The sequence below is a fragment of the Dipodomys merriami genome, unplaced genomic scaffold, assembly GCF_024711535.1.
Source record: "Dipodomys merriami isolate MVZ:Mamm:240054 unplaced genomic scaffold, mDipMer1.0.p SCAF_21, whole genome shotgun sequence".
Taxonomy (NCBI): domain Eukaryota; kingdom Metazoa; phylum Chordata; class Mammalia; order Rodentia; family Heteromyidae; genus Dipodomys; species Dipodomys merriami.
This window is the reverse complement of record NW_027203493.1, coordinates 3,270,001-3,374,364: the sequence shown is the minus strand read 5'-3', so window position 1 is coordinate 3,374,364 and position 104,364 is coordinate 3,270,001. Positions and strand designations below refer to the sequence as shown.

Here is a 104,364-nt window from a genome sequence, read left to right as displayed (position 1 = left end):
AGCCTGGGCAGGAAAGTCCATGAGACTCTTATCTTCAATTAACCAGCAAAAAGCTGGAATAGAGCTGTGGTTCAAGTAGTACAGTGCTAGCCTTGAGAGGAAAAAAAAAAATCAGTGCCTAGGCCCTGAGTTTAAGACCTAGGACACACACACACACACACACACACACACACACACACACACACACACACACACACACACACACACACACACACACACACACACACACACACACACACACACACACACACACACACACACACACACACACACACACACACACACACACACACACACACACACAAATTTATGAACCAGGGCTGGGAATGTGGCTTAGTGGTAAAGTGCTTGCCTAGCAGGCATGAAGCCCTGGGTTTGATTCCTCAGTACTGCATACACAGAAAAAGCCAGAAGTGGCGCTGTGGCTCAAGTGCTATCCTTGAGCACAGGGACAGTACCCAGGCCCTGAGTTCAAGCCCCAGAACTGCAAAAAGAAAAAAGAAAAAAAAATTTACAAACCAGATATCTTTAAAATTGAAGTTCAGAAGGAAATCAATTGTTGTTGTAAGACTTACTTTACTTATGCTGTTATCTACTCTGAATCTATTGTTCATATGTTGGATTTCATTTACTGTCCCTGACAAGTGCACATTATTTTGATTTCTGGGTAACAGGCAGTGGATTCTACTCTCTTCTAGTTCGTAGTATATAGACACTAAAAACTATTAACAAGTCTGGACAATTATTTCTAACCAGCTCTAATTCAATTAAGCCAAAGCAACGACATGGAGAGTTTCCTTTACATATTGCCTAACATCCAGTCAACACACCAGAAATCTATTTCTAGGATTTCTCCGTTCTTCTTTTCTGCTCTCCCTCTGGGAAAGTGCTTTGGGGTAGAAAGCAGCAAACCAAACAGCAGCAGTCAAATACAAGCAGCTCTTTTCTCCACCTGCATAGGTAAGGAGAGGGCGCAAAACCCTCCCTATCCAAGAGAGCAGAGGCTTAAGTGCGATTGCACCTCCACACCCTATCCCGGCAAGAATTCCTCAGAGATTGTATAGTCTCCGCTTTAAATATAAATAAATAAATATCTCAAACTTCCCCCTGTCTCTTTCTCTCCTCCTCCTCCTCTCTCTCTTTTTTTTAATTTCCTATAATAAAGTTTCCTATTGGATGAGGTCAGCTCCCTGATTTATGCCTGGCTCCTATTGGAAGCTTGCAGAAGCTGACATCACTTAGGAAAGAGAGGGGGTAGGGCTGCCAGATCAGTTTGTCACCACCCAGGCTCCCTTGCCTTTGGCTGGGTGCAACTTCCATTTTAGGTGTTGGATCTGAGGAGGAAAAAAAAGAGAGAGAGAGGGAGAGCGGGAGGGAGAGTGAAAGTGAGGGAGAGAGGGAGAGAGCAAGAAAGAGAGAGAGAGAAAGAAGAGCAGGAAAGGACCTGAAAGGAGGAAGAGGTGGCGGAAACCAACTGCCTTGCTGGATTTATCTTTCTCAGCACATTGGCGAAGCCTTGGGTTTCGTTCTTAAAGGACTGGGTTTTAGAAATCCACATCTGAGGTGTGTGCTTTTCTTTCTTTCTTTCTTTTTTTTTTTTTTTTTTGTTAAAGTGTGTTGGGTGAAGGAGGAGAATCCAAGTTGAATTTATCCTGACGGTAACTGGAGGAAATTTAAAAAGGGGCGAGACTGTTAAGCTGACGGGTGGCTTTTAAGAAATGATTTTTTTTTCTCCTTTCTACTTTCTATACTTTGGGAGGGATTTTGGTATCCTGTGTGAAAAAGAAAAAGTAAAATATTCAAGACCTAGGAACAAACTTCTAGGTCTAATACAGGGAGGGATTAGAGAGAAAAGTTGTGTAAATGAGTATTTCTATGTGTTCTTTGCATTTATTTATATTTTCTGGATTAAGCTAACATACTTCTGTTTGTAGAACCCAAATCAAAAGTTATGTTTTTGGCATGTTGTGTGTGGGTTGGGAGAAGAATTTATCCTAGTCTGAAGCTAAGTTTCACAGACGGTTCTTCCTATGCTCCAAAACTTTCATTTCTTTCTCCTCCTTTTTATTATTGGATTTGTGTAGATGAAAAGTTGGTGGGAGCTTGAAGTTTTGGTGGTATTGTTTTTTTCTCCCTGGGAGAGTTTGAACGGCCTAGATCTGTTTCAACCCTGCTGTTCTTGGGTGGGTCCCTCTTTTACTTTTCCAGGTGCAGTGGGTGGGGAGCCTCTTTTGCCCGAGACTTAGCCTCCTGCTTTGCTTTGTGAAAGAAAACAAATGGATCGGTGTTTACTGTTTTGGCCCTCAAATCGTCCTCCTGAAACCACCTTTGGTGGCATAGATTTCTGAATGTGTTAGATTTAAACCTGAAAATACAGTAACATTTGACTGACGTGCTTTAAGGGATGGAAAATTCTAATTACGCTTTCTCTCTCTCCTGTATTTAGTGGCCACGCACCTGAAAATATTTTCAGCTCCGTGATCTTTGGGTGGGTGGGTGTGGGCTATGTAAGTTTAAGCTGAAAGAAACTACTTCATGCAAACTTCAGTATTGAAAATGCATTTGAGAAAGCACAAAGGGGAGTTTTTATTTGTAAACCCAAGTATAAACTTGTTTTTTGGAAGTGAGTTTTTTTCTTTTGGTTATTTTACTGAAATCAGAACACTTGTTAGGACTGAAAGTCTGTGACTGTTTTCATATGTCATATTTCATCTTAGGATTTATTTGGGGTTGTTTTTAGAAGTACATTTTTGCAGAAGTACTGATTCTAGATAATTATACAGCCAACTCATCAGGAGCTGGACGCTGGGGTGTTCTCTCTCTTTTAACTGCGAATCAATCTGAAAATTATAGCTAGAATAGACACTTCCTTAATTGGAACAAGATATGTAAGCTACTCATTAGCTTTAAGCTAGTAGGTATTATTTAATAATCCTCTGATCCAATATTCCCTTCCTCTATTCTTTTTAGACTAGAACACTTCCTCTTTTCTAGAGTGAAACCATTTCTCGAAGGATGATTTCATCCTTGTGAGGTTGTGGCTTCTGGTGGAAACAGAACTTTGTTCCTCTGAACATAATCTAAGCGAGGACGACAGGAAAAATTTGATGTCTGGATCTCATAACATGTAATTGAAAAGAAAAAGAATTTGTATGTCCATTTGGGCATACAAACACAGTACTCGTTTACTATTTTTCAAATTTTATTCCAAATGTTCTCGCCTTGCATCTAGCCTAGGGGAGGGTTCTTGGGTCTTTGGAGGACTGATCATGTTGCTGCCCGAGTCTGTTTCCCACTCAGCCTTTAGGGGGAGGGATGAGAGAATCTGAAGGCGGAGTACAAAGGCAGTTTGAAAATAGGTTCTGGATGACTGAGTGATGGTGATTTGGGTCCGGCTTTAAATCTGGGCTTTGTGTAGCTATAATGAACACCATATTCACTACGGTCCGGGACTATTTCCATGAGCCAATGCATTGTTTTGACTAGTGTGTAGTTTAGAGCCTTTGGGGTGATAAGATGGAAGATGTGTCTTCTACTTACTTCACCTCCCCTGGTTCTTTCAAGGATCATAGGAAGGGGTGCAGATGAGTAAGTCTTTTATTTTGTGATTTTTTTTTTGTTCTTCATTTTGATTACTGGGTAAAAAAAATGATGACAAACAAGTATGAGTTGTACTGATTCTTCTTTCTTTGCATGCCTCCCATGTAGTACTATTGGTTTCTTTGTTATGTGAACAAGGTAGTAGTGTGGTCTGTGTTTCAGGTGGGGATCTCTTTTGACTGGCTCGAGTTTTGGTACCTTTCTTATGATTTCAGTGTTGACAGAGAGGTTGGAACATGTTCTCAGCGAGTATTAAATTGAGACGACTATAGATCTTGGAAAAAATAAAAGAGCCACATAATTACGATACAATCTTAGGTTTATCAAGTGGTTGCTCTCTAGGGATGAGTGAGATAGGAGGCATATAAATAAATTAGACATAGATCACTATCAATTGGAATAACAAAATGATTAGTTCTGTATAATTCATTGTTTTCTATTTGGGTACCTGATGGTCCCATTAGTTACTACCAGGTCTTCCTGTTCCTACCCTCCCTTTCATTGTTTTGTTTTTTTTTGTTTTTGCCATGTGTTAAGCATTTTGCATAAAATATTTACTTAATTTGTGACCACAGCCATTTTTTTTAACAAAAGGAATTTGAGATTCAGAAACTTGAGGTTTGCAAAAATCTGAACACCTATAAATGGTGAAGGCCAGGATTAACCCTTATCTGACTAACTACAATGTCTGTGGACTTCACTAGTAAACTGTAATTCTCCAGAGAGTGATGGAAATAACAACTAGAGCTAAAATGAACCCTTGCTAGAGGAAGAGGTGTTTCAACTCAGATATGGTCAGTAATCCCTTAGCTATCCCTTATCCTTTCCTGATGCTGGGATAACACAGTATATATAAAAGATTCATTTTTTCTTAAATTCCTTGGGAACTGGATATGTTAGAAAGGATATTCTTTTTGATCTTTAGAACAGAGATCTTAGAATATGCATGCCATTGCTATCTTTATTTCAGCAATGCTGGGGATTGAACTCAGCCTCTTAGGCATGCTAGGCAAGTGCTATGCTACTGAGTTACGTCCCCAGTCTTGTTTTCTTAATTTTTGACTTCCTGGAATTGTCTCGAAGTGGAATTTCTTCATCCAGAGAAATTTCAGCCACTTGGTTTGGAATGATACCACCTTGTGGGAATAGTGCAAACAATGCTTTTTGTCAAACTGAATTTAAATTGTCTTATTTTCTTCTTCCCTCTAGACTATGAGCCACTTGGGTGTAGGTACTGTCTTAGCCATACTTTTTAGTACCTGTCTCAGTATCTTATATGTACTGAGATGTTCAGTAAGCCTTAGTTGATTTAGGCACTTTATAGGAATCAGTGAGGACTTGTATGGAAAGCTTGAGAGGAAGTTGAGACAGGAAGCAAAACAACATAAATTAATAATCTTTCCATGTAATTGTGAAACTTTTATGGTAGACTGTGGTTTCAGTCTTTTGTATACCTCTTCCCTCCTATTTTTAAGCAATGTTTCTGAAAATAATGGAAGATTTTAAATTTTAGCCATTTTTTGGGCAGTCATTCCAAAGAACAGTATGAAAAGTAGGGTCCTAGTTAGATCATTTGAGAACAGGCAGCTATTTGCTGAAAACCTGAAGTATAGCCATTTTCTAAGGAGAGCCGAAAAGAGCAGCAGCAAGGAGGAATTCAGCCCTGGTTGGAATGAGGGGTTTTTACACCTGCTAATAAAAACTTAAAAGCATAGTTCTGCAGGCTCCCTGTAGTCCTAGTTACTCAGGAGGCTGAGATCTGTGGATTGTGTTCAAAACCAGCCCAGGCAGGAATGTCTGTAACACTTTTTATTTTCAGTTAACCCTCCAAAAGCCAGAAGTGGAGTTGTAGTTGAAGTGATAGAGCACTATCCATGAGTACAAAAGTTCAGGGACAGTGCACAGTGCCCAAACTCTGAGTTCAAACCCTAGGACCAGCACTAAAAAATGAAATGAAACAAAAAAACCCTAAAGTTTTTGGAGGGCTGGGAAGGTGGCTTAGTGGTAGAGTGCTTGCCTTGCATGCATGAGGCCCTGAGTTAGATTCCTCAGTACCACATAAGCAGTAAAGGCTGGAAATGGTGCTGTGGCTCAAGTGATAGAGTACTAGCCTTGAGCTGAAGAGCTGAGGGACAGCACCCAGGCCCAGAGTTCAGGCCCCACAACCAGCAAAAAAAAAAAAAGGTTTTGGAATGGTAGTTTGGGACACTAGCCTTTCAAAAAGCATGTTCGAGGGGCTGGGAGGGTGGCTCATTGGTAGAGTGCTTGCCTTGCATGCATGAGGCCCTGGGTTTGATTCCTCAAAACCACAAAAACAGAAAAAGCCAGAAGTAGCCCAGTGGCTCAAGTGGTAGAGCGCTAGCCTTGAGCTGAAGAGCTGAGGTAAGTGCCCAGGCCCAGATTTCTGGCCCTGTGACTGGCAAAAAAAAAAAAAAAAAAAAGCATGTTTGAGGTCATTTTTCATCCCTAGTTCTAAGGATTTAACCTACAGCCTTGAGCAAACTACAGGCAGGCATTCTGCCACTGAATACAACTCCAGCCCTTGATATATATGTGTGTGTGCGCACTCGCATGTACGCACATACACCCATACATATATATTTTAATCAGCCAAAATTTGTTCATGAACTATATTGGGATGTTTATATATTTAAGGACCAAAATAAGTTTTCATGGATAATTTAGAGTCATAATTGTAACAGGAAACTTGCCTGAAGGAATGAACTCTAGGTAATTCGGATATGAATAGCTACAAATACTTTTTTCATGTTCCCTTCCCTCAGGGAAAAGGGTTAAGTGTCATATGAGCTGAAATAGAGATTACTTGCCCTAAAAGATGGAGCTGCTTCTAAGGTTTCCAATAGTGCATTGGCATAGCCGAGCAGGGAGACTGGAGGAGGCTAGAAAAACTGCTCTGGTTAGGATTTACAAGAGAGAAATTAGAGTGTGACTTTGTATTTAATTGTAAAATGAATTTTTTTTTTGTCGGTTATGGGGGGCTTGAACTCTGGGTACTCTATGACTTGAGCTACCACGCCACTTCTGGTTTTCTGGTGGTTAATTGGTGACAAGAGTCTCATGGACTTTCCTTGCCCAGGTTGGATTTGAACTTTGATCCTCAGATCTCAGCCTCCGTGGTAGACAGGATTACAGGAGCAAGCCACCAGCACTCGGCTAAGTGTGTGTGTGTGTTTGTGTTTAATGTACATTTTCCCCCTAATTTGCTTGGATTTGCATGTTGTTACTTATTAAATATTAACTACCAAGAATAAGACCTGGCTTTATTAAGTTCAGGGACAAATGTGATACCCATTTTTAGGCCATTTTATTTCCAGTGAGTTCTTTGGTTGATGGGACTAGTATGGATATTTATTCAGGCATATAGTGGGGGCATCATAATGATTCAAAGACTTTTTTTGGTTGTGGGGCCTGAACTTTGGGCCTGGGCACTGTCCCTCAGCTATTCAGCTTAAGGCTAGCACTCTACCACTTGAGCCACAGCACCACTTCTGGCTTTTTTCTTTTTTCTTTTTTTTTTTTCTTTTTTCTTTTTGCTTATGTGGTGCTGCTTATGTGGTGCTGAGGAATCGAACCCAGGGCCTGAGGCATGCGAGGCAAGCGCTCTACCACTGAGCCACCTTCCCAGCCCCTCAAAGACTTTTCTTAAAGTATTATGCATTGTTCAGCAATAGGTAATTTGATCATGATTGTCACAAAACATGTCCCATTGTATGATGATAAAAGCTGGTGAATGTAAAGGTCATATCTATACCCTAGCAGCTCACAGTTTAGATGGAACACATTTTTATTTCAAATTTGCAGTAACTCTGTATCTCCTTCATTCTCCTAGACACAGATTATTAATATTTTGCTTCAAATGTTTCGCTTTTATATATTCTGTGATCAATATGCTAACCGAAAAGGCAATTTTGAACCTAAAGTGTTCCATCAATAGGTGAGGTAAGACAGCATAGCATAGTAGCTAAAAGCATTGATGCTGGTGCCATACTGGGTTCACATCTTGCTCTGACTCACAAATTGTTTAATCATTCTGCCTTGGTTTCCTTGTCTGTAAAGTGAGGATAATATGATTAAGCTATCATATAAGACTGTTATGACAATGAAGTGATGTGATATGTAAAATTCATAGAACATTGTACAGCTCATAGTAATACCTTGATTTCACTATTAGAATGAATGAACTCACACTTCAATTGTTTGTTGGATGAAAAGTTTTTGTTTTTTGTTGGGTTGGTCAGGGGGCTTGAACTCAGGGTCTGGGAGCTGTCCTTGAGCTCTTTTGCGCAAGGCCTCTTTTGCTCTGCCTCTTTGAGCCACAGCTCCACTTCTAGTTTTCGGATGGCTAATTGGAGATAAGAGTCTCATAGATTTTTCTTCCAGGGCTGGCTTTGAACAGTGATCCTGAGATCTCAGCTTCTTGAATAGCTAGGATTACAGACAAGAGCCACTAGCACCTAGCTGGATGAAATGTTCTTTAAAGTACCTTAAAACCTGAGTTTTTTTGGATACAGTCTTGTAACGTAGGCTGGTCTTGAACTCCTGCCTGGGCCTTCCAAGTGCTTGGATTATAGGCCTATACCATCATGCTCTCTGCTAAGTTTGTTTTATTCATTTATTTTTTACAATTGGGGAAAATAAGCGTTGTTAGTAGTGGAGTTGTATGGGTGGGGTTGTCCAAAACTGGCAGTTTGAGAATGGATATAATGAGGTATAAATGTTGGGGGGGCAGGGGATGAGGGGGGGAGACCAACAATAGGATCTTACAATAATTTTTTTACACTAAATATCTTACAGGGCTGGGAAGGTAGCTCAGTGGTAGAGTGCTTGCCTTGCATGCAAGAGGCCCTGGGTTCGATTCCTCAGCACCACATAAGAAAAAAGCCGGAAGTGGCGCTGTGTCTCAAGTGGTAGAGCACTAACCTTGAGCTGAAGAGCTGAGGGACAGCACCCAGGCCCAGAGTTCAGGCCCCACGACCGGACCAAAAAAAAAAAAAAAAAAAAATCTTACAATAATTTCTTCAAAGACTTTGATACTTAGAACAAAAAACCCTGCAATCCAAGTTACTCTTAACTTTCTGTATGTATAAGAAGCAGAACTGGAGCATCACAAGTGTAATTTTTTAAAATTTTCAGCAGAGAATGGGTTGAAAGAGTTTGGTTTGGATTATTCTTCTTGACTTTGAACAGGTTCTTTACTTCCAAGTCTTGCTTGTCCAGCTAGGAGTTTGTAAGGTAACATTTAGTCAGGAGTGCTTGTACCGGAAACAATTACACAGAAACCAAGGCAGGGTTATGCTATCCTTTTTCTTGCAATGAGCTCTCCTTCTTTTTTCTTCTTCTTTCAGGAAACATTCTGTACTTGAAGCCCTTATTTATGGACATTCACAAACAGACATGTAGAAATTGTGGGTTCACCACTGCTTCCTGTGAAAAGTGTGTTTCTAAAAAGGGTCTACTTTTCTAGGTGGAAAAGCCAGTCTGTGGCCATGTATGTGTTAGATTAAAGCCTTGCCTGGAAACTTGTAGGTTTCTTCCAGCCTGGGATTTCCTTCCTTCCTTCCTTCCTTCCTTCCTTCCTTCCTTCCTTCCTTCCTTCCTTCCTTCCTTCCTTCCTTCCTTCTTTCCCTCCCTCCTTCTCTTTCTTCCCTCCCTCCCTTTCTCCTCTTTCTTCCTCTTTGCTTCTCTTTTCTTCTTTTCTTTCCCACCTTCCATTCCTCCCTTTCTCTCATATTTTTTGTAGCACATACTAGTTTTACACGGGGATGTTTTATTGTGACTTTCCTTACATATATATAATGTAGCCCTGTCAGACCCACTTCATCCCCCTTCCCACTTTTTTTTTTCTTTGCTTGTACCAGGACTTGAACTCAGGGGCCCCAGCTTTCTTGCCTTCATTTGGCTTTCCTGCTCACTGTTGGCACTATAACAGTATACTTGAGGGGCTGGGAAGGTGGCTCAGTGGTAGAGTGCTTGCCTTGCATGTATGAGGTTCTGGGTTCGATTCCTCAGCACCACATAAGCAGAAAAACCCAGAAGTGGCGCTATGGCTCAAGTGGTAGAGTGTTCGCCTTGAGCTGAAGAGCTGAGGGACAGTGCCCAGGCCCAGAGTTCAGGCCCCATGACCAACAACAAAAAAAAAACAAGCAGTATACTTGAGCCACACCTCCAGCCTGGTATTTTGCTGGTGAATTCACTAGATAGGGGAGAACTTTCTGATTTTTTTTTAAAATAGGGAATGCTTCCTGAATTTGTGTGCCATCCTTGCACAAGGGCCATGTTATTCTTTTCTGTGCCATTCCAGTTTTAATATATGTACTGCCAAAGCGAGCCCAACTTTCTGGTTCATAGGATAGTATTGTTTATTTCATTGGGATGAAGGATTACATTTGCAATTTGGGAAAATTGATCTAAGTAATTCAGATGACGTTGATATTCAGATGTAGATTCTCATACATTTCCTAATTGATTATATTCATGTAGTACAATTGACAGTAAAGCAAAGGGAATTTACTTTTCCCCTAGTAAATTCCAATTTTTTTGTGTGTGTGCATCATATGTTGTTCTATATTGGACTGAAATAGCAAATTTCTCTTTATGGAGTGGAAATATTTTTGTTTTAGGAATCTTATATCGTAAGAAACCAAAATTTATTCTGGTGGTTGAAGACATAAGACATTGTTCTAGAAACTAGGTCAACTTTTCGTTACCTTTATTACAGTATCTACAGTTCCCATCGCACTGCAAGCGAGGCACATCTCATTGAAGTAAAGTAGCTGGTGTATATTCAGTACACTTTTAAAATAGAGGAGTCTATTTTAAAAGAGAAATGGGTGCCAATCTGATTTCTTTCCTGCTTCTTTGTTGGAATGGGGGAAGTTCTGTTACCTCTCTGCTGTTCTGCTCTCCACGGCTGACTTTGTAAACCAGGGCACAGTGGCCCACTTGTGTGTCTTCCTGGCTGAAGGTCAGTCAGGTGGGAAGGTAGGGCTGTAGGAGCCTCCAGTTCACAGACCCAATATCACAATTAGGGAAAAATGAAAAGTATGGAATCTGTTGTAGTCTACATTCAACCAAATAGAACTCATTAATGTTTGCCCTTACAGAGCTTACATTCTAGTTGTGAGAAGCAGCTGGTGGTATGGCGCCAGTAGTGGTGGGATGTCTTGAGTTCACACCCCAGTACTATTAAAACCAAACCAAGCTCAGTGGTAGAGCGCTTGCCTTGCATGCCTGAGGCCCTGGGTTTGATTCCTCAGCAAACATAAGCAGAAAAAGCCGGAAGTGGCGCTGTGGCTCAAGTGGTAGAGCACTAGCCTTCAGCTGAAGAGCTGAGGGACAGCACCCAGACCCAGAGTCAGGCCCACAACCGACAAAAAAACAAAAACAAATCAAAACAACAACACATTTGTGAGAGACAAATACTCTATAAGCAAATACATGTGTAATATGCCCGGGTATGATACTACAGTTGAGAAGAAAGCAAGCAGAGGAAGTAGGATGGAGAGTGGAGGATAAGATGGGAATGAGGTTATTCTATTTTTAAAGAGTAGTCAGGGGAGGCCTTATGTATAAGATATATGGGAGAAAGACCAAAGAAATGAAGGGTGGAGGGCTGGGAATATGGCTTAGTGGTAGAATGCTTGCATAGCGTGCATGAAGCCCTGGGTTTGATTCCTCATTACCAAGTCATCTCCTTACTTCAGGCTCCAGAGACAGCAGCTGTTAATTGTTTTTGCTGAATTCCTCCTAAGTTGAGGCAGCTTGCCTCCATCTTTCTTCCATTGTAGAAGCTCCAGGAGAGCAGCTTTTAGTGAACAGAAGTAACAGCTAAGACCCTGAGTACATTTGTTGCTTTGATGTTTGTGATCACATGTTAGACTTACCACATTTACCTGCTGCTTCTCGTTTGGTTCATTTGACCAAAAAGTTCTTGCTCGCTTGTTTTTCTCTGTGTCTGTGTCTTATCCCTGTTTTCTTTCTTTCCTTTTTCTTTCTTCATCGGTTACCATGTAATTAATTAATTGATTAATTTTTGTCAGTCCTGGGGCTTGAACTTAGGGCCTCTTGCTGTACCACTTGAGCCTTGAGCCGTAGGTCCACTTCTCCCTTTTTTGTGAGTTAATTAGAGGTCATTGTCCTTGGATCTCAGCCTTCTGAATAGCTAGGATTACAGGTGTGAGCTACCAGTGCCTGGACTAATCATACCCATACTTCTGTTTTGCATATCAAGGGTGATGATCATCCCTGTTAAGTAACTGTCAGGCTCTGTTTTTCCCTTTCTAAATATGTATGCTTGGTTCCTTAAGGACTGTCAAAATATATATGCTGAGAAGCTTTGTTTGGTTGACTTTGGAGCTGGGGAAGAAGTACCAAGTGACTTGAAGGTCTCTGTCAACTTTGGATAGGAAAGTAAGAGGGTATTTGATTACCAGAGTATCTGTCTTTTGAATCACCCACTCTTCTCACTTTCCCTCTCAAGATTTCTGGTTTAGCTAGTCCCTTAGTAAAAGACTCTCTGTCTTCCTCTCTCTGTTTGGAGTTTTAACCCTGGTACTTGACCTGATTACCCTCTGTTCTATGTTTTAATTGTACCTCTCTAGTTGTCATTCTGTTACTCAATATCATCCTTGGGAGATGACCTCAATCAATAGTATTTTTCTCCCCTGAAACTGGGTTTTGAACTCAAGAGCTTCATGCTTGCTAAACAGGTGCTCTACCAGTCTGCTAGCACTCAGCCATTAGTTGAGATTGAGTCTCTGAACTTTTAGGCCCTGCTGGCCTTAAATCATGGTCTGCCAACCCCATCCCCTCATTTCTACTTCCCAAGTAGCCAGGATTCCAGGCTTGAGCCACTAAACCTGCCCCCTTTTAAAATTTTTGGTGGTAAATTATTTGAATTCAGGATCTGGAGCTTCTTAGGCAGGGGTGCTATACTACCATAAGACACTTCCCTTCCCCCTACCCCTAATTCTCTTATCTGTCAGGTTGCTATCTTGTTTTGGATGGAAAATACTCCAGGCAATCACAGATTCCCCAAGATTTTGAAGTACTGGTTGTGTTACTTTAGCACATACAGATGAGGCCAAGATGTTTGTAGTTGTCCTGAGAATGTGTCTTTTAATGCTGCTTAATTTTTTTTTTTAATTTACTAAGTCTTCAGTGACACATGCTTCCTTATGAAAATGTTCATAAACTTTTTCCTTATGGAAATGTTCATAAACTTCGTTTGTGTGTGCTGTCCTTGGCACTTGAACTCAGGGATTGGGGGCTGATCCCTGAACTTCTGTGCTCAAGGATAGTGCTCTAACACTTGAGCCACAGCTCCACTTCCCAGTTTTTGTTTTTCTTTTGGTGGTTAATTGGAGATAGAGTCTCACTGACTTTTCTGCCGGGCTGTGAACCTTGATCCTCAGATCTCAGTCTCCAGAATAGCTAGGAGTAGAGGCATGAGCCTCTGGCACCTGGCTTCTATAGATTTTTGTTATTGTTTTGTTGGTGGTGATGGTCATGAGGTCTAGGCACTGTCCTTGAGCTACTTTGCTCAAGGCTAGTGCTCTACCACTTTGGTCCACAACTCCACTTTTGGTTTTCTGATGGTTCATTGGAGTTAAGATTCTCACAGACTTATTTGCCTGGCCTGCCTTTGAACTGTAGTCTTCAGATGGTCAGCTTCCTGAGTAGCTAGGTTTATAGGCATGAGCATCCAGCTTCCATAGACCTTTAAAAGACATTTTGCTACTTGCTTGTTCTTACTAAAACCTCATGTTAAAGTGACTTTCTTGGATAAGTGTTAGATTATCCTTGAATTGAGTTTCTGGTTATTTTTCACTATCCTAGATTATCCAGTAGGCTAGAAACATCTAGTGGCCTCAAATGGTACATTTATGACTTTGGACTTCTTTTATGATACAGTATGGAACCAGTCTAACAATCTCTTTGTTCCTTGGAGGAAATTTTAACTAAGACATTTTAAAAGTAATTATGTTGCTTAGTCTGCAATGTAAACAGGAATATTTTACTCCTATAAAGCAACTCAGGAATCCTAAGAGGGTGGTGCTGGCAAGTGAGCTAGCTCTTCTAGGCTCTGAACTTAGAAATAGGATTTAGGACTGTGCTATGGCAGCCATCCTTATACACAATCCATGCTTTCAAAGAGTCTCTGATCTGTGCAGTGTAGTGATCTGAGCTGTCTGGTGAGCAGTAAAAAGAGAACAAATAATGTATTTTGTAATTGCACTTTTTGTAAGAAAATGTTGTGATTAGAGGGTTGTCAGGGATAGGTTACTCCAGTGGTTGCCAATAGACCACAATGAAGACTCTTTGAAAACATGAATTTCCTACCCCCTACTCCCATTCCCCCCTTCCAGAAATTGAGGTATGGGATATTGAATGTTTTTCCAAAAGCTTCCCAGGTCATTTTGATCAATCACGTTTGAGTACCACAAAAACCTGGACATTGGAATTAAGCTTCTCAAGTAGGTGGTTACTTAGAATGAGAAGTGGAAAGACCACTAGTTCGTGTTAGGTAGCCATGGTGAGGATCTGGTTAATTTGAAGTGGTGTACCTCTGTGTCACCTGGTATTGTTTGAATATACAGATGTTATTTCTGATTGATTTGAAGGTTATGCAAATACTTGTCATAGTATAGAGAACTTGCCTGCTAGGGCCAAGGGAAACTTGTAGACTATATCCATTTCCTCTCTCCATTTTGAAATTGTGGAACAGTTTTGGGAGAGGATGTTAGCATTGAAACTTAGCTGGACAATTTGTTTAGAACTGGACAGGAAAGGCCAATTTACTTCCTGTCTGAAAAGGAAGTGCTGGCTTCCTTCCCTCCCTCCTTGACTGACTAACTCTGGTCAACTTGGAATATGGGATGGGGGGAGGAGCTGGTTATGTTAGTACTCTTAACTGGTTACTAGTGCTTTTCCCACCAGTATTTATGTTTGGTTGCATAATATTTGCTACCCCTTTGTGTGTGCTCTTATTTCTTTTCTCTTTCTTTCTTTCTTTCTTTCTTTCTTTCTTTCTTTCTTTCTTTCTTTCTTTCTTTCTTTCTTTCTGTCTTTCTTTCTGTCTTTCTTTCTGTCTTTCTTTCTGTCTTTCTTTCTGTCTTTCCATCTTTCTTTCTTTCTTGCCCTGTATTAGGGTTGGCTGTTCAGGAAGTCTTCTAATCTCAGTTTTGTATACACCTCCTCTATATTCTCTGATATTTAAAAATAGCCAAGGAGTTGTAGAGGGAAAAACTGTAACCCATTTGATCCTGAGGGGTAGGTTGTAGAAAGGAAAAAATAATTGGACAAGAAGGGAGTGAGGGTAACAAAGCTTTCTTATTTTTAACTTGAGCCAAGAAAGCATTCCAAGTGGGGCCAGTTGGCACTCTTCCTGCTATTTTAGTCCGGGCTTCTTCCTACTGACCAGTCAATTGTATTAAGTGTTTGATGTGAGTCTGAACTGTAGTCTCAGGGGGTGGGGGAGATTAAAGGGGGTGGGGGTTACTTGGTGGAAACAGCTGTTGCCTTCATCAAGCCTGCTCCGTCACCCCCTTCTTTTCAGAGTATTTGGAGTGAGGGGTGGCTGAGGAGTTGGAACTCTGGCATCAGATTCCCAGTAATTGTCATGTAGCAGGAATGGATTCTCAGGCGCTCTTAATACTATGTGGGATGTTGGCTAGTTGGAATGTAGCTACATTTTTTTAGTCACATTCTTTTCTCTGCCTCTCCTTGCTCTAATTCTTTTCAGTTTTGGGCTTGCTTTGGAGCATGACATGGGAAGGTAGATAGCAAAACCGATTTAACCTCCCCCCCCCCCCTTAAATCCCTGGGCCCTCCAGGGATTTCTATCTTTTATTCCTTTGGTTGGGTTTTCCAAATGTATCTGGAAACAGCTAGAGATACAATTTGGAATCAGGACCTCTGGTAAAGTTAAGTTGGATTAATTTATACTCCTCATCTTTTTCCCTCCCTCAGACGCCAGGGTGACTAGTTCTGAGTCAGCACTCCCCTTCTGTCTCACCTTGCTCAGTTTGATGCAGAGAGCCTGCCTGGCATCCTTCAGAGGGAGCAGCCTTAGCATTGATATAGGTGTGTTCAGTTCTCTATTTGAGGTGTGTCTTACACACATTTTTTTTTAATATCTCAATAGTCTTTCTCTTTAGGTGCTACTATTTTAGTTCTTAAATTGTTTTTATTAGCTTATGTTAGTTATACTAATATATATATATGTATATATATATATAATATACATTGTTACATCTTCCTAAGTTTCCTCTGTATTTCAGTCCATCTCACCCCCTCTATCACAGTCTCTGTCCCTTCCTCCCCCGTAATTTGTCTTTGTATGTCCATCTCACTCTGTGGTCCTTAATTGACTAATTTCTTTGGTCTTGACTGTGAGAGGGAGCACTAAGTAAGAATACTAACATTTGTAACTATATTTTCAGTATTCTTGGGTGGAGGGGGAAGGGAGTTAGTTTGATTTGGTGCTAGGAAGGAGATCATAAACTTGCTTTTGTGTGATTCAGTGACAGAATTTACAGTGGATAGGCCCTGCTGTTGAGTTCTGTTCTAAAGCATAATGTTGTTAGCTTTTTTTTTCTTTGTCTTGTTTTCTATCCTGCCCTAGACTAGCTGACTATTGTGTATGTTCCTGTCCTACCTCTCCACCTGGTTGTACCAGATCTAGATAAAAACTAAATCCTTCTGAGTTGTGCTATTTTATTTAGACTGAGCTTTTGCATTATGTACTTCTTGTACTACATAGATCAGGATTTAGCCCTCAGTGCTTCTAGCAGGTCCAAAAAGTGGGGAGAGGAAAAGACTAGGATGAAGGAAGGAAGGGAGAAAAGCTAGGGGTGTTTGTCTGCCTAGCAAAATGGAGGCTCCAGGTTCAGTCCTCATTGCGGCATGTCAAAAAAGAAAAGATGAAGAAAGATGGCATAATTGCTTGGGATTTCTCTGATTGGAGAACATGGCTGTTTAGACCCAGGGGATTGAGAGACCATAGGGTAAAGGGTGTTTGGTCTTCCAGATTTTGAAGCTCTTTGGTTAATAGGACTTGACTTCCATCTGTATCTTTGCTTTTGGGACTTAAGGCTTAACTGCCAGTGGGCTGTGCGAGATAATATTATTTAGTCCATTCTTGGAGTCAGCTAAGGATTCTAATTAGGAAGGGGACTCTCTGTCCCCCCCCCCCCAAAACCAGGCTGCAAATCTACAACCCAGCAGGAAAAGCTGAGGTCACTGTCCTGACCTCTTAAGCTGCTAAGACTTACAGTGAAATTCCTAGTGGCCCTCCTCCCTCCAGTTCTCTAGGGAAGTAGGGAACTTTGCCCCTAGCACTTGATAAACTGCCTCTCTGTTGGGTGGAGTCTGCTGCCATTGTTTGTTCTCCGTGGGGCCTGTTTTTGGAATCAACTCTTCGCTTTCAGGGAAAAGAGTTTGAAAGGCTTTAAAACCGTGGAAGTGAGTGACAGGATTGGTCCTACGGTAGCTCTCCAGGTGAGAATATTCATTGACTTGGATCCAGGTTAGTGATCAGATTGCCACAATGAAGTTTTCTTGGGGATGTAGTTGCATTGAACAGAACAGCCACACTAGCTCTAAGATCCCTAGTGCACTGTCTCCAAAGTGAAGAAACTTGGCAAGATGGAATCTTAAAAATCCCTCACTGGTTCCACTCTTAGGCCTGTACACACCGTGTCTGCGGATTCTTAAAGGCCTGAGCTTTGTCCTATGCCGTGTTGGCTTGGGGCAGGGAAGGAGGGTTGTTTTCCCCGAACATGATAAGGAACTGAGCGGGGTAAAGTGGGAGCTCTGGTTGGTGATTGGTAGACAGGATGCCCTGGAATGCAGTTGGCCTGCAGCCCAGAATCCAGCACTTTGTATTTGTTTGTTTCTGGGAGACTGTGGTCTGGTGCTACTGTGACAGGAAGTGAGAAAGCTGGGAGTGGGGGAATGGGAGAGGGGCGATGTCTTTGTGGTTCTCCTGTGAAATCTCTTTGTCCCTGAAGAGCAGCCCTGCCACCGAGCACCACTGAGAAGAGAGCAGTCTTTGTGTGTCTAATGGGTCTCCAAGCATCTAGCTACTCCGAGGGATTAGGGGGTGCAAGTTCTGACCATGGCTTTTTACATTTTAGCACTTGAGTTATATAAATGGCCTCGATCTCTTATCATTGGGGAGTTTACGGAGTTTTCTGTGCACTATTATTATTTATAGATGTCTAGGATTTCATTGAGGGAATTGTAGACAAAGATAAATGTTACATAATTTTCATGTAATGCACATAGATTGCAGATTTTTTGGGGGCCTGAAAGGAGCAGAAAAAAACAAACCAGGTACTGCTGGGACCCTACTGTTTTAGATTGCGTCCTTCCAGGTGGCATTCTATGGGATTCAGATCAGAGAAACCCACCCAGTTCTCTGATTTTCCATATTGAGAGTTGCTGGCAATTCTCTGATGTTCTCATGTAACTGGGGAATGGTTGGGAGTTTCCTGGGATTTTTTTCTCCCCCTTAAACTCTAGACTGAGATAGCACCTGAACCTCTTTGTCCTCTCCCTCCTGCCTTCTTTTCTTCTTTGTTTCGTGTTTTCCCTACCCTCTATTCCAGCTGTGAAACAGGCATCTTTTCTCACTTGGTGGATTGGGTGGCTGAGTCCTCAACTTTTTGCCAAACTGGCTAGCCCCGGAGCACACTCACACAGACCGGCCTTTGATTGCCCAAGAGGACAGCTGCCCTAGAGGCAGATTGCTAACATACCGCCAGAACAATCCCTCTCCTCTGTTCTAATGCTGGCTAGCACCGGCTTCTGTGCTTCTAGTTCCTTCCCTTTCCCACCCAACTCTGATCTTTAGTTTTGGCTTAGTGAGATATCCCATTAAAAATGAGAGTGGGAAAATTTGTGATTAGATTTTTTCCCCCCTCGGGTTGAGGGAGATCAAAGGATATGGCCTGTTGCCAGATTTCTAGAATCAGCTTGCCACCAGTTTAAAGGTAGGTGATTGGGAGAGAGTATCTTTTTTTTTATTTGTTTATTTTTCTTTCCTCCTGAGTACTTCTTCTTTATCAAAAGGGACTAAGCTAGAAGTAAAATTACTAACAAGCTGTTCTTCCCCAGATTTTGCTTTTCAAAGGGAAGTAAGCACCTCTAGATCTCAGTAGTTCTACTCAATCTTCTCTTGCTGATGTCTCCATTCACAGACTCTTTTTTTCCTCTTTTGAAACAGGAGCCCATTATATAGCTTAGGCTAGCCTCAAACTTGGGATCCTCCTGCCTCAGCTTCCCAAATGTTGTTATTCCAAGGCTTGTGCCATCATGCCCTACTTAAAAGAGAGAGAGGGGGGCGGGATAGGGAGGGAAGAAGGAGGGAAGGAAGAAAGAAGCAAATCTTTCTTTCTTTTTTTTTTTGTTGGTCGTGGAGCTTGAACTCTGGGCCTGGACGCTGTCCCTCAGCTCTTCAGCTCAAGGCTACAACTCTACCACTTGAGCCATAGCACCACTCCCAGCCTTTTCTGCTTATGTGGTGCTGAGGAATTGAACCCAGGGCCTCATGCATGCGAAGCAGGCACTCTACACTGAGCCAACTTCCCAGCCCCACAAACCTTTCTTTTGTTTAACCTCTCTATTGAACTTAGAATGACTTTAGTCACTGGAAGAACAGACCATACTCCTTCTAATGTGTCAAGAAGGAGCATAGGGAAGATTTGTGTTCTGACACAGTAGTCCACCACTTTGGGCAAGGTACTGCTTTTGATATGTTGTTTATTCATCATAGAAAGGGCCCATGATCTGGGCTGTGACCGAGGTGGCTTGTAGTCCTAGATGCTTAGTAGGCTGAGAAGGAGAATCATTTGAGCCAACCTTGGGTTTTTTGTCCATGTGGGGCTTGAACTCAGGGCCTGAGTGCTGTCCCTGGGCTTTTGTGCTAGAGGCTAGTGCTCTAGCAGAGCCACCAACACCCAGCAATGAAACTTCTCTTGCACAACAGGTTTATGCTTACAAAAAGAAAAAAAAAAAGATGGGCCAGGTGTTAGTAGCTTATGTCTATAATCCTAGCTACTGAGGAGGCCGATATCTGAGAATCTCTTGTTTGAAGCCAGACTAGGCAGAAAAGTACCTGATACCTGAGACTTATCTCCAATAAACTACCAAAAAGCCACAAGTGGAGCTATGACTCAAGTGGTAGAGTGCTAGCCTTGAGCAAAAAAACTCAGGGACATCACCTAGGCCCTGAGTTCAACACTTGTATACACACACACACACACACACTGGGCTGACATTCACACACACACACACATACACACTGGGCTGACATTACCACAGAGGTTATTGAGAGGATTACACTTAATAATTTATAATAATCTTTCAGATTGGAAGAAACATTTCTTCCTGATAACCTGTTCTGTAGCTAAAATGGGACATTTACTTAGAGAGAGAGAATCCCCCCCCCTTTTTTTTGTCGGTCGTGGGGCTTGAACTCTGGGCCTGGGCGCTGTCCCTCAGCTCTTCAGCTCAAAGCGAGCACTCTACCACTTGAGCTACAGCGCCACTTCCGGTTTTCTGGTGGTTTATTGGAGATAGGAGTCTCACGGTCTCTCCTGCCCGGGCTGGCTTTGAACAGTGATCCTCAGATCTCAGCCTCCTGAGTAGCTAGGATTACAGGCGTGAGCCACCAGCGCCCGGCTCCCATTTTTTTTCTTAAAGGAGATGAACTCCAAACTGATAGAAGGGATGTCTTCTTGCTCCTTTTAGAACCTTGTAAATTTGGCTCAATTACATGCTTTTAATTTTTTCAGTCTATCTTCAAATGATGGACAAAGGGATGGGGGTAAACCATAGAAAGAAAATTAAGGAGTCTGGTGAAAAGTAGCCTCTTAAAAAAAAAAAATGTAGCCAGGCAACAGTGGCTCACTCCTGTATTCCTAGCTACTCTAGAGGCTGAGATCTGAGGATCGTGGTTCAGAGCCAGCCTGGGCAGGAAAGTCTGTGAGACTCTTACCTCCAACTGACCACCAGAAAACCTGAAGTGCCACCATGGCTCAAGTGGTAGAGCGCTAGCCTTGAGCTGAAGAGTTCAGGAACAGTGCCCAGGCCCAGAGTTCAAGCCCCACTACCAACTGTCCCCCCCCCCCCAAAAAAAAAGAGAGCTGAAACAGTTGGATGGCCTCTATGAAAACCTAAGGTTAAGCTTCATATTCTCATGAATATTTTTTTTTCCCTAGCCTAGGGTGGGGAAGAATATTAGGTGTCACAGTTCGTTTTAGGATTTCTCTTTTATGACCAGAGAGTTAAACAGTACTTGCTCATCTCAATTATATTCTTTCTCATTTCCCATTGTGTACCTGACCTCCCTCACTCCCTCCCTCCCTTGGCCGGAAGGAGAGGGCATTTGGCCTCTCCCTTTCCTCTAGTCTGACACCTCCCTGTTTTTTTTTTTTTTTGTCCCTCCCTCTTATCTTTATTTCCTTATCTGCCTCTCCCCAAAGTCCTGCTTTCTCCTTATAAGGCTGGGTAAGGTACCTTGGACATGGTTGCCCAGTGATCCAATCCAGGTAAGTAATTCTGTGTCTCAGTCTCTTTCAGGATTGAGAGAAAATTCAGTGTTATCTGTCCTAGCCGAGGGCCTTGGGAAAGCTTGTGGGTAATGGGGGAGGAGAAGGTGGCCTGTCCTGAGAGATCGGAAGGACTTGTTAGACCAGTCCTGGGGGTGTGTGTGTGTGTGTGTGTGTGTGTGTGTGTGTGTGTGTGTGTGTGTGTGTGTGTGTGTGTGTGTGTGTGTGTGTGTGTGTGTGTGTGTGTGTGTGTGTGTGTGTGTGTGTGTGTGTGTGTGTGTGTGTGTGTGTGTGTGTGTGTGTGTGTGTGTGTGTGTGTGTGTGTGTGTGTGTGTGTGTGTGTGTGTGTGTGTGTGTGTGTGTGTGTGTGTGTGTGTGTGTGTGTGTGTGTGTGTGTGTGTGTGTGTTGCAGCTATACAAAGAAGCAGGTTTTGTTTCTTTCCGTATCCTTTCTCTCCTGGGCCCCCTCACTAGCTGAGTGCCACACCCTTCCTTTGCTTCAAAGCTAAAGCCAGCCCAGCTTTAGCCATCTTAATATGTTGTGGTTTGGGTAGCTAGGAAAAGGAAAGAAAGATGTTTTGGATGGTTATATGGTTTCTGTACCTACTAGACCATGATGGCAGAGTGATTTATTTTTTATTTTTATTATTTAAGATGGTGTCTTTGTGTTGCCTAGACTAGTCTCAAACCCCTGAATGTCAAGTGTTCCTACTGCCTCAGCTTCCTGTGTCCTGAGATTGTAAGGTTTGAACCACTGTGCTCAGCAATTTTGGTTGTAGTACTGGGGATTGAACTTGAAGACTTCCTGTTTGCTGGCCAATGTGTCTACCACTGACTAAGCTACATTCCAAGCTCCTCCCCTTCCACTGCTCCCCCCCTTTTTTTGGGGGGGGGTCGATTGTGGAGCCTGAACTCTGGGCCTGGGCACTGTCCCTCAGCTCTTCAGCTCAAGGCCAGCACTCTACCACTTGAACCACAGCGCCACTTCTGGCTTTTTTTTCTGCTTATGTGGTGCTGAGGAATCGAACCCAGGGCCTCATGCATGCAAGGCAAGCACTCTACCACTGAGCCACCTTCCCAGTTCCCCCTCCCCTTTTAAAAAAAAAAAAAGAGACAAGGTTCTGTTATGTTGCCCAACCTGGCCTTAAACTGTTGGGCACAAGCAATCCTCTTCGCCTTCCAAGGAGGACTGACAGATAGATATGTGCCAAATTGTGCCTGGCTTTTAACAATGACATCTCCCTCCACCTCTCCCTATGCCCCCTCTTAACAAGGGGTACTTGAAAATTTAATTTTTGTATGTTTACTTTAAATTCCTTATTTTCTCTGACACTCTGATCAGATAGAATTCATCACTCTTTCCCAAGAGGCAGGTAATTTGCCTTTAATGCATCAGAGAGATTGATGAGGAATCCAGTGAGAACCAGTTCTTCCTTGTTAAAGCCAGACAGCTTTAGTCAGCCTTTTGAGTGCTTTCAATAGAGAAGCTGAGTCTAGCACAAAGCCCATCAACAGGGAAGCACAGAAGCTGCTAAGACAAGTCTATTTCCACAATCTAGGTTTTGTGACTGAGTGGTACTCAATCTCCATGATTGTGAAGTAAGCAGAGCTTTGGATCCTTTTGTTTTTCCTTTCTTTTTTTCTCCACCACACTGTTTTTGCCTGGGCTGGCTCCAAACTGGCTCAAGCGACAGTCCTGTTTTAACCTCCTGGTTAGATCTGACTACAGACGCTACCACTGACTGCCCTCTTTAAATCTTTCTTTGAGGTTCTGGGAATTGAATTTAGGGCCTCTTGTTTCCTAGGTCAGTACTCTATCACTTGATCCATACCCTCAATCCTTTTGCTATTAGACTTTCAGATGAGATCGGGCGCGTTCAGGGTGGTATGGCCGGAGACTCTGTTAGACTTTCAGATAGGCTCTATAGGTCACTAATTGCTGGGTGCCAGCCTTGAGATCTTCCTACCTTGGCCTTGCTCCAAGTAGCTGGGATTACCAGTGAACACTACGATATCCAGTTTGTTTTTGAGGTGGAGTCTTCTGGCCTTGAACCTTGATCCTCTTGTCTCTACCCTTTTATAAAATCATAATGAAGGTCAGCTTCTGGGACTTGGGAGACTTGGGATAAGTCTGGAAATGAGCCTTCCTGGTGAAATGAGAACTAAATTTTGTTCTGAAGGAGCTTTAGAAGGTAGACCTCAAATAAAAGGGTGGGGAGGGTACATGAGACTTTGGACCAGCACTCTACCCGATAAGAAGCCCTAGAAAAACTGTTAAGGAAATTACTCTTTTGATTTAGAAACAAAATGGCAGTTTTCTTTGTGTGTGCTGGTGCTGAACAGGAATAGTTAACTTTGAATTTTGGGGCAAATCCTTTTTGACTTGAATTTTCTGCCATATAGTCCTGATATGATATGTGTACTATAATTTATTGATTAGTGTTCTGCAGTAAGCCATTCAGTGCATTAAAAAAAAGTCCTTTTATATCCCTAGAAGACATGGAAATGGAGTTTTCTTCCCATTGCTTTTAGGAGAGCATAAATTTGTGACATTGATTTTGATTTCATAATGCATCAGTAGGAATGATGTAAGAGAGTTATATCTGAATCTGACTGCTAAAGATGAAATTTCTTTCCCAAGAATACAAAGCTAGGTGAGTTTTAGATTTTGCCATCTTAGGACAAATGCTTGCCCCTCCCCCTCTTTCATAATGGGCTCTTGCCTAATTCTGATCATAGCTTTGCATATGCTTTCCTGAACTGAATGGACATGGGGGACATATTAAAACTAAACCCCGAAAAGTAATAGAAATTGAATTAGAATTTTTCCCAGGCCTCCAAGTTTTTGGCAGAACCAGTGTTTGGACCCCTGGTCTTTTGACTCAGTCTGGAGTTTCATTTTTGTTTTTCTCATTAAGAGACAGAAGAATTTCTGTAGACTAAGGGGAACATGGGAGAGGGTGTGTGTGTGTGTGGTTTATCCCAAAGTCACCAGCAACATCAAAACACTGGTCCTTGTGTTCATAAGTAGTAATTACTACTACAGTGACATTAATAGCTTTCTGCTCATCAAGATCTTTTCTTTTCTTTTTTGGTGGTGGGGGGGAGAGGGGTCCGGTTGTGGGGCCTGAACTCTGGGCCTGGGCGCTGTCCCTCAGTTCTTCAACTCAAGGCTAGTGCTCTACCTCTTGAGCCACAGTGCCACTTCCAGCTTTTTTCTTTTTTGCTTATATGGTGCTGAGGAATTGAACCCAGGGCCTCATGCATGCAAGGCAAACGCTCTACCACTGAGCCACCTTCCCAGCCCTCATCAAGATCTTTTCAATCCTCATAAACTACCTTATGTATTTTCATTCCTCCATTTTACAAAAATAAGGCTGAATTTTGGATAGATTAGTGTTTTTTTTTTTCTTTTGGTAGTGCTAGGAATGGAATTAGGCCCTCATCACTGAGTTGCATCCCCAGCATGATTATATGGTACCTTATTATATGATTAGGTATTCATTAAATTTAGGATTTGAATTCAGCTAAATATGAAAACTTAGATTCTCTTACTTTTTTTTTTTGTTTGTTTGTGGGGCTTGAACTCAGCACCTGGTGCTGTCCCTGAGCAATTTTACACAAGGCTAGCACTCTTTGAGCCACAGCTCTACTTCTGGCTTTCTGGTGGTTAACTGGAGATAGAAAGTGCTGGCTTTGAACTGCAGTCCTCAGATCTCAGCCTCCTGGGTAGCTCAGATTACAGGCTTGAGCCACTGGTGCCCAGTCTGTCTTACTTTCTTTATCTCTCATATGAGGGCTTGAACTCAGAGCCTCAAACTTTTACTCCACTTTTTCTACTCATTCATGGCTTGTGTTCTACCACTTGAACCATGCCTCTAATCCCGATTTTTATTTTTGCTAGTTAATTGGAGATAAGAGTCTTGAAGACTTTTCTACCCAGGCTGACTTTGAACCAAGTTGTTCAGATCATAACCTGAGTAGCTAGGAATACAGGTATGAGGCACTGGTGTCTGGCCCCCAAACTTAGTTTCTTAACCTCTAAGAATCATAATTCGATATTATATTTATATAGTTTACGGTGGCACAAAACCATCCCAGGGACTGTGGTTAGCATTGTCTAACTCTTCGAGTTGTCTGGGCATTTGATTTAATTTAACTGATTTTGGTTTAGAATTCTGATGACAGAGAGAGTATAAATGTCCTTGGGCTTGAAGGAGCATGGGCTCTGTGAGCTTCTTTGGAAGCTCAAGGCTAGTGCTCTTGAGCTACAGTTCCATTTTAAGCTTTTTTTGTATTTAATTGGAGATAAAATTTCATGGAACCTGACACTAGTGGCTCAAGCCTGTAATCCTAGCTACTCAGGAGGCTGAAATCTGAGGTTCTCTGAAGCCAGCCGTGACAGGAAAGTCCGTGAGATTCTTATTTCCAATTAACCACTAGAAAATGGTAAGTGGCATTATGGCTCAAGTGGTAGAGTGCTAGGCCAAGAGTTCAAGCTCCATGACTAACAAGAGAAAAAAAATCGCATGGACTTTCCGGCCCAGGCTGGCTTCAAACCATGATCCTCAGATCTTAGCCTCCTGAATAGCTAGGATTACAGGTGTGAGCCCCTGACGCCATACTTTTTTTTTTTTTTTGTCGGTTGTGTGGCTTGAACTCTGGGCTTGGGTGCTATCCCTGCACTCTTCAGCTCAAGGCGAGCGCTCTACCGCTTGAGCCACAGCACTACTTCCGGTTTTCTAGTGGTTTATTGGAGGTAAGAGTCTCACGGACTTTCCTGCCTGGGCTGGCTTTGAACCTCCATCCTCAGATCTCAGCCTCCCGAGTAGCTAGGATTACAGGCATGAGCCACCAGAGATCTTTATTTTTTTTAGGGAAAGAAAGGGTAATTTATTTGAAAACATGAAGTGGTAAATCTGAAAGGTGTTGGAGCAGACTTATAAGATTTTCCTGACTATCTGCCAAAGTCAGTTAATGGCTTGCAGACTCTGGTCTGTAGTGTAATCTTTTTATGATGTGTATGGTGTGGAGAAGAGACTTCATCAGGTCTCTTGAGTTATGAGACTGTCTACTGTACGTTGTCTGATACTTCGTTCTCTTCTTGTACTCATAATTTCTTTTTCCTCTCATTTTTTTGTTCCCCCTTATTTATACATATGTAGACATGAATAATTCTTTAACTTTGAGAAAAATGGAGGGGCTGAGAAGGTGGCTCAGTGGTAGAGTGCTTGCCTTGCATGCATGAGGCCCTGGGTTCAGTTCCTCTGCACCACATAAGCAGAAAAAGCTGGAAGTGGTACTGCGGCCCAAGTGGTAGAGCATTAGCCTTGAACTGAAGAGCTGAGGGACAGTGCCCAGAGTTCAGACCCCATGACCAGCAAAAAAAAAAGAAACCTTTTCTTTCCCTCCTCTCCTATGATGGTTAGGGAAAAATAAAGCTCTTGACCATCTACTTTATTTCAACAAGATAGTTTAGAAAGAGAATATCACCTTTAAAATGACATGTATAGAACTGAGCTTAAATTCTAAATTTGCTATTAACTGTGGGACCTTGGTTTCTCTTATCTCAATACAGTAATTGCAATACAGTACTTCATTATTGTTTTAAATATAAAGCATTAATATTTTCCCCCCATGTAAGGTCTCTTCTAGAGACTCAAGATCTTAGTATAACTGATTTGTAATGCTGTGATGACTGTTGGGCATTAGAGAAGCACCTTCTGTCCCAGAAACACTGGGACTGAAGGTGGGACCTAGGTGGAACATCTTAGTAAACACAGCAGGAGTAGGAAAACCAGCTCATCTACTCTTTCGAACCCAGTTATGTTCTTGATCCAGTTAATTTAATCTACTGCTTCACAAAATACTTTGGATCTGAGACATTACCATGAAGTAATGTAATTGGAAGATTGAAACTAACTCTTGAAACAACTTAATACCTCACAATTGTATAATGTACATTATCTCACCCTATCCTAATAGCAACTCTGTGTTAGATTGAACTGGTATGATTTGTTGTCGGAGGTGAGGCCATGGCAGGAGCTTACTGCCATTGTTGGCTAGTGGCAAGAGCCAGGACTGGGACCAGACCCAGACCTCAGGGTTTCTTCTCTATCAGGCAGAAAAATCTCTGCAAATGTTTAGTTTCAGGAATCTGACCTCAACTGTGCTGTCTTCTCCAAATTAGAACCTTGTGGTCAGCTGTAAAGCCATGAAGATGGGGAAGTACTGCCTTCTCATGTAGAACTCTGCATATTTTCCTCAATCTTTCTTCCTAATTCTTGTTGTTGAATTAAAGTTGTGGGGGTAAAAAGTGGATCTTTATAGCAGGGTGACAATTCCTATAGCAGAGAGTGTTGTTTTTGTATGCCCCTTGGTAGTACAGTGGTGGTGGTAGTTTAAGCTTTTATGAGCAAAGAAGATTATAGGGTGGATGCTGCCAGAGTGGTAACCAGTACAGGCCCTTTTCTAACTCAGTAACTGGAAGAATCTCTTAATTTGGGTCCTTTTGGTATGGAAGGTCATTTTATATAGTGGATAAGAGCTATGTACAATTAACTATAAAATGAAGGAATGAGTTGAAAAGGGAGCAGTTGGGTCCTGGAGTTTGAACTCAGTGTAAGCTTCTGTTTTTGTTTTTGTTTTCTCAAGGCTCGACTACTTGCAGTCTTTTGGTTGTTAATCAGAGATAAGAGTCTCAGGGCATTTCTCTTGAGCTTTCTTTGTTTTTGTCAGTTGTGGGGCTTGAACTCTGGGCCTGGGCCTTGTCTTCAGCTCAAGGTGAGCACTCTACCACTTGAGCCACAGTGCCACTTCCAGTTTTCTGGTGGTTAATTGAAGATAACAGTCTCACGGACTTTTCTACCGGGGCTGGCTTTGAACTGCAATCCTCAGATCTCAGCCTCCGAGTAGCTAGGATTACAGGCGAGAGCCACCGGCACCTGGCTCTTGAGCTTTCTTGATCCTTAGATTCCAGCCTCCTGGGAAACTAGGATTACAGGTATGAGCCACCTGGCAGAGGGAGCAATTTTTTTTTTTTTTTAAAGACTAAGAATACTTACAAAAGAAAGATCTTGGAGCAACCTATTGGAAGAAAGCAAGAATAGGAGTTGATAGCAATTGTGGGAGCTTAGAGCTGGTTAGTGGGGGGGGGTGGCACTGGATTTAGGGACAAATCAATTCCGAGTTTATTGGGTACCTCTGGATAGGATACTTTTGCTTGCTAAATGCTGCATACACACCAAGGCAAAGAGGCCCAAGCTTTTGTGCTTGGTGGGGCTCTGGGGAGCGTGGGAAAGAGAACCTAAGCACAAGGCTCAGCCTAGGCTAGTCCTCACATGTCTTCCCCACCAGGATTATTGCACTGGTTTCTCAATGTCTTTATGGGCATGCTGGGACTGGGTTTTGAGGTTTCTGCCTTAAGGGTGGGAAGGAGGGGGAAGGGCATCTGACAGCAATTCTTTTTTTTTTTTCCTCTCCATTTGTTTTTTTGTAAACAGGAGATATTTGGGTGTTTATCCATATTCTAATCCATTATAGTTCTTTGTGGAATTACAAGTGGAGAAACTCAGGCACATTAATAGAACCATGTTTTTATTAAAACTATATCCAAGCCTGGTGCCCATGGCCCATGCCTGCAACCCTAACTTCTAAGGAAGCAGAGTCCTGGAACAACAAGATTCAAAACAGCAAAGGGCTGGGAATGTGGCTTAGTGGTAGAGTGCTTGCCTAGCGTGCGTGAAGCCCTGGGTTCGGTTCCTCAGCACCACATAAACAGAAAAGGCCAGAAGTGGTGCTGTGGCTCAAGTGGCAGAGCAAGATTCAAAACAAGCCCAGGCGGAAAATTTTGTGACTCCTTCTTTAATAAATAAGCAAAAAGTGGACTGGAGGTGTGGCTCAAGTGGTTGTATCCTAACCATGAACCATGAAAGCCAAGCAAGAGCTCAGGGTTCTGAGTTCAAGTACTAACAAGAATACACAAATAAGTCAAATAAATAATAAAAGATATATATAAGCCTTCATCCAAAACCCAGATATATCTAAACAGAGTAAAGTTTAAAGAGCATTTGTCACAGTAAGCAATTCTAAGTCATATTTTAGATTATTACCTCTCCTTCCTAATACTTCCCCACGCTCCTCTGAGGTGTTTATGCATTGGGTATATTTTATTTTCCTCTCATTCCCATTTTTCCTTCGCGTATTTCTGCAGCTCTCTCCTTCCTGCTTCCTCCTTGCTGTGGTGGCTGGGATGCATCTTCCATGATTCTTTTGAATCTAGACTGGGCTGGTCTCTGTGTTAAACCAATCAGTTACGACCCTTCTTTTAACAGGTGTGTATGGAATATATGTTTATTAAGAATAAAAAGAAATCGAAGTGCCTTTTTTTTTTCAATAAAAGGATGGGGAGTAGGGGAGAATTATTTCCTAGCTTGCCTTTCAACTGAATATGTTATGAACTGATCATGAAATTTCCTATGGCTTATAAAAGAGAAAACCCCCAGAGTCTAATAGTATGATCATCATGTCTATTTATTTATTAACCATGGGCTGTTTCTATAAGGACTGGAGGAGCTCTTTGTTTCTGCATAAGTAGCATTTTATTGTATCTTATAGCACTATAAACTGTCTAGATACATGGATACTTTGAGTTGGAACATGTGAAAGGGGAAAGAATCTATTTAGAGCTTTCTGCAGGATTATAGAGACATAGAAGTTCCAGCCACTGAGGTGTGCAGGTTGGGAACTGAACTACTTTCCATTGTTAAGAGTTTGAGCCCAGTTCCCTGTTCCTGAGAGCTAAAGGTCTCTGAAAATACTCATTTTTACACATAGAGTGTTTTGTGATTATACCGCTCTCATGTCTCAGTTAAGACATGCATTTTGCCCTTAGTATTGTAATATATATTACAAGGTAGAAAGACCCCTCTTTATAAATGTATTAAACATGAAAGTCTGAATTTTGTCTTCTACCTTTGATGATAGGCTATTATTATTATTATTATTATTATTATTATTAATTATTTCCATTTCCATTTCCCAATTGGCCTTTTAGTTTAGCATATTAATTTAGTATATTTTGCCACTTCTGCAGTAGTTTCAGTGTTGAGATTTGGGGAGAGGAAGAGTAATCTGTCTGTGTTGCCCCATTATCTCTCAAAGTGGCTTGTCCCTCCCAGGCAGGAAGCCAAGTGCCTGTTTATATCAGGGAGTTACAACTTTGAATAAATTGATGCCCGCAAAATCTTCCAGGAAAAGAGAGCCTAATTTTAATCTCACATCACGACTACAGCCCGTAGTCACACCGTCCCTGGCCTACCCACAGTGTAGGGGCCTTTCCTTCCCCCGGACCTGTGCGGTGAGGTGGAGAAGGCGCTGGTGGGCAAAGGCCCTCCATCATCCCTGCTTGAGCAGACCCTGCTGGTGGTGGTGGGCTCCCAGCTTGGTGGTGGTGGCTTGCTTTCTGCCCTGCAATAAGAACCACAAGAGGGCGTCTTTGGCTCCGGGATTAATAATTCATCTGTCTCCTCTGACCTGTGATCTTCTCTCTCCTCTCTCTCTCTCTCACCCTCCCGATAGTGTGAAGTGAGGGGGACCTTCTCCCTCCTTCCTGCTCCCCCTGTGATCCACCTTCCTTTTTACCCTGCCCCGCGGCGGCTCTGCCCCTTACCTTCATGGACGACTCAGAGGTGGAGTCGACCGCCAGCATCTTGGCCTCTGTGAAGGAACAAGAGGCCCAGTTTGAGAAGCTGACCCGGGCGCTGGAGGAGGAACGGCGCCACGTCTCGGCGCAGCTGGAACGCGTCCGGGTCTCACCACAAGATGCCAACCCACTCATGGCCAACGGCACCCTCACCCGCCGGCATCAGGTAACCCCTCTCTCCATCAGACCTGCAGGTAGGACTTTGGCATGCTCACAGAGAGGCTCCGATCCTCGCGAAGCTACCCACCCTCCTCTTGGTGATGAGATGGGTAGACGTGAGAGGCGTGCAGTTGACTTCCTGTTTTGCTAGAGTGGGTTCTGGATTGGGTTGCAGTCCTAGTAATGGCAGATAATGCTGTTTGGAACTATACTCAAATGACTTCTGTTTTCTCTGATTTTTTTTTTTTTTTTTTGTATCAAAAGCTTAGTAAATGTCTACTTAGTGGTTGGAGAAGTTGGGGGTTCAGTCTCCTTCAGAGAACAATCTGTTCCCAGAAGGCATTACAGTGTCCATAAATTGTATATTCCTGTTTCTTATTGTCCTTGTGTGCTCTTTTTGTTGGCTGCATAAGTCATGTCTTGGGGGGGGGGGTCATTGTTAATTCTGTTGGTTAGAATGGAGAGGGCGCATTATGCTGCTATTTAACCTAAATAACCACAGGAGCCAGTGGTCTATGGTTTTGGCCCACTCTGAGAGGTGACTTGGGAGCTTTGGTGTTAGAAATGAGAAGCATCTGCTGTTTCCTACCGTTTATGGAGTCTGACTGCTGTGATGTAATCGGTGTATTTTAAAAAATCAAGTGTGTGGGCTGGGAAGGTGGCTCAGTGGTAGAGCGCTTGCCTTGCATGCATGAGGCCCTGGGTTCGATTCCTCAGCACCACATAAGCAAAAAGAAAAAAGCCAGAAGTGGTGCTGTGGCTCAAGTGGTAGTGCTAACCTTGAGCTGAAGAGCTGAGGAACAGCATCCAGGCCAGAGTTCAGGCCCACGACCGGACCCCCCCCCCCCCAAAAAAAAAAAAAAAAAACCAACTTAAAAAAATCAAGTGTGTATGTTTGTGTGTGTATGCATTTGCATGTGTGTGTTAGGCATTGCTTGATAGGCTGCATTTTAAGAGATCTTTCTGATCTCTTATTATTACTACAATACATCTACCTTTACAGATCTTTTTCTTGATTACTTAATTGTATAAGAAATTAGTATTTTTTTTTCTGGGGTGATTTGAACTTGGGGCATTGCATGTTCTAGACCTAGATTCCAGATCTATCTATCTATCTATCTGTCTATCTGTCTGTCTGTCTGTCTGTCTGTCTCTCTGTCTGTCTGTCTGTCTCTCTGTCTGTCTATATCTTTTTTTTGTGCCAGTCCTGGGGCTGGAATTCAGGGCTTGAGTTCTGTCTCTGGGCTTTTTTTACTCTTTTTTTTTGGTAGTTAAGAGTGCTTTCCTTCACGGTCTGTGTTTGAACTATGATCCTCAGATCTCAGCCTTTTGAGTAGCTAGGATTACAGGTGTGAGCTATGGGCATCCAACTTTCTGTTTCATTCCTAAAAATAAATAACAGTTGGGGATGGGACATAGGGCCTGTGCTTTCTAGATAAGTGTCTTGGACATAGGGCCTATGCATGCTAGATAAGTGTTCTGTCACTATGTTACATTCACAGACCTTTTCTAAAATTTTATTTACTAATTTCTTTGAGGCATGATGTCAGTGTGTAGCTCAGATTGGCTTTGAAATTTTCTATTTCCCTGTCTCTGCCTCCTGCATGCTGGGATTACAGGCATTTTGCTGGGTTGCCTACTTAAATTTTAAGATAGAGATGGTCCCTCTTACTGAGAAGCTTTGCAGTTGATGAAGAAGACAGAAATCCAACTGGGAATAATCAGGAGTTTGAAAGAGGCTGTGCCTTTTGCATCATTCCTGCAAATTAACTCATTAATTAATTAGAGTGGGTCTCAGTCTGTAGTCCAGACTGGTCTGGAACTCATGATCCTCTTGCTTCAAGCCTCTCTCAAGTTCTGGGGCTACAGGGGTGCACTACCATGCAAAACTTTTTTTTTTTTTTTTTGTCGGTCGTGGGGCTTGAACTCTGGGCCTGAGCGCTGTCCCTCAGCTCTTCAGCTCAAGGCAAGTGCTCTACCACTTGAGCTACAGCGCCACTTCCGGTTTTCTGGTGGTTTATTGGAGATAGGAGTCTCACGGTCTCTCCTGCCCGGGCTGGCTTTGAACCGCGATCCTCAGATCTCAGCCTCCTGAGTAGCTAGGATTACAGGCGTGAGCCACCAGTGCCCGGCCATGCAAAACTTTTTTATGTTTTATAGTAACTAGAGTAGAGGATTAGGGATGATATAGAGGTAGTGGGGAATTCCAGGATTTAGTTCTTGTTCTTGATTTCTCTTTCAGTCTCTTATTTTAAACTTCTGCTTAGCGATGAAACCACACCCTTCCTTCTTCCTGAAAATAATGTTTAACTTCCTGTCCTTCTAGCATTTACTCTCTATATAAAGGGGAGTGGGATAGAAAAGAATCTCCCAGGGTGGTTGGATCTCACTGCATTCTGTTCAGAAAGGAACAGAGAAACTTATTTTTATATAGTATGATGTCATTAGGTTAATTCGTACTGCTTAAGACAGAAGAAGCTAAGAATGACATTTTGGATTGTGTTCTTTGGCTTTAATTTGATGATAGAGATGTTGAGACTTTTCTTGAGGGGAATTGTGATATCTCTTTTCTTCAGATATGGAGAGGAAGACTTTTCTCTTTGGATTTTTAAAAATAAAACTGCTTGGAATGGGTGTTTCCCAGTGGTAGCAGAGCACCAAAATTCATGGAACAGTAAAGAACATATTTGGACACGCCACCTTCCCCCAACTTAGTCTTTCCAACTTTTCTTATATTGTTAGGGCTTTCCCAAAAGGAACTTATCTAAGTCTCTGCTATTCATTCAGAAAGTAAGTTTTGAACGCCTATTATGTGCCAGGCACAGCACAGCTCAAGGCACCAGGATACAGCTTTAAACAAAACTAGCAAATGAAGGAGAATCCCCGTGTCCTCATGGATCTTAGGTTCTTATGTCTCAGACACCCAGCCTTATCGAATCCCAGGCTTGATTTCAATATTGAGCAAAGTGCTAAGCCTAAGGGGCCACTAAGACTTCAGGCCACAATATTCCATTTGGAAAAAAGACATTTGAGCAGAGGACGGCCACAAAATGAATTGTCTTCTTGTGGACTGTGTTTCAGAACGGCCGGTTTGTGGGCGATGCTGACCTTGAGAGACAGAAATTTGCAGATTTGAAACTCAACGGACCCCAGGTAATTCTTTTGGGTCAAGGCCTGGGTTGCTTCACTCTTATCTTTTTACTTTCCCAGCCTTTAAGACATATTTGTGTCTTACAAAGTACCTGGCACATTATAAACATCTATTATTTAGAAAAGCAAAAAGATAGCTCTCCAAAATATATATGCCTTTGTGTGTGTGTGTGTGCACATGTGTTTGTGCATGTGCGTGTATGTTTGTGTGTGTGCATGTGTCTTTGTGTGTGCACCATATACAGGTACTGAGGCTTGAACTTAGAGCCTGTGTTTTCACTCAGTTTTTTTATTTTTATTTTTTGACCTGGGATGGACTCTACTACTAGAGCTATAACTCTATTTTCTGATTTTATTTTATTTTTGTCTTTTAGCAGTTTAATTGGAGATACAGTCTTTCAAATTTGTTTCTCCAAGCTGGCTTCCAGCTCGAAGTTTTCAGATCTCAGCCTCTTGAGTAGCTAGGATTATAGGTGTGAGCCTATCTTTTGTATTGAAATACATTTTAATGAACATTGGTCTTTATCATTGCCTTCTGTCTCTTTCCTCCGTTGATCCTCAAGTGCTTTTTTTGCTGGGGACATGTTTCTACTTGGCAGAAAACTACCCAAAATCTAGCTGAATAATATCTGTAAGATAACATAGAATCAGTCAGAAAATAACTGTTTTGGGGACTTTATGGTTTACCTTAAAATACCTTTACAGGTAAGCTGCTCATCCTTTTGTTTTCTTTTTTTTTTCCTCAGTCTTTGGGGTTTGAATTGAGATCCTTACACTTCTTATGCATGTGCTCTACCACTTGAGCCATGTTCCCAGTATATGATGCCCTTTTGAAGGATCACTCAGATGACCCTCTGGTGACTAGAACTTGGTAGTTAAATGTGCTATCTCTGCCAATGTAGCTAGAGTAACTTCTACTATACAAGTTTAAAATATGATAGCATCAAAATGTGTGAAGTGCTGCTCTCTCCAGGAGCACTTGGTGCTTCTAATTAGGATGGATTATTGATACATTCTTGTTTCTTTTGTAGGATCACAGTCACCTTCTGTATAGCACCATCCCCAGGATGCAGGAGCCAGGGCAGATCGTGGAGACCTACACAGAGGAAGACCCCGAGGGAGCCATGTCTGTTGTCTCTGTGGAAACCTCAGATGATGGGACCACTCGTCGCACGGAGACCACTGTAAGCTGAGATTGCAAGAGGTTTTTGCAGTAACAGAAGAGGCCCTGTTATGGTCTCTATTAAGGGAAAGGTTAAGCACTTGGTTAGGGGTTAGGTGGGTGAAGGGTGACTGAGCTGTACAAATGCCGTAATCTCTGGCCAAGCAGAAAAAATAAAAAGAGATCCAGGAAAATGCAATGGAATGAGGAAGACAGCGGGTATATTTAGCTGTGGAGTAACTTCCTTTAGAGGCACAGTTACCGCCAGGGCTGGTGACTCCTAAAGGATAGAAAAGAAAGGTTGATGATAGAAAAGAATCCATTTCTAGGTAAAGTGACCAAGGGAAGAGTGTCTTTTCTTAGTGTGGCCCGTTTTCTTTTTTCCATTCTTAAATAAAGGTCAAGAAAGTAGTGAAGACTGTGACAACTCGGACGGTCCAGCCAGTCCCTATGGGACCAGATGGGCTGCCTGTGGATGCCTCAGCAGTTTCGAACAACTACATCCAGACTTTGGGTCGCGACTTCCGCAAGAATGGCAATGGGGGACCTGGTCCCTATGTGGGCCAAGCAGGCACTGCTACCCTCCCTAGGAACTTCCACTACCCTCCTGACGGATACAGCCGCCACTATGAAGATGGTTATCCGGGCGGCAGTGACAACTATGGCAGTCTGTCCCGGGTGACCCGCATTGAAGAGCGGTATAGGCCCAGCATGGAGGGCTACCGGGCCCCCAGTAGACAGGACGTCTATGGGCCCCAGCCCCAGGTTCGGGTAGGTGGGAGCAGCGTGGATCTGCATCGCTTTCATCCAGAGCCTTACGGGCTAGAGGATGACCAGCGTAGCATGGCCTATGATGACCTGGATTATGGCATGATGTCTGATTATGGCACTGCCCGTCGGACCGGGACACCCTCTGACCCTCGTCGACGCCTCAGGTAGGCAAGAATAGGGGAAGGGAAGGTCCTTTCCAAGACAGGAGAAAGAGAGTAGCTTTTCTTTCTTTCTCAGATCTCAGGATCACTGCTTTCATTTTCCTTTTATGGAACCATCTATTCCCTGTCCCCCTCTGCTTTTCCCTTTTCTGACTTGCTAAATTGTCTTTTTAAAAAAATTGCTGAGCCGGGTGTTGGTGGCTCACGCCTGTAATCCTAGCTACTCAGGAGGCTAAGATCTGAGGATCATGGTTCAAAGCCAGCCCAGACGTGAGACTCTGTATCTCTAATAAACCACCAGAAAACCAGAAGTGTCACTGTGGCTCAAGTGGTAGAGCGCTCGCCTTGAGCTGAAATGCTGAGGGACAGCGCCCAAGCCCAGGTTCCAGCCCCATGACTGACCAAAAAAAAAAAAAATTATGGAAGTCATATTTTAATTGTAGGAAGTGACTTGTCATGGTCCTTGGTCTATATCCTAGAGAGTGGACTTTGCTTGTATTCCATGGTTTCTGTGGTCTCTGGCTAAGAGGCCTCCTTCTGGGGGTAGAAGCTGCGTACGGAGGCATTTGGTGCCTCTGCCTCTGAATACTTACTTGTTGCTGGGAATTTCTTTAGCATCTAGTTTCTCTTAGGAACACAGTTGAGATTATTAGGCTTTCAGAGCCAGAAAGGATAGTTTAGGATTTTTTTTTTTTTTTTTTTGGTTTGGTCGTGGGGCCTGAACTCTGGGCCTGGGCACTGTCCCTCAGCTCTTCAGCTCAAGGCTAGTGTCTACCACTTGAGTCACAGCGCCACTTCCGACTTTTTTTTCTTTTTGCTTATGTGGTGCTGAGGAATCGAACCCAGGGCCTCAGGCATGCAAGGCAAGCGCTCTACCACTGAGCCAACTTCCCAGCCCCAAAGGAAATATTTTAAGAACCATTTTTGTGGTGGTCCTAAATCTCAGTGGTAAAACAACAAAAATACCCTTAACCTCACAAAGCCCTTATACTTTGTGTCTTACATTTGGCTACAAAGGGTGTACATTAGCAACACTCCCAAAAGGTCTGCCTCTTCTGACTTTACTTGTCCCTGGGGATTCTTTGATGATGAAAAAAGAAATGATTGGATGCATGTGTGCATGCGTACGTGTGTGTGTTTGTGTGTGTGTGTGTGCACGTGCGCGCGCACGCATGCTCATGCACGCACGCTCGCTTGTGCTCATCCTGGGGATTGAATTTAGGGTTTGGGCACTGTCTCTGAGCTTTCTGAGCTTTTTTTTTTTTTTTGTTGTTGTTGTTAGCTCTCCCACTTGAGCCACAGTTCCACTTCTGGCTTATTGGTGGTTAATTGGAGATACAAGTTTCTTGGGCTTTCCATGCCCTTCCTGGCTTCAATTTTTGGTCCTCATATCTCAGTCTCCTGAGTTAGCTTAGGCTGAGTAGTTGGAATTTAGACTAGTGTGGTGGTTTTCTTGGTTGCCTTGAGAAGATGCTTTAGAATGGGATCAGCAAGCATTTTCCAAGCTTATTTAGGCTTTGTTGGCTACATGTTATCATCTTTGTCATGTTATTCTATTTTTTAAACATGAAAATGATTCTTTTGACATTGTCAGCAAAGGCCCATGGCTGGCTACACATTCTGTTTTAGAACAAATCAGAGTCAGTGTTTCGCTGTCAAAGTGAGATGATAGTAAGAAAATAGGGAAATTTATGGTGGTCTTGATGGTGGGGGATTTCTCCTGTGAGGTTATGACCTCCTTTATGAATTACGTAGTATTGGTAGTGAACTGAACTGGGCTGGGGTAGAGGCCCCATTGCCTCAGCCTGAGTCAGACATCGCGGTTAGCTAATCCAGCTCCCAGGTGACTCACCTTTTATTCCTGGAGGGGCAGCCTGTAGCAGTAGTAGATAACTGCTATCTTTGAAGCAGTGTTTTGGATGATGGCTCACTCTTCTGCAAGTCTGCTTTTCTGACTTCCTCATTAGAAAAGAGTTATTGAACTCAGTGGGTGTGGATGGCCAGACCATTCTCTCTCTGCTGTCACTATCTGGGTGGACGTTGTGAGGGTTTGAGTTCCGGTACTTGGGTTTGTTCCAGGGTGGCACTGGACTTGGAAACCTGCTCAACTAGCAAGAACATTTGCTACTTCCTGTTCCCGGCCTAGGAGAGTAATACAAGGTCAAACTTTAAATAGTGAAGCAGTGGTTTATACAAAGCACTGAAAGAAACCTGAGTTCTAGCTGTCTCTGTACTAGCTACATAGCCTCAAGCAAGTCAAAGAAAGACTTTGATCTTCTGTCTATAAGAGAAGAAAATGCAAGATAGATTTCCTAGAGGGGCTGAAATCCAGTTATGGGAATTATTTTTGTGATTGCTTACTTTTTTTTTTGTCTGTTGTGGGGCTTGAACTCAGGGCCTGGTTGCTGTCCTTGAGCTATTTTGTTCAAGCTAAGCACTCTACCACTTTGAGCCACAGCTCTACTACTTCTGGTTTTTGAGTGGTTAATTGGAGATAAGTCTCACAGACTCCTGCCCACGCTGGCTTTGAATGGTGATACTCAGATCTCAGCCTACTACAGTAGCTAGGATTACAGGCATGAGCACCAGTATTGCTTATAATTGCTTATCTTAAAATGACAAAGTGTGCTCAATACAGAAACCTCAAAGTACTTAAAGTACCACTGTTAACATTTTGGTGCATATCCTTTGAGTACTTTTTTACACCCTATCTCCTTCCCCTAGTAAAATGAACATCTTGTTCTCTTAAGTGTTAGCTGTATAACCTGTTCATTTTGTTCAATAATATAGTTTTTTTTTTTTAACTAAGTGATTTGTCCCACTGAATACCTATTGAATGGTCCATATAAGGCAGATTTTCTATTCAGCTTCACCTTAAGGGTTTAGTGACAGTGGGAGTGGTTTCATGGAACAAACAATGGTCTTATTTGGAGAGTTCCACACAATAGACTCTCCTCTCTTGGAGCCATAGGTGAGATGAGCTCACAGATAATGGGTTGCTTCCTTCCTGGTGTTATGAATAAATAACACAGACTCCCCCTCTAGTGGATGTTGGTAGTACTGGAAAAAGTAAAAAAAAAAAAAAAATCCCCCATTTGACTTTTCTTTCAATTGCTTTATCTTTGTTCCTAGTGGCTAGGCACTCAAAATGTTATGTAGGAACTCATTCTCAAAGATGCCTGCTGAGTTTAGACCAAACCAGACCAAAACAGGCAAAACTCCATCTCAGCCAATAAGCTAGGTATAGCTGTGAATGTCTATGATTCCAGCTATGAAGAAGGCTGTAGGAAGGAGGATTATAATCTGGGGTCAGCCCTGAGCAAAAATTGGAGACTCCTACCTGAAAAATAATTAAGCTAGAGAAGGCTGGGGGCGAGGGGATGTGCCTCTTGGGTGCAAGCATGAAACCCCGAGTTCAATCCCAATACCATTAGAGTGGGGCAGGGGAATCCTTTCCTTTTAGTTGTTTTGTTTTGCTTTTTGAGACCGGGCCATATAGCTCAGGTGGGCTGTCACCTTGATAGAATCTGTTTTAGTATTTTCAGGGGTGGGATTATAGGCATGTACCACCACACCCTACTCAGTTCCTCTTATATAATTCCAAAATAGGGTAAGGAGAAGCTGAGATAATGAAATATGTTTAAGGGTCTTTCTTATTCCACCAGCTGTTTCCCTGCGTGTAAACACCTCATTCATTTCCTGTTTAGCTAAGGGCTTATAAGAATTGTTCCCAGGCTTTGTTTGCTGACTTCTGGGACACTGAGTCAGTTGCCTTGGTTAAGCTCCGCTGTCTGAAGGTTTATTTTACTCTCTGTCTAGAGAAGTTAATAGTAGTCAAGTGTCATTCAAATAAGTGCTAAGGAATCAGAATTTGGTTCGCTCTTTGGCATTAACTTCTCTGGATGCCTGTTACTTTGTGACCCAGCAAACTTCACAGGAAAAACAAAGGGTTAAACCTAATTGCAGTTGTCTTTAAAATGATTTAAATTGCCCAGTGTACGATGCATTCAGAGGAGAGATAGGATCTGTGTACTAGAGCTGAGAAGATGAAGGACTAAACGACAGGATACAAGAAGCTCGATTTAACTGCTCGGTTCTTGATTCTTCCAAAACTTTGCAGGAGCTATGAAGATATGATTGGCGAAGAGGTGCCATCGGACCAGTACTATTGGGCCCCTCTGGCCCAACACGAACGGGGAAGTTTAGCAAGCTTAGATAGCCTGCGCAAGGGAGGACCTCCCCCTCCAAACTGGAGGCAGCCTGAGCTTCCCGAGGTGATCGCCATGCTGGGCTTCCGGCTGGATGCTGTCAAGTCCAACGCGGCTGCCTACCTGCAGCACTTATGCTATCGCAATGATAAGGTGAAGACTGACGTGCGGAAGCTCAAGGGGATCCCAGTACTGGTGGGATTGTTAGACCACCCCAAAAAGGAAGTGCACCTTGGAGCCTGCGGAGCTCTCAAGAATATCTCTTTTGGACGTGACCAAGATAACAAGATTGCCATAAAAAACTGTGATGGTGTTCCTGCCCTGGTGCGATTGCTTAGAAAGGCTCGTGATATGGACCTTACTGAAGTCATTACTGGTGAGTTCTGGGCCAGAGGCAGTTGCTGGACTAGACTCCCTGTTATTCCCTAGAGAAGTTGAGAGCCCCTTTGGGGTTTCCAGACTTTAACTTTTTTGTTTGTTTGTTTGTTTTGCCAGTCATGGGGCTTGAATTCTGGGCCTGGGCACTGTCTCTGAGCTTCTTTTGCTCAGGGCTAGCCACAGCGCCACTTGTGGATTTTTCAGTATCTGTGGTACTGAGGAATCGAACCCAGGGTTTCATGCATGCTAGTCAAGCACTCTACCACTAAGTCACCTTCCTAGCCCCCCAGACTTTAACTTTTAATTATAGGTTCTAAAATGGTAACCTGTGTGTTAAAGCCATCTCATAGGTTTGTTTGGATAATACAAGGCTTTTGAAATTTTAAAGTGTTGTTTGCTAATGTTTAAAATTAAGAAGATATTAATTGCCTACAATTCTAGATTATTTGGCTTCCATTAAAAATGTGGAAGAGCTGGTAAGGACAATTTGTTTTTTCTGTGTCAGTGTTTGGTCTGAGCTGATTTGGGGGCCAAGCCTGTATTCCCCAGTTTGTAGTAATCGTTAGTATGTTCTGTTATTCCCGACTAACTGCAGTCATAAATAAAGGAAGTTGTTTTCCCAACATGAAAGCTGTCAATACTTGTAGTGTTGTGATTCTTTTTAAATGTCGGCCTGTCCCAACTCAACTGCCTGGCCCTTCTAGACATTTGAGTTTGTAGTCCTTGCTTTGTTTACAATGATAGCTTTCCAGGTTGTTATCCACTAGTATGAATTGAACACAGTTATTTTTGAACTCTGGGCCTGGGCACTGTCCCTCAACTCTTCAGCTCAAGGCTAGCACTCTACCACTTGAGCCACAGTGCCACTTCTGGTTTTCTGGTAGTTTATTGGAGATAAGAGTCTCATGGACTTTTCTGCCCGGGCTGGCTTTGAACTGCGATCCTCAGATCTTAGCCTCCTGAGTAGCTAGGATTACAGGCCCGAGTTGAACACAATTCTATGTGTCACAGTCACCATTCCAAGATAGAAAGGAAGTAATAGATGATTGCTTCTTAATTGGAAGAGATTTCTACCCCTCCCCCCTTTTTAATGATCATAATTTGGGTTAGGGGAAGAAAGTACTATTATCCAGTGAGTAAATTGCAGGGATACTGGTAAATGTCCAGGAATAGACAGGACAGTTTTCCACACCAAAGCATTATATGGCCCAAAGTGACCATAGTACTAATATGGAGAAGTGGTATAGATAGGTCAGTGAGCATTGCTTATAATATGTATTGGTTTTTATAAAAGTTTTATCTTTTTTTTGGCCGTGGGGCTTGAACTCTGGGCTTGGGCGTTGTCCCTGCGCTCTTCAGCTCAAGGTGAGTGCTCTACTGCTTGAGCCACAGCCCACTTCCGGTTTTCTAGTGGTTTATTGGAGAGAGTCTCATGGACTTTCCTTCCCGGGCTGGCTTTGAACTGTGATCCTCAGATCTCAGCCTCCTGAGTAGCTAGGATTATAGGCATGAGCCACCGGCGCCCAGCTAAGTTTATCTTATTGAGCTGTGACAAAAATATATTTTACCGTGTGTCATAAACAAAGCTTAAATAATACCACATGGTGTTTAGTCCTGAGAAATGATAGAATCAGATGCTCTCTTTGACCTTCTTCAAACATACTATCTTGGGTATTGGAGAGCTAGCTGATTAATTGTCTCTGCCAGGAACCCTGTGGAATCTCTCATCCCATGACTCAATCAAAATGGAGATTGTGGACCATGCACTGCACGCCTTGACTGATGAAGTGATCATTCCACATTCTGGTTGGGAAAGGGAACCTAATGAAGATTGCAAGCCACGCCATATTGAGTGGGAATCTGTGCTCACCAACACAGCTGGCTGCCTTAGGTAAATGAAGGGGCTTTGGGAATACAAAGATTGATATTTTGAGAACTAATAAAAGTTATTTTTGTTTTTAAAGAAAATTAAGTCAGGTGCCAGTGGCTCATGCTGTATTCCTAGCTACTCAAGAGGCTGAGGTGTGATCATGGTTTGAAGCTAGACCAGGCAGACAAAGCACATGAGACTATGATCTCCAGTGAGCCACCAAAAGCCAGAAGTGGAGCTGTGCCTCAAGTGATGAGTTCGAGTCCTGAGTGAAAAATAAACTAAGGGACATTGAGTGCCCAGGCCCTGAGTTCAAACCCAATGCCAGTGCGTACACAAAGAAGTACAAAACAAAAACATTCTTCTTCTTCTTCCTGGGTTTGAGTTTTAAACTCATGGCATTGTATATACTTGGCAAATACTCTTCCACTGAGTTACATCCCAGGCTTGGTGTCCATTACTAAACAGGATTCATACGTTTCACCCATTCACAGGGTTATACACGTTCAGAAGACAGACTGTCAGTCAACTTTCTCTCTAATGTCTTGCTTCTAATAATAGGTACTCATTAGAGTGTATACAAAAGGTATTGAGGAGACTTGTTGATGTTGAAGGTTATTTAAGAGAGCTTTTCTGGTTTTCGGTCATCTTAAGCACCTCTTGGTTTCCCCTCAGGAACGTAAGCTCAGAGAGGAGTGAAGCTCGCCGGAAACTTCGGGAATGTGATGGTTTAGTTGATGCTCTCATTTTCATTGTGCAAGCTGAGATTGGGCAGAAGGATTCAGACAGCAAGGTAGGTTAATGAGCCAGTGAATGCCACTCACTATATCTCCAAGGTACCTGTAGTAAAGACATACCACCTCAGGCTATTAAATTATATAAAATAGTTATTCTAGCCCTTTCTCCCTAAAGGGAATATTCAGCTTAGAAGGAAATAGTTTTCAGTAGAATTTCTTTTACATGTGTGTATTAAAGGTGCTTAGAAGAACTTCCAAGATTGTACATTTTCTAAGTAGGAAAAACAGTGATCTGAGTTTGGGGTCATACATCAGATAGTTGCAAAAGCCATTAAATCCACAATTATGCCTGTAATCCTACCTGCTCCGGAGGCTGAGATCTGAGGATTATGGTATGAAGCCATCCTGGGCAGGGAAGTTTGTGAGATTCATATCCAATGAACTACCAAAAGGCTGGAAGTGGAGCTATAGCTCAAGTCTTGGTAGAGCGCTAGAGTGTTATCCTTGAGCTAGCTAAGAGTCAGCATCCAGTCCCTGAGCTCTAGCCCCAGAACTCATATGCACGCATATGTACACACACACACACACACACACGCATGCACGCACGCACGCACGCACGATCTTCTGATTTATCCTTTTCTCTTGTGTCCCTAAGCTTGTGGAGAACTGTGTTTGTCTCCTTCGGAATTTATCCTATCAAGTTCATCGGGAGATCCCACAGGCAGAGCGTTACCAAGAAGCCCCTCCCAGTGTTGCCAACAATACTGGGCCACATGCTGCCAGTTGCTTTGGGACCAAGAAGGGTAAAGGTGAGTCTTAGTTCCTCGCTTCTTGCTCTTTAATTTGGGACAGGGGAAGGAAGGAACTTAGTTTTAGGAACTTGCACGTAGTACGGGATTTTGCCTGCTCTTGACTGTCTTTTGCTCTGCTTCTGTTTCTTTTGTGTTTTATGTCTCAATCAAGGTAGTGGTGGTGGTGGTGCTGGTAGTGGTGTTGCTTGGTGGTGGTGGTGGTGGTGGTAGTGGTGGTGCTGGTGGTAGTAGAAGATCAGTATCGGTGACTATTACAATAAAGGCAACTAATCTGGGGCTTTCTCCATTCCTCCTTTGTGTTTCCTCTGTTTTCATGTTTCTTTTCTGTGCTTTCCTGCTTACTTGCCTGTGATCCTGTTGACATCTTTCTCTTCCTTCATTTGTCTCCTCTGCTTTCCTTGGTGATGCACTGGAAGATGAGTGGTTCTCCAGAGGTGAGTGGAATCTTTTAAGGCACCTGTCTGCTAATTTGCATGTTTTGGTTTTAGCTTCCGTAGTATCTCCTTTTTAACCCTTCTCTGTGAATGCATGTAGGAAAATTCAGTTGAGGCCGACACCTTCCCCCCTACCTCCAAGTTTGATTTCTTCTGAGCTCATGGCTAATGGCATGCTATTTCTGAGCAGCAATGTTTGTTCTCAGAACTCAGTTCCATAGCCACAAGACTGGTCACCCTTGTGCCTGTCTGCTGCTTGTTTTCTGTCCTTTGTCTCTGCATAGCCCCCTGCTAGGTCAAGAGTGAGAGGACCTCCTCTTCTTTTGGCCTTTTTGATACATCTTTGATCCAAAGATCCTGACTGAAGAATGCAGGAAAAAAATGTGTTATGGAATATTCTTTCTTAAATTCTTTATCCCTATTCTCCTTGCCTTTCCCCACCCTCCCTGTTTCTATAGGGAAGAAGCTCACAGAGGATCCAGCAAATGATACAGTGGATTTTCCAAAAAGAACTAGTCCTGCTCGAGGTAGGTTCCCCTCCCGTGCCCCCCCCCCCTTAGTCTCCCAGGGTCTTAAAAACATACAGATATGGTATCTGGGCATGGTAACAGCTGACTTTGCACAGTATGTTTACTGTTTAGTTTTGTTTCTTGTTGGTCTTGGGGCCTGAACTCTGGGCCTGGGCGCAGTTCTTCAACTCAAGGCATTTGAGCCACAGTGCCTCTTCCAGCTTTTTCTGCTTAGATAGTACTGAGGAATTGAACCCAGGGCCTCATGCATGTGAAGCGAGCAGTCTACCACTGAGCCACCTTCCCCAACCCTGTTTTTTTTTTTTTTTTTTTTTTTTTTTTTTTAACTTATGGTGAAAGAGACAGTGAAGGTATTGGAAAATTCTATAGTTGACACCAGTGACCTCTGAAGGACTGCTTGTTTAGGCAGCATTTCAGGTTACTTGAGGATAGAGAAAGGTCTCAATGGTAGTCTAGAGCAGGAAACTTAGCTACCTTGTTACTGGACTTTTCGGGGGCCCATAAACCTTAATATTAAAAGAAGTTTCCATCATAGTTAGGATCTTTGGAATCACTGTTTTGATCAACATGAAGCTCATAGTTGTCCCTGGCTATTAAAAAATGTAAATATTGCTAAACCTATGATGATCTCTTATTTTGTAACAGTAATGGTAGGGAGAATAATTGGGTTAAATTATAAGTAATTCATTTGAGATAAGGAATTTTTTTAACCTTGAGTACAGTGAATGAGATGAATGAATCTCTAGAGTGTTCATGGTAGAACCAAGGCCAAAATAAGCTGGGGGGTGGGGGGGAAGGGTGAAGAAGAAGGAGAGAGATGAGCTGAACCTGATGAGCTGATATATGCTCCATTTTGCTTTTACTATGGATCAAGTCCTTTTTTTCCTTCTGGTACTGGGGTTTGAACTTAGAGCCTTACACTTGTAAGGTAAGCATTCTACCACTCTAAAGCAACACGTTAGCCCTACCATGGCCTAATTCTTATGAAGGCAAGGACTCACCCATATGTGATGATGAGGCAGGAAACTCATGAGCTTAAGGCTTGCATGGTTACATGGCCAGACTCTTTCTCAAGAAAAACCCAAATCTTGGGAGGTAGGGTTGTGCTTCAAAGGTAACCTGAACAAAAAAGTTAATGAGACTCTATATTAAAAAACAAGGGCTAGGAATGTGGCTCAGTGGTAAAGTGCTTGCTTTGCATGCATGAGGCCCTATGGTCAATTCCTCAGCACCACATAAACAGAAAAAGCTGGAAGTGGCGCTGTGGCTCAAGTGGTAGAGTGCTCTCCTTGAGCTGAAGAGCTGAGGGACAGTGTTCAGGCCCAGAGTTCAGACACCATGACTGAAAAAAAAAAAAAGCCAAAAAAAACAAGGTGTGCCATATAAGATGGTGTTAAGCAGAATGAACTCCAAGATAGGGACACAAGAGGTTTTTTAATTTGTTGCTGTTTTCTTTTTAAATGTACTGTGATTTTTTTGCTTCTTTGTATTTTCTTCCCCCCATGGTATAACCCCTGTTTTTACTGTATGTGATTCCAGTGCCCTGCATCTTATATATACATTTTTCTAATTTGGGGAAGGGATTGGAAGGGAAATAACAAAATGCTGAAACAAGGATACACGTTGACCCATTGTAACAATGAGATATACAACACACTATGTTGAAAACTTTACAACTTGGGGGTAGGGGAGGAGGGAGGATTTGGGGGAGGGAAGGAATGGTAGGGGAAAAACAAAGAGATGGCAACAATGCTCTATAGGAAATGTACTCACTACCTTGCTCATGTAACTGTTATCCCTCTGTACAGTATCTTTACAATAGGAAAAGAAAAAAATGCTTTATAAACATTAAAAAAAAAACCCAACAAGGTATACTTATGAAACTGTAACCCCTCTGTACATCACCTTTATAATAACAATAGAAAAAAACAACAAGGTATGTGGTGGCATGCACCTGTAATTGCAGGAACTTGGAGGCAGAGAGAGAAGAGAATCACAGTCTGAGGTGAGACCAATGCGGGCAAAAGTGTGAGCCCTCTTGAGCTAAAAAAGATAAACAAAAGCTAAAAGGGTTGGAGCACTTGGCTAGTAAACTTGAGTTTGAATCTCTGAGTTTAAACCCAGTACCACAAAATGAATAAATGAATGAAAAAATGAGGTATAGAATCCAGGCCCTGAGTTTGTTTTTAGGAGCATAAATCCCCTCACCTGTAGTGATAAGACTGGACTCTAAACAGCCAAAGTCTTGTTTGTCGTAGTGATTGGCATCTTCTGCCCTCCGGGCTCTTTCTCGTACAGGCTATGAGCTTTTATTTCAGCCGGAGGTGGTTCGGATATACATCTCACTACTTAAGGAGAGCAAGACTCCTGCTATCCTTGAAGCTTCTGCTGGAGCCATCCAGAATTTGTGTGCTGGGCGCTGGACAGTGAGTATTCATTAGAAAATGGATTTGCAAGTAGGACAACTTAGGTCACTAGTTTGCTGCCATTGGTAATTTGTTCTGCTACTTCCATATGCTACTTAGTATGGTCGATACATCCGCTCTGCTCTGCGTCAAGAGAAGGCGCTCTCTGCCATAGCTGACCTCCTGACCAATGAACATGAGCGAGTAGTGAAAGCTGCATCTGGAGCACTGAGAAATCTGGCCGTGGATGCTCGCAACAAAGAGCTAATTGGTAAGGAGCTGAATGCCAGTGAGTGGTTAGCATTGTGCGTAATTGAGTAGGTGCTTATTAGTTTATTTACTAAAATCACAGTTAGTATGTCTGCACATTGCTGAGAGTTCATCTTTTAATGGTTCTTAGAAATGGTTCTTACACTCTTAAACAAAAAAGACTCTTCCTTACTAAGTACCTACATTGTTACTAGTTATTGTTAAGCCTTTCTCTGTGTCTTTACCTTCTCCTCATCACCATTTTACCAAAGTCCTTTTTTTTTTCTCTTAATATGATAAGGAAACTGAGGATCACAAAAGTGATCTGCCCAGATCACTAGTTAATGGCAGAGCCCAATTTTTTTAAGTTTATAATGACCACTGAATTGAATTTCTACAGTATTTAATAGTTCTCATTAGAGTACCAGAGAAGACTGGGTAGCACATTTGATGTATTCAGTTTTCATACTGTGAATGTGATTGAAGAAGGGGGAAGAAATGAAGGACCAGACAGTACTGTATGTCTGTTTCCTGTCCTTTGATATAATAATCCTATAGCATAATGAATTGGATTTATATGGACAGTGTTTTTACTTCATTTGACCAGTATATACCATATAATGACCTGACTTTGCCTTTAACTGCTATAGGTAAACATGCTATTCCTAACTTGGTAAAGAATCTGCCAGGAGGACAGCAGAACTCCTCCTGGAATTTCTCTGAGGACACTGTGGTCTCTATTTTGAATACCATCAATGAAGTCATTGCTGAGAACTTGGAGGCTGCCAAAAAGCTTCGAGAGACACAGGGTATTGAGAAGCTGGTATTGATCAACAAGTCAGGGTGAGTCTTACACTACAACATTCATAGCTGGAGGAATTTGACTATGATATGGGGTTTGCTTTTCTGTCTCCTGAGAGTATTTTCCCTTATTTCCCTTTGCCTGTGAAATACGAAGTTATTGCTTCTTTATTTTCGGTCAAAATATTGATATATAAATTAATAATAGATTCTTCAAACAAGATTATTTTAGTATTTGGGGCAGAATACAGGATTTGGTAAAAGACTGATTTTTTTTTACCCTTTTTGTTACTTATATTCATTCATATGTTGTTAGAGGGTACAGGTGCTAAGTTCTATTCCTGCTCACATATCCAAATTTCATGAGATGTTGCTTTCTTCAAAAGGAATCGCTCAGAAAAAGAGGTTCGAGCAGCAGCACTTGTATTACAGACAATCTGGGGGTATAAAGAACTGCGGAAGCCACTGGAAAAAGAAGGATGGAAGAAATCAGATTTTCAGGTATAATTCTGGAAGCCAAGACTCCCGCCCCACTTCAGTTGTAGTTAATACTTCTGTATTCTTTAGTTTCTTCTATTTCACCGTCTCCCTAAATCTGCTTTTGACCCAAGTCTTCCAATTAGTGAGAGATTGCTGCTACTGAAATAGCTCTAGTCTTTCATGTCATAACTTGCAGTGAGTACTGATGGTAATGAATGATGACTCCTGTGACTATCTCAAACCTATCCCGACACTTTCAGGGAGTTTACTATTCTCTGAGACTGTTTTCCTTCTAATATAGCATAAGTGTTTGTACTTTTATTCAGGAATACAAATAGAAGCTTATTTTTTCGTTATGTAGAATATTTATTCAACCCAATAGTTTTCATTTTCTTTTTCTTTTTCTTTTTTTCTTTCTTTTCTTTTCTTTTTTTCTTTTTTGTCGGTCCTGGGGCTTGAACTCTGGGCTTAGGTGCTGTCCTACAGCTCTTCAGCTCAAGGCAAGCGCTCTACCACTTGAGCCACAGTGCCACTTCCAGTTTTCTGATGGTTTATTGGAGATAAGAGTCTCAGGGACTTTCTTGTCAGGGCTGGCTTTGAACCGTGATCCTCAGATCTCAGGTTCCTGAGTAGCTAGGATTACAGGTGTGAGCCACAGGCACCCGGCAAGTTTCCTTTCTTAAGAGTTGTAGTTGTTCAGGGCTGGGAAGGTGGCTCAGTGGCAGAGTGCTTGCCTTGCATGCATGAGGCCCTGGGTTCGATTCCTCAGCACCACATAAGCAGAAAAAGCTGGAAGTGGCGCTGTGGTTCAAGTGGTAGAGCGCTAGCCTTGATCTGAAGAGCTGAGGGACAGCGCCCAGGCCCAGAGTTCAGGCCCCACGTCCAGCAAAAAAAAAAAAAAAAAAAAAAAGAAAAAAGAAAAGAAAAAGAGTTGTGGTTGTTAATAGTAACTTAGATGCTTAAACCTATTAGGAAGTAAGATATGAATGAGGAGTCGCAGGGGGTGGGGGATATGCATGTGAAAATAGGCTGAGGAAGGAAACTCATGCTTGCGGTGCAGAGTTGGGGGAAGTAGGCCACGTTGGAAGAGGGATTTAGAAATATGTAGGTGTACTTCAAATTTAGTATGCTATGGTATTACATTTTGTATTTGTTACAGGTGAATCTAAATAATGCTTCTAGAAGTCAGAGCAGTCATTCATATGATGATAGTACTCTCCCTCTCATTGACCGGAACCAAAAACCAGGTATGGAACCCAACAGACACACCTTTTTCTTTGAGCCATTCCTGTGTTCCTTTTTATTGTGGGGAGAGGGGCAAGGTGCTTTGATCTTGCTAGGTAGCCCAGACAATTTTTGAATTCACAGTGTTCTTTCCTCCCTCTCCTGAATGCTGAGATTACAGATGTGCACTACCTCACCCAACCTATGACTCCCACTATTCCTTAATGAGCTTATTAAACTAAGAAATAGAGCACATACTTGTTTCTCAATGAGTTAGTCATTGTGAGAGGACAATAATGCATTGCTCCCTAAACCCTTTGAGCTTTATGAGATAAGATGTCTTGCTCTGTAGCCCAAACTGGCCTTGAACTCCTGTTCATTTTGTCTCAACCTCTTGAGTGTTACAGGTGTGCACCATTGTGCATAAGAGGATAGAGATGATCATTTGAATTTAAAATAAACAATTAGCTTGGGTATCATTTCTCTTTTTTTCATGAACTTAAAATTACTAGGCAGAGAATCCTAGTTTCTCTTTATTTTTTTCTCTTTTAAATTCTTTTTTTTTTTTTTTTTTGTCGGCCGTGGGGCTTGAACTCTGGGCCTGGGCGCTGTCCCTCAGCTCTTCAGCTCAAGGCGAGCACTCTACCACTTGAGCTACAGTGCCACTTCCTCTTTTAAATTCTTATATAATACTAAATAATATAACCAGAAAACCATTATTATTTTGGATTATAGCTTTTAAACCCCTTTTACCTTGTAAACAAACACATTTTTCTTCAGGATATGATACATACATTTTGCTTTCTAAGTTTTTCCTCTTTTGCTTAGATCATAAGTTATACATTTACTATCTTTTTCTTTACGTGTGTGTACGTGTGCATGTGCGTGTGTGTGTGTGTGTGTGTGTGTGTGCGTGCGCGCGCGCACAAATCCTAGGGCTTGAACTCAGGGCTGGGCACTGTACCTGAGCTTTTATGTTCAAAGCTAGTTAGTGCTCCTACCACTTGGATACACAGCTCCACTTCTGGCTTTTTGGTGGTTAATTAGGGGTAAAAGAATCTCATGGACTTTCCTGCCTGGGTTGTCTTGGAACTGTGATTCTCAGATCAGAGCTTCCTGATAGCTAGGATTACAGGCAAGAGCCACTAGTGCCTGACTATTTTTCTTTTTTTTTTGTTGGTGTGGTGCTTGAACTCAGGGCCTAGGTGTTGTCCTTGAGTTTTTTTTGCTCTACCACTTCGAGCCACAGTGCCACTTCTAGTTTTCTGTTGGTTAATTAGAGAATAGAGTCTCATGGACTTTCCTGCCCAAGCTGGCTTTGAACCACAACCCTCAGATCTCAGCCTCCTGAGTAGCTAGGATTACAGCTGTGAGCCACTGGCACCCTATTAATATTTTTGATGGTATTATTGAGATATGAACTTAGGAGCCTTGGGCTTGCTAGCACTATCACTTGAACTACTGTATCAGTCCTAGATCTTTATATTCTCTTTTCTTGTTCTTCTTCCTTCCCCCTTTCCCTTTCTTACTTATTCCTTTTTCTCCTATTCTTTTCTCTTTCTCCCTCTCTTCCTACTTTCCTTCTTTTTCTTTTTCTTTTTTTGTCGGTCGTGGGGCTTGAACTCTGGGCTTGGGTGCTGTCCTTGCGCTCTTCAGCTCAAGGCGAACGCTCTACCGCTTGAGCCACAGTGCCACTTCGGTTTTCTAGTGGTTTATTGGAGATAAGAGTCTCACAGACTTTCCTGCCCAGGCTGGTTTTGAACTGCGATCCTCAGATCTCAGCCTCCTGAGTAGCTAGGGTTACAGGCGTGAGCCACTGGCACCTGGCTTCCCTTTTTTTCTTTTTGGTGGTACTGGAGTTTAGATGCAGGGCTTTATGCTTGCTAACACACATTCTACTGCTTTACTATTTGAGACAAAGCCCCCAGCCTTTTTTTTTTTTTTATTAGGGTATCACTCAGGCTACAAAATTGTTCTACCATTGAGCTGTATCCCCACTGACTTGATTATAATTTTTAAGATCACAGAGGGGCCTTGATGCTGAATAATTTTCAAAAACTTCTAGCATAAATGGAGGTGCTTTTCATATTTAGAGTCTGTAGGAAAGGGATCTCTCAGAGTCCCTTGGGTGCTTTGTTACAGCTATAGACTTGGACTCGTGTTTAGTACTTAATGAATGATAACTAAAAATTTCATTGAAGAAAGGGAAGGAGGACAGACCAGAGGGCAATTTGTAATGTGTTGCGCACATTTTAACTTGGATAACTTTCTAATTCCATATAGATAAGAAACCTGACCGGGAAGAAATTCAAATGAGTAATATGGGATCAAACACAAAATTATTAGGTAGGTGATTATTTCCTGCCTAACAATATGGAATACTATTGCATTGGGATGTATAGAACTGACCATCACTCTGGTGTTTTCTTTTTTCCTTTTTTGTCGGTCATGGGGTTTGAACTCAGGGCCTGGGTGCTGTCCCTCAGCTCTTTTGCTTAAGGCTAGCACTCTACCACTTTGAGCCACAGTGCCATTTCCAGTTTGCTGGTGATTAATTGGAGATGAGTCTCATGGACTTTCCCACCTAGGCTGGCTTTGAACCGAGATCCTCAGATCTCAGCCTACTGAGTAGCTAGGATTATCAGGCATGAGCCATCAGTGCCTGGCTCACTGTAGTGTTTTGCTTTTTGTTTTTTGTTTTTGTTGGTCGTGGGGCCTGAACTCTGGGCCTGGGCACTGTCCCTCAGCTCTTCAGCTCAAGGCTAGCAATCTACCACTTGAGCCACAGCGCCACTTCCGGCTTTTTCTGCTTATGTGGTGCTGAGGAATCGAACCCAGGGCCTCATGCATGCAAGGCAAGTACTCTACCACTGAGCCACCTTCCCAGCCTACTGTAGTGTTTTCTAACACCCTCATTTACTAGCCTAAAAGAACGTTGGTTCATTATTTCCATTTGGAAGTATGTGGTACTTTTTCATGTACTCAGACATCTCAGGAAGTCTTCTTGTGCTTCCCCCATCGTTACAGAAGCCAGCTTGTATGTCTCAAGTTAGCCCATCACATTCTGCACCAGTCTGCCTCTTTGTCTTTTCCTCATGCACTTTTCTAGACTAGCTGTCCACTTGCTGTTCCATCTTTTCATTCTGTATTTAAAAACAACTTTGCTTCTACTGAAATCTCTTTCACATGTGCTTTTCTAAATTCTCTTCATTGCCAAATAGTCCAAAGTGACTTTTCCTCTGTCAGGGCCTTCCTATTGCAGCATCTGTGACTCTTCTCTTAATTTCTTTTTTTCTTTGAGAATGAGACTTGAACTTTTTACCTGACACTTTCAATCATTGGCTAGTGCTCTACCAACCGTACCATACCCCCAACTCCTCTTAATTTGAATACCTCTTAAAGACCAGTGTCTTCAGTTTAGCCACAGTCTGGGTGTTTTGTTTCTGCAATGAATGGGGATTGAACTTCGGGTCTAAGGTATGTCCCAGTCCCAGTCCTGGGTCTTTCATATATATCATCTTCCTTATTTGAATTCCTTTTAAGTCTGGGGCCATCAGACTTTAATGGCTTTTTGAAACATTAGGCAAAGTTTCCAACAGTGATGTTTCCTTCACATGTATCTGCTTGATATATGTTGTATATTAGATGAGAATATAAAGTTTCTGTGTACTTTTTTTTTTTAAATAGATAACAACTATTCCACACTGAATGAAAGAGGGGACCATAACAGAACACTGGATCGATCTGGGGATCTAGGTGACATGGAGCCATTGAAGGGCACACCCTTGATGGTAAATCCTCTTTATATATGCTGTTGTGTATCTAAAGCTGGTTCTGTTTGAACAGAAAAAAAGAAAAAGCTATGAAGAGAAAGATAGCGTCTTTTTCTGCTAGGAATTTTCCAGGAAAAAAGAATTGTTCTCCTCCCTCCCCCCATCTTGGGATTTCTTGGGCCATTATTCTACACTGATGGAGTTGTGAGGAGGGAGATTACATCTTCATATGGAGGTGCTTCTGATAGAACTAACATCAACTAATCGTATATTGCCCTCTTCCTGCCTATTTATGAATGGTTCACCTTTCTTTTACTATCATGTTTGTTTGAATTTACAAATTTTGAGATTTTCCCTAGGTCTGGCACACACCTATGAGGTGCTTATCACTACTCTCATACTAACAAATGGCATGTGTTCACAGCTGGACGAGGGGCAGGAATCTCTGGAGGAAGAGTTGGTTTTGGATGATGAGGGGGACCAAGTGTCTTACCCCTCCATGGTATGTCCTCCAGTCACTCCCAAATGGTCCTTGAAGGAGGCTCCTGTCTGCCAGCAGTTTGCCAATCACACTGATCTGATCAGGCCAGAGACATAGTCTCAGCCATGTGGGGCCGGGGTTGCTCTGCTTCTGTGATTATTACCTCTTCCAAGACTGGGACGTGCAGCTGGTGATCTGATTCTCCGTTGTGTGGTGCTTTCATTTGCCCAGATTTGCTCAACTGTTTTTTCAGGTCATCTTCTACCCAACCTTATTAACATCTTTTCTTTCTTTCTTTCTTTTTTTTTTTCTCCCTACAGCAGAAGATTTAGAACTATTATCCTTGCTCCATCTGGGCTTATAATATATGTACTTTTATTTTTTTGGTGGTGAAATGGACTGATGATTTTTTTTCTCCCTTTCTTCGCTGGACTATTGTGCCAACTGCCAGGCTGCCTCCTGCCCTTTATAGCCCAAAGTGGCTGCCTTCATTCCATAAATTCCCAACTTCTTCCATCGAGGTTTCGTTGACCTGTCCCCTGTCCCACCCTGCGACCCCTCCAGTTTCTCCCAAGAAACCTGACTCAGTTATTTGCAAACCTTGAGAAACTGCTGCAGATTAGCTCTTTTTTGTCAGCGCTCCCTGGAACTTGTGGTTTTGCGTGGAGAAAGGGAGAGAGTGCAGATGTTCACTGGAAGCCGTGGGAAGAATTGGAAGTTACATGCTCTGTATGCAATGTCCAGCAGTCTGATAAACTGATGATTCTTAAGATTATTTTTTTTTTCTGGTGAGGAAGGGACTTTTTCTTTTTCTTTTGGAGATTGGGAAGTCTATGTTCTTTCCTTACTCCAGTGGCTATTTTTGAAGCAAAGAAGGCTGGCACATTCCACCTGGCAAGGGCCCTGGAGTAAGTGAAGGTCTCCTAGAACTGAAACTGAGAACCCAAGAACTCTTGCTTCCTCCTCTCTGAGGCCGGCGCCATCAAGGATCTACAGACTCCCTCTCTTCTGTGAGCCTCAGGCCAACTCTGGGGCTGCTTCCATTGTCCTTTACCAAGATTGTCCTTAACCCTCTTTTCCTGCCCAGCGCTAAGTCTGCTAACTTGGCCTGGCCATTTGCAAGAGACTGTATACATAATATCAAAGAAGACTTTATGGTTGAGAGGAGCAGAAAGATGTCTTTTGGGAAGAAGAGGAACCTCTAAGAGGAGCTAGAAGGAATGTACATGAAGTGGTTAGTCTGAAACTGTCAGGAAGCTTCAAAGTTGGCTTCCCCCCTCCCCCCCCCCCCCCCCCCGCCCCATCTCTCCCTTTCCTACCCTTACAGGCCCTTGCCTCTTTTCCTGGATTGGTTGGCCAACTATAGGACTTGATGTACATAACTCCTGTCCCTTTTACCCATACAAGGTGGAGATTGCCCCTGGCTTTGCCTCTTCTTTGTGCCTTTGGCCTGGGGTGTATCTCCTCCTTCCCTTCCATGTGCCTTTCTTTACCTCTGCAGTCTCATTTCTCATGATTTTGCGAGTTATATTTTGTTGCTTTCTTATCCCCTGATAGCAGAAAGGAGAGGTGACCTAGAGAACCTCAGATTACCTACTGCAGATTGGTGTAGTCGTTCATTTCAGCCATACTGAGCTTTTTGCTCAAGAGCATGTGATTAGGCTTTTATCAAAATCTCACCCTGATGAATCTCAAAGGGGAATTTGTCACAGGAGTGAGTGTCCAAATTTTACTCCTTAGTTATCAAGAATTGTTATCATCTCTGAAGAAGTCTTAGGAAATTATATGGTCTCCTCAATTTTTCCCTCTCCCCAGTATGCTCGCTCTCACTTTAGTGTTTATTTAGGTTAGGCTAGAGGAATCAGCTGCTATGTGGGTTGATTTTTTTTTTTCCCCCTTTGGAACCTTTTCCTTATTTGCCTTCTATTTTCCTTAATCTAAAAGCTCTATTCAAAAATTCAACTGGAATTCTTTATCCCTCTCTTCCCCTTCCCTTAATATATTGAGGCTATGGGGTAAGAGAAAAGTGCACAACCCACCAACCCCCTTCCCCATGCATTAACCCCCTTATTTTGCCCCTGCCCCCCATTTCTTTCCACTTCATCTGCCTTTTCTCGCAAGGAGTCCTTTGCTCTCAGACCCTCAGAGCATACTGCACAGGGGAACTTGCCCCATTCACACCTGGCTCCACTCTTGGTTCTCTTGTCCTCCTCTGCTCTTCCTGGTGCTCTTTTTTCTCGGTGGGGTGTGGGTAATAGAATAGCCATGGCTTTTGGGGACCTTACACTTTTTTTTCCCTTCTCTTTCATTTATATAAACACTAAACTTTCAATTCCAGAGAACCAAAAATCCCACCTTCCCACCGAACACTACTAAGGGGCATGTCTTCTGCTCCATACCTTTCCTCTTTTTTTCTTTCTCTCTTGTTAATGCTTTTAAAAACAAATGAGTTTTTTATATAAATAAAGTTTTTAAAGTGTGTATGTGGGAGATCTGTGTCATTTCTTCACTTCAAGCTGTATTTCTTCCCTCCTTTTCATCTTGGTTACTTCCTTATGTATCAGTCCGTGTTCTTTTTTCTTTCCAGAGCAAGCAGAAGGAGGTTTTGCCAGGATGGATTTATTGTGAGCTCAGTCCCAGCTCTTATCAAGCAACATTCTTCTTAATTATATGTGAAACATTTCCCCCCCACCCCACTGCAGAGTCTTAAAAATTACATGTGACTGAAATAGAGCATGGGGAGCCTATAGCTAACTTAGAGATAGGAAACTAAAGTGTAAACAAACAATTAATGGCTTCCTTCACTGGGATCCTTGTGCATCATTTGGCAAAACTAACATTGAACAGTACCTTCTACAATTAACTCTTGGCCCTCTTGAACATCACACTGTTAGTAGAAGATAAGAAGCTAGCAACTCCAGTCACCATCCTAATTAAAAAGCAAGCAAACAAACATAGAATTAAAAAAAAGGCTTATGTATGTATGTATTGGTCACTGGGCCATATTGTTACTTCTCAGGCTATATGTTATAGTTTAGGCTATTTATTTAACAGGACATCTTACTAAATTGTTTTGGGGAGGGACTAATAAGTACTTGTTAGATTACCAGGGAATCGTCTTTACTGCAGATGCCAAGGATTAATTATGAGAAAAGACCTATTTTTCTGGGGCCCTTATGTCCTGTCATATAATTTAAAACCTCAAAAAAATTGTGTAAAATGCTTTCTGTATCCTCAAATCTTTAGATTAAAATTATACAGCTGCTCCTGATGGCCCTGTCTCATTTTGTTGAACTAGAACTTGGGTTTGAGAACTTTACTGGGCTAGGGAGACCAGGAAATCTCAGCTCTATTGCTGTGACAATTTAAGGTTTAATTTGTATCTGATAAATAATAGTCTTAGAAGGATGAAGTTAAAAAAAAAAAAGACCAAAAAGCCATTAGAATTTGTCTTTCAAGGAGCTTTGGTAGTCCCATTTGAAATGGTTCTTATTTATATAGAAAAACCTGGCTGCTGGTCAGTATTTTATTTCCATTCCATTCCTTATTATTCACTAGCATGGAGCTAGTTGATAAAATGTCACTCTTCTTTATTCAGTATTGTTGCATTTGTTTTATCTCACTTGAGAAATATGCCAAGCATTGTTGTAGAGGTTAAATTTAGGTTAAAGAATGAAACAGATGGGATCTTTCTCATAGATTGCAATCCACAAGAATTCCACGTAGCTAAGATCTGTGACTTTTTTTTTTTAATTGAGGCAGGGTCTTACTATGTATCCTACATACCACAAACTTAAAATCTTTCTGCTACAGCCTCCTGAGTAGCTGGGATCATAGGTCAAGCTAGGTGTTTGGTTCAAGCTTGTAATTCCAATATTTGAGAGGCTGAGGCAGAAGGATTATGAATTCGAGGCCAGCCCTTAGGCAACATAGCAAAACTGTCTAAAAAAAAAAAGGTGTATATTTTAATCTAAAGTGAGATGTTAGAATAATCTATAAAAATGTTATCAATTTTCTTGACATATTAAGCAATTCTTTAATATATTTTTTATTGTTACTATAAAGTGATACACAACAGGATTAAAGTTGTATAAGTCAATGATGAGTGCATTTCTTTTTGGACAGTGCCACCTCTTCCGTTGCTCTCTCCCAACTTTTCCCTCCTGTTCCCACCTACAAGTTGTATAGTTCATTTTCAATGTAGTGTCTGGTGAGCGCCACTGCTGCATTTGTTCACCTTTTGTCCCTCCATTTCTGTGTAAGCAATTCTTTTAAGCCTTTTGATAATACTTGTTCACACCAACCATCAAAAATCCTTTGAATTTTGTCAAGATGTGCCCACATTCTTGTATATCCGTTATTTTCATTTATTTACTTATTTTTGTGCCAGTACTGACACCTAAACTCAGGGCACTGTCCCTTAGCTCTTTTGCTCAAGACTGGTGTTCTGTCACTTGAGCCACACCCCTATTTCCTGCTTCTAGTGATAAACTGGAATGAAGAGTCTCAGACTTTCCTATCTAGTCTGGCTTTGAAGAGCAGCCATCACATCTTAGCCTCTTGAGTATTTAGAATTACAGGTGTGAGCCACTGGTACCTGACTAAAGATTATTTAAAGCCTGTTTTTCTGGAAGTGGCTGAAGATTATGATGAAGACTTGTATGGCGCGCATGTGTGTGTGTGTGTGTGTGTGTGAGAGAGAGAGAGAGAGAGAGAGAGAGAGAGAGATACGTGAGACCGCTATTTGTAATTTTGTAATGAATTGCTGTGATATACATTCTGACAGCTCAGATCTGTGACCTCATTTGGTCAGTTATTCTATCTAAACTGTAGTACTGTGTTATGAAGCAGAAGTTTCTCACTGGGAAGAACTAAGGACCAATCTTTTTCATTTTGTCCATTTTTGTATCTAAAGGTTCTTGGTGCTTTTAGTACAAATATAGACCAACTAGAACTTTATGACCCAAGCAAGTATGTATGTTACCTAAGCCATTTGCTGAAAATACCAATATACCAATACCAGTATGCCTAGTCTGTGTGAGGCCTTTGTGCCTGTTCTAGAGAGATCCCCTTGTTCTGTTTTGGAAATTCAATAAGTGGGACTTGGATCTGAGATGATCTATGTGGACAGTTGCTTGAGGTGAGCTCCAGTGACTAGTTCCAACTCAGCAGCAATACTACTTTCTTAAGAGTTGGAGATAATGGGTGATAATAACTTAGAGAACTCATAATGGAATTGGTGTGTAAAGGAATGACTTGCATAGTATTTTGAGAGAGGCTGTGACGGTGTTTAGAGCAGAATCTTCTGAAGAGATCATTCATTCATTTATTCAAAGCAAGTGGTCTCAATTGTCTAAAGCTAAAGAGATCAGATCTGGAAAATTTGACTCCAGAAAGAGGTTATACCTCAGGAAATCCTAAAATGAAGAAGTTGCTAGAAGCAAACATTTTTTTTCTCATAAAATTTAGTCCACCTGACTCCCTTGCCATCAACTTGCTTCACCTAAGTAAAGCATTAATCCTTCAGATATTCCACCAAGAATTTGGTGGCAGACATGGATGGAGAGAGAGCTAGAGGAAGAGAGGTAGGTAGAACATGGTTATAATAATCACAGTGTTCTGTTTACATCATTATGTATGACCTGACTTTAAGTTTTTCACTTTTTAGGCAGTAGGTAGAGAGCAGTGTCAGCTATCAATGAGTGAGTATGGATAGTCAAGAGCTTTTTTTATTTTTTATTTTTTTGTCAGTCTCAAGGCTTGAACTCTGGGCCTGGGCACTGCCCCTGAATTCTTCAGCTCAAGACTAGCACTCTACCACTTGAGCCACAGCATCACTCCCAGTTTTCTGGTGGTTAATTGTGAAATAATTAATTGTGAAATTAAGAGTTATAGACGTTCCTGCCCAGGCTGGCTTTGAACTGTGATCCTCAGATTTCAGCCTCTGGAGTAGCTAGGATTACAAGTGTGAGCCAATAGCAACTGGCTTCTTTTTTTTTTTTAATTTTTGTTGCTGGATTGTAGTAGCTGTAAAGCTTTTTTTTTTTTTTTTTTTTTTTTGCCAGTTCTGGCTTGAACTCTGGGCCTGGGCACTGCCCCTGAGCTCTTCAGCTCAAGGCAAGCACTCTACTACTTGAGCCACAGTGCCACTTCTGGGCTTTTTCTGCTTATGTGGTGCTGAGGAATTGAACCCAGGGCCTCATTCATGCAAGTCAAGCACTCTACCACTGAGCCACCTTCCCAGCTCTGTAAAGCATTTTTATAAGCATGTGACAACTTGCTTTTGTTTTTCATTACCTGAGTGAAAGTGTTGTAGTCTATGTATGCATCTATGCATCTCTCTCTTGTTGAAAAGGATAGGCTCTTCCATTTTGATTGAGGTCACAAAGGGGTTTATTTCTACCTTGGTCTTTTCACCAGTACTAATGGACAGATAAGTGTAAATCCCATAGGTATTTTTTATGTAAAGAAAAATAAGGACTATTCTGTCATGTTCTAGTTATTTCTTTTTTTAAAATAATTTTTTTATTGAGATTAAGTGATTTACATAAACTTAACAAATTTCACAGTATTGTGAAACAGGATAGTGATACTTAGTTAAAGTTACAAACATTTTAACCTTCACAAGGCAAATTGTCATTATGTTGGTCTATATAGTTTGTGAATTCTATAAGCTTTGACAATACAGCTATTTCTTCTACATCAGGTGATATGTATACTTCTTTCCTTTTGCTTAGTGTGAGCTGTTCCCTCTTTCCCTCTCATTCCCTCCCTCCCATCGTTACCCTTGAGTTGTTTGGTTCATTTTCATCAATGTCCAGTGCAACTGATAGGCCCCTCTGTATATAAATATGGCCAAGATTATGTGTCTAGTCATTTTGCTTTTTTCCTCATCTTAATCCTTTTTAAGGCTTAGCTTGGTTTATTTCACAACTCATTCTTGTCAGAGTCGGACAGGAAGAGTGTGGTGTGAGTATTTGCAACTAATTTAGGCTGTCATTTTGGGTAAATATGTTCATAAAAATAACTTTTTAGGCCAGGTGCCAGTGGCTCACACCTGAAACCCTAGCTACTCAGGAGGTTGAGATCTGAAGTAAAGTCTATGAGACTCCAATAAACTATGTTTAAAAAAAAAAAAAGCCAGCAGTGGAGATGTGGCTCAAGTGGTAGAGTGCTAGCATTGGGCAAAGAAGCTCAAGGACAGGGCCTAGGTGCTGAGTTCAAGCTCCAAAACCAGCAAAAACAACTTTTGATTTGGGATGTGCGTGTGTGGTACAATTAGTGGAACATCTACCTGCCTAGCAAGTGTGAGGCCCTGACTTCAAACCCCAGAACCCTAAAACAACAACAAAAAGAACCACTTTTTTTTTTTTTTTTTTTTTTTTGGTGCTAGGAACCCAGTGCTTCCCACTGGAGTGCATTGAACTACTGAGCTACAACCCAATTCTAGAAAAATGTACCTGTTTTTTGGTTCCGGATTTAAATTCTGGTCTCCCTTGTTTTGTGTGTTCTAATTGCTGAGCCATACCTCATACCTTATTTTCTGCTTATAATTTCTGAGCTAGACCTTCCCTGCCCAAGGAGGGTTTTTTGGTCATATAGACTTCCTGGTAGTTATAGCTACAATACCAGGTGGTCACCAAAGTCCAGCTCTTCAATGAGAAAGAGTCGTAAATTTTTCTTCCTGGGCTGGCCTTGATACCAACAATCTAAAGACACATAATTGAATTTATTATTTTATCTTTGCTGAAACGTTAAATATTGTTAAGGTTGAAAAGTATAACCACTAAATAAAAATAAATGATCTTTATACTCCAAAAGACTTTTTTGGGGGGTCAGTCATGGGGTTTGAAATCAGGGCCTGAACACTATTTCTGAGCTTTTTTTTGCTCCAGGCTAGTGCTCTAATAGAGTCTCACAGACTTTCCTACCCAGGTTGCTTGCCAACTGCAATCCTCAGATTTCCGCCTCCTGAGTAGCTAGTATTACAGGTGTGGGCCATTTTTTAATTTTTATTTTTAAAAGAAATATCCTTGAAGGTTTCTTAGGTGAACAAACATATCTAATACTCAACAATTATATTTTTCTTTTTTTCTTACTACTCAAGTAAAACAAAATTTAAAAAATACTCTTAAAAACTGCTGAAGAGGCTGAAAAGTAAGCAACCCGTTGTTCAAGATGAAGCCAAAGCCGGAATCTCAAAAAATATCTGATTAAGCAGCTTTTCCACCCAAGTTGCCCAACTCCGCAGACCTAAGGCATCCACAGACCACGTGAAATGAAGATGAGCATTCTAGTAGGTTCCCACATGAAGTTTCTTACCCTCAGTGTAAAGATGAGTAGATGCAAACTTTTGTAGTTTCTTAGTCTTAGTAACTAGAAAAAAAATCTGAATTCACAGTCTAAATTTAGGCTCCCCATGTGGTTCAAAAAACCTCGAATGGGGACTTTAAAGTGGTATTTAGGTCATGCCTCTAGAAAGTTTCTAGATGCTAATGTAATTCTGAAGCTGTAAAACAATTCCCATAGGTCAACTTTCAAGGCAACTGAGCAGCCTTGGTCAAAAAAATTTTAATACAAATATGGCAGCATGAATAAAAATGGAAGCAAACGGACACATTGCTCATCTTCAAATACTGAGGACGTTGGCATTATTACTGACTAACAAAATAGGAGAAGTTTAGGCACACTGAGCAAAGATATTGTTAAAATAAGACTTAGCCGTTAAAGCAATATGTAATTTGTACGAGAGATGTACAGAAATACTGGACAACATCATATAAGTTGAAGGGATGATTAGAGCATTGAAGTTGATTAAAGCAAGCTGGGTGCTGGTGGCACATTCCTATAAGCCTAGCTAGTCAGGAGGCTAAGATCTGGGGATGAAAGTTCAAAACCAGCCTAAGCAGAAAGTCTGAGACTCTTTACTCCAATCAACCAGCAGAACGCCAAAAGTGAAGATATGGGGCTCAAGCAGTAGAGCACAAGACTAGTGCAAAAGCTAAGGTACAGTGCTGGGGCCCTGAATTCAAGCCCCAGTACTAACACAAAAGAAAAAGCTTTGAAAGTGAGATTTAAAACTCCACAGACTGGGGCATGGTGGTGCATGCCTGAAATTCCAGCACTTGGGAGGCGGAGACTGGAGGATTGGGAGGTCAAGGTCTGCCTGGGCTATGCTTTGAGGTCCTGTCTCAAAACAATAAATCAGCAGGTTTGTGCTTTGGGGGAAGGGAAGCCCTTTTTGAGTTAGAAATGACAACAAACTTGCAGCTAACATTCAATGGTTGGATTAGATAAATTGAAGGAATATTAGTGAATGAATAGTTCTCAACGAATTATCTAGAATGCACTCCAGATAAGGAAAAAGAGGGAAGAAGAAAAAAGAAACATCTGAGTGAGATATAGGGATAGAGTAAGAGAATCAAATGGTTATCATTTGGAGCTTCAGGAGGAAAATAGTAAGAGGCAGCATTTAAAAAAAAATAATGATGATTTAAAGAAATTCAAATATAGCCAGGTACCAGTGGCTCAGCTACTTAGGAGGCTGAGATCTAAGAATTGCCATTGGAAGCCAGCCCAGGCAGGAAAGTCGGTGAGACTCTTATCTCCAGTAAACTACTCAGAGAAAGCTGGGTGTGGCACCGTGATCTGAATGGGAGAGCACTAGCCTTGAGCATAAAGAAGCTCTGGGACATGACCCAGGCCCTGAGTTTAAGCCCTAGGACTTGTCTCCTGATTCCCAATTCAGTTATAAAGGTACCAAACTCAGATATAAAACAATTAATGTTCTGAGGTATGACTTAGTGTTTAAAACACTTGTCCAGCAAGCACAAGAACTGGAGTTCAAACCCTGTAATCACACATACACACATACACACAGCAACTCATGTAGAGGTACTAAGGGAAAACACAGAAAACTATTTTAGAGAGCTAGAGAGGATAATACTATCTGTAGAAAAGAGCCAAGTGGATAACTTTTTAGCATCAGCAGTAAAATCCAAATCCAAACAATCCCCCAAATCAAATGTCTCCATTATGTTAAGAAAAGAAAAAAAAAAAAAACCTTTATCAAAGAAGCTTGTACCTAAAGACACTGCCTATTAAGAAAGGGCTAACAAATTAGTTGCAATTGTGTTCTGTAAGCCTTGTTTGAGACTGGGACAGGAGGATCACAAATTCAAGGCCAGCTTGTCTTAATCTCCCCCCCCTCCCCCCCCCCCCCCCCCCGCAACAAAACAAAAAAGCAAAAACCCAAGCCAAGCACTGATAGTTCATGCATGTAATTGTAGCTGCTAGGAGGCTAGCAGCTACAATTACAAGCATGAAGAGCTGAGGATTGTAGTTCGAAACCAGCCTGGGCAGAAAAGTATGTAAGACTTACCAATTAAGCACTAAAAATTTTTTAAGTAGAGCTGTAGTTCAAGTGGTAGAATGTTAGCCTTGAGCAAAAAAGCTCAGGGACAGCACTCAGGCTCTGAGTTCAAACCCTAGGAGTAGCAAAAAAGAAGCTAACAACCCAACCCAACACCCAAGGGCTAATACCATTTTCAGACAGAAGCAGAATTTGTACTCACAATGGATGTCTTACAGGTGGGAGGAAAATCATCTCAGATAGAAAGTTGGTTAAAAAGTCACACTTAACAAATGTAGATGCTGTAAAAGCAATATGGCTGGGCACCGGTGGCTCATGCCTGTAATGCTAGCTACTCAGGAGTCTGAGATCTGAGGATCGCAGTTCAAAGCCAGCCTGGGCAAGAAAAGCCCATGAGACTCTTATCTCCAATTAACTACCAGAAAAAAGGAAGTGGTGCTGTAGTTTAAGTAGTAGAGTGCTAGCCTTAAGCTGAAGAGCTCAGGGACAGTGCCCAGGCCCAGAGTTCAAGCCCCATGACCGACCCCCCCCAAAAAAAGCAGTATGTAGTTTGTATGAGGGAAGTACAGAGCACAGGCAACAATTCCTCTGTAGGTTGGAAGAATGGTGAGAGCTTTGAAAGTTTCAGGTCCTTATATTTGAGAATGATAATACTGCTCAAGATTTTGGTGAAAATATACATATTAACTAGAATAAACCACTGAAATAGTCATAGCGCATGTAACAAGTAGAGAGGGAAAAAGACAGGAAAGTAGAGTGGGGGAGTTTGAATTAGTGCTGCCTCTGTTGCCTTTTTTTTTTTTTTTTTTGCCAGTGCTAGGGCTTGAACTCAGTGCCTGGGCACTGTCCCTGAGCCTCTTTATGCTGATGGCTAGCACTCTACCACTTGGGCCACAGCACCACTTCTGGCTTTTTCTGTGTATGTGGTAATGAGGAATCAAACCCAGGGCTTCATGCATGCTGGGCAAGTACTCTACCACTAAGCCACCTTCCCAGCCCTGGTGCTGCTTCTGCTAGAACAAGCTAAGCTTCCATGTTTATGGCTAGAGGTACTGGGTAGGCACCTAGTTGTGTCTGTATCCCAGTGCTGGCATGAACACTTGGCATGTGAATAAATAGGTGCTGAATAGATGTGTGCACAAAAGAGCAGAGAGAGGAGTAAGGATCAAAGACAATCAAAGACAGATCAAAGACAATCTCTGAAATGCCAAGTTAATTTGAGCCTAAGTACATTGGCTTCTCTAGGTTGGTCAGCTTGGCTTAGAGACAGAAAGGAAGGGCAGAACAGAATACTCTCTTAAGGATCTTACCTCATCTCATAAATTGCTCATACGTTTTTGAGTCTAAAGTCTTACTTGGCTGAGTAGTGTCTCGTATTCTAATAAGGCTTGCTCCAAACAAAGAAGGGCTGGGCTGAAATTGGCTGAAGCCACCCTTTGCCATGATGGAGACGAGCCTTCTGTGAGGGTCCATCTGTTGGCAATAAAGTAGGAGAGGTCAAGGGGATGCATTGTGTTGTTCAAGCTCATCTCAGCATCATTAGTCATTTTCTGGGCTACAAGAAGGGCATTGGGAAATTCACTGAGATTTTGGACTGTGAATAATACATCACAGGATGGGTTTTGGGTTTTTTTGTCGGTCATGGGGCTTGAACTCTGGGCCTGGGCGCTGTCCCTCAGCTCTTCAGCTCAAGGCGAGCGCTCTACCACTTGAGCTACAGCGCCACTTCCGGTTTTCTGGTGGTTTATTGGAGATAGGAATCTCACGGTCTCTCCTGCCCGGGCTGGCTTTGAACAGCGATCCTCAGATCTCAGCCTCCTGAGTAGCTAGGATTACAGGCGTGAGCCACCAGTGCCCGGCTCACAGGATGGTTTTGTAATAGACATTTCTTTCCTTTGTGATAAACCTGAAACATATCTACACTGCAAGCCAGAGATTTTACATGGCATCAACATGTGACATTGAATGTCTTATTTAAATACCTGTTGCTTTAAAGCCTATTTCTTTTCACTGAAGTTAGTATCTTGAGATCAAGCCCACATACTTTTGAAATGATTCAGAATAGTAATGTATAGAAAACTACTCAGCACCGACAGGTTTTAGAATCAGTCTGCCTGGTTCAAGCTTTTAGTCGGTCACTTAGCTGTGTAGCCAACAGTGGATTTATTAAGCCTTTGGTGCCTTTTGTCTTGGTTACTAAACCTACACAGCATGAAAAGAAAATAAGACATTGAATGTAATTGCACTTGGAAAAGCAAGTGCAATTGTATTTTCGGGCTTATGGCCAGGTACTTCTGCATATGTCCATCATAGATGTTTTATGTTTTCTTACGTAATTTATCCTGCTTACTTCTTATGTCCAGCTACTTCAGAGATGATTTCAAGGGGCAAATCTAAAACAACAAGCAAGTAATGTATGTATTCAGCCCTCTGGATTAGGAAAAGAATAATAGCACTAGCTATTTGATCAATTCTTACATCTCTTTGGTCCAGGCCCCATTCTAGGTATTTTACAAACAATCAGTCCTAGCAGGACTTAAAGTAAGGGTTTAGATATCACTTTGTGTCCTGCCCAGGTTGAAAGCATCTTTAAGTCTTGTAGAACTTGTGATAACATATAGGCTGAAAATGTAGGGAAAGACTTCCCCATAAAATACCCAAGTTTTTCTGAGAGATAAGTAATCTTTATGCAAAGTCCATGAGAGACATGAAGAGATCCAGTGGAATGAAAGAACAAACAAAAAAGCTACATGAATTTATAGTACTTTGTTACATTCTAGCCTTGCACTGGTAATAGAGGTTATAGTGACCACAGGCCTTGGTCCTCTAGGAACTTGTGGTACATTACTTTGCCTGGAGGACAACATTTAGAGATTAGTATGGAGGGGAAAGATTGAATGACCAATTAAAGGAAACTGGGGCAAGAATTAATGGCAACTTAGACTTTTATTATTTATTTTTATTTTTTATTTTTATTTTTGTCAGTCTTGGGACCTGAGCTCTGGGCCTGGGTGCTGTCCCTCAGCTCTTCAGCTCAAGGCTAGTGCTGTACCACTTGAGCCACAGTGCTATTTCCAGCTTTTTTGTTTATGTGGTGCTGAGGAATCGAATCTAGAGCCTGATGTATGCAAGGTAAGTACTCTACCACTGAACCACCTTCCCAGCCCAGACTTTTAGATCACTGTGTAGAGAAAAGTTTATTATTCTCAGGCCTATGTGATAATGATAGTAATAGGTTGTGTTTAGTGCTTACTGTTTGTAAGATATTTTTTCAAGTATTTTGACTATATTGACATCTAATCTTTATACCAATCAGTATGGAAGGGAATGGCATAAGCATATATAATAAGAAATATTTTCTGGCTTTGTGCTTAAAGGTTTGAATTATCCCTACTTCTTATTAATCAAAATGTGTTAATTATCCCCATCATGCAGATAAAGAAATTAAACCTTCAGGTAGTTTCCTAATGTTTCTTAGGTTATATCTAAGGTGAGAAGCAATGGTCAGACTTTGGTCAGATTTGTTTGATTTGAAATCCTTTGTTTTAAACAACTAATCAAAATTGCTTCAGATGTTTAAAAGGTAGAACTGGCAGATCACAAGGTGAGAATTGAGGATGAGTTAAGGATGATAATCCAGTATTTGGCTGGAAATAACCACTGATGGAGCTGGGAAAGGGTGAAGAGTAAAGGATGCTTTGGATATGTTTACTTAAAAGCAAAGAGGTTGATGTGACTGAGACATTGAAGCGGAAGTTTGTCATGAGTTGCTGGATTGAGAGAGAGAGAGAGAGAGAGAGAGAGAGAGAGAGAGAGAGAGACCTGGGTTTTAGGTCTAGATCTGGTGGTCAACTTTAGGTTGTACTTTGAGGTGTGGGGATATATGGGCAGGCCATGGAGCGTTAGTGGGAGAAGAGCACCTGAGCCTATTTGAGAGGGGAAAGGAGAGCTTGAAAAGTTAGGAAACTCTCTGCCATTCCTGGGGCTTAAACTCAGGGCCTGGGCACTGTCCTTGAGCCTCCCTGGCTCAAGGCCAGTACTCTACCACCCAAGCCACAGCACAACTTCTGTTTTTTTCTGTGTACGTGGTACTGAGGAATCGAACCCAGGGCCTCATGCATGCAAGGCAAGCACTCTACCACTGAGCCAACTTCCCAGCCCCGAAGACTTTTAATTTAGTTATTTAGTTTTAGGAGTTTTTGTAACCTCCTGGTACAGAGACATAACCAGCAGTAAAACCTAGTGAGGATGGCTTTGATTTGTTTCATTTTTGGATATGTTAAATGTTTTTGCTATTCATATATAACATATAATACATATTATATATTATAGGTTTGGTTTTGGTACTGGAACTTGAACACAGGCTTAGGTACTGTCCTTTAGCTTTTTCACTCAAGGCTAGTGCTATGCTCACTTGAGCAATAGCTCCACTTCTAGCTTTTTGCTGGTTAATTGGCGATAAGAATCTCCTGGACTTTCCTGCCCGAGGTTGACTTTGAACTGGTATCTTCAGATCTCAGCCTCTTGAGTACTAGGATCATAAATGTGAGCATTTAGAACCTGTCTGTTCTTGCAATCTTGTAACAAAAAAATATCTTGTGCATCTTAGTCTGTGGTCTAGAATTCAATTTCTTTTTTAAAAAAAAATTATTTCTTTTTTTATTGTGAAAATACTGTACAGAGGGGTTACAATTACATGGGCAAGATAATGAGTACATTTATCAAGCATTGTAGCCTCCTCCTTTGTTTCCCCTTCCCATCCCTTCCCATCCTCCCCCTGCCCCCTAGAATTCAATTTCTCATTTACCTCTTTCTGCTGTAAAATTAGGGTACACTATCCTGAAGGAAGGACCATAGTAACAGCAGGGCAAAATGAACACTAGCTCACCCCTATCAGCCTAAGCCTGACCTGTCACATTTCTGTACTCCCTACTTCTCTGATTTGTCCCATGATTCCTCTCCCTCCCTCCCTCCCTCCCTCCCTCCCTCCCTCTCTCTCTCTCCCTCTCTTCCTCTCCTTTCCCCTCTCTCCTCTCTCCTATTGTGTCTCTAGTTATTGCCACTCTAGGCATCCTACCTACAAACCTATAACCAACCACAAATCTCTAGTTTTAGGTCTCTGTTCAGAATTTCATCCCTCTAAGAAAGGTGAGCAAGCATAGTCAGTAGGGCAGAACTATATTCTACTTTGTGGCTGATAGAAGGAAGGAGAAGCCTAATGTGATGCTCTCCTCGACAGTGTCCAGCAGAGATCCTCAGCTCTTTCAAGACTGATCCTGAAAGACTGGTAGGTAGGACTAGGAACACACATCCCCTTTCATCTGTTCCTCACCCAACCTGATTCCAACCCCCCTATTGCAACATCAATTCAGGCTCACTCTGTTTCCTCTTACAACATAATCCAGGCTTTCAGGGGCCAGATGGGACCAAGGCAGGCTGGGAATTTGTCCTGATGGGGCAGCATTCCATTATAGTGTAAGAACAGCACCCAAGCACTGTGCTTTCAGTGTAGGTTTGCAGTTCAGTGAGCACCAGTGATGGGGGAGATAATGAATGTATGGGTGCCCTCTGCTGGCAGAGCCTGTCACCACCCAGGAGTCCCACCTCTAGAAGATGGGCATGCTCCTTTAGCAAGTTCACATCCCACCCTCACCCTACCTCATACATGGATTAACTTTTAAAATTGTGGCCCATGAAGTTCAATGATAGAGTGTGTGCTTAGCCTGCACGAGGCCTTTGAATCAATTACACGTCTGCTAACACACATATAAACATTAAGTCACAAGAGCCCATGTAACTTCTTAAAGACAAAATTTAGTATAGCATATTTAAGGTTAAAGTTCCTCTTTTAAAAATTTCACTCCCAGCTGGGCTCTGGTGGCTCATGCCTGTAATCCTAGCTACTCAGGAGGCTGAGATTTGAAGATTATGGTTCAAAGCCAGCCCAGCCAAGGAAAGTCCTTGAGACTCTTATCTCCAATTAACCACAGAAAGCCGGAAGTAGCACTGTGGCTCAAGTGGTAGAGCTCTAGCCTTAGGCTGAAGAGCTGAGGGACAGCCCATAGTTCAAGCCCCAGGACTGACAAAAAAAAAAAAAAAAAGAAGTCACTTCCTAAAGGGATAAATATTATTTATTTGTTGCTTATCTTTTCAGATACCTTTTTCTATGTGTATATACAAGATAGACTTTCCTTTCTCTTTTTTACAACCAACCAACCTTCCTTCTTTCCTTTCTTCTTTCTCTTTTCTTTCTTTCGCCTCCTCTCCCCTCTCCCCTTTCTTTCCCTCTCCCGTCCCTTCCCCTTCACCTCCCTTAACTGAATATTAGCTTGCTTTAGTTATACAGAGGGTGACTTCACTGTAACATTTCCACACATTTATACTGTATCAATCAATCTCACCCTTCTACTTCTCTTCCTGCCCTCTTCCACCTCCCCAAACACTTCCAACAAGATTTATTGTTCTATTTCTATAGTCACAAATAATCTATTTGAACAGTGTTCAACCTCCTTCATCCTTCCTAGCCTACCTCTTACCCCTGCTAATGTCCACCCAGAAGGACAGAATCTGTTTCTGTTACCCCACACCTCCCATCCCCTATTGATCATTGGGTTTCTTTATACAGTTTTCATATATATGAATGTATTATGAAGTTACAATGTATTATATAGTTACAATGTCTTATGATGTTATTCACTATCTTTCTTTTTTCCCTTTTGCTCCTAAGTAGTCCTTCAGTAGTTTGATTCATGAACATAGGCTTTTTGCTAATGAAGTAATTTTATATGTATGTGTTGTTCTGCTGTTGGTTTCCATGAAATATGTCATGGACATCTCTCCATTTGGTTTGCATGGTTCTACCACATGTTCTTGTGTGGTTTTACCTTAAGTTCCTCATGATTGCCTGTTTGACCTGTGGCATATTTTTTTAACATATTTTTTTTTATTGCAAAGATACCTTACAGAGGGGTTATAGTTACATGAGTAAGATAATGAGTACATTTCCTATTGAGCATTGTTACCCCCTCCTTGTGGCATATTTTTATTGACATCTGTTATCTTCCTGTTTCTGGGCCGCTGTTTTACGGCTGCCGTGGAAACTGTATAACCCACTTCCACAGGAGTGGAAGCTGGACCTGGGTCCAGCGCCTATGATTCTGTGGGTAGAAGTTGAATGTAGCAGCTCTGCCCGCTCCTCTCTATGGTTCATCCTGTGAACACCCCACCTCCACTCACCTCCCTAGATCTGAAAATAAATTTCCTCTGGCCTTGTATCCCTCGCCAGAAAAGTTGAGCACTGCCTTGCTTGCTATCCTTAGTCCTCACATCCCTGGCTTTGGCCTGAAATGAGCACAGAAGCGAGACAGGGGGTGATTGGCTTAGAGTCTTACTTAAAAGACTAATTGCTTCTAACTTGTTTCTGATGAGATTCCTGGGAAGGAACCTGGCTCAACCTGATTCTTGCCTTCTGTGTAGCTTTGAGAAGTCAGCCCCAAGCTCTCCTTTCCGAGCTGGGTAAATACCTGACTGAATATTTGGCAGTTCAACTCTGATTCTGCCTTTCTTTTGGTAGGGTGACTTGGATTCTGGCAACCTATATTTTGGTAATAGTTATTTTAACCTATGTTCTACATATTGTCACTTAAGAGAAATGACTTTTCTTAGATTTATCTGGCAAATATTTGTACAGTAATTTTATAGATGTTTGGGCTTAAGGCTCTTCCTGTTTTTGAAGTGCCATATATTAATGAATCAGCGAGGTAAGCATTATTATAATGACATCTTCCAACATTTAGAAGACAGACAGACTTTCCAAATGGAAGACAAGGCTTCCTTGAGGGGGTAGTTGGGTTGGTTTGAAAGGATAATTAGAATTCTGCTTATTGGAGAAGATGTGGAAGTTATTTATGCCATATGGAATGCTGTGCAAAACTAGAAATGTAAGCAGACTGTGATTCGCTAGACTTCCAAATAGGGGGTGTAGAAATGCTTCATCTAATAAATGGAATGATTGAGATAGAATAGCATTATTTTTCCCTAGTACATGGACCTTGCCATCGAGCATCAATGGCTGCTCATATAACACAAAGGAGATAGCTAACACCTGTGAAGTTGTTAAAACATATTTGGATTGGGTGGTGTGGCTTGGTGTAGAGTGCTTTCCTAGCACGTATGGGGGCTTTGGTTTAATCCTTAGCACCACAAAGCAAAAGAAAATTAAAGTCTGAATCTGATCAAGTTTCTAGATCCAAGTACTATTTACCAGGAGACAGAGAGAATAGGGGAAATATTAAACGACACTATAAGGATGACATTGGTGAAAGGAGGGAGGGTCATAAAACAACTCAATGTCTTTAATAAATTAAGTGCAAGAAGAAAACAACGGAGGGAGCCAGATAGATGAACACCAATCTCAAAACACGGGTCTTCTTTGAATCCTGATAAAAATCTCATGACTTTTCATGGCACAGTTGGACACTTGAATACTACACATTTGATATTACAAAGAGGTCATTTTCTTTTTAGACATGCTGATGATATTGTGGCCTATATTGACCTTCTTATAAATTTGAACAATGTACTGGAATTTTAATGGGTGAAAGGTCATCCTGAGGAAATTTGCTTTAAGTAGTGTGGAGGAAGAGATATGGGGCTACAAATAAAACCCGATCAACTGAGACTTACTCATTAAAGATGGGCTATTGTGTTTAGAAATTCACTGTAGTAGTCTATTGGATGTGCATGTGTGTGCGCCGCTATTGGGGCTTGAACTCTGGGTCCTTGTGTTCTCAGTTGGCTTTCTCACCCAAGATTAGTGCTCTACCACTTGAGCCACAACTCCACTTTTGGCTTTTTTTTTGCTGGTTATTGGGTTTTTCTGCCTGGGCTGGCTTCAAACTGGGATTCTCGGTGGTGCTTGGTGGGTTTCAGACCCCTATTTGGACATAGGGTTCTTGAGTAGTAACCCCAACACAGCCCCATGGGTGGAGGAGAAGGGCTGAGTAGCTAGGCATTGCTCTACCTTCTTATAGCAGCCCATATGCCTGAATATAAGTCCCCAGCAGCAAACAGTTCCTCTTCTTTCCAAACTTTTTTTTTTTTTTTTTTTTTTGGGGTCCAGTCGTGGGGCCTGAACTCTGGGCCTGGGCGCTGTCCCTCAGCTCGTCAGCTCAAGGCTAGCACTCTACCACTTGAGCCACAGTGCCACTTCAGGTTTTTTTTCTTTTTGCTTATGTGGTACTGAGGAATCGAACCCAGGGCCTCAGGCATGCAAGGCAAGCGCTCTACCACTGAGCCACCTTCCCAGCCCCCTTCCCAAACTTTTGAAGTCTGTCCAACTAGGAAACTCCATTGACCCTTTCTTTCTGTCAATTCTTTCTGTGCTAATCTCTTAGTTCCTTTTGGGAGTTAGTTTTCTTGCTCATGACTGACACTTTACCACTTGAGCCAGGTCTCTTGTCCATTGTTTTGCTGGTTACTTTGAGATGGAGTCTCATAGATTTTTTTTTTTTTTCCTGCCTGGGCTGGTTTCAAATTGCAATCTTCCTGAGTAGGTAGATTACACACATGAGCCTCCAATAACTTTTTCTGTGTGTTTTTAAAGAGTATGAACACACTCATGCATCAAGTTATTTCTAATGAAAATAAGTCATCAACATTCCAGATTTATAGGTGAAAACATCTTAAGTGAATCCTCAGTCTCCACTCTCCACTGCCTTTCATTCTACTCCATCCTTTGTGTGTGTGCTTTAACTGTCCCTACCCCTTGATCATTGGAAGCTTCTTTACTTCTGATCTTTCATGCTTGTGAAGATAGTTCTAAGACTTTTTGAAACTCTTGAGAATCTGGGAAAATTCTTCTCTAGAAGAATGTACTCTCTCTCTCTCTCGCTCTCTCTCTCTCTCTCTCTCTCTTTCTCTCTCTCTCTCACTTACCCATCCCATTGTTTTGCTTACAACTTGACTTTCTAGATTTTTCAAGGACCAGGAAGAGCTAGGCATGGAATATTGCTACATAAAAATATAGATTCTCCAGATCTGTGAGAGCAGAATTTCTGGTAGTAGAACCAGCAATTGAATCATTCTCCCTGGTAATTTTCAAGTAGGCTAAAAATTGAGTAAATTTTTTTTCCTGTAAAAGCTCCTCTTGTCTTTACACTTTATCTCGTCTTCCTTCCTAGCTATAAACTTCTGGCTATAGGGTTTCAAACTCTGCAATCCTGGACATCATTCAAAGAGAAAAACCACTTTCTTCTAGGGCTGAAATGTGAAGTCTCTGTTTGGAGAAATCCTAGGGTCTGACAGTTGGTCTAGGCCCCTACCATTTCACTCATAGTTCTGAATTCAGAGACTAAGAGCGAAGTCATGTTCCATACATCATGTCTTCTATCTGCCTATTTGCCATCAACTCTTTCTTTTATAAGTGTGTGTGTGTGTGTGTGCGTGTGTGTGCGTGTGTGCGTGTGTGTCTGTGTGTGTGTGTGTGTGTGTGTGTGTGTTGTTACTGGGGCTCAAACTGAGGACTTGGGTGCTGTCCCTTAGCTTTTGTGCTTAAGGCTACCATTTGAGACCCACATCCATTCTGGCTTTTTGCTGGCTAATTAGAGATAAGACTATCACAAGCTTTCCTGCTTCGGCTGGTTTTAAACCTTAATCCTCAGATCTCAGCCTCCTGAGTGGCTAGGATTGCAAGCATGTGCCACTGCTCCATAGCTTATCAACTCTTTCTGCTTCCCCCTATTCAGACTGTAACTTTCTCATCCAAGCAGGACGGCTGTTGTTTTAGAGATAGGGTTTTGCTGTGTTACCCGGGTTGGCCTTGAACTCATGATTCTCTTCCCTCATCCTCCTGACGTCTGAGATTACAGGTGTGCAGTGGTTTACGATACCTTCTGTTTCCACACTTTTGTTTCATCGTCAGTGTGTTATTCCTGTGGGATGGCCACAGGTCCAGATGTAGAGACCTAGTCAATGAGGTCAGAGGGACACAGTACAGGGCTTTGCGGAGGTGGGCCTGCATCCTAGCTAAAGAACAGCAAAGATGGTCAGTTCCTTTTGAGTCTTCCTCTTGAGTTTTTTTTTTTTTTTTTGGCTACAAAAACTTTGTAAATGTAATTGACAATGATTTAGAAAATGTCAGAAGTTCTTTTCTAAAGCAAAGTATGAGTCAATATAATACAGTCTTTTGCAACATCCAGAGACAATGTCTCTTAACATTTTGGTACCCTTTTATAGTTTTCTTGTCTATTAAAAAATAACCTAATAAAGCTTATATAATGCATACAATGCAGCTGCCTACTTTTTAGAGGAGTTTAACATTGTTTCATAACATTTCTAAATTGATCCTATAAAAAAATCATATGTTTTTTTTTTCCATGACTGCACGAGTATATTGTTATTTAGTTCACTTTTGCTCCATTGTTGGATACTTAAGTATTCTACCTATGTATAGTATTGTAAATATGCTGTAATAAATATATTTGTGCCTAAATCTTTGTATTTTGGATTCTTTCTTTTGAAGTAGACTTGCTGGAGCCAGTGCTGGTAGTTTATACTTGTAATCCCAGATGCTCAGGACTGACATCTGGTTCCAAGCTAAACTGGGTAGAAAAGTCTGTGAAACTCTTATCTCCTATTAGCCAGCTAAAAAGTGGAGCTGTGGCTCAAGAGGTAGAGTGCTACCTTTTAGCAGAAGAGCTAAGTGAAAGTGAAAGGCCTTGAATTCAAGCCCCAGGACTAGCACACCACACACACACACACACACACACACACACATGAATTGCTGTATCAAAAGTTATGAACAGGGGCTGGAAATGTGGCTTAGTGGTAGAGTGCTTGTCTAGCAAGCATGGAGCCCTGGGTTTGATTCCTCAGCACCACATAAACAGAAAAAGCCAGCATTAAGCCAGCGTTGTGGCTCAAGAGCTAGAGTGCAAGTCTTGAGTAAAAGAAGCTCAGGGGGAGTGCTCTGGCCCTGAGTTCAAGCCCCAGGACTGGAAAAAAAAGTTATGAACATTTTAAAGACTCCAGATGCATAGCTATTTTCCAGAAAGGATATATCAATGGACATGCCTGTTTTCACCACACTTAGAAATTGCACTTCATATTAAAAAAAAGTTCTAGCTGGGTGCCAATGGCTCATGCCTGTAATCCTAGCTATTAAGGAGGCTGAGATCTGAGGATCATGGTTCAAAGCCAGCCCAGACAGGAAAGTCCGTGAGACTCTTATCTCCAATAAACCACCAGAAAACTGGAAGTGGCGCAGTGGCTCAAGTAATAGAGTGCTAGCCTTGAGCTGAAGAGTTGAGGGATAGTGCCCAGGCCCAGAGTTCAAGCCCCAAGACCAACAACAACAATAAAAATGCTCCAAAGAGCTTCACACAATAAAGATATTGCAATGAAGGATGAATAAATAGGATCAAAAGGGGAGGATAAATGGAAATTATTTTTTTCCTCTGAGACAAAAATCTTATTTTGTTAATACTAAAAGTGTAATTCTTCAATCCTGGGCCACCTTCTTTTAAAGATAATACAAGCTTGGGTAATAATGATGGCAGAATTTAGACTCAGCTTACCATTGGTGTTCTGATCTGAACTCTGAAACTTGCCTGCTTTCTGCTGATGGCTACTGTTATTTCTTCTCTTGTCTCTTCATTGCTAAGACTATTGCTGTTAGCTTTCCCCCATGTCATTCTTCAAAAAGTGGAATGATGTTTTCCTATCTTGGTAAGCAGCAGTTCTTGTTGGCCAGCTTTGGGCTCTCAGCTGTTACTTATCCTTTCCTTCCCCAGGTCTTCCTCCGCTTCAAGAGTGCCTTTCTTGCTGGGGAGGTAGCTCCATGGTAGAGCGCTTGCCTTGCATGCATGAGGCCCTGGGTTTGATTCCTCAGCACCACATAAGCAGAAAAAACCAGAAGTGGTGCTGTAGCTCACATGGTAGAGCACTAGCCTTGACTGAAGAGCTGAGGGACAGAGCCCAGGCCCAGAGTTCAGGCCCCATGATCAACAAAAAATAAGAGTGCCTTTCTTACTCTGAGTTTCTAGGTTCTTCACAGTACTGGGGATTGAACTCAGGGCCTGTGCATGGTAGGCAAGTATACTCTCTAAAGGCCTTGCAGTTCCCTCTGTTCACATACTGGGTGATGGGTCAGGGACTTGTGGCTCACCCCTGTAATGTTCACTACTTGGGAAACTTAACAATGGGAGAGGTGTGGTTTGTGGCTAGTCTGGGCACAAAACTTTGTGACACCCCCCTTCTCAACCCAAAGCTAGACTCAGTGGTGGGTGCTACATGTGAGGATGACATTGGGAGGACCCTGGTGGCAGGCCAGCCCAGGCAGAAAAGTCCCCAAGACCCCCTAGTCACCATAGCATGCATCTGTAATCCCAGCAACAATAGGAAATCTACAGTAGGCAGACTCCACTCAGGGGTGCACATTGGTGGGAAGAAAGCTATTATCCTAAAAATAACCAGGGAAAAGCATACAAAAGGAATCCTAAAACTTAAATTGGTCAAAGCATGAACTCTAACATAAACTATGGTCTTCCATGAGTACTAAGGTATCAATATTGCCTCACCAATTTTATACTGCAGTAATGCAATACGCGAACAGTAATGAAAACTGGGGAGCAGAGCAGGCAAGATAGAAGGCTCTGTTCTTTTACTCAGTTTTCACTCAATGGTACAGTGTAAGCCATTGACCTGGCCTTAATTTAAGATCTTTAACATGGATAGTACTCATTAATGATTAGGAGAGACACAAGGTGGTTATATTGATTACTTACACATCTTGAGGAAATATTTGACATGCTTAGAGGACACACGCCTGTGCGCACATACATATACACATACACACACAAGTTAGAAAATGTATGGGGAGAGAGGGAGAAGGAAGGAAGAGAGAGTGATAGAGGGAAGGATAGATGGATGGAGAGAGACAGAGAGTCCTAGAGAGAATAAGAGAGGAACCAATGCCTTTAATGCTTTTATTGGGGTTCTGTTGATTGTCCAAACAAATTTTCCATCAGGAGTTTTAACTGGTGAGTTTAGGCTAACCTTTTCAAATCGGCTTCCTACACTTAGCAATACGCATTTAAAGGTTCCTTCATGTCCTTTCAGAGTTTGAAAGCTCATATCTTTTTTGGCTGACTAATAGCTCATTGTATGATGAATCAGTTCCGTTGACATACGTAGATAAGCAAAGTACAGAATGTATACTTGTCAGGTGCGCTGGGACATTCCCTAGGATGGACCAATAAATGTCAAAGGATTGAAATTACTGTGGAATAAAATTTCAAAGCAATAACTGAAAGCAATTTGGGAACTTGAAAACTGACACACACTTAATAAAGAGTCAAAGAATACATGTAAAGAAAAGCTTGAAAATGCACTGAGATAAACTGAAATGAAAACAAAACATATACCATGCCCATGTAATTGTAACCCTTCTGTACAGTATTTTCACAATAAAAAAACAACCCCCCAAAACCATAATAATATTTACAAGTTGCAACAAAAGCATTATTTAGGCGGACAATTTAATAAATATAAACACATCTCGTATGAGAAGAATGAGCTGGGTGTGTTGGTGCATACCTATAATTGTGTTGATCCTACGCAGTGTGGCTTTGACCAAGATACTCAGGAATCTCAGCCTCCTGAGTAGCTAAGGTTATAGGTGTGAACCACTGGCACCCAGCAGGACAGGAGTTCTTTTAAAAGATTATAAAAATGGCCAAAAATTGATTGTGTTGATGACTGCAACAATTCTAAAAATACATTAAAACAACTGAATTGTATAGTTTTTGAACTGCACCTCAGAAATTCTGTACATAAAATTGTAGTAATGGTAAAGGAAGGAGAAAATGATCAAAAATTACTGAATGCAAGTCACCTTTAACTTTTACATAATTGACATTTTCAGTTGTTCTATAGCAACAGTTCTAAACTTGCTTTCTATACTAAATTTTGACTTTCCTATTTCAGTAGACAAATAGCTATATCAAGTTACCTTATGGTACTGCTGTCTGCCAGCCAATAGTTTCAATTTTGGCTAGGTTGCCATCTAAATATGGTCATGTTTTTGCAATTACTTGACATTTTACTGCATATTTGCCCTTATTTATAAAAGTGAGTGGAAATGAAAAAAATAAAGTGCTGATGCTAATGATTTTACAATTGAGAGAAGCAAGAGATATCATTTACTAAGCCAAAAACAGTAAATTTGATCCTTTTAAAAAAATTTAAGCAAGTTCAACAACTGTCTTCAATTATAAAGGAAAACAACAAAACTTAAAGCACATGTACAAAATGTTATAAATATACTGCCAAAGTTTCTGGCTAAAATGTAAGGTACAGTGATGGAACAGATGTGTGGATCTTTGTGTACAGTCAAATATTCTTTTGGTATACTAACTTTTTTTGGAGGGGGTCTGACAATTTTTTAAAAACTCATTTAAATATGACCTTTTTGGCATCCTGAGGTAGGGTTGTTGTAACATAGTACAGATACCAAAAAAAAAAAAAAAAAAATCAATCCCTGGCCTTTAAAATATGTTTTGGAAACTCAAGGCAGATAAAACCTTTGTGATTAAAAAGCTTTTGAACTTCAAAAGCTGGAACCATCAATAGTCCAGGGCATAGAGTTATGCCTTGACCACAACAAGTATATAAGAAGATGGGACCAGTCAGAGCCAGTTCTCTGAGGCCTTCCTTTCTTCCGACATCTTAATAAAAAAATTGTAACATGAAGAAGGAGACACGATCTTTGAGTTCGGTAAAAAACCCTAAGGAAGGGGCTGGGAAGGTGGCTCAGTGGTAGAGCACTTGCCTTGCATGCCTGAGGCCCTGGGTTCGATTCCTCAGCACCACATAAGCAAAAAGAAAAAAGCCGGAAGTGGTGCTGTGGCTCAAGTGGTAGAGCGCTAGCTTTGAGCTGAAGAGCTGAGGGTCAGCGCCCAAGCCCAGAGTTCGGGCCTCACGACCAGATAAAAAAAAAACAAAAAGCAAAAAACCAAAAAACAAACCCTAAGGAAGAATTCTGTTGCTCACCTGCTGGAGCTTCTGTACCCCTGGAAGTGTAGGGGTGATGGAGAGATGAAACTACCTCCAGACTCAGGGAAGCAGATAGAGTAGATGAAAGGTAGGAGGAAAGAAGGAGTTGTGTGAGAAAAGGAGTTGATGAGAACCTAGGAAGGCTTTGTTTTGGGGATATGGAATTATAACTTTGCTACTCAAGTTCTGGCAGTTGGAGACCAAATGGAAATAATAATTGTGTTCCAAAAGATGCCAATGACCAGGCAGGAGCCCTGTTTGTCCCATGCTTATTTCTTAGAACTCCACAGGCCCTAAGAAAAAGAAAAATGGATGTGTGTTGGGTGTGAGGTGATATTGAATTGAGTGAGAATTGTCAGAGCTCCTCCTCTGACAAATGAAGAGCTCAAAAAGATCGCTTGAAGTCATACTTCTTGTATGGGTAGTCTTCTTAGATTAACATTTATTTGAAAGGGGCTAAGCACTGGCGTCAACTGACTGTTGGACAGGGGAAATGCTCAGTTTATAAGTTATTGACAATCGTTTAGCTTGTGACAGACCCTTTTAATCAAAGGAGAAAGCGATCAATGTTTCACAGTAACACAATTGCCTACTCTATCCTTTGCTGAGGTGCTGTTAGTAGATCTTCGTATCAGATGTAAAATGAATGCTTTCTCTACAAAATATTTCAAGAAAATTGGATGAAGAAGGATTTTAAGTTGTATTAGAAAATAGGGTTTGATTGTAACAGTATAAGCTGTTGTTTTTAGTTGTTTAAGTATTCATGTAGTACATAGCATTCAAAGATCAAATTAAGCCTTTGTATGTTTAAAATCATGTGTATACACACACACACACACACACACACACACACACACACACACACACACACACTGACCTATATATGATCTACATTTTGTGTGCTTGTCCTGGGGCTTGAACTCAGGACCTATGCCAGCCCTAAGCTTCCTTTGCTCAAAGTTAGAACTCTACCACTTGAGCCACAGCTCTACTTTGGGCCTTTTTAGCAGCTTATTGGAGATAAGAGTCTCACGGATTTGCCTGCCTGGGCTGGTTTCCAATCTTGGTCCTCAGATCTTAGCCTCCTGAGTAGCTAGGATTACAGGTATGAGCCACTGATGACCAGATCTTGCACTTTTTTTTTTTTTTTTGTCGGTCATGGGGCCTGAACTCTGGTCCTGGGCTCTGTCCCTCAGCTCTAGCTCAAGTGCTAGCTCAAGGCTAGCACTCTACCACTTGAGCAGCAGCGCCACTTCTGGCTTTTTCTGCTTATGTGGTGCTGAGGAATTGAACCTAGGGCCTCATGTATACAAGTCAAGCACTCTACCACTGAGCCACCTTCCCAGCCTCCATGCACAATTTTTATTTTAGTTCTCTAAATTACTCGTCCTTCTTTTCTTCTTCTTATTCTACCAAATAAAGCATCTAAGTATTAATTTCAAATTTCAGGGGTGTGTTCCATTTTCAAAAACATTTTTCTAAAAAAACATGATTATTCTTTTTTAGTGTATATTTTTATTGTAAAGATACTGTACAAAGGGGTTACATTACATGAGTAAGGCTAAGAGTACATTTTCTATCAAACATTGTTACCCCCTCCTTTGTTTTTCCCCTATCATCCCTTCCCTCCTCACCTCCCCAACTTCTCTCTTCACCCCAAGTTGTACAGTTTGTTTTCCACATAGTGTCTTGTACATCTCATTGTTACAATGGATCAACCTGTATCCTTATTTCAGCATTTTGTTATTCTTAACGACAGGGATTACGTGGATGGGAGCAATAGCCATTCAGAATGTCACACCCCATCTCAGAGTACCTGGATAAAAATGGTCAAGTCATTTAAGCTTCTGTTTAATTGAGTTAATCATGGCCTGTTCCATCCAGTTTCAGCGTGACCATGAAATTTGAATAAGGTCATTGGGATCAGATCACTCACCTCCTTGGGCCAGAAAGGTGGCAGAGTAGAATAGCATTGGATTATGATACTAAATGGCTGGTTTGTTGTCTTTGTGGTAATCATTTCTATCTATCTATCTATCTATCTATCTATCTATCTATCTATCTATCTATCTGTCATCTACCTAATCTCTCAATCATCTATCTATAAGGTTATTTATTAAGTTGTGAAATACATTATTTGTGCAGAAATATATGAAACCTATAATGTTTATAGAATATGTCTCAAATAAACATGCATATGTATACCATCTACTTTACAAACAGAAGTTCATCATTACATTTAATTTGATTATGAGACACCTGGGGATTGTGTGAAGATGTAGATTCTGATAGGTTTGAGGAAGAGCCTGATAATCTGTGCTTCATTTATATATATATATATATATATAATACTATAATACATAATATGTGCATATATAATAGCATATACATTCTGTACTTACATATAATATATCCTATAATTTATATATATATATATATATAAACATATATATATATATATATATATATATATATATATAAATATATTCTCTCCTGCTTTAGCCTCTCTAGTGCTGGGTATAGAGCAACACACCTTAGTCTTGCTGAAATTCTGCCTTCCTAAGAAGCTCCTAGGTGTCTGGGATGCTGATGCTTCTTGGATCTATGCTGAGCCCTGTGATCTAAATTGCCCCTTGGGTGCCTCTCCTTTTTAAAAATCCTCTCTTTTCCTCATAAGAGATAATCAGTATCCAAAAATTTTGTGTCAATAACTCCTTGCTTTATTTTAAATGGTTGTATCATTGGTTTCTAAACGTTATTATCATTTTTGTTTTACTTTAGGAGATTTCCCATTTGCAAACTGTGCATGGTGGTACATGGTTATAGTTCCAACTGTGTGGGAGGCAGAAGTAGCAGGATCTCAGTAATTCAAGATCCTACTTGAAAAATTACTAAAGCAAAAAAAAAATAAGGGAGGGGGAACCTAGGGGTATGGCTCAAGTGGTAGAGGACCTGCTTAGCCAAGCATCTGCCCCCAAGTTCAAACTCCAGTACTTCCCCAAAGGAAAAAAAAGTTTTTCATACCCAAACAGGATTTGAATTGAATACTGAATTCAGTACTCAATACCCACAAGCGTGCTGGGTATGCTAGGCACACATATCTGCTATTGAGCAATACCTCCAGCAATGGACTGGGGAATTTTGGATGTTACAAGTACCCCCCTGTATCTGAGAATGAGCATGCCTTACTTAGGGACAAGTCACAAAGGTCTACCGATGACATCTACTTTCTTTGAGAAGGAAATTCCATGATTCTGTGCCAGTTTCTGGGATTTTCAGACCAGCTGTGGTGCTGTCATAGCTAGCTCCTCCATCATGAGACTCTGACGCAGTTTGAGAGGGGAGGGAATTTTCCACTGGGGAAGTGATTCTTCAGTTGCAACCTAAACGATGAGCACAATTTGCCCCAGAGAGAGGTCTGGAGAGGGCAGCCTTCTAGGCAAAGACACAACTTACATAGACACTGTGAGGAATTCAGGGCACTGAAAGTCTCCTTTGTTTGATGTGCAGAGTAAGGAGAAGAGAGAGGAGTGCTGGATGAGCCTGGAAATGTAGGAAACAGTCAGACCCAATGTAAGGTTTAGACAGATGTGAACTTCATTAGATTAGACCAGATCTGGAATACAAAAGATTCAGGTGAAGGATTTAAAGGACAAAGCATGTGAGAAGGGATAGATCTTCCACACCGTCTCTGGATGTGTCACCCTTCAGGGACCTCTACAAATCCAATAAACTAGAAGCCCCCTAGTTTACAACTTCATGCAAATGAAATAGTACTGTTGGCATTCTTGCTTCTTCTATTCAATCTTTCTTGTTGTTTTGTGTTGGTTCTGGGGCTTGAACTCAGGGTCTGGGCACTGTTCCTTAGCTTTTTTGTTCTAGGCAGTGTTCTACCATTTAAGTCTCAGCACTACTTCTAGCTTTTTGTTGGTTAATTGGAGAGTAGAGTCTCATATACTTTCCTGCCCTGATTGGCCTGCAACTGTGCTTATATCTCAGCCTCCAGAGTAGCTAGGATTCCAGGTATAAGGCATGGAACCCAGCAACATATTCTTTCTTTTTTTTTATAATTAAGTTTTTTATGGTGAAAATACTGTACAAAGGGGTTACAGTTACATGAGCAAGGTAATGAGTACATTTCTTTATTTATTTATTTATTTTTGGGTCCGGTCGTGGGGCCTGAACTCTGGGCCTGGGCGCTGTCCCTCAGCTCTTCAGCTCAAGGCTAGCGCTCTGCCACTTGAGCCACAGCGCCACTTCTGGCTTTTTTCTTTTTGCTTATGTGGTGCTGAGGAATCGAACCCAGGGCCACAGGCATGCAAGGCAAGCGCTCTACCACTGAGCCACCTTCGCAGTCCAATGAGTACATTTCTTATCCAGCATTGTTGCCTCCTCCTTTGTTTTTCCCCTACCATCTCTTCCCTCCCACCATCTCAGCTACACCCCCTCCCCCAAATTGTAAAGTTTGTTTTTTGACATAGAGTCTTGTACATTTCATTGGTGCAATGGGTCCACCTGTATCCCTATTTAAACAATTTGTTTTTTTCCCTTCCCCTCCCCAAATTACACCAACATCAAATACAGTGAAAACAGGGGTTATACTGTGGGGGAGGGACATACAAAACAACAAAAAAAATCACATGATACCTTATAAATACATTAGAAACAACAGCAAGGAAGAAAAAACCACTTTGTGTCCCCATCTTGGGGTTCATTTCGCTTAACATCATCTTATCTGACCTTTTCTGCTTGACTCAGACATATAGTAGTTATTGCAAATAAGGGAAACCATGGGACCTATGTTTCTTTGGGCCTGGCTTACTTCACTTAATATAATTTTTTCCAAGCCTTTCCATTTCCTAACAAATGGGGCAATGTCATTCTTTCTGATGGAGGCATAGAATTCCATTATGTATATATACCACATTTTCTTGATCCATTCATCTACTGAGGGGCATCTGGGTTGGTTCCATATCTTAGCTATAGTAAATAATGCTGCAATAAACATAGTGGTGCTGGTAGCTTTAGTGTGGTCTTGTTTGTGAACATTTGGGTAAATGCCCAAAAGTGGGATTGCTGGGTCATAGGGGAGCTCTATATGGAGTCTTTTGAGGAACCTCCATATTACTTTCCAAAGTGGTTGAACAAGTTTACATTTGCACCAACAATGCAGTAGGGTTCCCTTCTGTCCACATTCCCTCCAGCCTCTGTTGTTATTAGAGTTCTTGATTTTAGCCCTTCTAACTGGGGTGAGGTGGAATCTCAATGTTGTTTTGATTTGCATTTCTTTTTTTTGGGGGGGTCCGGTGGTGGGGCCTGAACGCTGGGCCTGGGCGCCGTCCCTCAGCAATTCAGCTCAAGGCCAGTGCTCTACCACTTGAGCCATAGCGCCACTTCCGGCTTTTTTCTTTTTGCTTATGTGGTGCTTGGGAATCGAACCCAGGGCCTCATGCACGCAAAGCAAGCGCTCTACCACTGAGCCACCTTCCCAGCTCTGCATTTCTTTTATGGCTAGAGAAGTTGAGCATTTCTTCATATGTCTATTAGCCATTCTTATTTCCTCTTTAGAGAAGTTTCTCTTTAAGTTTTTAGCCCACTTATTTATCGGCCAGCCATGTTTTCTTTTTTTTTTAAATTTATTATTATTATTATTATTATTATTATTATTTGTCATTTGTGGGGCTTGAACTCTGGACCTGGGCACTGTCCCTTACTCTTCAGCTCAAGGTTAGCGCTCTACCACTTGAGCCACAGCGTCACTTCTGGTTTTTTATTTCCTGCTTATGTGGTGCTGAGGAATTGAACCCAGGGCCTCAAGCATGAAAGGCAAGCATTCTACCACTGAGACACCTTCCCAGCCCCCAGCCATGTTTTCTTAATTCATACAAATTTCTCCTGGCTAATAAAGGCTTACAAAATTTATTTGCTAACACATTTTTTATTTACTAATGAACACTTGAAAATTTCTTTGGTAATTAAGAAAATGACCATTAAAATCCCAACATACAGTTTATAACTACTAAATCAGCAAAAAAAAGAGAGGAAAATCAGATAACTGAAGTATTGTGAATACAAACAGGTGGAACCACATCATAAACACTTAACCTTCATCTTCTTACCTGACTTTCACATTTCCAAAATACCTTTATTTATTTATTTTGTTGTTTCTTTTTTCCTTGTTTGTGTATCTCTTTTTGGATGATTCATTGCAAGATTTAAACTTAGATAAAAATCAATCTTAGTAAACACAAGTATGTCAAGTATTAGTTTATTTTGGAATTCAAGGTAACTATGACCTTCACCATCAGCCAAATGTTTGAATCATTCTCAGTTATACTGTTTGTAGTAGAACCATACAACTTGAATGTATAACTCAAAAGAGGTATGTCAGCCAGGCAAGAAGTATTTTGAAATTTCTATTAAAGGAAAACAATCCACTTAAGTTACATGGAAATGCAAATTAACCAGAACTTGATTTTTGATTTAAGACATTTGTGTTTTACTAGCCTTTATGGTCTGCCAATGAAACAATGCTATATGTTTATTAAACTTTATTTTTTCCCCTATCTCTGGGCAAAAGACAACTCTATTTCCCTGCTTCCTTTCCTTTATTTTTTATTTATTGTTATTGTAAAGGGTTACAGTTACGTAAGTCAGGTAATGAGTACATTTCTTGTTGAACAGTGGCAACCCCTTCCCTTCCTTTCTCCTAGTCTTTCCCTCCTAGCTCCCCTCCCCACAAGTTGTACAGTTCATTTTCAACAGAGTGCCTATGAGTACTACTGCTGCATTTGTCCACCCTTTCTGTGCTCCTTTACCCTCCCTAAGACAGATAAATTTGTATATACAAGACAAAAGCTACAGAAAACAACAACAGTGACAAATGAGAAAAAGAAACAAACAAAACCAATAAACAAAGTAACCAAAATCTCTCATTTCCATTTCTTGGAGTTCATTTCAATAAATATCATTTATACACATATACACATAGCTATTGAGCCTTTGTTATCCTCTCCTAAGAATATCCTCCTTTATAACAGATGCTGGTGGGGATGTGGCCAAAAGGGAATGCTACTATACTCTGTGTGTGTGTATGTGTGTGTGTGTGTGTGTGTGTGTATGGGTGTGTGTATGTCTGTGCCAGTCCTAAGGCTTGAACTCAAGACCTGGGCACTGTCCCTGTGTTTCTTTAGCTCAAGGCTACTGGTCTACCATTTCAGCTACAGCTCTACTTCTGGTATTTTCTGAGATTAATAGGAGGATCCTCAGATCTCAGCCTCCTTAGTAGTTAGGATTACAGGCATGAATCACAAGTGCCCTGCCTACTACACTGTTTGTGGTAATGTAAACTTGTTCAACTACTTTGAAGAGCAGTATGGAGGTTCATCAAAAGACAAAACAGCAATTCTACTCCTTTGCTTTAATGTTGAGGCCAAATGACTGGGTTCAGGCAGATATGGGAGGAAATGATGTGAGTTAGATTCATGCTAGGTTCTCAAAAATGCTTTTAATGACCTCAACCATTAAGATCTTGAGGGGCACAAGCTGAGGGGAATTGCAAGGTGAAAGGGCTTCAGAGACCATGCCATTGGTCATTGGATGGTGAGAGTTTCCATGGACAGTTTTCTTAGTGTGTCTGAAATGACCGTCTATGAAAACTTTTGTGGCAGAGAGTAACTGATGTTTTAGGGTTTATTTGTTAACATCTGCTTAATACATGTTCTATCTTAATTTATATAGGACCTACCCTATTGTCATGCATCTAATGGGCACATAAATACTTTCCCAGATGAATGACTCAGATTAGTTTTTATGAAAGCTCTTTCCCATAGTGTTTTATTCTGATTCCAATTCCAGGCATGTATTGAAAATGGACTTTATATGTTAAAGGAGTGTGGAGCCCAGGAGGAATTGTAAAATAGTTGCTGAATGAAAAAGACAAAATGAGAATTTTTTATGTTCAAAAGGAGTTTTTTTTTTTTTTTTTTTTTTGGTTGCTCATGGGGCTTGAACTCTGGGCTTGGATGCTGTCCCACAGCTCTTCAGCTCAAGGCAAGTGCTCTACCACTTGAGCCCCAGTGCCACTTCCAGTTTTCTGGTGGTTTATTTGAGACAAGAGTCTCATGGACTTCCTGCCTGTGCTGGCTTTGACCTGCAATCCTCAGATCTCAGCCTCCTGAGTAGCTATGATTACAGGCATGAGCCACCAGTGCCCAGCTTAAAAAATGATATAAAAAAAGAATAAAACACCAAAATTGAACATGCTCATTAGAAAAGTTTTGGAGATTTACTTATTTATTTTTTGTAATGCTAGGGGTCAAACCCAGAGCCTTCTGCAGAGCAAGTGGTCTACCACTAAGCTACATTCTTAGCCTGGAGAAGTTTTTGTTTTGTTTTTTGTTTTTTTTTGGTCGGTCGTGGGGCTTGAACTCTGGGCCTGGGCGCTGTCCCTCAGCTCTTCAGCTCAAGGCGAGCGCTCTACCACTTGAGCTACAGCGCCACTTCCGGTTTTCTGGTGGTTTATTGGAGATAGGAGTCTCACGGTCTCTCCTGCCCGGGCTGGCTTTGAACAGCGATCCTTAGATCTCAGCCTCCTGAGTAGCTAGGATTACAGGCGTGAGCCACCAGCGCCCGGCAGCCTGGAGAAGTTTTGAGAAAACTAAAAAGCATTTTTCAATGTACTTTTTTTTTTTTTTTTTTAACACTCTGGGTGTTTTTCTACTTTTTAAATTAGGTTGTTGAAGTTTCACTCTAGATATTCTGGCCAGCTATTTCCTATGTTCTTTCCTGGTCTTTTTTGTTTATTTTATTTTTCAAACTGGGGTTTGAATTTAGTGCCTTGTGCCTATTTGCTTGACAGGTTTTCTACCACTTGAGCCACATCTCCAGTCTAGCCTTTTCTGATTATTTTGAAGATGAAGCCTTGTAGACTTTTTTGTACAGGCTGGTTTCAGACTACAACCAGGGCAATCCTGGTGCTTGAACTCAGGGCCTGGGAACTGTCCCTGAGCTGCTTTTGCTCAAGGCTAGCACTCTACCACTTGAGCCACAGTGCCACTTCTGGCTCTTTCTGTTTATGTACTATGAGGGATTCATGCATGCTAGGCAAGCACTCTACCACTAAGCCACATTCCCAGACCTTCATAATCTTTTTATACATACTTTTATTTTATTTTAGTTGGTTGTGGGGCTTGAACTCTTGGCCTGGGTGCTGTCCCTGAGCTCCTCAGCTCAAGGCGAGTGCTCTACTACTTGAGCCACAGCACCATTTCTGGTTTTCTGGTGGCTTATTAGAGATAAGATTCTCACAGACTTTCCTGCCTGGGCTGGCTTTGAACTGCCTTCTTCAGATCTCAGTCTTCTGAGTAGCTAGGATTACAGATGTGAGCTGCTGGCACCTGGCTTTATACATACTTTTAAATAGTTGCAGTATAATCTATTTAGGGGATAAATCACTTAAACATATATCCCCAGTTTTCTTTTTTCATACATGAGACTGTAAAAGACCTGTTTGTTTAGTGAGAGTTTCTTTAGAATTTTCTCAATGTAGATCTGAAAATAAAAAGGATTGATAATAGTAAAAAATAAATAAATAAAAACCTCAAGTTGCAGCACCTCAGTTCAGATTAGATTTTGCCTTATTTTAAGACAGTGTTATCAACCTCATATTCAATCTTCTCATTAAGTCTTTAAGTTGAGCTTCTGCATTTCTGTGATTCTTGAAAACATTTTTGCTTACCATATCACATATATATATATATATATATATTTAAAGATACTCAAGCCAAATGTGTATCTAAGGCACAGTATGTTACATAATGCTGCAATGTCCAATATCCCCCCCCCCCACAGTCCCCACCACTCCTACGCCCTTGAGAATTATGAGACATACACATACTTTCTGCTAGAAAACAGATGGATGAGGGATGGTTTCTCTTGATCCCGAGATTTTAATAAAACAACTCAACAAAACACAGTTGCAGTAAGATAAGGAATATCCTTATCCTGGTAATCTTTATTTTTGGAACAGGAAGAGAGAACAGAGCCACTTTGCCTACTCCCACTTCATTAAACCAGTATCAAACCAGAAATGATCAGAATTTTGGGACGAGATGTCAATAAAGATTTCACTTAGCTTGTGGTGTAATGAAAATAGCCCTGGTTCTAGTGTAGACTCACTGCTGTTGGATACACACTCTCTCAAGGAATGTAGGGAATTCGCCTGTCTTTTCTCAGTCGCAGATCTTTTATTTGTCAAATGGCATCACTGCAACAATGGCTGTTCATTGTATAACGAACAGCAGAATGCTTTCTAAATGGGAATGATAGTTACCATTCTCCCCTTACTTCTTTCATCTCCTTCCAAAGCAGAGTTGCTCTTGGTGTGGCCGATTCACCGTGTGATTTGTTAGAGGCAATGATTTCCTGATTCCAAAGAACAACCTTGCAGGGGTCAACATGAAAAGCTGTGGAGGTGGAGTTTCCTTTTCAGGGCATCCTTTACCTCCTTGTTACGAAGGCTATAGATGAAGGGGTTGAGCATTGGAATTATTATGGTGTAGAAGATAGATACTATTTGGCCACTGGTATCCATAGTGGACGGATGGGGTTGGACATAGGTGAAAACCACAGTGCCATAGAGAATGGCAATGGCCAGGAAATGGGATGCACATGTAGAGAGGGCCCTCTCTCGCCCGGCAGCGGAGCACATCCTGCTAATGGCTACTAAGACCAAGCTGTAGGAGGCGAGGATGACCGCGGCAGGCAGGAGGGTAACCAGGGAAGAGAAGATATAGAGGATCACTTCTGCTGTGTCTGTGTTGGTGCAAGCCAGGCGGAGAGGGGGTGGGACGTCACAGAAGTAGTATCTAAACAATACGATTTTTTAACCTCTATTAAAGTGATATTTCATTCTGTGTTTTTTTCCTTTAAAAATTAAAGAACAGTTCAAAGACCATAAACCCCACCATTTTAAGGCATACAATTAAGGCATAGAGCATTCACAAAGTTGTATGGTCATCCTTATGAATTCATCCCAGAACATTTTCAACATCCCTATAAGTAAACCCCATACCCACTAGTAGTCACAACTCATTTTCTGTATCACCCAGTCTCGGTCTACCACTAACTTATTTTCTGTCTCTATGGGCTTGCCTATTTGGGAAATTTCATTTAAGTAGATTCATATACACTGTGGTCTTCTGTGCCTGGCTTTTATCTACCTAAATGTTTCATCCATGTTACAGCCTACATCAACATTAGTACTCCATTGTATTGAAATATTCACTCATACTCAATTTTGTATTTAAAGGTTGATATTTAAACAGCCACTCCTCTCCATCATGGAAATCTCATTCTTGACAAGTGTATTGAGTTCCCTATCACCTAGGAGACCATTAACTTAGAAATGACTTAAAAACAAGCATTTTTCAACATCTTCTTAAGTTATGTCTTTGTATGCTTTGCTGGTGGGATACCTTCTAGTAAGATTCAGAATATATTAATGAAATGCTCTAGTTACAAAATGTAGGTATTTGATATCCTTAACTTCCATGTACCTGCCACACATGAACGAACCCTATGAATGAATTCTCCTCCTCCTCCTCCTCCTCCTCCTCCTCCTCCTCCTCCTCCTCCTCCTCCTCCTCCTCCTCCTCCTTTCTTTCTGGTCCTGTGACTTGAACTCTGGGCCTGGGCACTATCCTTGAACTCCTTTTTGCTCAAGGGTAATGCTTTACCACTTGAGCCACAATGTCACTTCTGGCTTTTTTTCTGGAGTTAATTAGAGATAAGAGTCTCACAGGCTTTCCTACCTAGTAGCTAGCTCTGAATCACGATCTGAGCCTCCTGAGCAGCTAGGATGACAAGTGTGAGCCACCGGTTCCTGGCAGAAGCATGCATTTCTTTTCAGATAAGGGAGAAGGGCGATTGTGAGGGGGAAAGGAATGGAACATTTCTATCACAGATGTGGTCTCAAGACATCTTTGAAAAATAGAGGCCTTAGAAGAGGTGTTCCTTAGAGGAGGCTTACTGAGCTCCTGGAACTTCTAGGACCTTCCCTCTGCCTCTATCATAGTTCCTTATCCCCAGAGCTGGCCCTGTGATTCTGTGACTGCACGAGAATTCACTAGAACATACTCTGTGTCCTTCATGAAACAACTATTTATTATGATATAAAGGTCAAGACACATGACCTTCAAAGTCACGGCCTGGAGAGTATGACTGAATCTAATCACATGATCCCATTTTGAGTAACCATGCAAAGGAAGATCATGCTAGGAAACCTGGCAAATCCTGCCTAGGACTCAAGTCTGTCCTTCCCAGTATCCCATATATTATTTGTATTTACTCTTTTTTTTCTGCCTGATTTTTTTAGGGCTTTAGTTGTATATGAATCCAAATGTGCATAAGCCTCTTACCTACAATGACTCTTACTGTTTTACTCATATTGTTTAATATTCTTTAAGTCATATGCAGCCTATTTTTTTTTCAAGCTAGGAGCTCTCCAGAAGATGAAGAGTTGTGTCTTATTTTATTTTTCTCCTTCTCAGTCCTCATTCTCATTGCCTTCTTGAGGCCCAGGACTGTGTTCAGTCTTAATCCGCCAGTGGTCCCATCCTGGTTCCTAGTGGTTATCTGATTCTTCCAGGGGCACTGATGGGCACTCCTCTGTTGTGCTGCCCTGGGTGAGCAGCCTTACAGCTCTCCTCTGAGGCTGTCAGCCTCAGAACACGTCCAGGTTTCCTCCACGCTTGCCAACTCATCCCTCAGCCTTGCCACTCAAACTTCCTTTACCCAACCCAATTCTTGTTTTGTGTGCAATTGTCATCTGTAGTCCATTTTTTATGCATGTGGGCGTCCTTAAAAATTCTTTCATAATGATTCTAACTCTTTTACCCACCCCTGCCCCCACTGGCTTATTTTGTTTCCCTCTCACGGTTTAAACTTCTGAAGGCAGAGACTGTTCTAAGTTTTATAACAAGCCAACAGCAAGCATTTGAGCAACAAGCATGAGTCAAAAGAATCTGAACAATTGCAGCTGTTCAAGAACTATTTAAACAAATTAAATGATTCAAGGTGTCAAAACCACTACTGTCCAAAATAGCATAAGACGTAGCTGTAGGCCTTTAGGAGCTTAAACATCTTGTCGAGAGGTATACTTGCTCCCGTGGAGTGGATAGGCACCCACTGACTGAAGGGTGATTGTGTCTGGAGTGATCTGGGAAGGCTTTGGCCAGGAGGCAGGGGACTGGACCTCGAAGAATGAGGAAGAGCTGGTACGGTGGAGACCTTGGGGGAAGTGCAATGGTTTGCACAAAACATGAAAGCACATTGGAAAGAGGAAGGAAACTTGGTAGGGTTACTCAGCCTCTCTAAGGCTCAGTGTGTGTGTGTGTGTGTGTGTGTGTGTGTGTGTGGTGTATGTGTGTGTGTGTGTGTGTGTGTGTGTGTGTGTGAAATCTGAAAGTATGCTTTTTAATGTACTTACAAAATGCTTCTAGTTATAAAGTTATCAAATACCTATTTGATAGCCTTAATTTCCATGTGGCACACATGAACTTCCCGTGCAAATTAAACTACAAATACGTAGTGAGTGGAGAGCTGGGGGAAATTGCTTAGGCTCTCTACCTATCATGCTATCTCAGGAAATACTTGAAGGGTGATGGAGGATGAGATGGCTGAATGTGGATTTTAGGAGAGGGGAAGGAAGAAAGAGCCATCCAGCTCAGCTTTCTGAATTGGCTGTGGCAGAACTCAGTATTTCCAAGAGATTCAATATGAACCTTAGCAGCTGGTGCTTCCAAGACTGCTACACCTCCAGCGGGACTCACGATCCTCCTCAGCCCAGCCACGTGGCATGATTGTGGGCCCCACTTTCACTCCAGCCTGCGTCTTTCAGCTTCTGCTCTTTGGAGTTGTGTCTTGGTTGACCACACATTGACCTGATGATGAGACACACGGCCCAGGCAGCTCAGGGTCAACACTATGAGTACACCCTGGTCCGGCACAGGATTTATGATGCCAGCTCCGCTTACTCTTGATTCCTGGTGACTTAGAGCTCTTCCTTCCTGAGTTACTGGAAGGGTCAGGCCTCAGGGAAGAAGAACGTATCCCTGTAGATTTGAAGCAGAGGCAGAGGCAGATTTGATCCAGAGCCTTTGTTTCTATCCTTGCCAATAGAAGGCTCAGCAGGAACAGGTGGATGTCTCCCCTCCTTCCTTCTCTTCTTCCCTCCCTCCCTCTCCTATTCCCTGGGCTCTCCAGTTGATGAAGAAGAGCCATCCTACAGGAATCACGGGAACAGTTTACCCAGCCATTCAACCAGCTGACTCAGACAACCTTTTCTGCTGGACAAGGAAGGCTTGCTATGGGCTCTGATAATGGATCAAATAAATTGGGGACATGGAGTCTGGGGACACGTGAGGCGCTGACAGCAGACTCAGATGCTCCTTTCCTGGTCATAACCTTTCATCAGTGTTGTCAAGGGCTGTGCCCCAGAAGTTTGGAGAGATCTGGGGACACCCTTAGGCAGGGGTTCTGGGGCCTGACCCTCCCAGGAAGCTCTCCAGGTGTGGGCTGCTGGGAAATCATCTGAGGCGGCATTAAGGGCCTTGTTAATGGCATGAGTACTTTACTTATATTGGTAATTAAACAACATAGTATTTTTCAGAAATGAGGCTGACTTCTGAGCACTGGAAATGCCAATGGGCGTAAAGAGGGGCCAAGGGATTTGTTACCAAGAGTGAAGACACTCGCTGATCAACTCCCGTTTGTCTCCCTTTCTTTCTCTCCATGTTCCTCTCCAGTGGGGAGCCAACTGCTTCCACCCGTGTGTCAGCTGACCTAGCTCTCCTGACACTGTGCCATGCTGGGCTCAGCTGAGGCTGCTGGGTGGAGGGTGGTTGTGGTTCTATGAATTATGGGTTGTCACAGGGGAATTTACAGAGCATCTGGTCCAGGGGCTCTCAGCTGGGATAGCAGTACAGTAGTGCCTGGAGTAGGCCTGGACTGTGGACTAAGAATCTACTTCAGGTACCAGAAGACCTGGGATTCTGACATTTAAAAAAAGAAAAAAAATCATATTTGAGTGGGGGGGGGGGTAAGCCATCTGGCCTGGTACCAGTGGCTGAAGCCTGTATCCCAGCTACTCAGGATGCTGAGATCTAAGGAATGCAGTTTGAAGCCATACTGAGATCAGTAATAACCTACCTATAAAGGCAGCAGACACTTATTCTGGGCCTTTTTCTTCCTCAGGAAGCATTCGCATCTCCAATTAACCACCTCAAATCCGGGAGTGACACTATGGCTCAAGTGGTTGAGCGCTAACCTTGAGCAAAAAAGCTCAGGGGCAGCACCCAGGCCCTGAGTTCAAGCCCAAGGAGCAGGGATGTTAAGAGTTGCTTTAAGCTGGGTGCTGGTGGCTCACGCCTGTAATCCTAGCTACTCAGGAGGCTGAGATCTGAGAATCAACGTTCAAAGCCTGCTGGGGCAGAAAAGTCCGTGAGACTCTTGTCTACAATAAACCACCAGAAAACTGGAAGTGGCGCTGGGGCTCAAGTGGTAGAGCACTTGCCTTGAGCACAGAGAGGCTCAGGGACAGTGCCCAGGCTCAGAGTTCAAGCCCCAGGACTGACAAAAAAAAATTGCCTTAAAATAATCTGAATGGTAGCAATGCTAAGACAAATTAAGAATGGGTATAAGTCAATAATTGTGTGTGTGTGTGTGTGTGTGTGTGTGTGTGTGTGTGTGTGTGTGTGTGTGTGTGTCCCAGTACTGAGGTGTGAACTAAGGGACTCCCCTCCCTATCCTTCCTCTTTATTCTCTTTCTCTCCATCACTCCTCTGTGCTGTGCTGAGTATCAAGACCAAGGCATTGGTATGCTGTTAAGTGCTCTACTGCTAAACTACAGCTCCAGCCGCAGGACTGTTAAAATGGTCACTGTATGTTACGTATTCTTCTTTTTCTTAATTAATTAATTCACTAGTTCTGGGGTTTGAACTCTGGATCTTGTACTTGCTTGGATTGTTTTCTCAGCTGGCACTCTACCATTTAAATCATGCCTCCACCCTTCCTTTTGCTGGTTATTTTACAGAGAGAGTCTCAAAATCTTTTTCTACCAGGGTTGGCTTTGAGTTGTGACCCTCTGGATCTCAGCCTTCTGAGTAACTAGGATTACAAGCATAGGCCACCACAGTCCAGCATGTTTTTATCACAGAAAGAGAAAGGTAGAGTGGGGCATTGGTGGCTCACGCCTGTAATCCTAGCTACTCAGGAGGCTGAGATCTAGGATGGTGGTTCAAAGCCAGCCTGGGCAAGAAAGTCCATGAGACTCTTATCTCTAATTAACCACCAGTAAACTTGAGGTGGTATTGTGGCTCAGAGTGTAGAACACTAGTCTTCAGTGAGAGAGGCAGTGGGAGGGAGAGAGAGATCATGAATGGAGGGGGGGGAAGGAGGGAGGGAGGGAGGGGGAGAGAGAGAGAGAGAAAGGTGTGTGTAGGACTGGAGAGGTGGATCAAGATGTAGAGTGTTTGCCTCATGTGCACAAGGCCCTGGGTTTGGTTACCAGCATGGGGGGTGTAGATTGGGGGAAGGCTGGTGAGAGGCGGGGGAGGGGAACACGGAGAGAAAGAGTAGTATCTGACTTCAGGCTTGCTGTAAGAGGTTAATAATAACTTACCTATAAAGGCAGTAGACGGGGCTGTGAATGTGGCTTAGTGGTAGAATGCTTGCCTAGCATGCAGGAAACCCTGCATGAGGGTTCAATTCCTCAGTACCACATAAACAGAAAAAGCTGGAAGTAGCGCTGTGGCACAAGTGGTAGAGTGCTAGCCTTGAGCAAAAGAAGCTCAGGGACAGTGCCCAGGCCCTGAATTCAAACCCCAGGACTGCCCCCCGCCCAAAAAAAGACCTGGGACTGCACAATAAATAAATAAAAATGATATACATAGATATGCACACATATATTTAAAAAAAAAGGCTGCAGACACTCATGTCTATACCTGTTTTTTCCTCTTCTTTTGCCCCATATTGCTTCTTAAATTCAGAGTCTGAACGTGTAATTGTGAGGCAAACTTTTCTCTCTCCACACAGGAAGAAGAAGAACTGATCTGTCATTTCTAATCCTACTCGGTGGCTGCTTCTCAGCTTGGGTTGTTTTTCTTGTTTTTCTATTCTGTCATCTCTGGGATGAGCATTTAGAAAGTTCCAGTTTATCTTAGTGTTAGCTTGAAGAAAACAGGATCAGAGGGAAAAAAGATATCTGATATCAAAGCCGACTGCCTTGTGGGTTTCTGAGACCAGGCTGGGTTTGCAATGCCTGTGTCCTGCCTGTCTCCCTATGGATGCTGATAACCCAACTGTGAAGGACACAGATGCCCACAGAAATGGGGTCGCACATGTGCACTGTGTGAAAGCCCAAAGGAACCAGGATGCATTTACATGAGGCTAGGCGAGGGAGGGCTGGGGGAAGGGGGAAGGAAATAGCGTCTGTGATTAAACAGGGTGAGACAGGTAGCTTCCTCAGTTTTATAAACCGAATGACATTAGTCAACTCAACTAGTCTGAGTGTTCCCCTTTACAAAATGGGGATAAGTTATTATTCAAAGCCTAGTCACAAAGAGTCAGATGAGGTAGTGTTTGTAGAGAATGGATGTATTTGTCATTCCTCTCTGTCTCTCTGTCTATCTCCATCTCTGTCTTTCTCTCTCTTAGACAGGACCTTGCTATGTAGCCCTGGCTTTGAATTTTCAGTCTTCCTTCTCCTATCTCCTTCCTGAATGCTGGGATTATAAGCGCATACCACCACATCCAGTTCTGTTTTGAAATAGAAATGATCAAACTGGTATCTTCGTATGGGTCCACACTATGCCAAATTGAAGACCAAAAGGACTACTATTTCTGAAGGAATAAACATAGAAGAGAGGGTTAGGAGACGTGAGAGGATGATAAATTTAGGGCAAAGTGGGAGGAGGATAGAACTTAGTTATTTGCTGAGGCCTGACATCAAAACCTGCTGAATTAAATGGGAGTTTTGTTTTCGGTTAGATGAGTGAATTACACTTGTCCAACTATAAGGAATAGAAAATGTCAGGATAGTTCTTCTTTATTTAGTTATGTTTGGTGCTAGTCTTTGAGTTAGGCTGGGAGTTTGACACCATGGCAACCCGAACCATGTGTCGGTTGAATTAGTCAGAGAGCCGAAGCCATAGCTAGGATACAGGGAGGGCCACACAGGGACAAGAAGACACAGGAAGCAATCCATCTCCAGTCAGACAGGAAGCCTCCATCTTTGCTTCCTGAGTATCAACCCAGATCCAGGTTCTGTGAAAGCACATGTGTGCTCAGCATCTCTAAGAGTCTTCTTTGCTATATGTCTCCTCTTTATTTAAGTATAACTTGGATACTGTGTGTGTGTGTGTGTGTGCGCGCGCGCACATGCGTGCTGGTCCTATGGCTTGAACTCAGGGCCTGGACACTGTCCCTAAGCTAGTGTTCTACCACTTGAGCTATAGTTCCCCTCTCTCTCTCTCTCTCTCTCTCTCTCTCTCTCTCTCTCTCTCTCTCTCTCTCTCTCTCTCTCTTATTATTATTATTTGGATTATTTGGAGATAGTCTCACAGACTTTCCTGCCCAGGCTGGTTTCAGACCAAGATCTTCAGATCTCAGCTTCTTGAGTAGCTAGTTGTGAACCACGTTGCCCAGCAGCCTTCTGTTTTTTTGTTTTTGTTTTTGTTATTTTGTTGGTCATAGGCCTGAACTCTGGGCCTGGGCACTGTCCCTCAGCAATTCAGCTCCAGGTCAGTGCTCTACCACTTGAGCCACAACACCACTTCTGCCTTTTTTTTTTTCTTTTTTCTTATGTGGTGCTGAGGAATTGAGCCAGGGCCTCAGGCATGCAAGGCAAGCACTCTACTGCTGAGCCACCTTCCCAGTCCCAACTTTCTGTTTTTTACATTTAGAAAATTTCTTGGCTAGTGCAAAGCACAACACAAAATGTGACCTTAACCAATAAAATTGAGCTGAGCATCAGTGGCTCCAGCCTGTAACCTCAGTTACTTGAGGAGGCTGAAATGAAGATCATGGTTCAAATGCAGTCTAGGCACGAAAGTCTGTGAGACTTTTATCTCCAACTAACCAGAAAAAAGCCAGCAATGAAACTGTGGCTCAAATGGTAGAGTAGGAGCGTGGACCAAAAAAGCTAAGAACAGTGCCCAGGCCCTGAGTTCAAGCCCTAGTACTGGCACAAAAGACACAACAAAACTGATAATGTTCCCAAGATTGGTTCTCCTGTCTCACCACAAAGTATTATTCTGTTTTATTAATGCCATCCATTGAAACATTGTGGCCAAACCCCAAAATGCACTTACTAATTTAATTCAGTTTCAATTCTTATAACTCAAGGACTACCAATTGAACAGTGAATAAATGTAAAAAATCAGAATTATCATGCCAAGTCTTTTTTTTTTTTTTCAATTGTTAGTCATAGGGCTTGAAGCCAGGGCCTGAGAACTGTCCCTTAGCATTTGTGCTCAAATTTAGCACTCTACAACTTTGAGTCACAGCTACGCTTCCACATTTCTGGTGGTTCATTGGCCATAAAGAGTCTCACAGACTTTCCTGCCCAGGTTGGCTTTGAACTATAATCCTCTGATCTTGGCCTCCTCTGTAGCCAGGATTTACAGGTGTGAGCCACCAGCACCTGGCTACACCTTTTTCTTTCTTCTTCTTCTTTTTTTAATTCTAAAAACAACATCACAAGTTTTAGGTAGTTCATGTTCCTTTACCAAAGTGTTACACTACTAAGCTTTTGGCAATAATGATAATAGATTTTTCCATGAGTTGCTAAATGCAAGCAACTCCCAGGAGTCACCAGTAATCCATCAGAGTGCTCTTGGGGACTGGGAAAGGGTTGTGGAGATGGCCAATTGCAAACCTCTTCATGCAATCCCATACAGATGCAAAGGCCCCAAAGAGAAGGCCAAGGGGGGGGGGGGGAGGGGAGGAGAGTGCTGTCCAGTCACTGGGGGTGCTGAAATGGTCCAGTGTCCCCCAAAGCAAGTTGTAAGTAATTGTATCTGCACATCTTGACTTCTTATTATTTATTATTTTTAAATTTTATTTATTTTATTTTTTTTGCCAGTACTGGGCTTGAACTCTGGGCCTGGGCTGTCCCTCAGCTCTTCAGCTCAAGGCTAGCACTCTACCACTTGAGCCACAGCACCACTTTCGGCTTTTTCCTGCTTATGTGGTGCTGAGGAATCGAACCCAGGGCCTCATGCATGCAAGACAAGCGCTCTACCACTGAGCCACCTTCCCAGCCCACATCTTGACTCCTTAATGGTTGTATTTTAGGCATTCCACCTCTTCTTCACCCTTCTCACAGTCACCCTAGCTTCCCACCCACACCTCCCTTTCTCACTCAAGTCTCCACATCCTACTCCACCTTCTCTTCCAGCTGGCTGATTGTTGACCTTTATGCAAATGACGCTCACTACTGCCAGCCTATGCCTTACTGCTAGGAAGGTGCAGAGTGTGGGAAGTAGCTGAAATGAGCCTTTAAGGGCTGGCGACTTCACAGCATCTTCTCCTTCGGTCATAAATAGACCCCTGTGAGAATGTGGTTGGATCATGACCTCCAGGATGGAAGATACTATGGATGGTAGCTTTCAGAAACTAGCGGCCTCTCACTGTGTTTTAAATCCTCTAGTCTTAATCTCAGTCGTTGCTCAGCATGGACTGCCTGCCCCCGTGCTCCATCCTTTCAGAGCCTGGAACGTAAGGTCTTGCTTCAACTCCTGCATTCTGTTTTTGGTCATGGGGCTTGAACTCTGGGTCTGGGCACTGTCCCTCAGCTCTTCAGCTCAAGGTGAGCGCTCTACCACTTGAGCTACAGTGCCACTTCCTCAGTTCCTGCATTCTTATTGTTCTGCAAGCTCATGATGCTGGCACTCTTCTTTCTCCCAGTGCCCATACTGGGGCTTGAACTCAGGGCCTCACACTCTCATTTAGCTTTTTCTTGCTCTACCACTTTTGCTGCACCTCTACTTCTAGCCTTTTGCAGGTCAATTGGACATAAGATCTCTTGGGTTTGTCTGCCTGGGCTGGCTTCCGATCATGATCCTCAGATCTCAGCCTCCTGCTCCACGAGGAGAATAGATTTGAGCCACCAGCACCCAGCTTCTTCCTCCTATTTAAATGTTTAATTTATACTTGCCCTCCTCCAAACTGCCCTAGTTGAAATCCTATAGTGTTTGTTCATTGAGTGTGCTACTTAGATCTTGATTACAAATTCACTCTGAAAATTATTCAGCAAATGGTAGATTTATCTGTCCAGCCAGATTGCAACCATCTTGGAAGGAGAGGCCAAAGTTCTGTATTCCAGACAGTCCAAACACATAACAAACCTGCAGTGGTGCCTACCATATGCTTACTAGTTGAATAACAGAAGGAAATGACTTTAGGGAACACGAATCAAAAAGTGAATTAACAATTAACTAATACTGTCTCAGGAAGGGCCCAGGACCAAAGAATGTGAGTTGTCATTACCCCTAGCCCCTAGCCCCCCCTCTCACCCCAGATTAGTCATGAAAGGATGATGGCCTTGGAGATGGGAGGGATGATCAAACACCTACTGGAGCTGTGCATTGAGTGTGAAGGAAGACATAGAAATTCAGGCTGAAGGGTGAAAGGCTTAAAACCTGAGTTTCAAGCCAGGTGCTGGTGGCTCACGCCTGTAATCTTAGCTACTCAGGAGGCTGAGATCTGAGGATCGCAGTTCAAAGCCAGCCTGGGGAAGGAAAGTCCGTGAGACTCTTTTTTTTTTTTTTTGTCGGTCGTGGGGCTTGAACTCTGGGCCTGGGCGTTGTCCCTTAGCTCTTCAGCTCAAGGCGAGCGCTCTACCACTTGAGCTACAGCGCCACTTCCGGTTTTCTGGTGGTTTTATTGGAGATAGGAGTCTCACGGTCTCTCCTGCCCGGGCTGGCTTTGAACCGCGATCCTCAGATCTCAGCCTCCTGAGTAGCTAGGATTACAGGCATGAGCCACCAGCGCCCGGCCCGTGAGACTCTTATCTCCAATGAACCACCAGAGAACCAGAAGTGGTGCTGTGGCTCAAGTGGTAGATTGCTAGCCTTGAGCTGAATAGCTGAGGGACAGTGCCCAGGCCTAGAGTTGAAGCCCCAGGACTGACAAAAAACAAACAAAATCAACAAACAACAAACAACAAAACATAAAAACAACCCCCCCAAACCCAAACAAACAAGAAACACACAAAAACCTGTTTCAAGGGATTCAAGTCAATCTAATTGGATGAAATCTTCATGGACAAGTTTCAATCACAGAGTTGGAAATAGTATCAGAGAATATTCTAAATGGCATTGACATTTTCTCTTCTTTCAGCATCCTCAGTAGACAGGCAGTAATCCTCTGATTGGACAGCTCTAGCCCTGGGAAAATAAGTTGTGCGGAATTGTCACTCTTGAACAACTGAAGAAAATTGAGAACCTCACAGGTGTTAGCACTTGCTGGGGAGACACAGGTGACCTGCGGCCCCATGTCTCTGTGGGTTGTGGAGAGTTCTTTGCAATCTTCTGCCAGGCATAGCTGTATTTTCCACTCTCTCTTACTTTTTCCTCTACTGTTTATATATATATATATATATTCTTTCTTCCTCCTCCTCCTCCTCCTCCTCCTCCTCCTCCTCCTCCTCCTCCTCCTCCTCCTCCTCCTCCTCATCCTCCTCCTCCTCCTCCTCATCCTCCTCCTCCTCTTCCTCCTTCTTTTTTGTTGGTCGTGGGGCCTGAACTCTGGGCCTGGGCACTGTCCCTCAGCTCTTCAGCTCAAGGCTAGTGCTCTACCACTTGAGCCACAGCACCACTTCTAGCTTTTTCTGCTTAAGTGGTGCTAAGGAATTGAACCCAGGGCCTCATGCATGCAAGACAAGCATTCTACCACTGAGCCACCTTCCCAGCCCAAATAATTTCATTTTTGCTCCTTCCTTCCCTCCCTCTGCCCTCTCTTTCTTTTCTTTCCTTCCTTCATTCCTTCCTTCCTCCCTCTTTCGTTCTCTCTCTCTCTTCCTCCCTCCCTCCTTCCCTTCTTCCTTCCATTCCTCCTTCCTCTCTCTCTCTCTCTCTCTCTCTCTCTCTCTCTCTCTCTCTCTCTCTCTCTCTCTCTCTCTCCTCTTTCCCTCCTTCTTTCTTATTTATTTATTTTCTTTCAGTATATGCTGATGCTGGGGCTTGATCTCAGAATCTTGCACTCTTGCTTAGCT

At 42.1% G+C, this 104,364-nt stretch overlaps 1 protein-coding gene and 1 non-coding gene across 11 annotated transcripts; one reads left to right on the top strand and one right to left on the bottom strand.

Annotated features, from left to right (window-relative positions):
* Positions 1-1,253: 1,253 nt before the first annotated feature.
* Positions 1,254-57,145, top strand: Ctnnd1 (catenin delta 1). 10 transcript variants are annotated; one of them, XM_070032273.1, is made up of 21 exons: positions 1,254-1,563; positions 29,389-29,509; positions 30,756-31,045; positions 34,120-34,191; positions 35,220-35,372; positions 35,750-36,285; positions 40,403-40,866; positions 42,576-42,759; positions 43,414-43,531; positions 44,131-44,284; positions 44,704-44,721; positions 45,180-45,248; positions 47,550-47,677; positions 47,777-47,927; positions 48,556-48,748; positions 49,093-49,207; positions 50,346-50,433; positions 52,694-52,756; positions 54,098-54,201; positions 54,608-54,685; positions 54,985-57,145. In XM_070032273.1, exons 3-21 carry the CDS (start codon positions 30,851-30,853, stop codon positions 54,994-54,996), a joined length of 2,895 nt encoding a protein of 964 aa, XP_069888374.1. In that variant the 5' UTR covers positions 1,254-1,563; positions 29,389-29,509; positions 30,756-30,850; the 3' UTR covers positions 54,997-57,145. The 10 variants fall into 10 exon arrangements, with proteins under 10 accessions (XP_069888374.1, XP_069888375.1, XP_069888376.1 ...); XM_070032274.1 differs by lacking the exon at positions 29,389-29,509; XM_070032275.1 differs by lacking the exon at positions 44,704-44,721.
* On the bottom strand, positions 9,846-9,952 carry LOC138834241 (U6 spliceosomal RNA). The gene has a single exon (XR_011374017.1). It is a non-coding gene; the product is annotated as a U6 spliceosomal RNA (small nuclear RNA).
* Positions 57,146-104,364: the final 47,219 nt, after the last annotated feature.

Excerpts from the sequence above, each read along its gene's own strand:
- Ctnnd1 (XM_070032274.1), top strand. The coding sequence starts at position 30,851 with ATGGACGACTCAGAGGTGGAGTCGACCGCCAGCATCTTGGCCTCTGTG. Across the intron at positions 42,760-43,413 it reads AACACAGCTGGCTGCCTTAG|GAACGTAAGCTCAGAGAGGA; the intron begins GTAAATGAAGGG and ends GTTTCCCCTCAG. Across the intron at positions 43,532-44,130 it reads AGAAGGATTCAGACAGCAAG|CTTGTGGAGAACTGTGTTTG; the intron begins GTAGGTTAATGA and ends TGTGTCCCTAAG.